Raw genomic sequence first — 144,179 nt, 5'->3', positions numbered from 1 at the left:
TTTATTTGGTTCCTCTGCAACTGTTTAAACAACTTTTTACAGTTTTATTCATGTCCAAATTCTTATAGTTCTGGAACTTGGGACAGAATTGAAGACTGTGGCAAGGTTTTCTTGGAACAGTTCTAAGTAATTCAAACATATAGTCAGAACCATAAGTAGAACACTATACAAATAAAAATAATGATAAGAAACTGATTTTGGCTTTGCAGCACTGTCTTTTTTTTCTTTCTGGCTGCATTGGTCTTCGTTGCTGCTCGTGGGCTTTCTCTAGTTTCGGCGAGCAGGGGCTACTCTTCTTTGCAGTGCACGGGCTTCTCATTGCGGTGGCTTCTCTTGTTGCAGAGCATGGGCTCTAGGCTCACGGGCTTCAGTAGTTGCAGCACATGGGTTCAGTAGTTACAGCACATGGGCTCTAGGGCGTGCTGGCTTCAGTAGTTGTGGCGTGCAGGCTCAGTAGTTGTGGCTCACGGGCTCTAGAGCACAGGCTCAGTAGTTGTGGCGCACAGACTTAGTTGCTCCGCGGCATGTGGGATCTTCCCGGACCAGGGATCGAACCCATGTGCCCTGCATTGGCAGGTGGGTTCTTAACCACTGCACCACCAGGGAAGTCCCTGCAGCACTGTTTTGATGTAGGTAGGTGAGGATGATAAAAACTGAAAAGAAAGTATTATTGATGGAATGTCCGTGTACTCCTCCGAAAAAAACACAAAATCATATGTTGAAACCCTACTCCCCAATGTGACGGCATTAGGAGACAGGGCCTTTGGGAAGTGATTAAGATTAGATGAGGTCACAAGGGTGGAGCCCTCATGAATGGGTTTAGTGCCTTTATAAGAATCATAAGAGAGCTTTCTTCTTCTCTCAGTTCTTCACCATGGGAAGATACAATGATAAACCTGCAATCTGCAATCCAGAAGAGGGCTCTCACCACAACCTGACTATGCTGTCACCTTCCAGCCGCCAAAATTGTGAGAAATAATTTTCTGTTATTTATAAGTCACCAAGTTTCTGTTATTTATAAGCCACCAGTTAGCAGCCCTAACTGACTAAGACAAAAAGGATCATAGGCATTTGCTTGTGATATTATACATGACATGTGGAAAGTTAACTAGCATTTGCTAAAGAAAATATGGTCTTTTTCTTAATTTTTTTTTCCTTGTGATGAGAGCTCTTAGGATTTACTCTTTAAAATTTATTTATTTAGTTAGTTTTGGCTGTGTTGGGTCTTCGTTGCTGCGCGTGGGCTTTCTCTAGTTGCAGCGAGCAGGGGCTACTCTTCGTTGTGGTATACAGGCTTCTCACTGCAGTGGCTTCTCTTGTTGCAGAGCATGGGCTCTAGGTGCACAGGCTTCAGTAGTTGTGATATGCAGGCTCAGTAGTGTGGCTCGCGGGCTCCAGAGTGCGGGCTCAGTAGTTGTGGCACACAGGCTTAGTTTCTCCACAGCATGTGGGATCTTCCCGGACCAGGGCTCGAACCTGTGTCCCCTGCATTAGCAGGCGGATTCTCAACCACTGCACCACCAGGTCCCAATATGAAGTCTTAAAAATCATAAAATTCAAGTGATTCAGAAGCATGTTTCTACAATACATTTTATTTTATATTCATCCTTAAAAATATCTAGGCCTGGATTTTGACAACAATCCCACACCAATGTCTATTCCTTAGTATGTTAGAATAAGGGTATAGTTTTTTGGTTGTTTTTGTTTTGTTTTAATGCTGAGTGTTTTATTTCTCTGAGTGCCTTGGCATTCCCCATAGACAAAATTGGACTTTCTTATTTGTACCACTTCTTTTCAGACAGACCTGTGCTTTGTATCGAGATTCTGCAGCCAGGGGAAATTTTCACATCTGTGTATACAGAAGCATTAAAGTATATAAGTATCATAGATGAAGCAGAATAAAAGCAGATAAAGAAACAATTTTCACGTTCTTCATATTACATGTGTCCTATGATCTGTTTCTACGGTGAATCACCACATTCTTCCAAGAAGCACACAGTGGACTGGGGGCATGCTTGGTGTTCATTCCTTTAACAAATTTACCGGGTACCTACTATATTACAACCTCTGTTCTAAGCACCTTATAACAGGGGATAAACAAGTCTCCCTTGTCATGTAGCATGCATTCTGGTGGTACAAGACAGAAAAAAAAAAAAAATAAGCAACTGACATTTAGCAAGTCAGATAAACATTACAGAGAAAAACAAGCAGTTGCTAGCTATGACAAGATTCAAAATGTGAGTGTGGGAATTAGTAGCTGAGGTAGAGTGGAAAAAAATCATCTATTAGGGAGGAAAGTAGAAACTAGGCTACTGAAATGGCTATCGGCATCCAAATGGATGAGAAAGTTGTTAAGAGTAGAAAGTAGAAAGTTGTAAGAGTCCAGATGGAAGGGAAGACTGTCAACCAGAAAATAAATCCTTAATAAATAAGAATATTTATAAAGTCAGAAGATGAATGCTAGACCAGTAGAAGAAAAGGATGATACAGCTAGTGGACATACGTTCAAAGGAAGGTATGTTTTGATTTGTTTGTATTTTGGGAGAATTGTTTTAAGGTTTTACTGACCTCGGATGTGGTGATATGGAGTCAGAATCAAAACACCAGACCCGTCCACACGCCTGACACTGATATATTTGAGGTTAGAAATGAACAGCCTCCACTTAAGCAGGCTTCAAGGGAAATAATTCCTCCAGGGGCTTATCTGGTTCAAGTGTAGTGTGATAGAAAAGGTTTCTCTTGACGAGGTAGGGCAAGCAGGTCTAGAGCTTCTGCCTGCTGGGTACATACTTAGGAAACACAGCTTAAAATATATGATTATAAGGTTCTTAAGGCAGAAGCATGGAAAACAAACAGCAAGTGACCCCTCCTACCCACACAGTTCCCCAGCCGGGCAACCCAAAGGGGTCTCATAAGCTCTTTATTTTTTTTAAAATAAATTTATTTATTTTATTTATTTTTGGCTGCGTTGGGTCTTCATTGCTGCGCGCGGGCTTTCTCTAGTTGTGGTGAGCGGGGGCTACTCTTCGTTGCGGTGTGTAGAATTCTCATTGCGGTGGCTTCTCTTGTTGCGGAGCACAGGCTCTAGGCGCACAGGCTTCAGTAGTTGTGGCACACGGGCTCAGTAGTTGTGGCTAGTGGGCTCTAGAGCACAGACTCAGTAATTGTGGTGCACGGGCTTAGTTGCTCCGCGGCATGTGGGATCTTCCCGGACCAGGGCTCGAACCCGTGTCCCCTGCATCGGCAGGCGGATTCTTAACTACTGCGCCACCAGGGAAGCCCCTCATAAGCTCTTATTAGGATCATAATAATTGCTAAAATTTGTCAGATTAATTTAGTAATATTATCTAATAGTAGTGACAAAATATTTGCTCCAGAATAAAAACAACAAAAAATTATTGTCTAACTCAGAAGGTAAATCCAATATCATTGGTTTCCCTTCCATTTGCCTCTTGTTTCTATTTTTGGTTTGCACAATGTCTTGGGATTAGTTGCCTGTTATAGTTGTTCATTATACAAAGCAGAATTTCTCTTTATTTATGTCAGATATCTTATTTAAACTTTAAAATATTTGATATTTTTAAGTTTGTTAACTTTATATTATGTTATTTATATTATGTTTGTACAGAAAGATGCATAGAATTTTACTGGGTGTGAAGGAATGCTACAAGAAAAGTCCAATGCACTAGACAATCCACTTGTAGGGTTACCTCAAAGTGTGAGCAAGAGAAGCTGGAAATCCACACATTGTCTATTAAAAATAGATCAAGGAGGGGCTTCTCTGGTAGTGCAGTAGTTAAGAATCTGCTTGCCAATGCAGGGGACACAGGTTCGAGCCCTGGTCCGGGAAGATCCCACATGCTGTGGAGCAACTAAGCCCGTGCACCACAGCTACTGAGCCTGTGCTCTAGAGCCTGCAAGCCACAACTACTGAGCCTACATGCCACAACTACTGAAGCCCGTGCACCTAGAGCCCATGCTCCGCAACAAAGAGAAGCCACCGCAATGAGAAGCCCGCACACCACATCAAAGAGTAGCCCCCGCTCACCACAACTAGAGAAAGCCTGCACACAGCAATGAAGACACAACACAGCCAAAAATAAAAATAAATAAATTTATAAAAAAAAATAGATCAAATGGATGTCTGACTACAAAATAGCGATGAATTTTTAGGTATGATAATTGTATTGGGTTGTATTTTTTTAGAAGTTATCATTCAGAGACACATATGCTGATTTTTTTTGGTTAAAATGATATGATATCTGGACTACTTTTAAATTAATCCAAGGTGAGAGTCTGGGTATAGACAAAATAAAATTGGCTACATGTTGACAATAGTTGAGGCTGAGTGATGAGTACACAGGAGTTTATTATAGTTTCTTTGTATTTTTGTATAGTTTTGAAATTTTTCATAACAAATGTTATGATTTAAACAAACAAACAAAATACATGTAACAAGACCTTTTCTGTGAATCATGGATGAAACATGCTGTTTCTGACATGGTTTGCACAGAACTAATGTTAGCTTAGTTCTACTTTATTCTTCTGTCTGATGCCTTGGAATGTAAAATTTGAGCCTCTTATAAATATACATGATTTCTTTTCCCTTTTCCTCATTTTTATTGTCTTTCTGACATGTGTTGTAGGGATCCTTTTTTTTTTTTTTAAAGGAAAAGTCACTATTTTGAACAAGATCGGGTTATAAAATGAATGTTCTATGATGTAACAAAATTTTCCAAACCCCCTTTGGGAAAGAAGGTCAAACACTTCCTTTTTTCACCCCCAAACCACCCTGTCGTGCACTAGTTTTCCAAGATATGCATAACTGTTCCTCTGTGTGTGTGTCTCAAATCGCCAGAGGGGGCAAGAAATCTCGAGTGAGAAGGTATAGTGGCTCCAATCCATTCTTTCCTAAACATCTGCGCGCACACACACACACACATACGCACACCCCTACAGCACTGTCCAGATTTGAATGCTGCAGGCTAATAATTGCCTCTCACGGCCTCCATGGGGGCAACTAGGCAAGGAGAGAGAGCAAGCTCCTAGACCTAAAGACCTGAGTTTGCCGCCTTCTCTTCCCCTCCCGCTCCTGTCCCTCCTGTTTACGACTCTTCCCCCACCCCCAGCTGCATCCCAGCTGCATCCCCGCTCTTCCTCTGTTCTCCATTCCTTCCCGCTCTTGCAGTCCTCTCCCCGCTCCCCCTCCCCACCCATCCCGCTCCTCTCGCCCCCTCCCTTCCCAGGCAGCTGGTAGAGGAGACACCGCAGCCGCCGCTGTCTCTGTCAACATCACCCCGCCCACGCCCGGTCTGGAGGCCGAAGTCGAGCACCATCCTGGGGATGCGGGCGGGGGCTAGGGTGGCGTGGCTGGGAGAGGGGAGGGAGGAGTGAGAAGGACTCAAAAACAGCTTCCAGGCGGCGGGCGGAGCTCCACTGCGCATCTGGGCGGGAGGGGTCTTCGGGTCAGCGGCTGGGCAGCCGCCCCAGAAACTCTTTGCAGCCGACAGTTCGGTGGGGTCCGTTTACTGCTGAGCTGTCGTGGCCTGGGTGGCATCCGCTGGTGAGGGCCGACGCCAGCCTAGCAACACCTCCTGAGCAACCAGAGCTCAGGAAACCAGAGATCCTGGAGGAAAGAGAAGCCCAGGAGGAGAAAGGGGCTCCAAGGAGCCCAGCTTCTCAGAGTTCCCTTTAGGTGCTGGTGGAGACCCGTCACCTGGTAGCAAGTAAGTGCCTTTTTCTTGCTGAGTGCCCAGTCCCGGGATGGTGATAGCTGCCACCTGCTGCCAGCCTTTCCCACCCACCCTGCCTGCCCCACCCCGTACACACCCTTAGGGTCCCCAGTAGGAGATTCTGGACTTGAATTAAGAGAGCTACTTCAAGAACAGCAGCTGTCTGTGCATGTTTGCTCTGCACGGTTATGTATGTGTGGTCAGTTTTCTCATCCCACCAGGTAAGCTTCTGAAACCAAGATGCTCTGTTACTGTAAAATTTCTAAAAACTCTATATGGCAATGACTTTTAGGTTACATGACACAATGATAGAACAGAAGGAATAAAAGCTTATGCAAGGTGGAGTATACTTCTTCTAAGGAATCTTATCTTCTACGCCAAGTAACTTAGTGATTTCACGATTGATGCTTTTCATGTAAGAATCAACAGATAAAATTAGCAGCACAGATGTGATGGGAAATGGTGTGCCAGTTTAAACAGTTGGGCATTTTGGTATTGTTTGGATCAACAGGTTTTTGTTTTTGGTTTTGGTTTTCCATTGTTTAGTTCTGTAATATGCATACCTTCTGAAGGTTTTCTTTTAAAAGTGATGATGATGTGTTCATTGTGACTGTGGTTATATGTTGCTTCCAATACTTAGCATATTGGTCTAAGAAGGACAAATGATGAACACATGTGGAATGACACACTGATGGGTTCCTTTCATTAATGGAAATGATGGAGTCAAGTTTGGATATTGGCCAGAAAAATCTCTTGAAATGAGGAGGAGTTTGGGTGGTGCTTTTTGTGGATATTTTTCTTCCTGGCTATCGGGTACTCTATAGCAAAATGTAAGGAAGCTGGGCCCTATAATAAACAGAGTCCTGAGCACCATACCTGCTATAACCAGCCCTAATTAAAGTTTCTATAATCCAGCCTCTAGTTTTACAAGTAAAGAAGATAAGGCCCACGAGGAATAATTTGATGATGTTACCTGGCTAATCAATGATGAGCTGGAATTCCAATGAAGAAAACTTTGAATTTTATATGATAAAATGATTTCTGTTTTTGTGAAATTGAAGTTGTTTAACTTTTGATTAAGCTTTATTTTTCTTATCTGTAAATGACATAAAAAACTTACAGATCCTGACAAGGACCAAATGACAGAGATTACATGAAGGGTTTTGTAAAGTTAATACCATGTGTAACTATTGCTTATATAAGGAATTGTTCTGCATTTTTATCCACTTCACTCTCTAGCTCTCATTTAAAGTCCAGTTCATTATAAGAATAAAAGAGGTTTTGACAGACCTCACTAGAATGCACTAGAGGAAGTGAAATTCAAATCCAGGTCACGATCTACTGCCCCCAGTGCAGTTTAAAGTATATTCTAACCTGTGAGCCTCCATCCTCACAAAATTTTGTACTTTGGCTAACAATTCATATTTAAACCTTTTGAATATTCTCAAAATATACTGTACTCTCTTTCTCTTTTTAGTTTTAAATTTTGTTTTAGGTATATGCTCTTACTTCCTTGGGATGAAACCATCAGTATATTGGGTATTGCTGAATTTATTTGATCCACTAATTAACATAGGAGAAATCGAAGTTTAGGCATAAATACGCTACTCTTGACTGCTGGGATTTATTAAAATTATGCACTGAGAGGAGAGGTACTGTGAGCTCCCTTTTTACCATCAATGTATATAAAACAATAAGAGAAGAACCTAAAATTGGACGTAGGCTCAGGAAAAGGAACCAACAGATTCCAAACATGATACACATGTTGCTGTGTGTCAGTCTCTACTGCAGAGGGGGCTGAAGAGCTAAGCCCCTAGGAACTGGGCATTCTGTCTCACAGCCTCCTGTGGGAAAGGCTCTGGGAGGGTAATTGATTTACATTCCCACTAATTTTTCCCAGGTAGGATGAATACAGGTCTAAAGCACACTGAAAATGGAAACAACAGTATTTTGCTCAATCCCTCACTTAGGGAAGAAGTATCCCAATATGCCCCAGGCCTAGATCTCATTATGACAGTATCTGTAACACAACTGGGGTATTCAGAGACTGACCCACAACCCTAAACCTACCACCATAGGCTCTTTCTTGAAAGCTTATGGTAGAGGCATTAGCATAAGAGAGACAGTCTTGATACCTGGAAGTCTGGTCCCATTATTTCCACTAACCCATATCACGATTGGTCCATTGTGAGAGGACATCTGTAGACTCTGCCCACCCTGACTAGCTATCAGCAATGCACAGTCACCCACCATCATATGACACTAACTTGTACGGACAGATCTCATTTTTCCCTGAGTTGGTCCCCTTCTCTTCTATTAATGTGGGCTAACCAAGGCCATGCAAGCAAGGTCTCAACTCTGCAACACTGAAAAAGGGAACCTTTAAGGCTGAAGAGAAAGTTTTCATTGGAGAGCTTCTAGAGATGTTTCTTTAGCTGGTCTGTATCTCTTTGCCCAGCTGGGATCATGATTTCCATGTATTTGTTCATTTATTGTTATTTATAAACCAGGCTTATTCTGGTTATGCTCTATGCTGATAGGGGAACCCCCATGTCTGGCTAACAGATATCCCTGTTGTATACACAGCATTTCTGAGTGGATTGACTCAGCTTTTGCTGACTGAGGATAGCCAACTTTGTTGACAGTTTTGATTGTGGTGACAGCCAGGTTCCAGACTGACTGTATCAGCATCAAACAGGAGCTTGACGAAAATGTTGAAGCCCCACCCAAGGAGATTCTGATTTTAAAAGTCAGAGATTAGTCCAGGGCACTTGGTTTTAAACTGGAACATAGAGGATGCCGATTTGAGGGCCTTAGTCCCTGGTTGAATATATAGTGTTGAATGGAATATTCCTTCCCTTCTGCTTTAAATGCCAGAGTGAGGCTCCCCGTCCACCAGCTTCTCATTCTCTGAGTTCTCCCAGAGGCTGCATGGTCTAAGAACCTAATTATAAGCTATAATTTTGACACTGGTCCATATCCTGCCTCACCCTAATATGTTTAAAAGCTCCTCTCTAGTTGCTCTTACTCTCCAATTTGAGAAAAGCTTGGTGTCTATGTATTTAGTTCCACATTTGAAAAGCTAGAGTAGTTTTGGGGGTGGTACAAGTAGATCCTGGAAAAACAGACCACCTGTTTCAGATGATCAGGAGCAGAGGTAAATAGCCAATTCTAAGAGGCATCTAGGGTTCCAGTGAATATGCCAGTCCTGGAATTTTTTTTAAATTTAGCATTCCACAGATTCAGTGGCGTCTAAAGTCATAGGCCAGAAGGTCTCAGGGTTGCTGATGAGTATAGAAGTTACATGCATAACAAGCTCCCTTTTGTATTATTCTAGCAGAAGCAAGAATACATTCCTCCCTCTTGAGCTCTTAAATGGATTCTGGCCAGATTCCTCTGGTCAAGGGTCTGACTGACTAGGGTCACAAGAATAGTTAGTTCTGGAAAGATTCTGGCCTTTCCCCAGCATGCTTATTTTGGTGGGCTGGACAGGCACAGCTTGGAAGTTATTATCCTATCCATAGAAACAAGGGACCCTGCTTGTGAACCATGAGGTTGCCATAGAGAAGCTCAAGTGGGCATACTTAAAACCCAGGCAACTTTCCTTCATGTTCTAGAACCTTCTCTGCCTCCATTGCCAGTCATAATGGTTCACCCTAGTGAGACTCCGTCTCCCGTAGACACTTACCGTCCTGCATCCTGTCAAGGCATTCAAACATGCACTGACCTTTCCTTGGGCTCATTCTTCGAAATGAATGTGAAAAGAGACCAGGTGCTAAGACTTTGTCACATGACACTCTTGTCCAGATTTCTTCTCCTCAGTATAAGTCGTACTACTCTGAATGTGTGACCTGAGCTCCTCCTCCCTAGAAATATGACACAAAGACCTCAGATCCTGATTACGTTAATGAACCATCACTAGAATTCAAGTTTACCAGATTTGGGGGGAGTTCAGTTCTCAAAGGAGAACTTTTTACTTGGGGAAAGATAGCACCTGTCCCTTTGGATTTTTGCTGGTACTTGTTTATTTCAAAGGCTGCTTTCTGAGTTTTTGAATATAGAAGAATGCCTGGAATAAAAAAATTATTAAGAAATAAAATCAAAGTAAAATGGCAGTGCATACTTATGTTTTTGAGAAAATTACTTATTTACAGTTTTCTTCTTCAGAATGACATATTCTAGGAACGTGTTGGCTGAAATTGTCACAGTGAGGGAGTTGAATCCAGAATTTTAAGTGGATATATTGAAGCCAAAATTGGCTGACCTGGGTGCAGAACACAGCTGCAGGCAGAATCCAGGTCCAGGGACAAAGGAGAAAAAGTCAATTAAGCCAGGTGAGATAAACTGTATACCAGAGAGAAGTAAAAGTGTAGGAGTCAGATAATCAAAGCTAAACAGGAAGTAAGCAGTTGAAGTGAAAAAATAATCCAGAAGCAGAAAACCAGGTAAGTTGAAGTCAAGGGGAACAGACAGCTGCAAAATTCCGGGTGGATTGGCGTTATTCTGGTCAATCTGTCCTTTACTCCCAAGCCTTCAGTATGTAAATTTTCCATTTTTGGATTTTAGTAATACATGTACATGGTAAATTATGTTCAAGTAGTATAGAAATACTAAGCAGAAAGCAGCAGAGTCCTCTGACACCTTTTCAGTCCCTCTGCCTAGATATAGCAGTTTACTTCCTTTCAGAGGGAAAACACCATGCATGTGCTAGCATATAGGCCACTGTGTGTATAATCCTCATAAAACATTTTATTCAAAGCCGTTCTTTGAATGCAATGCAAGCTGTTCTCAACATTTTGTTTTTCACTAAATAATTTATTTGGAGAATCATTCCATATGAACACAGAACTCAAACTTTAGCAAAATATTCATAGGGCAGTTTAATTGCTGGGCGAAAGAGTTCATGCAACTTTATGTTAGGAAGTATTGCCAAGCAGTCCTTCAGAAAAAAATGCACTTATTTACACTCTTTCCTGAACTATGAGAGAGGGCCCATTACTTCCATATCCTAGCCTGCCAAAGATTGCACCCACTGAGAAGAGTCTGAAGTATGTCTCTAGAGATTTACTGTTAAGATTATTGATTGTTTTAAACTTATTTATATCTTTCAAAATTTCGTGAGACATCTTTCCTTATGCTTCCTAAAAGAAAATGATAATATTTTTGTATCCTTCATAAGAAAAAAGCGATACATCTAATATCATTTGAGTTCTAAACCCTGGAGAAGAAAAAATTATAGAGAATTCTTGGTGAAAAGGCTTTGCATCAGAGAAGTTAGCTGTGAGTCATTACAGAATTGGGAAAGATGAAATATAAGCCATAATATATCTATGTAGTGCAGTCAAGAGGCTCCAATGAACAAAAATATAATCTAAATTGGTTACTTCACTAAAGCAGGTATGGTTCCTACATTCTCAACAATATAGATTCCAGTTAATCATCACATTAACTCTGTCTCTGTCAGTTATACATGCAGTACCTTCTAGTCTCCAAATGTTTATCAGCCTTGTTACTACTATCATTACTTTTTTTTTTTTTTACAATTATCTGAATGTAGTTGGTACAAGAGGCTTGTTGCATTGTCCATGTCCGATAGAGAGCATAATTGTTTCAAAATAGCTTGGAAACTAAGTGAGAAGTCATTTTACCCTTTATTTCCTATTTCCTGTCAGAGTGAAATTGACATTTGCTAAGTTATCCTTACTCTATGGATCTACTGTCCTAATTTTTGCTTCATTTTTCTTAATTTATATTATCTTGCTCTATGGCCTACACCTTTGTAAACTACCCTAAATCTTTTGGTAAATGTATTAAGAGAATAAATAAATATTTATTATCTGTTATAATAAGTGAACATTTCATAATTCTCTTTGGCAAAGCTACTCTAGCATCTGTTTCTCACACCTAAGATCAACTCCAGCTTCCCAGAAAGCATATAGGTTGATTATTTAGATGCTGTAGTTTTAATTCCCTAAGGTGGGAAAAATGAAAGTGAGAAGGCTGTGACTGCTCTGGGCAGTCACCCCCTACATGTGCAGAATCTATCTGCACAGCTTGACTGCATTACTGGCAGGCTGTGCTCTGGGAATCAAACTGAGGGACAAGGGAAGCAATAAGGAATGGGAGAAGGAGGGAGAGGAAAAACATTGACTTCCGGCATCCCCTTTCTTCCCTGCCCTTCGTTATCTCTAAGAAATGCAGCTGCAGTTGCTGATAGAGAATGCTATCTATACACACAGCCTCTTCCCGGGAACTAAACTACAGAGAGGCCGAGCACTGGCCCACTGATTGGGTGGCTGTGTCATTCATCATCTAACTCAGAGGCTTTTGAAAAGGAAAGAGAATGCCGTTAATAATTAATTCTCAGCAACAGACATAAACCCAAACTGTCCCCAGAATGCTGTGGCTTATGGTCATGCTACTTAGCTATGAGATTGAGTGGATTGGAAACAAAAGGTAAGAGTGGAAGGAAGAAGCTAGATTCATTATCTTGAGGGAACTGGGAGCAACAAGATAAGGTGGATATCCCAGTTGCATTTTTCATTTCAAACTTTAGACCTGTTTTGCACCAGAACCTCTGTGGCAGAATGGCAACATCTGGTAAGGTCAAGGCACCCACAGAATAAGGAAAATTCTAGAGCTGAGGGAGATAAGGTGCCCAGAGAGGTGAAAAGCATGTGATCTTTTGGAGAAGTGATATTCTAAAGCGAGTATTTGCCTCAGCAATTCCGGTATAAGCTTTGTCTCTCATACTTAGGATATCAGATAAGAAAACAACCAAAGAAAATGTAATGATGTCTTTGCTTGCTTTTTGAAGATGGTTGAATGAAACATGGCTATCAGCCAAAGGAATCTTTCTGTCTAGCAGGCTGCATTAGATTTATCCCAAGGGACCCCAGCCCAAGATACTCTGAAATTGTCTGTCTGGGTTGGGCTGCTGACTCCTAGATATTCAACATTAGCGCCAGGAGATTTCTAATATGCAGTCAAGAGCTGGTATAATTCAAATCAGGTGCACTGAGAGGGTTTTCTTTCCCTACAACTCTCAGTACCAGGATATTGATCAGGGGCCACCATCCTCTTCCCTTCTCCCTCCTCTCAGAGACCCCAGGATTCATAAACTGCTGATTTGACACTATCACATCTAAGCCACCCAAGGTCTAGTACAATGTTGAAGGTTTTGTGCCCATCTCAAGCTAACCCAGAGCCAGAGTAGGTGCTAATGGTTGGTCTTTTATGACAACTGGTTCAGAGCTCTTCCATCTGACTGCAGATTTAGGAAATGGTTTGTGGTTCTATGAGCTTAGTTCGGCTGCTCAGAAGCTGGGCAACAGTGAAAGTCTGAGAAAATCCACAGTCTCTCTGCAGATTAAGAGGATGCTTAAGGAGGTCACCTGGTTGTGAATGGTCCCCAAGAGCTGCAAGATATAGTTCCAGTTCTGGATTTTTTAAACAGATGTTGAGATCAGGTCTTACATCTCAGGGGAACCAGTTGCATCAAGGACATTAGGACTGAAGATAACTTGTAGAATCTCATTGCGTGACAGAGCCCCTTTGCATTCCTCTGGGAAGTGGCAAAGAGTACTTTTCTTTCACTTGTTAACCCCGAATGAGGCCCCTGGCCAGAAATTTTTGGCCAACGATCTGACAGATTCTTGGGTTCACGAGAAATACAGTTCTAGGAAGATCCTTGCGCCTTTAAAACTTGTTCATGTTTTTTGGAGTAACAGGGATAATTCAGAAATCCTAGAGGCCAATTTCACAAAGCAGTAGAAGTTTTGAGAACATCTAGAGAAACTGGGAACATTGAGAGGTTTGGAATGTTGAGTTAGACCAATTTCCCAGACTCACCAGTAGGGAATCAACACATTTGTTGTCTTAGAAGATTCAAGTAGGACTATTTAAGGCAGAATCAGCTTTACCTTTTGTGTTCCTGGCAACCTGGCTTGCTACTGCCTTTATCACTGTCATAGTGGCATTTGTTAGTGAGGCGGGAGACCCTCATTGGGATCCTATCCCCAGTGATCTGCATCCCTTCTTGATATTTCAACTGCCACTAAGCTTCCTGTTCATTGTTCTTAGAAAATTTGCAATCAGATGCAGATAGACTTTGTTATCTGACACTGGTTATGATCTTCTAATCCTATTGTGTATGTTGACTGTGTTATTCTGAATCTTAATGTCCTAGACTGCTCCCTCCCTCAAGAAGAGGAGGGAAAATTTGACTAACACTGTAGAATCCAGGCCCACCAGTGTTGGAAATGATTTTAATTTCAGTCTCTGTTGCTCTTGAAACTTAATAATTTTCAGAGATGACCAAGATAACTTGGTTCTTATTTGTTTACAAGTCTGTCTCCCATTGTCCTTAAATCCAGTGGCTATATTTTATTAATATTTCCAGCACTGATACATAGCACAGTGCTTGGCACTTAATATATGCTCCACAAATGATTGCTAAATAAATGAATGTCAAAAGCAAAAACCATGGTTAAACTTATTGCCTTATATTATATATCAAACTGCAATATTTATATATATTTTAAAAATATATCTGAAATTAAAATACTAAAATATAGAATTATAAATAAAAATAATTGTATATGATTATAAATATATTTTTGAGAGATTCACTTATTTTATAACCACTTTCTGCAAGATAGCATATTCCAGTAATGTGTTCCAAGGGGTCTCAGATGGGTTAGGACATCTCAGGAAGGATAGAGTTGAGCAATCAGGAAATCTGAAGCCACCAGAAAGTCCAGAACTGGGACCCAAAGTAGGTCAATCCTAAGTTAGGCACACATAGTGAGGAGCGTTAGCCAAAACTGGCTAAACCCTGGGCAGAATACAATTGCAGAGAATGTAAAGACAAGAGCCAAAAATCAAGTCATTTAAGTCAGGAAAGAGTAAAACAATCTCAGGGACAAGAAAAAGAGTTGGAACAAAGAAAATGTTAGCACACTGGAGTAAAGAGATGCAAATACAAGAAGAATCCAAGAATATAGATTAGTTATGTAGTAAATGGAGTGAAGCCTGAGCCAGTTTTTGGAGGCTAGAACTTATATACCCACAGGAATACGACGGCTATTTTCATCAGATGTTGGATCTGTCCCAATAGCTGCCTTTCAATCAGTCCTCTCACGTAGAAATATTTCTACCTGTGGGACTTTAAATCATCAGGCGATAAATGTGACTTGTCTTGGATTATACTTATAATAAAAAGAAATATCATCAGCTTCTTCTAAACCTGACAGGAATCTTGGAATCTAAGAGAAGTACATTCTGCCTATTAACCCGGGAGTCATCATTCATCAATCTCAACCCTTTAAGGTATATCTCAGGACAAGAAAATAATGGTTGATTATTTTTTTTCATTGGAGGTCTTGGACTGCCACTCATGGCCTATTATTATGGTGTTTACACTTAGCAAGTTACAGGCAGTTGTTAGAAGAAGAAGCAGATAGAAGCAAGCAACTTGAAAGCAGTAAAAATAAAATCTAAAAGTCTGATGATATCATGGACATTTTACAAATGTGACAATCAACAAAAGCTTCTCAAGGGGGGAACTCTTTATAGATCCCTTTGTAGAATGAACTTGCACTTTGGCTCAGAAGGTCCCTGGGTCCTGCAATGCCTGTCCAGGACTCCTGTGCCCATGAGAAAACTATGCCAGGCATTTTCTCAAAGCATGAGGCCTCTGCATGCTCTTCTCAGCAAGTTTCATGGCAATCACTGAAGTCCTTACCAAATATCTCTGATATGACATTGTAAATTATAAGGAATCAATAAACTGGGTACATGTAAAATTTTTTTTCCCTGGGAATCAAGGTGGATGTGTGGGACAAAAACTGAGGCAATGCAAAAGTGGGTTTCACTGTAATTATTGCAGTAATGATTTTAATATTATTCAATTTCAATAAACTATCCTGTTTTAGAGAGTTGAAAATAAATAAATAAATAAAGTCTGATGATAAATGAGATACAAATAAATAAAGCAGAAGAAAATGTAAAAAGCAGAACTCTTTGAGATTTAAAAATTATTTAAGGATGTCACAGTATTGCAGCTGATTATTGTAATTGAATACTACTATTACTTTATCAGTAAGAAATTAAGTTTTATTTTGCATATTCCCATTATAAATTCCAAGAAATAAGGCAGTAATTTTAATTAAAAAGATGGTTAAACAAAAAAATATTATGCTTTAAAGGATTAAAAATAATAACAAGTACTTGCTGAGTGTGTAATACTTGGCAGGCACTGTTCTAGGTGCTTTATATTTATTAACTCATTCAGTGCTCATATTACCCTATGAAGTAAGTACTCTTATTATTCCCATTTTACAGTTGAGGAAAATGAGGCATGGAGAGGTTAAGTGCCTTGCTCAAGGTCACAGTTAGAAAGTTCTAAAGCCCAGATTTGAATCCAGACAAAAGCTCCAAAACCAAACTTTTTTTTCAAGTATTTATTATAAAATATTTCAAACATGTAGAAAAATTGACAGAACTGTACAATGGACACCCATACACTCAACACCTAGAATCTTCAATTGTAATTTTATAATATTTACTCTATCACATGTCTGTCTATGCATTACTCAAACCATCAATTAATTCTTCTTATTTTTTGATGCCTTTCAAAATAAGTTGCAAATACCATTAGGCCTCACCCATAAACACTTAATAGTTCACATAGTTAACTAGAATTCAATATTTGTTTATGGGCTTTTTTAAGGTAAAGCCAAGTAAAATCCACAAACCTTAAGGGTATCATTTTATCAGTTTTGACAAACATATATACCTGTGTGCTCCAAACCCTCAAGATGTTGAACATTACTGTCACCTGAGAAAGTTCCATCGTTCCTCCAATCTCCCAGTCAGTTCCTACTTCACTCCTAGAAATTAATTTTGTCTGTTCTAGCGTTTCATATGAAATGGATCATGTAGTTTGTAATCTTTGGTGTAAGGCTTCTTTCACTTGGCATAATGTTTTTGGACTCTCACTTTTATGTGCATCAGTAGTTCATTCATTTTTATCACAGGATTGTGTTCTATTGTATAAATATGCCACAGTTTTTATTTTTCTATCTAGTCTATGGATGGACAACTGGGCTGCTTCCAATTTTTGGTAATTATGCTTTATATTTTTTATACTCTCCTACATGTTTATCATTTCTCTTTCTCTTCATTCCTTCCTAGAGACCTAAATTTCCATCTGAAACATTTGAAAATATATTTTGCCTTCATTCTTGAAGCGTAGTTTTGGTGTATGTGTAATCCCAGCCTTACATTTTTTTTTTTTCTTTCAACACTTTAAAGATTGTTACATTGTCTTCTGTTTTCTGTTCTTTTAAGACTAGAAGAGCAGTGATTATTGTTATCATTGTTTCCTAATATATATTATTTTTTAAACTGCTTTTACTATTTTGACCATGATATCCCTTGTTAATATTTAACTGATATGATTTAAAACATTAATTAGTAGTGATATGTAAAATAATTTGCTTTCTAAACTATTTTTTTCCATCAGAAAGGTTAAGTTTTAGGTAGATCCTTTTCAATAGGCTGTCATTGAAATCAGTCTATAAAGCATTCCACACATTTTGCAAATGCACATAATCGTTTTTATTCTTTTCAGCTATTTATATATCATATAACTATATAACCATATATAGCATGTATATATACACACTCATATATACACATATATTTAAGTGTATATATAAAACATATACACACATACACAGTTTAATTTTCTTTATTAAGCTCCAGGTCCAAATTTCCAATTAATCTCTGAATTTTTACTTTTGGATATTTCAGATGGACCTCAAATCCCCAAAATACAAAACATTATCTCTCCCTCCTATAATCTCTAAACTGGTACTTCTCCATATTCCATATTCTCTATATGATATGGTAGTCAGTCATAAAATCCAGATGTTATAGACCTCACTGTCAGAACCTGTGACCTATGTACATAGTTAGAAATCAACTATTAGTTTTTTTAATTTATAAAGATATTAAGAATCACATCATTTTCTAGTTAACACTTGTCTCTATTTTAAAAATAATTCTATGTGCATATACTTTAAAATAAATATATTTCAGCAGCTGTAGCTGAAATACATGTTAACTGCTTCTATTCTTAGCTATCAAAATACTACTCTGAACAATCTTGTGCATATAAATTGGTTTGAGATGTACCCATGAGGTAAGTTCCTATTGCTCAAATTGCAAGGGTAAGGTGTATACATTTTAATTTAGAGAACTAGTATCAGATTACCTTCTAAAAAATTTGTACAAATTTAACTCTACCAAAAAAGTTTATTAGAGTGCTTTATTTCCTCACATCCTAGGCAGGACTTTGCTTTATTAAACCAGGGCTTCCATTTTAAATTTTTATAAACATGTTTACTTATGATTTCTTTTATAAGTTTAATTGTTTGGTGTTTTTATAAATTTTATTTTGATTTGAATCATTGAGCCATCTAACTTTTATTTGGATATAAGTGGATGGAGCCAAGGATAATGGGAACTGCCTAATTCTGATCCTTCATATATATACTGCACAAGGAATACAGTCCAAAAAAAGAAAAACAAATAAAACTACACAAAACCCACACCATCAACATAACTAGAAGGCAGAGAATGCCCAAACTTCAAAATACCTGTAAAGGAAAAGTAAAACCAAATTCATTTGCACTCTCTCTGTCATACTCCAAGTCTTTATAGAAAATTGGGTCTCAATTTTATTTTAAATGACTGACAGAAAGAGAATGCTCCCCCTAATTGTGAAAATGCTGGGGGAAAAAGCATTTCCACATACTTCCTTGTATAAGCTATTTAATAACCTCTATTTTCCCATTCTGATTTGAAACTACAGTTTTTATGTAGATTCTATATTATACTAATGCTTCAAATTATACTTAATGACAGTAACAAAATCAGTCTCAGGGGAATGAAATCATGTGATAGATTAAAACTCAACTCTCAGTAATCTTAAATCTGGGCACCCACAGAAGAAAATGGGGGAGGGGTAATGGGGGGGGCGAACTAAGTCACAGCCAAGATCAAAGTCAATATCATATGGCAGAACCAGTCCAGTTGACATTAATAATACCTCAGCTAAAACCACCCAAAATATAGCTCTAGTCACTGCTACTGACTCCATTGCTACTATTGCTCCCTAAACTGCTGAAAAGCTGAAGCTTCTGACTCTCTTGCAAATAGGGATTCTCCACTGCCTCTCTTATTTTGTGTCATTAAATTCAAATTAGAAATCTTGAGCTAATGTATTTGATTGGCTCAGCCAAGGTCATGTGGTCACTTCCTAGATCCATAAGATCCTGGAAAAGTCATTATCTGGTCCTTTTCACTTGTATTGCAGGAGGTCTCCCACCATGATTCATACAGTAACAAATTCCCTAAATCTATATACAGGGTCACCAGGTTGGCAGCACCTCCTCCTTCCAAATTAATGTCCACTATGCTTGCTCACCTTCTATTTTACAAAATTTTACAAAATATTTGATTTTCACAACACTTACACAAAGAACATTTCTAGACAATCCCATCTGACATCAACCTGTTAGCTACTCAGTGAAGCAAGTTATCCTAGCAAGCCCATTGGTTTTTGGATATCTCTAAAGTAGCCATACAGAGGTATCAATTGCTTACACTTGTCTTAAAATTTTACAGCTTGTGAGCACTTTTGTGGTATAGTTTAGAGGTACCCAAATTTAGATTTAGACACACCTGCGCTAGCATCTATCTTCACTACCTATCTAGCTGTACAATGATAAAGTCATGAAACACATCAATCTCTCTCTCCTCATTTGTAAAATGGTGATCACAAGTGTAATACGTGAAAATAAGAGGCAATAGAGTTAGAAACATCTAGTTGCGTGCCTTGAAATGGTACTCACTCAGCAAGTGTAACTGTAATTATAATTGCCATATTTATTACAGTAAATAGTGGCTCATACTCAAATGCTTAAAGTCTGTTTTAAGGAGAATATTTTTTTTTCTAAGAATGCACCTCTTAATAGCACTTCTGAATGCTTCAGAGAGGAAGACTGCAGGATTCTGTCTGGTGAGAGCCATGTGGTTGACAAGGTCTCGGTGCTCCGGCCAGGTGTCAGGCCTGAGTCTCGGAGGTGGGAGAGCCGAGTTCAGGACATTGGACCACCAGAGACCTCCCAACCCATGTAATATCAAACAGTGAGAACTCTCCCAGAGATCTCTGTCTCAACGCTAAGACCCAGCTCCACTCAATGACCAGCAAGCTCCAGTACTGGACACCCCATGCCAAACAACTAGCAAGACAGGAACATAACCCCACCCATTAGCAGAAAGGCTGCCTAAAATCATAATAAGTTCACAAACACCCCAAAACACACCACTGGGCTCAGTCCTGGCCACCAGAAAGACAAGATCCAGCTTCATCCACCAGAACACAGGCACCAGTCCCCTCCACCAGGAAGCCTACACAAGCCACTGAACCAACCTTACCCACTGGGGGAAGACACCAAAAACAATGGGAACTACAAACCTGCAGCCTGCAAAAAGGAGACCCCAAACACAGTAAGTTAAGCAAAATAAGAAGTAACAGGAACAGGCAGCAGATGAAGGAGCAGGTAAAAACCCACCAGACCAAACAAATGAAGAGGAAATAGGCAGTCTACTTGAAAAAGAATTCAGAGCAATGATAGTAAAGATGATCTAAAATCTTGGAAATAGAATGGAGAAAATAAAAGAAATGTTTAACAAGGACCTAGAAGAACTAAAGAGCAAACAATAATGAACAACACAATAAATGAAATTTAAAATTCTCTACAAGGAATCAATAGCAGAATAACTGAGGCAGAAGAATGGGTAAATGACCTGGAAGATAAAATAGTGGAAATAACTACTGCAGAGCAGAATAAAGAAAAAAGAATGAAAAGAATTGAGGACAGTCTCAGAGACCACTGGGACATTAAATGCACCAATATTCGAATTCTAAGGATCCCAGAAGAAGAAGAGAAAAAGAAAGGGGCTGAGAAAATATTTGAACAGATTACAGATTAGTTGAAAACGTCCCTAACATGGGAAAGGAAATAGTCAATCAAGTCCAGGAAGTGCAGAGAGTCCCATACAGGATAAATCCAAGGAGAAACACGCCAAGACAAATATTAATCAAACTATCAAAAATTAAATGCAAAGAAAAAATATTAAAAGCAGCAAGGGAAAAGCAACAAATGACATACAAGGGAATCCCCATAAGGTGAACAGCTGATCTTTCAGCAGAAACTCTGCAAGCCAGAAGGGAGTGGCAGGACATATTTAAAGTGATTAAAGGGAAAGACCTACAACCAAGATTACTTTACCAGCAAGGATCTCATTCAGATTTCATGGAGAAATTAAAACCTTTACAGACAAGCAAAAGCTAAAGGAATTCAGCACCACTAAACCAGTTGTACAACAAATGCTAAAGGAACTTCTTTAGGCAGGAAACACAAGAGAAGGAAAAGACCTACAATAACAAACCCCCCCAAATTAAGAAAAAGGTAATAGGAATACACATATCGATAACTACCTTAAATGTAAACGGATTAAGTGCTCCAACCAAAAGACATAGACTGGCTGAATGGTTACAGAAACAAGACCTGTATATATGCTGTCTACAAGAGACCCACTGCAGACCTAGGGACACATACAGACTGAAAGTGAAGGGATGGAAAAAGATATTCCATACAAATAGAAATCAAAAGAAAGCTGGAGTAGCAATTCTCATATCAGACAAAATAGATCTAAAATAAAGACTATTACAAGAGACAAAGAAGGACACTACAAAATGATCAAGGGATCATTCCAAGAAGAAAATATAACAATTGTAAATATTTATGCACCCAACATAGGAGCACCTCAATACACAAGGCAAATGCTAACAGCCATAAAAGGAGAAATCGACAGTAACACAATCGTAGTAGGGGCTTTAACAACCCACTTTCATCAATGGACAGGTCAACCAAAATGAAACTAAAGAAGGAAACACAAGCTTTAAATGACACATTAAACAACATGGACTTAATTGATATTTATAGGACATTCCATCCAAAAACAACAGAATACACATTCTTCTCAAGTGCTCATGGAACATTCTCCAGGATAGATCAAATCTTGGGTCAAAAATAAAGCCTTGGTAAATTTAAGAAAATTGAAATCATATCAAGTATCTTTTCTGACCAGAATGCTATGAGACTAGATATCAATTACAGGAAAAAAACTGTAAAAAATACAAACACATGGAGGCTAGACAATACGCTACTAAATAACCAAGAGATCACTGAAGACATCAAAGAGGTAATCAAAAAATACCTAGAAAAAATTACAGTGAAAACACGACAGCCCAAAACCTATGGGATGCAGCAAAAGCAACTCTAAGAGGGAAGTTTATAGCGATACAAGCCTACCTCAAGAAACAAGAAAAATCTCAAATAAACAACCTAATCTTACACCTAAAGCAACTGAAGAAAGAAGAACAAAAAATACCTCAAGTTAGCAGAAGGAAAGAAAACATAAAGTGAGAGCAGAAATAAATGAAAAAGAAATGAAGAAAACAATAGCAAATATCAATAAAACTTAAAGCTGGTTCTTTGAGAAGATAAACAAAATTGATAAACCATTAGCCAGACTCATAAAGAAAAAAAGTGAAAAGACTCGAATCAACAGAATTAGAAATGAAAAAGGAGAAGTAACAACTGACACTGCAGAAATACAAAGGATCATGAGAGATTACTGCAAGCAACTATATGCTAATAAAATGGACAACCTGGAAGAAATGGACATATACTGAGAAAAGCACAACCTTCCGAGACTGAACCAGGAAGAAATAGAAAATATAAACAGACCAATCACAAGCACTGAAATTGAGACTGTGATGAAAAATCTTCCAACAAACAAAAGCCCAGGACCAGATGGATTCACAGGCGAATTCTATCAAACATTTAGAGAAGAGCTGACACCTATCCTTCTCAAACACTTCCAAAATATAGCAGAGGGAGGAGCACTCCCAAAGTCACTCTACTAGGCCACCATCACCCTGATACCAAAACCAGACAAAGATGTCACAAAAAAAGAATACTACAGGCCAATATCACTGAGGAACGTAGATGCGAAAATCCTCAATAAAATACTAGCAAACAGAATCCAGCAGCACATTAAAAGGATCATACACCGTGATCAAGTGGGGTTTATCCCAGGAATGCAAGGATTCTTCAGTATAGGCAAATCAATCAATGTGATGCACCATATTAACAAATTGAAGGATAAAAACCATATGAACATCTCAATAGATGCAGAAAAACCTTTTGACAAAATTCAACACCCATTTATGATAAAAAACTTTCCAGAAAGTAGGCATAGAGGGAACTTACCGCAAAAGAATAAAGGCCATTATATGACCAACCCACAGCTAACATCGTTCTCAATGGTTAAAAACTGAAACAATTTCCACTAAGATCAGGAACAAGACAAGGTTGCCCACTCTCACCACTATTATTATTCAACATAGTCTTGGAAGTTTTAGCCACAGCATTCAGAGAAGAAAAGTAAAGGAATCCAAATCAGAAAAGAAGAAGTAATACTGTCACTGTTTGCAGATGACATGATACTACTATACACAGAGAATCCTAAAGATGCTACCAGAAAAATACTAGAGCTAATCAATGAATTTGGTAAAGTAGCAGGATACCAAATTAATGCACAGAAATCTCTTGCATTCCTATACACTAATGATGAAAAATCTGAAAGAGAAATTAAGGAAACACTCCTATTTACCATTGCAACAGAAAGGATAAAATACCAGGGAATAAACCTACTTAAGGAGACAAAAAACCTGTATGCAGAAAACTATAAGACACTGATGAAAGAAACTAAACATGATAAAAACAGATGGAGAGATATACCATGTTCTTGGATTGGAAGAATCAACACTGTGAAAAGGACTGTACTACCCAAAGCAATCTACAGATTCAGTGCAATCCCTATCAAACTACCAATGGCATTTTTCACAGAACTAGAATAAAAAATTTCACAATTTGTATGGAAATACAAAGTACCCTGAATAGCCAAAGCAATCTTGAGAAAAAAAAGGAGCTGGAGGAATCAGGCTCCCAGACTTCAGAGTATACTACAAAGCTACAGTAATCAAGACAGTATGGTACTGGCACAAAAACAGAAATATAGATCAATGGAACAGGATAGAAAGCCCAGACATAAACCCATGCACATAGGGTCATCTTACCTTTGATAAAGGAGGCAAGAATATACAATGGAGAAAAGACAGCCTCTTCAATAAGTGGTGCTGGGAAAACTGGACAGCTACATGTAAAAGAATGAAATTAGAACACTCCCTAACACCATACACAAAAAGAAACTCAAAATGGATTAAAGACCTAAATGTAAGGCCAGACACTATCAAACTCTTAGAGGAAAACTTAGGCAGAACACTCTATGACATAAATCACAGCAAGATCCTTTTTGATCCACCTCCTAGAGAAATGGAAATAAAAACAAAAATAAACAAATGGGACCTAATGAAACTTAAAAGCTTTTGCACAGCAAAGGAAATCTTAAACAAGATGAAAAAACAACCCTCAGAATGGGAGAAAATATTTGCAAACGAAGCAACTGACAAAGGATTAATCTCCAAAATATACAAGCAGCTCATGCAGCTCAATATCAAAAAAACAAACAACCCAATCCAAAAATGGACAGAAGACCTAAATAGACATTTCTCCAAAGAAGATATACAGATTGCCAACAAACACATGAAAGGATGCTCAACATCACTAATCATGAGAGAAATGCAAATCAAAACTACAGTGAGGTATCACCTCACATCGGTCAGAATGGCCATCATCAAAAAATCTACAAACGCACAGAACTAGAACAAAAAATTTCACAATTTGTATGGAAACACAAAAGACCCCGAATAGCCAAAGCAATCTTGAGAACGAAAAATGGAGCTGGAGGAATCAGGCTCCCTGACTTCAGACTATATTACAAAGCTACAGTAATCAAGACAGTTTGGTACTGGCACAAAAACAGAAATATAGATCAATGGAACAGGACAGAAAGCCCAGAGATAAACCCACGCACATATGGTCACCTTATCTTTGATAAAGGAGGCAAGCATATACAGTGGAGAAAAGACAGCCTCTTCAATAAGTGGTGCTGGGAAAATTGGACAGATACATGTAAAAGTATGAAATTAGAACACTCCCTGACACCATACACAAAAATAAACTCAAAATGGATTAAAGACCTAAGTGTAAGGCCAGACACTATCAAACTCTTAGAGGAAAACATAGGCAGAACACTCTATGACATAAATCACAGCAAGATCCTTTTTGATCCACCTCCTAGAGAAATGGAAATAAAAACAAAAATAAACAAATGGGACCTAATGAAACTTAAAAGCTTTTGCACAGCAAAGGAAATCTTAAACAAGATGAAAAAACAACCCTCAGAATGGGAGAAAATATTTGCAAACGAAGCAACTGACAAAGGATTAATCTCCAAAATATACAAGCAGCTCATGCAGCTCAATATCAAAAAAACAAACAACCCAATCCAAAAATGGACAGAAGACCTAAATAGACATTTCTCCAAAGAAGATATACAGATTGCCAACAGACACATGAAAGAATACTCAACATCATTAATCATGAGAGAAATGCAAATCAAAACTACAGTGAGGTATCACCTCACATCGGTCAGAATGGCCATCATCAAAAAATCTACAAACGCACAGAACTAGAACAAAAAATTTCACAATTTGTATGGAAACACAAAAGACCCCGAATAGCCAAAGCAATCTTGAGAACGAAAAATGGAGCTGGAGGAATCAGGCTCCCTGACTTCAGACTATATTACAAAGCTACAGTAATCAAGACAGTTTGGTACTGGCACAAAAACAGAAATATAGATCAATGGAACAGGACAGAAAGCCCAGAGATAAACCCACGCACATATGGTCACCTTATCTTTGATAAAGGAGGCAAGCATATACAGTGGAGAAAAGACAGCCTCTTCAATAAGTGGTGCTGGGAAAATTGGACAGATACATGTAAAAGTATGAAATTAGAACACTCCCTGACACCATACACAAAAATAAACTCAAAATGGATTAAAGACCTAAGTGTAAGGCCAGACACTATCAAACTCTTAGAGGAAAACATAGGCAGAACACTCTATGACATAAATCACAGCAAGATCCTTTTTGACCCACCTCCTAGAGAAATGGAAATAAAAACAAAAATAAACAAATGGGACCTAATGAAACTTAAAAGCTTTTGCACAGCAAAGGAAACCATAAACAAGACCAAAAGACAACCCTCAGAATGGGAGAAAATATTTGCAAATGAAGCAACTGACAAAGGATTAATCTCCAAGATTTACAAGCAGCTCATGCAGCTCAATAACAAAAAAACAAACAACCGAATCCAAAAATGGGCAGAAGACCTAAATAGACATTTCTCCAAAGAAGATATACAGATTGCCAACAGACACATGAAAGAATACTCAACATCATTAATCATTAGAGAAATGCAAATCAAAACTACAATGAGGTATCATCTCACACCGGTCAGAATGGCCATCATCAAAAAATCTAGAAACAATAAATGCTGGAGAGGGTGTGGAGGAAAGGGAACACTCTTGCACTGTTGGTGGGAATGTAAATTGATACAGCCACTATGGAGAACAGTATGGAGGTTCCTTAAAAAACTAAAAATAGAGCTACCATATGACCCAGCAATCCCACTACTGGGCATATACCCTGAGAAAACCATAATTCAAAAAGAGTCGTGTACCAAAATGTTCATTGCAGCTCTATTTACAATAGCCAGGACATGGAAGCAACCTAAGTGTCCATCATCGGATGAATGGATAAAGAAGATGTGGCACATATATACAATGGAATATTACTCAGCCATAAAAATAAATGAAATGGAGGTATTTGTAGTGAGGTGGATAGAGTTAGGGTCTGTCATACAGAGTGAAGTAAGTCAGAAAGAGAAAAACAAATACAGTATGCTAACACATATATATGGAATCCAAGGGAAAATAAAGGTCATGAAGAACCTAGTGGCAAGACGGGAATAAAGACACAGACCTACTAGAGAATGGACTTGAGGATATGGGGAGGGGGAGGGGTAAGATGTGACAGGGTGAGAGAGTGGCATAGACATATATACACTACCAAATGTAAAATAGATAGCTAATGGGAAGCAACCGCATATCACAGGGAGATCAGCTCGGTGCTTTGTGACCACCTAGAGGGGTGGGATAGGGAGGGTGGGAGGGAGGGAGATGCAAGAGGGAAGAGATATGGGAACATATGTATATGTATAACTGATTCACTTTGTTATAAAGCAGAAACTAACACACCATTGTAAAGCAATTATACTCCAATAAAGATGTTTAAAAAAAATATCTACAAACAATAAATGCTGAAGAGGGTGTGGAGAAAAGGGAACCCTCGTATACTGTTGGTGGGAATGTAAATTGATAGAGCCACTATGGAGAACAGTATGGTGGTTCCTTAAAAAACTAAAAATAGAACTACCATAGGACCCAACAATCCCACTACTGGGCATATACCCTGAGAAAAGCATAATTCAAAAAGAGTCATGTTCCACAATGTTCACTGCAGCACTATTTACAATAACCAGGACATGGAAACAACCTAAGTGTCCATCGACAGATGAATGGCTAAAGAAGATGTGGCACATATATACAATGGAATATTACTCAGCCATAAAAAGAAATGAAATTGAGTTATTTGTAGTGAGGTGGATGGACCTAGAGTCTGTCATACAGAGTGAAGTAAGTCAGAAAGAGAAAAACAAATACCGTATGCTAACACATATATATGGAATCAAAATTAAAATGTTTCTGAAGAACATAGGGGCAGGACAGGAATAAAGACACATACGTAGAGAATGGAGTTGAGGACACAGGGAGAGGGAAGGATAAGCTGGGAAGAAGTGAGAGTGGCACTGACATATATACACTGCCAAACGTAAAATAGATAGCTAGTTGGAGGCAGCCGCATAGCACAGGGAGATCAGCTCTGTGCTTTGTGACCACCTAGAGTGGTGGGATAGGGAGGGTGGAGGGAGGCGCAAGAGGGAGGGGATATGGGGATATACGTATAGCTGATTCACTTTGTTATACAGCAGAAACTAACACAACAATGTAAAGCAATTATACTCCAATAAAGCTGTTAAAAAAAAAGAATGCACCTCTTTTCTCCATACTGATGCTGGTACTGCTCCTTTCATTTAATGTCCAAGAGAAATGGCTTGCACTTTAATCAACAATATAAAATATTAGTACACCTGGAACTTGTTAGAGTCCAAACCTGAGTTGACTCTGATAAAATTCTTGCCAAAATCTTACTTTAGCTATTCAGTTTTTAGAAAGGGGGTCTAATGGCTAAATTAACTATTAATTTTTCTCTATTTTTCAGGCATTAGTGCTATATTAAGATCACTCACCAGAAAACATAGGGCCTGCACCATATTTCATAAATTCCCCACAGAAATGCTTTTACTGAATTATGATTTAATGATTAATAATTTACATCTGCACTCAGCCATCTAAAAGTCAGATGCAAGCCAGTTTTATCTGATTAAGGGCTTGCATTTCTTTGTCATACCACAGAAGACAAGGCCCACTATCCATTCATTCACCTAGTGAACAACCGGAGTGGTTTCATTCAACATCAAAATCATGACTAAAGAAGTCTTTGGGGACAACTGACTGGATTGGGAGAGAGAATTAGCACTGATAAAGTCAGTACTGTGTAGAAGGCTTTCTGTATATGGTCTGGTTTAATGTTTGTGACCCTGTGAGATATATGAGGGGTTCCAAAATTTACCCAGGCTATGTTATTAAAGTCTCATAGCTAGTAGGTGGCAGACAGAGGGATCAAAGTTTGTTGTGCTGTGAAGTGATAACAGAAAGAAAAAGAAGATTATATTTGGACTATACAGTAAGAAGACTGGCTGGCAAATTAAATTTTGAGGTTTCAATGGATGGTGTTCAAAAATATTTTCATTAATGGTGGCATCTTTGCAATAAAGTTACAACCTCCCTTTGTATCTACTTTTAAGGACAATATTTTTTACACACATAAACTTAATAATGATTTTTAGCAGTTAGAATGGATCACTAAAAATATAAAAAAGCACTTTTACTGTAATATGAAGAGATATATGTTAAAAATGCTTTTGATTTTGTTAATTCAATTATTGTTAATTCAGTGCTGCATAGGTTTAGTTTAGCTAATATTTAGCCTAACTTTTAGGTCATGTGATACTCTGTGAAAATTCAGAGATTTTAGTATTGGAAAGTTCTAAAACTACAAGGTCGCCATCAATCATATTTGGATCCATTTAAATTATTCTAACTAACTGTTAATAAGTCCATGCTTCCACATTGACATCCCTAGTCAGAGGGAAGGATTAATGTCCAAATCAACTTATTCCATTTTTCAATGGCTATTTAGAAAGTGCTTTATTATCTTGAGCCAAATCTATTCTGGCTTCAGCTCATTGCTCCTAGTTCATCTTATTTTTTTAAAGTAATACTTAAATCTAATTTCTCTTCTATGTAAAATCATTGAGATACTTGGAAACAATAATGTTCTACTTCAGTCTCTTCTGCTTCAACTAATATATCCTCTATTCTTTTAACTGGTCTATAGATGCATGATTTAAGTTTTATCACATGCTGATCCCATCTGAAGACCCTCCAGTTGACATGCATTCCTTTTAAGAGTGGTCATGGAATACAGCAGAAGAGAGAGAAATTGCCTCCTTCATCTTCCTTCAATACCGATAAAGGTTATATTAGCTTTCTTGGCAGACACAAATCAGTATTGATTTATACTGCAATTACTATTAAGTAAACCCCCTTGGCAGTTTTCTCTGCTGCAAAAACGTACTGACTGCACTTGTGCAGATAGGTTGTTTTGGTCCAAATTTCAAAACTTTACATGTATTCCTACTATACTGTTATTCTGTTAGATTCGACCAATCATTCTAAGATATAAAATCATATGACAGTTAAAATTTTATGTTTAGGGCTTCCCTGGTGGCACAGTGGTTAAGAATCCGCCTGCCAATGCAGGGCACACGGGTTCGACCCCTGGTCCGGGAAGATCCCACATGCCGCGTAGCAACTAAGCCTGTGCACCACAACTACTGAGCCTGTGCTCTAGAGCCCACGAGCCACAACTACTGAGCCTGAGTGCCACAACTACTGAAGCCTGCGTGCCTAGAGCCCATGCTCTGCAACAAGAGAAGCCACCCAATGAGAAGCCCACGCACCGAGACGAAGAGTAGCACCCGCTCTCCGCTACGAGAGAAAAGCCCGCGCCCAGCAACAAAGACCCAACGCAGCCAAAAAATAAAAATAAATTAATTAATTAAAAAAAAATTATGTGTAGTTTGAACCTATTATGTGCCAATACTGCACTAGGCATTTTCATCCATATTATTTTATTTTATCCTTATTTAACCCGAGTAGGAATCCCAATTTTATGACTGACAGGTTCAAGAATATAAGTAATTTAACTGAGACCTCTAAGAATATTAATAACAGAATTTAGGATTTGATTGTAGGTCTAATTCCAAAGTTTGTGATTTCGTTTATACTAGCCTATAACCATGAATTGTTAAGAATCTATTCAAGGAACTCCATGTAAGGAGTACAATTTTGAAAGCTCATTAAGTATTTTAAGGGAAGAAGATTACATATGTAAGTAAGAGCAAACTTCAGTTGTCTGTAGCTTGTCTTCATAAATTGTACTTATTCAAAGCATTTTGACTCCCCTCAATAAAATTTGATATGTGAGGTGTTCCTATACATGCGTTTGTATGTGCATATGGTGTATATAAATAATTCTTGATAATCCTTTAATAAGTGTTAGTTTTGTGCATGATATTGAAGCAAGATATTTGAAAAATAAGTAAATTTTATGATGAGCAATTGTTAGTTTTTATTAGTCTGTAAAGAGCGTTCCAAATAGATATATGCTGACATTCCTATTCCATATTTCTCTCTTTAAAACTGTTTCACACCCATCCTTGCCACATCCCTTGAGGGTCTTGGGCATAAGCTACCATTGCTATTGTGAAAATGTCCCTCTCTCTGGTCACAAATAACTGAACCAAGAGAAAATAAATCCATAGGCTGGACTAGTCAATTAGAGTATCTTTTAATTTACATTTTTGGAGGTAGAGGTTATAGGCATATGGTGGGAACTTAAACTGAAAAATCAAAGTTGAGGCAGGCGATGGCGTTTTGTTCTATGTGCTTTCTTAGAAGTAAGCATAGGAAGCCATTCTTTAGATAGAATGCAGTAGAAATTAAAAGAAAAGAAAAACCGAGAAAACTGTGATGCCATGAACGGCATAAGGAGTTATCCCAGTAATTATTTTCCATTTTTATTTTTCAGGGTACAGAAATGGACTATGTGTCCTCTCCTTGGATGTCTATGAGATTGCCATTTGTGTATTTTAAATATCTCTCACACACCTCTTATTTAACCTAGTAGGAGTCTGATTCTCACAATGATTGGTACTCCATTATGATTAACTAACATATTTTTTCTTACTTTCCATTAATAGCAAGTAATGGATTCAACTATTAAACAACTCAATTTTACCCAGTAGTGGAAAATTCTGGATTAGCATATATGTGTGTGTACATATGTGTGTGATTTCTGTCTTAGGAAAATATTACAGAAGAAATTCAGCTAAGGCCAGCACTATTACAGACAAAATATACATACAGAAAATGCTACAGTATCAAGTACAAAATTTCTTATCCTTAATTGCAATAATAAAATTACAAAGGGGGTTAAGGAGAATGTATAAAGAATAATCAGTCAGTTGTCACTGAGCAGGATCATTTGAAGGGTAGGTTTTGACAGAAATTGGGCTGGAAAAAATCAGCAAAAGAACATAATTTTATATGAGAGGAAGGAACCAGGTTCATAAATGGAGAATTGATACATGAAATTATATTTAATGAAGACTAATTTAAGTGACCCGTAGGACGACTTGTAGATAAAGACTGGAATTGAGAGAGACCTGTAAAGACTACTAGAGCAATCCAGAGATAGAATTACAAAGATGACTATCTTGATGTAGGTATATGAACAGTGAATAATATTTAAATACCTGATGGAAAATAATTGTAAGAAAATTATTTTTTTCAGAGGAATTAATGATGAAGAAAAACATTTCATGAGTAATTTTCAAGGTAATAAGTTTATATGTGTGTTTTTGTTTTTACAATGGCTAGAAGGTAAAAGAGTGATTCTAGTCTTGGGGGAAAAACAACAAACTTTGTTTTTACTTGTTAAATTGCTGTTATTTGTGGATTGCCACATAGATGACTGAGGGAAGGGAGTGTTTTGGGAAATGTACTTGGTAAATACCCATGTATGGTAGTTAAAACTCTGTGTTTGCCTATGTACTTACCAAAAAGATGGATATAACTAGGGGAAAAGCAGAACTTTAAAGGATATCAAAGTTAAAATTTTGGAGGAAAAACTAAGTCAAAGGAATTAATCAGAGCTATAGGAAGAGATAAAGAAGAGGGGGGCCCCAGAGCCAATGAAAACTGAGTGTAGAGAAGGAAAGTCTAGTCAGTGGTTAAATACAGCTGAGAGTGAAATAATTGGATTTGGCCTTCCAACAATCTCTAGCCACTTTAGAACTCTTTCATTACAAGGGAGAAACTGAAAGGCAGATTTCAGTAAAAGAAAGAGGATTCAATGGATGAATAAATGAAATAGAATGAGTTATTCATGAAATTACAAATTAAGTCTAATATTAAGTGAAACAAAACCAAGTTTAATGACTCAGATTTCTCTAAAACTCAGGAATTTTCTTTGAATGCTTTTATTCAGTTTGCTGTTCTCTTTTATTCATATCCTAGACTTTTATAATTTAAAATTTTTATTTATATACACAAATCTTATCTAGAACTGAAGAAAATACGTTTCAGGTGCAAAATTGGAAATGGCTTCCCCAGAACCTAAGGGCCTTGTCCCCTTCACCAGAGAGTCTCTTGAAGTTATGGAACAGCATAATGCTAAAAAACACAGTGAGGAACACAAAGAAGATTTAAAGCCGAACACTGACTTGGAAGTTGGAAAAGAGCTGCCATTTGTTTATGGAAATCTTCCTAGAGCAATGGTGTCTGAGCCATTGGAAGATGTGGACCCATACTACAAGAATAAAATGGTAAGGATTAATTAAACTTATTATGACTATATTTTTATTCATTTTCCAGACATGTGAAAAATGTAATTGAGATAGGATGAAAGAAGATGGAAGAATAAGTGAAGAGGTAATTTTAAGTTATAGAAAACTGGGTAAGAAATTTCACACATATTTGAGATTTTTATCAAAACTGAATATTTGCCTGGTAGGTTAGTTTGTTTAGGGTTACTTTACTTTGTATGTAACAGGCTATACTGTAATGCCTTAATGTAAATGATTTCTTTTATGTGAGCATAATGATTGGCTACTTAAGATTATTGATTTTAAAATAACTATCATATAAAATTTCCATGCTATGTACAGCAATTTCAACTGTTCAACTTGATGAGCTTACTCGGTAGTTAGGAAAATAAAGCCAATCTATATTTCATTCATAAATTTTATTCATTCATACAGTCACAGCCTATCTATCCAGAGAATGATTTGAGGAACTTACTAAATATTTGAACAATCCAAAAAAGAAGCACAAAATGATAAAAATAAAAATAATTATGCTTAGAAAAGACAGAGATCTGTGTAGACTGACAAAGCTGGAAGAGTCTCTACTAAGGAAATAGAATTTGAGTTATAGCTTGGAGAACACTTCAAATTTTTACAAGGCAAAGGGAAGATCTTCAATGAACAGTCAGTCAATAGCAGATATTAATTCTGGAATAGGGAAGAGACAGGCTGATGATAGAACTAGAACCCTGTAGATGTGTTGCAAATTGTGGGAAATAAGATGAGATAACAGAGATGACAACATGGCTTTAATGTGGTGGCCAAAGTACTGGTGTAATGAATGCAGTGTTTAAGTAAGATTAATCTAGAAATTTCTAAATTACTATTGCATGGAAGAGATAGGGTCAGAAAGATGAAATTAGAGAGAAAACAATTGAGGCCTGAAGTCAAGAGGTCTGGATTATAGGAGTGTCTTGGAGAGAGAGGTAACACACCCGAGATGAAATAGCAGGATTTGAAGACTGATTAATAATGCCAAGGTTTCCAGCTTGAAAGAATAGAAGTGCTTCTGACAAAAATGAAGTAACTATAAAGAAAGATCAAATTTGGGAGAGATGAGGATTAGTCCCGTTGTAGACAAATGTAATTTGATATTCTTGTAGAGTGTTCGGTGATTTTACCAAATGGGTGAAATGGAAATGAATCACTTTCTGGACAGAAGGCAAAGTGAGCATTATGTATAATCACAACTCTTTTGAATACTTTGCATGGTGGAAGCATATTGACAATTTACAGTATAAATGTATATATTAACAAAAGACTCCAGTATCTCTGGTAGTCTCCATGGGCATTATGCATCATTCGCTATAAAACACCTGTAAAACCTTAAGAACATTTTAGTGAAAATGTAAGTCCTCATCTCAATTATCTCCGCTTTCACTTTAGCTGTGCTTAAGTCATTAACAGTTGATATAACACAGTAACCTTAGAGGTAACTCTATTATAGCAGAGTTCTGAGTTCTTTGTAGTGTTTACAGACATGGCAGACAAATCTAGGTGTGTTACTGAAGACAAAATCAAAGATTTTGAAAAAAAAACCAAAAATGGTAAGGATACCTTAGTATAAAAAGTATTGTTATTAGTGATAACACAAAGATATTAAAAATTTGAATTATATTTAGTTTACTCTGTTAAAGATGGCATACAAATAAATAATTCTAAAATGAAATGAACAATTTCAGCACTTAAACATTAACTAGAAAATTATTCTATCTGGAACTACTCATTCCTTCACAAAGACATAAGCTGGTTGGCTACATCCTGTGTGAAGTTTGAAATTGTTTTGGAAAATACATGGAAAACACATTTTACACAATCAGATTTATTTTATTTGGCCCTTTTTATTTTCTTTTTGCTTTTAAAATGGACAGAGGGACAATAACTACAATCAGGCCAAAATACACACAAATTGTATGTTGGAAAAGTGTTCCATTGAGGAGAATCAGAGCACGGTTTGTTTTCCATTTAGAATAGGTATTCATAAAATATCAATGAATATATATTTGTATATATAGACAAATATAAATACCAATGTATAGTCACATATACACCTCTGTATAATTATATATTAAATATAATATATATTTTAGTATATTATAATATATTTTATCACATTGCATTATACACTATACATTATATACTGTTACATTATACTCTGTATAATGTTTACTATTTGTAATATAGTTATGCACACACCACAACAAATGAATTTTCCAAATGGGTATCTATATATATAATAAAAGTGCACATATGTATGTGTGTATATACTTATGTGTGTGTGTATGTATATATACAGATATACACACGTACATATACACTTTTACTGTGTATCCATATTTTACACACGTATACATATACACACATATACATAAGTCCTTTTAAAAACGTTTCTGATTTTTCCCTTTTTTGGTTTAATGCTTCTATCTGCCAACATATTAGTTTTACATGATATAAACTTCTGTTTTAAATATGTTTATGTCGTTGATAACATACACGTGGGATTTTATACTGTAGGTAATTACTAATGATTAATATAATGTTTGCGTGCATTTGGTCACTTTTACTACTATAATCCCATACCTTATTTGCTTCAAAATAAAATTAACTTATTTTACATTCATTGAATTTTAGTATGCTTAAATGCATACCCATGAGCCATCTGGATATAGATTTCTTTCTATCACATTAGTTCTGCAGGAAGACTTGAGGATTGGTGTGTGGCACACGGTTTTTTTAGGTAGAACACTGGTAAAATAAAAACTGGTAGATAAGGCTAAATATAAGTAAAAATAGTTTTAAAAAACCTTTCCATTTGATTTAGTCTGTAAAAGGATATCAAAATGTAAGAAGTATAACTGTTAGACTTCATGACTGAAATGATCATTGGCAATATGCTTCATAATTGATGAGATCATAATTATCAGTTCTAATTTCACTTGATGTTCTTTTTTTTCATTTCACTTGATGTTCTTTTTTTCCTCTTACAGACTTTCATAGTATTAAATAAAAAGAGAACAATATTCAGATTCAGTGCCACCTGGTGTACATTGTCTCCTTTCAATGCAGTTAGAAGGACAACCATTAAGATTTTGGTACATCCATATCCTTTTCTGTTGGTTTTAGACTGTACTAATATCAAATGCAACTATTCTATTCAGATATTGCTGCAGTCTTTTTCTCTTTTCAATTAATGTTCATTTTAGGTCATACTGAAATCTTGATTATAACTGCACTGTGTTCCATATTTGAAAGTACATTTAAAATATATTTTCTAGGGACTTCCCTGGTGGTCCAGCAGTTAAGACTCTGCACTTCCACTGCAGGGGGCTCAGTTTTGATCCCTGGTCGGGGAACTAAGATCCCACATGCCTCGTGACCAAAAATATATATATATATTTTTTCTTTTCTAGTACACACAACAGTAGTAAATGTTAACAAATCTTAGTAATCCTCATTGTTTTCAATATGAGCAGTATATTTTTTTGACATTTAAGAAACTATGTGATCTCATATGTGTAAATACATATAAACAGATTATAGAAACATGTATTTCCAATATTATTTTTATTACCATTATTCCTTGACGATAACTTACCTTTTTCCGACTGTTAATTTTAATTAGCGTCCTGATTGACTGCATATTTATGTCCATGACTGATTTGCCAGAATGGGGGCCAGCATTACAGTAAGTTATATAATTTTATTATGTATAATTGCATATATGATTATATTTTATATTTAATACATTGTGTTACAGTACATTATATATTACATATTATAACAAATTAATATTTTTAATATATAATATACATTGTATGTAATATAATATTTATACACATTCCACAATTAATTGATAGTCAAATTTCATGGTTAATGCTGTAAGACATAGCCCACTCTAGAAGCCCTAACTAAAGCCCTATCCTATGGTTGTCTGGTTGATTGGTTGGTTGGTTGCTTGGTTGACAGATAATTATCCTCGACATAGTACTTCAGAGATGATGATGTATTAGTCTCACTTTTAATATGAAAAGTTATTATATGAAAACTTTTCTGCAGGAATACTTTGCTTGGAATTTATACATTTGAAATACTTGTAAAACTCATTGCAAGAGGCATCTGGGCAGGATCTTTTTATTTCTTTGGTGATCCATGGAACTGGCTCGATTTCAGTGTAACTTTGTTTGAGTGAGTATTTAAGTTGCAAACATCTTAATACCTTTCTAAGAAAATGCTTTCCATAAAGAAACATTGAGGATGATAAAGTTTTCTGCCTGCAAAAATTCTGTGAGTAAAGAATAATTCATAAATCATAGCCATAATGAGTTCTCTCAGGCAGCTCCAACTGAACTAGTCCTCAGAATATGCATTCAGAATGAAAGGAATGGGATATTATCTCTGTAATCTACCTGAAGCAAAAACAATAGAGATTGAATTTTTGCATTTGAAGTGATTATTTTCAGTGAACAGAAAATTTCCTGGGAGCTTAAGAGAGGATCCTGGCGTATTTGATTCTTTTCTAATCTACATTGCTTAAAACCAGTAAATATTCTAGTTATCAGAATAAGATATTTTATACACACATATTTTTCTAGAATGGTACATTAAATTCTAATAATTTACATGTGTATTGATTTTTTTAATCCTTCTACTTAGTGTACTCTATTTTATGGCTAAAGAAGTTGTCACTGGCATCAAACTTCTGTTAAAAATAATTTAAAATAATACTCTATTTGTGGACTTGGGGTCAATTTTTTAAAAAAAGAAATAACCTTTATAAAGAGTATAATTAGTTTCTGCCATGTTGTAAGCAGTCAAAAAATAGTAGCTAATATCATTGAAATTATTATCACTAGTACTTCTACTATTACTATTGTTATTTCTGCTCTTGCCATTGCTATTAGCTAACACTTAGGTAACACAGCTAACATTTAGCCCTTAGTATGTGCCAGGTGCTTTGCTATGAACTTTACATATATTAACTTATTTAATCCCCCCCAAATCCTCAGAATTAGGAAGTATTATTAGCCTTACTTTACATTTGAGGAAACTAAGGCAAGAAAGATTAAGTAATTTAAATAGTGGAGCCTGTATTTCTACATGGTCAGTCTGGCTACAGAGTCTGTGTCCTTAACCACTGTACACCTTTACTTCTGCTGTCATCACCATCACCATTGTCATCATCATCACCTCATCACCATCATTATCATCACCAGAAGTTTAAATACTTAAATTTTATTCCTTTAAAAAACTATGGATTTCCTTATTTTTAACTATCTCTTCACCAATTAGATTCAAAATATTTATGAACATAATATAGAGTATTTGATATGGAATTATGACTACTCAGAGTGTCAAGCTTTTATAAACTCTCATAATTTGTTTGTAGATTAATATTTACTTGGATACCTTGCACTATAGCAGTCTTTCCCTTCCAATCAATAATAAAACTATTTGCAAAATGCAATAATGAAAGCAAGTGAAACATTTGGATATATGGTTTTAAAAATAAGTTTCAAATAGTATAAAGAGCCAAAGATAAGTAATATAAACTCAATATGACTTCTAAATGACTCCAGTTTAATCCCACAGGCATATATCAAGATATTCACCTCCAAACTTCATTTCAATATTTCGAATTACAAGAAATTTGAGAATTTTGAAAATTATTCCTTTAAACCAAGGTAAGAAAAGGCATTGAGTTCTTCATTTTGTTTTATGTACTTCCGTGTATTCATCTGAACACCCCTATTATTGCTTGAAGAAATGTTAAATTGAACAGTGTTTCAGCTTTGGAATAAATGAATTATCTGATTTTCAAATTTATTTCAGTCACTCCTGGAATGGCAAGAAAGAAATATCACATTTTTTACTTATTTGAAGTGGGTTCAATGCTTTTGATAATAAAATATAGAGCTCAATCAAAATATATTATTTTTCTATTTTTTTCTTTTTTACTTATTCTTATGTCTTAAATATGAACTTATAAAATTGTCCTTAGACTTCTGAGAGACATAGCAGTTTAGAAAGATATCTAATCTGTCCTCTTCTTTTCCTCATTGTGTCTAAAAACCAGTTGAAATGAACAAAGCAATATAAAATAAGATAAATTCCCTTTTGCTGTCAGTGCTTGGATAGGATGCATTCCACATGCCACAAAGTTTAAGAAGGTTCTGCTAAATAAAGTAGAGCTGTGACCACACTGGTGGAAGAAGTTGACAACTAATTTACACCTCCCATTCTTGAAAGTGTCTTAGAGAAGCCTACCAATACCTTCTGATTTGTTGTTCTGAATGAATAAAAACCATCAGCTAGGAAAACTTGACCCAGAGTTTTTTTTGGTTGCTATGAGTCAGAAGTATTATGAAATATTTGAATGAATAAACCCACAGGCAAGTGTGATAATACCAAAAATAAGATCTACAGGCAACTTTCATCCACTGGAACATCATGAAAAAGGCCAGATATATTGCATACTCTGTACTTGGAGAACAGGCTGGGCAAAATAGCAAAAAAAGATTGGAGAAATATGGTAATGGATGCCTAACCTTGTAGATATACTGAAACATTAAATAGTACACATTAAACAGGTGAATTGTATGGTTTGTAAATTATATCTCAATAAAGCTGTTTGATAAAAATGGTCTGTGGCATGGCAGCTTCACCAAACACAGTGAAGAAACCATCAGTGAGAACTGCCCTGGCAGGAATTTTCACAGTCCTAGCTCTTTTACTACTCTCCGTAGATTACTAGAACATAAAATTGTATCACCTTCATCTTCATCTTAGAATCAGAAGTAAAGATTGTAGAATTCAGGTAAATCCAAGTTAATACAAGAAGAATACAGTAACTAGAATTGGGAGCACACAGGCTGATAGGAACTGCTGTTTTTTTCAAAGGAGAAAACAATCAAGGCACATACCAGCAATATAGAGTATATGAAAATATTTTGCAGTACAGAAGGAAAAACATACTATTCAACAGAATGAAAATAATCCTTTTTTTTCTTTTAAAAATATGCTCTAAGGAATAGAAGCAAGCATAAGAAATCATCTGTTTTGTAGTTTTGTAGTCCCAATAGAAAAAAACCTAGACTCTCGAGTAGAAGATGAAAATGAGATCATAAAATAGACAAATAAAAATACCTTTAAGACAAAAAAATAGTAAAAATTATAATATCCTTGGTGACCTTTTGATGGTAATAGAAGTAGTAAAATATATAGCATTATCTGTATGATATTATGGTGTAGTAAATAAACCACTCGTGTGAAGAAAAACTAGAGACCCAGTAGAACCAAAAATGGGATGGGTTAATGAAGGAAGACAAAACCAAGTTCCATTATATGGATAATTGGTGATCCTAAAAAAAGAGACCAGATTAAATATAAAAGACAAATTATTCAAAAATACATTAGAAATTTTCAAGTCCCTTAACCTGAGAAAGACCTTAGTCACAAATGGAAAAAGCTCATCTTTTTTTTTTTTTTTTTATTTTTTAAACATCTTTATTGAAGTATAATTGCTTTACAATGGTGTGCTAGCTTCTGCTTTACAACAAAGTGAATCAGTTACACATATACATATGTTGCCATATCTCTTCCCTCTTGCATCTCCCTCCCTCCCACCCTCCCTATCCCACCCCTCTAGGTGGTCACAAAGCACCGAGCTGATCTCCCTGTGCTATGCGGCTGCTTCCCACTAGTTATCTATTTTACATTTGGTAGTGTATATATGTCCATGACACTCTCTCACCCTGTCACATCTCACCCCTCCCCCTCCCCATATCCTCAAGTCCATTCTCTAGTAGGTCTGTGTCTTTATTCCCATCTTGCCACTAGGTTCTTCATGACCTCTTTTTTTTTTTCCCTTAGATTCCATATATATGTGTTAGCATACTGTATTTGTTTTTCTCTTTCTGACTTACTTCACTCTGTATGACAGACTCTAACTCCATCCACCTCATTACAAACACCTCCATTTCATTTCTTTTTATGGCTGAGTAATATTCCATTGTATATATGTGCCACATCTTCTTTATCCATTCATCCGATGATGGACACCTAGGTTGCTTCCATGTCCTGGCTATTGTAAACAGAGCTGCAATGAATATTTTGGTACATGACTCTTTCTGAATTATGGATTTCTCAGGGTATATGCCCAGTAGTGGGATTGCTGGGTCATATGGTAGTTCTATTTTTAGTTTTTTAAGGAACCTCCATACTGTTCTCCATAGTGGCTGTATCAATTTACATTCCCACCAACAGTGCAAGAGTGTTCCCTTTTCTCCACACCCTCTCCAGCATTTATTGTTTCTAGATTTTTTGATGATGGCCATTCTGACCGGTGTGAGATGATACCTCATTGTAGTTTTGATTTGCATTTCTCTAATGATTAATGATGTTGAGCATTCTTTCATGTGTCTGTTGGCAATCTGTATCTCTTCTTTGGAGAAATGTCTATTTAGGTCTTCTGCCCATTTTTGGATTGGGTTGTTTGTTTTTTTGTTATTGAGCTGCATGAGCTGCTTGTAAATCTTGGAGATTAATCCTTTGTCCGTTGCTTCATTTGCAAATATTTTCTCCCATTCTGAGGGTTGTCTTTTGGTCTTGTTTATGGTTTCCTTTGCTGTGCAAAAGCTTTTAAGTTTCATTAGGTCCCATTTGTTTATTTGTGTTTTTATTTCCATTTCTCTAGGACCTGGGTCAAAAAGGATCTTGCTGTGACTTATGTCATACAGTGTTCTGCCTATGTTTTCCTCTAAGAGTTTGATAGTGTCTGGCCTTACACTTAGGTCTTTAATCCATTTTGAGTTTATTTTTGTGTATGGTGTCAGGGAGTGTTCTAATTTCATACTTTTACATGTATCTGTCCAATTTTCCCAGCACCACTTATTGAAGAGGCTGTCTTTTCTCCACTGTATATGCTTGCCTCCTTTATCAAAGATAAGGTGACCATATGTGCGTGGGCTTATCTCTGGGCTTTCTATCCTGTTCCATTGATCTATATTTCTGTTTTTGTGCCAGTACCAAACTGTCTTGATTACTGTAGCTTTGTAATATAGTCTGAAGTCAGGGAGCCTGATTCCTCCAGCTCCATTTTTCGTTCTCAAGATTGCTTTGGCTATTCGGGGTCTTTTGTGTTTCCATACAAATTGTGAAATTTTTTGTTCTAGTTCTGTGAAAAATGCCAGTGGTAGTTTGATAGGGATTGCATTGAATCTGTAGATTGCTTTGGGTAGCAGAGTCATTTTCACAATGTTTATTCTTCCAATCCAAGAACATGGTATATCTCTCCATCTATTTGTATCATCTTTAATTTCTTTCATCAGTGTCCTATAATTTTCTGCATACAGGTCTTTTGTCTCCTTAGGTAGGTTTATTCCTAGGTATTTTATTCTTTTTGTTGCAATGGTAAACGGGAGTGTTTTCTTAATTTCACTTTCAGATTTTTCATCATTAGTATACAGGAATGCAAGAGATTTCTGTGCATTAATTTTGTATCCTGCTACTTTACCAAATTCATTGATTAGCTCTAGTAGTTTTCTGGTAGCATCTTTTGGATTCTCTATGTATAGTATCATGTCATCTGCAAACAGTGACAGCTTTACTTCTTCTTTTCCGATTTGGATTCCTTTTATTTCTTTTTCGTCTCTGATTGCTGTGGCTAACACTTCCAAAACTATGTTGAATAATAGTGGTGAGAGTGGGCAACCTTGTCTTGTTCCTGATCTTAGTGGAAATGGTTTCAGGTTTTCACCATTGAGGACAATGTTGGCTGTGGGTTTGTCATATACGGCCTTTATTATGTTGAGGAAAGTTCCCTCTATGCCTACTTTCTGCAGGACTTTTATCATAAATGGGTGTTGAATTTTGTCGAAAGCTTTCTCTGCATCTATTGAGATGATCATATGGTTTTTCTCCTTCAATTTGTTAATATGATGTATCACGTTGATTGATTTGCGTATATTGAAGAATCCTTGCATTCCTGGAATAAACCCCACTTGATCATGGTGTATGATCCTTTTAATGTGTTGTTGGATTCTGTTTGCTAGTATTTTGTTGAGGATTTTTGCATCTATGTTCATCAGTGATATTGGCCTGTAGTTTTCTTTCTTTGTGACATCTTTGCCTGGTTTTGGTATCAGGGTGATGGTGGCCTCGTAGAATAAGTTGGGGAGTGTTCCTCCCTCTGCAATATTTTGGAAGAGTTTGAGAAGGATAGGTGTTAGCTCTTCTCTAAATGTTTGATAGAATTCGCCTGTGAAGCCATCTGGTCCTGGGCTTTTGTGTGTTGGAAGATTTTTAATCACAGTTTCAATTTCAGTGCTTGTGATTGGTCTGTTCATATTTTCTATTTCTTCCTGGTTCAGTCTCGGCAGGTTGTGCATTTCTAAGAATCTGTCCATTTCTTCCAGGTTGTCCATTTTATTGGCATAGAGTTGCTTGTAGTAATCTCTTATGATCGTTTGTATTTCTGCAGTGTCAGTGGTTACTTCTCCTTTTTCATTTCTAATTCTATTAATTTGAGTCTTCTCCTTTTTTCTCTTGATGAGTCTGGCTAATGGTTTATCAATTTTGTTTATCTTCTCAAAGAACCAGCTTTTAGTTTCATTGATTTTTGCTATTGTTTCCTTCATTTCTTTTTCATTTATTTCTGATCTGATCTTTATGATTTCTTTCCTTCTGCTAGCTTTGGGGTTTTTTTGTTCTTCTTTCTCTAATTGCTTTAGGTGCAAGGTTAGGTTGTTTATTCGAGATGTTTCCTGTTTCTTGATGTAGGCTTGTATTGCTATAAACTTCCCTCTTAGAACTGCTTTTGCTGCATCCCATAGGTTTTGGATCGTCGTGTCTCCATTGTCATTTGTTTCTAGGTATTTTTTGATTTCCCCTTTGATTTCTTCAGTGATCACTTCGTTATTAAGTAGTGTATTGTGTAGCCTCCATGTGTTTGTATTTTTTACAGATCTTTTCCTGTAATTGATATCTAGTCTCATAGCGTTGTGGTTGGAAAAGATACTTGATACGATTTCAATTTTTTTTAATTTACCAAGGCTTGATTTGTGACCCAAGATATGATCTATCCTGGAGAATGTTCCATGAGCACTTGAGAAAAATGTGTATTCTGTTGTTTTTGGGTGGAATGTCCTATAAATATCAATTAAGTCCATCTTGTTTAATGTATCATTTAAAGCTTGTGTTTCCTTATTTATTTTCATTTTGGATGATCTGTCCATTGGTGAAAGTGGGGTGTTAAAGTCCCCTACTATGATTGTGTTACTGTCGATTTCCCCTTTTATGGCTGTTAGTATTTGCCTTATGTATTGAGGTGCTCCTATGTTGGGTGCATAAATATTTACAATTGTTATACCTTCCTCTTGGATCGATCCCTTGATCATTATATAGTGTCCGTCTTTGTCTCTTGTAATTGTCTTTATTTTAAAGTCTATTTTGTCTGATATGAGAATTGCTACTCCAGCTTTCTTTTGATTTCCATTTGCATGGAATATCTTTTTCCATCCCCTCACTTTCAGTCTGTATGTGTCTCTAGGTCTGAAGTGGGTCTCTTGTAGACAGCATATATATGGGTCTTGTTTTTGTATCCATTCAGCCAGTCTGTGTCTTTTGGTGGGAGCATTTAATCCATTTACATTTAAGGTAATTATCGATATGTATGTTCCTATTCCCATTTTCTTAAATGTTTTGGGTTTGTTATTGTAGGTGTTTTCCTTCTCTTGTGTTTCTTGCCTAGAGAAGTTCCTTTAGCATTTGTTGTAAAGCTGGTTTGGTGGTGCTGAACTCTCTCAGCTTTTGCTTGTCTGTAAAGGTTTTAATTTCTCCATCAAATCTGAATGAGATCCTTGCTGGGTAGAGTAATCTTGGTTGTAGGTTTTTCTCCTTCATCACTTTAAGTATATCCTGCCACTCCCTTCTGGCTTGCAGCGTTTCTGCTGAAAGATCAGCTGTTAACCTTATGGGGATGCCCTTGTGTGTTATCTGTTGTTTTTCCCTTGCTGCTTTTAATATGTTTTCTTTATATTTAATTTTTGATAGTTTGATTAATATGTGTCTTGGTGTGTTTCTCCTTGGATTTATCCTGTATGGGACTCTCTGTGCTTCCAGGACTTGATTAACTATTTCCTTTCCCATATTAGGGAAGTTTTCAACTATAATCTCTTCAAATATTTTCTCAGTCCCTTTCTTTTTCTCTTCTTCTTCTGGGACCCCTATAATTCGAATGTTGGTGCATTTAATGTTGTCCCAGAGGTCTCTGAGACTGTCCTCAGTTCTTTTCATTCTTTTTTCTTTATTCTGGTCTGCAGTAGTTATTTCCACCATTTTATCTTCCAGGTCACTTATCCGTTCTTCTGCCTCAGTTATTCTGCTATTGATCCCATCTAGAGTATTTTTAATTTCATTTATTGTGCTTGTCATCGTTTCTTGGTTCCTCTTTAGTTCTTCTACGTCCTTGTTAAATGTTTCTTGCATTTTGTCTATTCTATTTCCAAGACTTTGGATCATCCTTACTATCATTATTCTGAATTCTTTTTCAGGTAGACTACCTATTTCCTCTTCATTTGTTAGGTCTGGTGTGTTTTGACCCTGCTCCTTCATCTGCTGTGTGTTTTTCTGTCTTCTCATTTTGCTTGTCTTACTGTGTTTGGGGTCTCCTTTTCACAGGCTGCAGGTTCGTAGTTCCCGTTGTTTTTGGTATCTGTCCCCAGTGGCTAAGGTTGGTTCAGTGGGTTGTGTAGGTTTCCTGGTGGAGGGAACTAGTGCCTGTGTTCTGGTGGATGAGGCTGGATGTTGTCTTTCTGGTGGGTTCGTCCACGTCTGGTGGTGTGTTTTGGGGTGTCTGTGGCCTTATTATGATTTTAGGCAGCCTCTCTGTTAATGGATGGGGCTGTGTTCCTCTCTTGCTAGTTGTTTGGCATAGGGTGTCCAGCACTGTAGCTTGCTGGTCGTTGAGTGAAGCTGGGTCTTGATGTTGAGATGGAGATCTGTGAGAGATTTTTGCCGTTTGGTATTACGTGGAGCTGGGAGGTCTCTTGTGGACCAGTGTCCTGAAGTTGGCTCTCCCACCTCAGAGGCACAGCCCTGATGCCTGGCTGGAGCACCAAGAGCCTTTCATCCACACGGCTCAGAATAAAAGGGAGAAAAAATGGAAAGAAAGAAAAAAAGAGGATAAAATAAAATAAAATAAAGCAATTATAATAAAAAATAAGAAAAAAAATTATTAAGAGTAAATTTATTAAGAAAAAAAAATTTTTTTTAATTTTTAAAAATAGATTTATTAATTTTTTATACTAAAAATAAGAAAAAAATTATTTAGAAAAAATTTATTAAGAAAAAAAATTTTTTAATTTTTTTAAAATAAAAAATATGAAAAAACTTATTAAAAATTTTTTTAAAAATAGAAAATAAGGAAAAAATTATTAAGAAAACATTTATTCGGGAAAAAAAATTTTTTTAAGCCAAAAAAAAAAAAAAAAAAACAAAAACGGACAGACCTAACCCTAGGACTAACGGTGAGAGCAAAGCTATACAGACAAAATCTCACCCAGAAGCATACACATCTACACTCACAAAAAAAAGGAAAAGGGGAAAAGTTAATATATCCTGCTCCCAAAGTCCATCTCCTAAATTTGGGATGATTCGTTGTCTATTCAGGTATTCAACAGATGCAGGCACATCAAGTTGTTTGTGGAGCTTTAATCCGCTGCTTCTGAGGCTGCTGGGAGAGATTTCCCTTTCTCTTCTTTGTTCGTACAGCTCCCGGGGTTCAGCTTTGGATTTGGACCCGCCTCTGCATGTAGGTCCCCTGAGGGCGTCTGTTCCCCGCCCAGACAGAACGGGGTTAAAGGAGCAGCTGATTCGGGGGCTCTGGCTCAGTCAGGCCGGGGGGAGGGAGCGGTACGGAGGAGGCGGGGCGAGCCTGCGGCGGCAGAAGCCGGCGTCACGTTGCAGCAGCCTGAGGCGCGCCGTGCGCTCTCCCGGGGAAGTTGTCCCCGGATTACGGGAGCCTGGCCGTGGCGGGCTGCACAGGCTCCCGGGAGGGGCGGTGTGGAGAATGACCTGTGCTCGCCCACAGGCTGTTTGGTGGCGGCAGCAGCAGCCTTAGCGTCTCATGCCCGTCTCTGGGGTCCGCGCTGATAGCCGCGGCTCGCGCCCGTCTCTGGAGTTCGTTTAAGTGGCGCTCTGAATCCCCTCTCCTTGCACGCCGCGAAACAAAGAGGCAAGAAGAAGTCTCCTGCCTCTTCGGCAGCTGCAGACTTTTTCTCGTGCACCCTCCCGGCTAGTTGTGGTGCGCTAGACCCTTCAGGCTGTGTTCACGCAGCCAACCCCAGTCCTCTCCCTGGGATCCGGACCGAAGCCCGCGCCTCAGCTCCCAGCCCCCGCCCGCCCCGGCGGGTGAGCAGACAAGCCTCTCGGGCTGGTGAGTGCTGCTCGGCGCCGAGCCTCTGTGCGGGAATCTCTCCGTTTTTCCCTCTGCGTCCCTATTGCTGTGGGATCCGCGCTGATAGCCACGGCTCGCGCCCGTCTCTGGAGCTCGTTTAGGCGGCGCTCTGAATCCCCTCTCCTTGCGCGCCGCGAAACAAAGAGGCAAGAAAAATTCTCTTGCCTCTTTGGCAGCTGCAGTCTTTTTCCCGGACTCCCTCCCGGCTAGCACCGAAGCCCGAGCCCCAGCTCCCAGGCCCCGCCCGCCCCGGCGGCTGAGCAGACAAGCCTCTCGGGCTGGTGAGTGCTGGTCGGCACCGCTCCTCTGTGCGGGAATCTCCGCTTTGCCCTCCGCACCAATGTGGCTGCGCTCTCCTCCGTGGCGCCGAAGCTTCCCCCCTCTGCTACCCGCAGTCTCTGCCCACGAAGGGGCTTCCTAGTGTGTGGAAACCTTTCCTCCTTCACAGCTCCCTCCCACTGGTGCAGGTCCCGTCCCTATTCTTTTGTCTCTGTTATTTCTTTTTTCTTTTGCCCTACCCAAGTACGTGGGGATTTTCTTGCCTTTTGGGAGGTCTGACGTCTTCTGCCAGCGTTCAGTGGGTGTTCTGTAGGAGCAGTTCCACGTGTAGATGTATTTCTCATGTATCTGTGGGGAGGAAGGTGATCTCCGCGTCTTACTCTTCCGCCATCTTGCCCCTCCCTCCAAAAAGCTCATCTTATACTAGATTAAAAAAAAGTAACAGATACACTTAGACATATTATAAAATTTTGTAAATTTAAAGTATTAAAGAGAAAAAGCATTATAAAACCTACAAGCAAAAGAGCAAAGAAAAAGAGCCTGTGGAAAGGTTATGCACACCTCTTGATAATATTAAACATGAGTAGGCAGTGGAGTTTCAGAGCTTAGGGGAAGTATAGATGGGGAGGTTGTGACACCAGAATTCTATACCTGTCTGCCATTCATGTGGGAAATCTACACAATAATATCCTCAGCCATCCAAGAATTCTGAAATTTTACACAGATCGTTCCTGAGTATCTGCTGAAAATCGAAACTATGAAAATAAAATATTCAACAATGGGAAGATTTAGTACCAAAGGAATGGAATGAACTCTGAAATCGTTTCAACAGAGAATGAATTCCAAATTACTGTTGTTAGTGGGTTGCAAAACAGAACGCAAATATTATAAATCAGAAGTTATAACATGGACGTCTGTGGTTTATTCTTCAACTAGAGACGTATTTTGCTTTTTTTAGAAAAATTTGAAATAGATTATAAAAATCTGATGATTTTAACATTAAATTCTAAATTAACTTGGATGAATTATCAGCATTCTTGCGTGGCAACTACCAGCTGTAGTTGAGGAGCAGCTGCCTCTTTAAGTCAGGCATATTCATTCAAGTATCCTCCACTCCCTGTTTGCATGAATTTATGTTTCCTGACAAGTCTTTGTAATGATTTGAATGTTACCTTTCCTATAAATCATGAAAGATAAGATATAATGCAAAATACATAAAATTCAACAATTATAACTAGGTTAAAAGTCCTAAATTATATAAATAAACAAAAACTGAGAAGTAAGAATAGAGAAATGTGAGAAAGTAAATATGGTTATTTCCTTATCTTATACGGTGAGACTATAGTAGATACAGTTTTATTTTTGATGTAGAGAGTACATGCTTCTTCAAAATAAGAACCGAAGTTTGATCAGGTTCTCAAAATAGATATACTTTATCAAAAATACTAGAGGGAAAAAAGAAATTAAAGTTTATTCAGAAAGGATAGGACACATAGTAAATCATAAGGGGAATATAAAAATCAAAAAAAGTAATGATAAAGGCCAATCCAACAATAAAGCCAATTTATAAAAATGAATATAATTGGGTAAAAATTGTCTGTCAAGATGTAGAGACTTTAAAATTAAATTAAAAATAAGTTAAACTCCACAAGAGATATACCTAAACTAAAACAAAATAAAAGTTTGAAAGTAAAAAAAAGGAAAAAGTTATACCAGGAAATCGAAATCAAAATTGGCATATGGCTCAGAACTTTGAATGGTAGATAACAATGAATTGCAGATAACAATGAAAATTACTAATAAATTTGATTCTGTAAAATTTGATGCTGACTTTTTTTACCTTTAATCAAAATGTCACCACTAAAATTAAAGCTCCACAAGAGACTTGGCTTTATATATAATATATTTATAAATTATGTTAGTATTAATATTTTATATTCATATATTTATAAATATATTTTAATTTATATATTTGTAAAAATATTTTATATAATATTACTATCATTAATAAAACATATTTGCATGAATTTATACACATATATATATATTCTTATTTAAGAATTTCTATTCTTAAAGATAATTTCAACAAAACAATATGAAAAAATTTTTTCAGTAAAAAATATACAGAGGACTCATGACAGTTATCAAACAAAAATACACAGTGCAACTATACGTATTTTAAAAGTTTTTTATGGTGATCATGGAAATTACATCAAAGTAAAATGATCCTATTTTTCTTCTAATACATTGGCAATGATATTTTTTAAAATGTCCTAGCTTTAGTGAAGGCCTGACTATATGTTTATAGTCTTTGGTTTATGCATTGGTTCAACATCTCAACAATTTGAACGTATGAATCGATACTTAAATATGGTCATATATTTTGACACAGAAATTCCATTTCTAATGTAATACTTTAAAAAGACTTGCATATAGCAAAAAAAAATTAATAGTATTATTCCAGGTGGCAAAAGTAGCTATAAATATGTATTTCAGTATGATAGCAATTAAAATTATATATTTACTCTAGATATCACATTTCTTTAACCACAGGAATAACTTTATATCAACCCTATTCTATTACACTCAAGAAATCTAATCATCTGAGGAGGTCATTTAAAAAATAGATTTTCAATTCTCACAATGATATATGAAATAGGTATCATTATACCCATTTAAAAAATAATAAAACAAGCATAGAAATGTTGGTAACTTGCTCAACGTCACAGAGCTAGTATATTCTCATCCATTGTTGAGCTGAGCAGTTATTAAGATCATAAATTTAAACAGACCAACAAATTAAAAAGGAGCAAGGGAAAAAGAGAAGAAGGAAGAAAGGAGGGAACTAACGAAGGAAGGATGGAAAGAAAGAAGGAAGCAAGGGAGGAAGGAAGGCTTATAGTAGTTTCATCTATGAAATTTAATTATGGTGTTTTTGTTGTTGTATCTTCTTGTTTTCTATGTTTTCAAAATTGAGCATGTATTATTTAATAATTAGAAAAATGAATGCCCTTAAATAAATCTAGCTTTAAAGTTGAATTCTCGATTAGTAAGTATTCTGATATAAATACAGCCACATATAATCACAGTTATGTGTTATTCTCATTTCTAATCATTAAAAGTTTTTTGTGTTTTACTTAATCAGCTCCAAATATTGAGTTCTTAAAAAGTTAATGAAAGAATGTATAGAATACTGCTATTTCAAACCATTTCTTGTTTCAACAACATTTGCAACCCATGTTGATTTTTAACTCTACGCCTTTACCTATGCTTATAAATAATGGTGATTAGTATGAAAAGCAATAGCCAAGAGAGAAGGCCTGTTCTTTATGTAGTAAAGAGAAACAAACAACTAATTTAAAAATACTGTTATGTCTAAATTATTGCCAGGTGTAATAAATTAGCAATAATACAGAAACCTCAAAGTTAAGGGTTTTATTCATTTTAGTCATTGGACCTAGATAATGGTGAATTAAATCATAAAACACAAAGCTATTGATTTCGAAGGCATCTGCATTTGCCATGGGAGAAGTTTGCTAATCCTGCTTTACTAAGATATTTTATTTTATCAAAAATAAACCTTTCTCTTTTCAGGTCTGAAGTCTTTTGTAGGGATCCTGATCCATTGTTTGAAGAAACTCACTGGGGTCATTATCCTAACTCTCTTCTTTCTGAGCATATTTTCTCTAATTGGGATGGGGCTCTTCATGGGCAACCTGAAGCATAAATGTTTGCGATGGCCCCAAGAAAATGAAACTGAAACGCTGCACAACAGAACTGGAAACCCACATTATATTCGAGGTAAGAATCCCTTGCATCTATATCAAAAAAATTAAAACTTTTCTTACTGGCAAAACATTCTTCACAGAAATGTTGAACATTCAATTTCAGAACAAATTCGACTTCAGAACAACCTTCATGTAAATGCCATAACTATGCTCAAGTACTAATTTGGATCAGTTTCCTTTATCAGGATAATAAAGTTCCAAGTCTTCAGACAGTTAAATCAGGGAAACCTAAGTTTGGAATTGCTAAAAGTTGCAAATTTTATCCTTTCAAAAATAAATAAATATGACCTAAGTCTTAATTGCAATTTTATCAGAGTACAATCCTCATGATACTACGTTTCTTCGATAAAGTTGTTTAAAATTTAAATGTAAGTGTACACATTAGAAACTTTGGGATGATCATATAAATCAAAAAATGACCTACAATATAGAAATTCTTACTATTGTTGTATTTCAATTGCTGCTGCTCATTTTAAATGATTTGAGTTATACTTTGATGAATAATGAAAATATTTTAGGCTAACAGAAATAATGTCAAACAAGTATTGCTTAGCCCTTATACATAAGTAATTCACATGCCTGATCACATATCTTCACCATAATCCTGCAGAGAATACATGAATAACCCCTGTTACCAACAGGGGAACAGAAGTAAAGAGAAAGTCTGTGAATGTTCTAGCATACTATAACCACTCGGTGGCAAAACTAGGATTCTAGCCAAGCTCTATCTGGCTTTAAAACCCATTCCCTTTTCACCAGGCCATACTCTCTTATTAGATTTTTCCCTCATATTAAAATCATCAGTTCCTTTCTGACAGTATTTAGAAAAAACCAAAAGCATATTGTTCAACTAATAAAAATAAAATATTGATAAACCTTAAGTAGTCCTTCTACCTTAACTTTATTTATACTTTGGATTTAATAAGTTCTAAAACAAATCTTAATAAATTTTACTCTTTGGTTTACCCCATAATATGATTATGATTCAAGTAATGCAAAATTATTAGTATATATGTGAAATGTTTCCTTATTATGTAGGTCTATTTCATGGTCTTAATTCTAGTGATAAGAACAATAGGAGATGGATGTTAAATCTTAGATTCCAATTGAAATCCCCTTTAGTTTCTTTGGTGTTGTAATAAAAATATGCTAATTACTAAAAAATAAACAAATTTTGCTACTTCACTGGTTATTGCTAAGAAAACAGAGTCCAAGTTCTTTTCTTTGTTAAAGTATGTATATTATAATGAAATCATTTTAAAGATTATCACTTTAATATTTGTCCAATTCTAGTCATTCCATTTTCTCAAATAACATGTTAGGAATTGCTGGAAATATATTTGCAAAACATTATTTAACCTAATTTCCATGTCATAGTCCTTGTATTTAGAAGAACACTTGGGACTGCCCAGTTCTAATGTCAAATTTCATTTGGTTTTTGACTGTCACTCAAAAGTTTTGATTAATGGTTCCTAACTATGATTTTTAAATTCTTCTAAAATTATTTTAGGTGACAAATTAAAGTGACATTTTCTGAGATTGGTGTAATTCAATTTTGTACACACACACACACACACACACTCACCAGGACTGATCTCATGGGTTTGATTTTTGTGATTTGAATTCAGAACCTAAAAAACAATGCTACTAAGCATGTATGTTCCCAACCCCGGTAACTGGTATCTATAAATACACAATTTACATTTTGATTGATAGCAGATAAAAATACCTGGATGAATTCTATGGGCTATGACTCAGATTAGCTCAGATTATGATTGAAACTAGGTGATATCAGGACAAGTAATTAGGCGGCACTGGACACTCATTGTAGAAAAATAAGCTGCGCAGTGGGAAGAGAATGGAAATTAAACCCAGAGACAGAAAACTCTGGTCTGCTGTTCAGGAAGATCATCAGGAATAAACCCTGGAAGGAATAATCTTCAATTTTCAAATAGATTAGTCTTGGGAATTTTTCTTTCAGGGTCTGGTCATACCTGGCTGGAGTAGGTGGATTGCCAGAGGTCTTTTGGCCTGTACACTGGATGCTAGGACAGCCTCCTAGATTTAAAAAAAAAGGGGGAGAGGCAGGCTCTATGCTCCTTCCTTCTCACTGTACAGAAGGATGTTCATCTGTACAGATTTAATTGGGTTTCAGATATGCTGTTCACTCAAGATTAGATATGGAATATCATTTCTTTCTTATTTTTCAGAAACAGAAAACTTTTATTATTTGGAAGGAGAAAGATATGCTCTTCTTTGTGGCAACAGAACAGATGCTGGGTAAGTGGTATTAATGTTTTCTTCTATTGTAACCAAAAGTGAGGTCTGGCAGTTCAACGCTCAAAAGCCGTTAAAGAGGCCAGGTTGGTGGAAAGGAAAGTTTGCTTTATTTTGGGTGCCGGCAACCGGGAGCAGGGGGATGGGTGGGGAGAGGGCAGAAGCCTGTGTCCAAAGGCCGACTCTGACCCCACCGCCCTGACAATCAGGGGCAAGAGCTTTTATAGACAGAAGGAGGGGGCTACAGGCAGAAACAGCGCAGTCAGCTCTGACAGTCATCTTGATATTGGTCATCGGTGGTCTGACTAGCATCATCTTGATTGTTTTAAGTACAGTTAATCTTCAGTTCCAGGGTCGGTTTGTTCCCGTTTCCTTGAGGCCAATTCTCGGAATTATGGCAGCTTATGTCACGGCTACAGTCTGGTCTTCATATACAATGGAATATTACTCAGCCATAAAAAGAAATGAAATTGAGTTATTTGTAGTGAGGTGGATGGACCTAGAGTCTGTCATACAGAGTGAAGTAAGTCAGAAAGAGAAAAACAAATACCGTATGCTAACACATATATATGGAATCTAAAAAAAAAAAAACAAAAACAGGCCATGAAGAACCTAGTGGGAAGACGGGAATAAAGACACAGACCTACTAGAGAATGGACTTGAGGATATGGGGAGGGGGAAGGGTAAGCTGTGACAAAGTGAGAGAGTGGCATGGACATATATACACTACCAAACGTAAAATAGATAGCTAGTGGGAAGCAGCCGCATAGCACAGGGAGATCAGCTCGGTGCTTTGTGACCACCTAGAGGGGTGGGATAGGGAGGGTGGGAGGGAGGGAGACACAAGAGGGAAGAGATATGGGAACATATGTATATATGTGTATATATATATATATGTATGTATATATGTATATATGTATATGAATAACTGACTTTGTTATAAAGCAGAAACTAACACACCATTGTAAAGCAATTATACTCCAATAAATATGTTAAAAAAAAAAAGTTAATGAAAGAATGTATAGAATACTGCTATTTCAAACCATTTCTTGTTTCAACAACATTTGCACCCATGTTGATTTTTAACTCTACGCCTTTACCTATGCTTATAAATAATGGTGATTAGTATGAACAGCAATAGCCAAGAAAGAAGGCCTGTTCTTTATGTAGTAAAGAGAAACAAACAAATAACTAATTTTAAAATACTAAGTTATGTCTAAATTATTGCCAGGTGTAATAAATTAGCAATAATACAGAAACCTCAAAGTTAAGGGTTTTATTCATTTTAGTCACTGGACCTAGATAATGGTGAATTAAATTATAAAACACAAAGCTATTGATTTCGATGGCATCTGCATTTGCCATGGGAGAAGTTTGCTAATCCTGCTTTACTAAGATATTTTATTTTATCGAAAACAAACCTTCTTCCACCTGGTGGGGATTTCAGTATCTATAGACAGCACACAGGATATGGCTCAGAATATTATCTGTAGCCCTTGAGAAGGAACTAAAGGTCCTTGACTATGTTTAATCTAAACTATTATTATTTGGTCTCCTTTGATTGTTTTCCTCTGTTTCTACTTTTTCTCACTTCTCTGATTAAACTTATTCTTTGGTTAAAGTTTTTCCACAGACAAAAGGCAGGCGGAGGACATGGGAGAGCAAGGACCATAGCGTCCTGCTCCGTTTCAGTATCCCTGATCAATAGTATTTATTTAATGATTATTGCTTTTATTAATGGTTCCCATTTGATTACATAATCTCATTTTACCATCAAAACCATGCTGAGAAGTGTACAATATGGAATACTATTAATCTGATTTTACAGAAAAAAGTATAATGGATAGACTAGCTAAATGATTTATTCAAGGTCAAGAAGTTAGTAAATGGAAGAGCTGGGACTTAAATAAGAATCTGATTTTCTGTTTTCAGTGTGCCCCAGAGCTAATAGGACTTATCAAGAAAGACAATATAATCTGTTCTTCAGCCAGAAGATTTTGAAGAAAAAAAAATTAAAGATATGATGTTATTTCACTTATTTTATGGCTTGTATATCTTTAATGAATATAATTTACATTAATAACAAGCTGATTGCTCTTAAAAACAGTACTTATAAATAATTCTTCAGTGAGATGACAAAACTCTCAAGTTTTATTGTCCTATAATTTCAGATGAAGAGATAAGAAGGTAGAAATAGAGTGCTTCTCAGCAGTACTACGACTCAATTCCTTGTTACTTCCCTAAGCCGGGATGACTTGACACCCATTTGTAAACTCAGCTCTTTCTTAGAAGCTCTGGGCACAGATTGACAAAAAAAGCACACAGGAGAGGCAAACATGAGTTATGCAGTTTAGTTGTATTAAGGTGATTTAGACATATTGTTGCTTACTCAGCTCTTTTTGCCACCCTACTGCTGGGCTTCCTTTCTGTTTTCAAGTCCAGATTGTGATTTCATCTCATCGTGTCTGCCCCATCCCACTCGAGCTAACCCTTTCAATGCACATTCCAAATTAAATTTGACCTGAAATGCATGTTGAAGATATCTGGTCATGGATAGACAGAATCACAATGATATAGTATGCCAAGGCCAGAGGAGAAAGTCATACAGCGTTTCACCTGCAGCCATCATACTTTGCTGCATGGTAAACTATCCCAAAAGTTGGTGCTTTAAGACAAGAACAGAAATTCTTTTGTTCAGATTCTGTAGGTCAGCAATTTAACAAGCCTCAACATACAAGTACTTTTTAAACCTCTGTTTGCATCACAATTGTTAACCATTAACAAGTATGCAAAACAAGTCACATGGCCAAAGTTCCAATAATGTAGGAGGAACTACAGAAAGGTGTGGATGGAGGACGCATGATCTATTGGGCCACTACTGTCATAATGGACCACAACACCCAAGCCCCAATAGGTAAAAGTATGAAGACTCCATGAAAGGAAATGAAATAAATATTTAATCATCTTTCTACCAAACTGCCAGTTCTGCTTATAAATTATTGATAATAAATTTTTTCTCACTCTTAAATAATGGGATGTAAGGGTTTGAGGTGAGATCATTTAAAAATTAAACCCTAAACTACTACAGTTTTATTTTTATCAGTGTTATTTTCCATCAGTTATACTTTCACTTTCTGGGTAGTAAAGAAATCTTTAACAAAAGGCTTGGCAAAAACCATTCGTGAGGCCCTGTTGTCTTTTAATTTAATTAACAAACACTGTTCACTTATATCAACTTAAAGTCTAACTCATATTCAGCTTTTTCCGCTGGGAATTGTTTGGGAGAAGACTACTTCCTGTGGAAGAGGGAGCCCTTTATTATTCATGGGCAGATGTTCTATATTTATGATTTGACCATAATCTGAAAGTCACCTAAGAGTAAGCAGTTTTTCTTTTCTGTGTCTTAATTAGTCAGTGTCCTGAAGGATATGTGTGTGTAAAAGCTGGTGTAAATCCTGATTATGGCTACACAAATTTTGACAGTTTTGGCTGGACCTTATTAGCCCTATTTCGGTTAATGATGCAAGATTACCCTGAAGCACTTTATCACCAGGTAAGAACACAGAGAATCTGCACTGCACGGGAAAATGGTGCCATGCTCCTCCTTTCTGAAATAATTATCAAATATAATACACTGTATTAAATTTTTATGTGAAGAAGAATTTGAGGACAGAAGAAAAGAGGACGAGAATTACCTAATGTCAAACTGTATGTTAAAACTGAGCCCAGGTCTGTGTTCTTATGTATGGTATTGATATCTTATTTAATCTTTGAAACAATCCTACAAGGATATAAATATGTATATGTGCTTTTTTATGAAGACCCTAAGATCAGAGCATTTAGGTAATCTCCCCAAAGTTAAAACACATGTATCTGCCAGAGATCACTATACTGCTCTGTGGTCTCAGACATTTGACATTAACTAAGTAAAGAGCATTTCTAAGTACTAATTCTTTAGACAAAAAAATTGAACCTATGAGATTACCATGTATTAAGAAATTATTTGTTGAATGCCCACAATGTACTCTTTCTCTTTAATTCTCTATTTCTTCTCATTCTCCTTTAATATTCAATCAGGCTCCAGTTGTAATAGCAGAAAGCCTGCTGTTATGAGACTTGAAATCAAAATGCTGAGAGTCCTCCTTTATAACTGATGATTTGTGTGCCATAGTGTCTCAGAAGGATATAATACGTGCTCATTAAAATAGAGATTCAATTTTTCTTTTAAGAAAAGTTCCAGCACAGTGGAATATGCAGTGTCATTTCAGCAGCATAGTTAATATCGAAGGATATTAGATAAAATAAATAAATTACTTTAAATTCCAGAAGTATTTACAGTTGAAGAAGCACACTCTTTTTAAACACACACACACCATACTTTTTTTTTTTTTACACCATACTTTTTATGATTGAATAAATTATGGTTTGTGTGTATGTGTGTTTACAGGCCATTAATAATGATAAGGGTAATATAATATATTTTTGGCACAAAGGTTCATAATATATTATTACATGAAAATCAGGTAAACCAAACATGCGTGTAGTATAATTATATTTCTAGTAGAAGTACATAAAAATATTACAAGTGATTTTTTCTTTATGCAAACTATATTTTTCTAACTTTGTAAGAGTAGTTGTATTGTTATTTCCCAAAATTTTGACAAGCATCAATGCCTCCTCCACAACACTATAAACTTCTTATTTCTAAAATAATCTCATCATGTTATTCTCCTTCTAACAATCCTTCAGTGATTTCCAAATTTCTATGGGATGAAGTTCAAAGTCCATATGCATTGTCCATAGTGCCCTTTAAAATCTAGTCTCTGCATTTGTTGCCAGATTCATTTCCCAACAATATCCCAATATATACTCTCTGCTTTATTTGAGTCAAAAAGACTTGCTGTTTCCTAAATGACCTTTTCCCATAATTTCTTGTTTCAGTGTGTGCAAATTCAAGTTTCTTCCATCTTCAGTCTCATGCCTCAGATTTATGCCTCCAAGCTATATTTCTTTTTTGAGCTTTTCCCCAACCTCTTCTTTTAGAGCTGGACATATTCTACATCAGAATTCCATGGTACCCTGTAATTGCCTCAGGTAGTGGTTATTTTAATTGCTTGTTCAGCATTTCCTCCCACTAGGAGATACACGACCTAAGAAGAAGTATTTTGTCTTATTTTAATTTTTGTATTCTCAGCATCTAACACATAGAAATGCTTGATGAAATTTTAATAAACAAAAATATAAGTGAATATTTATGGGTTATGTTACTTTATATAATAGTGAATGTCTTGCCTTTTTTTTACAGCTTTCAAAGTACGTTAGCTAATTTTCTTGGTAACATTGGTCTAAAGGAAATCCTCTCATACAACCAGTGAAATGAGAAATCAGTCTGGGAGTGCCCTGGTGCTGGAGTCTTACAGGACCTTCATCATTATTGTACTCTAAATTTTTATTGACTAGTGTAGATAAGGTTTGCTTTGATTTGGACTGGATTTTTACTCTGAGCATTGACCTACTGAACTAAACTGACTATGGCTAGGGAAATTTGGCAATTATTCCCAAAGAGTACAGCTCATGTTTTAGAGAATATCATTCCCCGTTCATTCAACAAATATTTATTTGACCCAAGTACTCTTTGATACAACATCAGTATGGAAATGAACAAAGCAGGTTGTCAATCCTCATGGAATGGAGTTATGTTTAGCAATAGTTAACTTTTACTGCATACTTGCCATGAGCTAAGATCTTCTCATACATTGTTTCATTTGATTTTCATAACGAATCTATGATAAAGGGGTATAATTAGCCCCTATTTCCTGCTAAAATATAATAGAACTAGAATTTGTATACTTTTCCATTCTAATAAGATTGTATACTTTTATTCTCCATCAGCTTCATATAGGGGAAAGAGCAAAAGTTTTGAATTCAGGCATTCCCCCACAGTTGTGAGATCTTTGTCTATCTAATTTTCATCTCTTTTCTATGTGGTAAATACCACATGAATGTTTTGCCCAGAATTAATAAAATAATAACCATAAAGTATTTATTAATGTACATGTCCTGCAGTGTACTCCATGATATCTGTTACTAACTCCTGAATATACTGTAAATGACAGACATTTAGTAGGAAAAACATTTAACCACATCCTAAATAGCTGACTCACTGGGATAATCGAGTTTATTAAAAATACCTTTAAAGAAAAACATACTATAGATTAATAAGAAATTATTTCTGACTAAATGTTAGAAGTTCGTATTAATTTGTAAACATTCTTAACTCTGTTATATCAACACCGTATTTTCTGTAAATACCTGTCTATTGATTCAAATGAATACTTAAAAATTAAAACTGTTCCCATTTGTTTTCTTGAAATTTGTTCATATACTTTAATTAATGAAGATAAATCAGTGGACTATATTTTGGATTTGTAATATCTACTTATAAATTTAAAATTTTTCTGATATATCTTAGGTAATTATTATGAAATAAAAGCTAGTCAATGCACAGTTTGGAAATCTACAGTTTTGTATTTTTCTATCCACAAATGACTTCATATAAGTGAATGATATGACTTTCCTTTGTGATTTGTCTAGAGGTTCATCAACAAAGCAGGTATTCCGACAGATATAGAAGTATTCCTGTTCCTCACCCCTTTGAATAGACCTGATTTTGTACCTCGTTGCTATGTTTCCGTAAAGTAAAGTTCAGAGGAAAGTAATCTCCAAACAGTCATTCTTTGACTTTATTACATTTCATATAGTTAAAGATTCTACTGCAAAGTAAATAATCTTTCATATTCAGACTGTCCAGCATTCTTTATTGAAAGATGACAGTTTTTTCCTTTCAACATGTTTACTCTGTTAATGAAGACATAAAAGTCAGATGTTCAGCCTGAATTAATTAAATTACTAAGTTCTTCCCTGGTTTTGTACCATATATTTTGTACCTTACATATATGTCTAAATTGAAGAGCTTTCATTTATTTATCCAGGTAGAGCCAGTACTTAAACTGTCTTGTGATTACATTCCCCTTATAACTAAATTATTTTCATAACAAAATTTCATTTTTCATTTTAAAATAACAGATTGCAGGAAGACAAATAACGTTTCCTCTCTGTCCTGTTTTCCACCTCTCCTTAGATCCTTTATGCTTCTGGAAAGGTCTACATGATATTTTTTGTTGTGGTAAGTTTTTGGTTTGCCTTTTATATGGCAAGTTTGTTCTTAGGCATACTTGCTATCTCCTGTGAAGAAGAAAAGCAGAGAGCTGCTGAAAAAGCTAAGAAGATTGAGCCGGAACTTCAGCAGGCTTTAACGGAACTTCAAGAAGGAAATAAAGCAGCAGAGGTATAGATTTTTTTTAATGCTTTTTTGCAGTCAGAGTTTATCTTCTTGGAGCACATTGTCTTCTAATAGATGCTCAATATCTGTGTGTGGTACATAAGATCATAAGTGATTTTAATAGGAGGGCTCATTTTTGCTACATAACTTTCTTTCCTGAGTGTGGTGTGGTAAGAGTGACCAACATGTTTAAGATTTTGTTTTTGCTCCAAACTGCATATTACTACTGCTGATAAACTATGGATATATTATATATTTTTTTGAACTTGACTTCTCTTAATGCAGATATAATTTATTAATTTAAACTTGCTTCAGACAGCACATAAGAATTAGCTTTGGAAAATTTTGGTGTTCAACTCAAAAGTGACAGTGCCTTCCATAATTTACAAATCAGAAAGTATTAAAAGCATGGATCGAAGTATAGTACTGAAGTTGTATAAAGAGGAAAAAATTTTACTTTATTGACTTTCTTACTCGTTCAAGAGGAAATGCACTGTGCATCCTGACCTAAGGAGTTATTTTACCTGTGGAATAATTAAGTCCATGATCAGTAAAACTTAATACAGTTTTACTCTAATTTTCAATGACCTTAGTGTTGTGTTTGAATATATTTTCAGATGCTTAGCCTCATAGCAAAAGATTTGGCCCATGAATCTAAAAGTATTGACAGAAGTAACATTAAAGAAGTTGTAGAAAATTATCTTTAAAAATCTAAATTGTGCCATAAGTGTGCAGAAAAGAAGAACAGGACCTAGAAAAGCAACCAGAAGTACCTTTCTTATATTCCACAGGACCTAGCTATCTCACACCTCCTCTTAGGTTTAGAGAGGGATAGGTTTAGCTCAGTGTCCTAATACCCCTACCCAGAAGCTGTCAAGGTGTGCAGTGGGCAGAAGCCAAAGCAGCCTAAGGGGGACAGAACCCATGCCTCTTCTGAGGTGTTGCTCCCTTCCTCTATGTTGGGAGGAGCCCCCCTGCCAAGGAGCTTGTTCTTTGGAGGGTGCTTGGCCCAAAGTGATCACAGGCAAGTCCAGTGCTCCCATCCCACTGGCCTAGTTACAGGACCCTCACTTGTGGGAGGGGAGCCATGCCCTGCCTTCTTTTCCATCCTTCTGGAATATTTATTTTTGCACTCCTAACAGTTGCTAATTAAGATTGTCTACACGGGAAAAATACTCAAACTATATTTTCTAGTAGATGTAAAAAGGACAGATTGAGGGAGCAAACAAAAGATAGAAAGGAGCTATATCCAGGATCCTCTCATATAAAAAAGATAAAAAGAGCTGAGGAAAAGTAAAGGGCAAAAGATTTCACTCTGGCATGTGTAGTATGGCTGGCTAAGAAGTTCATTAATACCAAAGGCCCCTGCTGGGCCAAAAAGGGGAAAATGTTAACTTCCCTGTTATATAACCCTTTCATTAAGTTGTCATCAGTAAAGAAGCTCTAGAAAAGTCATTCCACTAAAAAGTGGGGCCTGAATGATATGATATAGGATCATACCAAATGACAAGTTATTGATAGATATGTGTATCTATGAGGTTTCAATGCATACAATTGAAAAATGAAGCAATTACAGACCGTATGAAGAAAACATGTATAAAAAGAAGCTATCAAATATAGCCATCATATCACCCATGAGGAAGTCACAGAAAAACAAATTACAAAAGCTTTCTGTCTCTAGAAATGAGTCCGAGGTCCTTCAGATTGAATGATTGTAGTCTGAATGATATGTTGAATGTGTAATTTGTTTCGAAGTGGCATTTCAAATGTCAAGGGCTACACACAAATGCATTCAAGAGCACAATACTTCTCTTATTCCAGATGAGATGCCCTATTAGCTCTGCTTATGAAGAACTTAGATTATTTCCTAATTTCCCAATATCTCCATTCATTTATCTATTTGGATCACATAAAGCCTTTCTGGTTTTAATTAAAATCTTTCAATTATAAAAGATTTCTGTTCCTGGAAGAGTACTAGAACATTTTGTCATGCAAAAGTTTTCTGGGAAAATGAGAATAAAAGTTATTTTCACAAGATGTATTTTCTTTTCCTTTTTTATTTATACATAAGAAAACACTGGACAGTGAAGAATTTAAAATGGAACATACTGAGGACCCTTTAGGTGACCAACCTGATTTAACCCTAGACAGATTCTAATTCCAATGTTGGAATTACTGGAAAATTACGTATGTGTTTCATATTCTCACATTATAAAAAAACAGTACATCATATTGGCTAAAATCAGAGTTTTGCAGTCAGATAAATATAGATTTAAGTCCATTTTAGCCACTTAATAGATGTATGATATTTGCCAAGTCTGTTAACCTTTCTAAACTTCAGCTTCTTCATCTGTAAGGTGTGTATTATAATATCTGTGTCATAGGTTGTTGTGAGATTCAAATTAAATAAATGTTTGTAAAGCACTTAGCACTGCTTAGAATATACTAAGCAACTGAAAAAATGGTAATGTCTAATTATAGGAAAGACAAGAAGGCAACTGCAAGAAGGCACTGCCGTCCATATGGAGAATACTTGTCAATATAAAATTCTTTAAGTCTTTGACTATGTCTCCCTTTTAGGAATAATTAAAGTAATAATAATAATAATGATGATAATAATAGTATATAATGTTTATTGAGTGTCAACTATGTGCCAGACACATAATTAGTGTCTTCACAAATTTCTCAAATTTAAGCTTTATTGAGAAGTTCCAGTTACAAAGTTTGATCTATATTTATTGGTAATTGATTTCTCAACACTGAGAAAGAGAACCCATTTTTCATCACTTTACCATCATTGTTCTGGAGAATCAACACTGAAACAATATTATTTCATCAGTTACACAGTTTGTAGGTGAAACTTTCCTATGAATTGTCAGTTATTGGCAAAACCTTAGAAAAGAATGATTTATACAGCTGTAGGAATATAAATATTAAAAAAAATTTGCCTATCTAAACTGACATCCTTATAGTTCACCTGTATAATTAAACATTATTGACAATATTCTGTATGTTAAGCATTGTATTAAGCATTGGAGATTTTAAAATGAATAAATACAAATACAGTATCTATCATCATGAAGCTAATGGTCTAATGGGGAGATAAACTATAAAATTACTATAAAAATAAATTGTAACTTTAGGACCACCAGACATTATGTTTCCTGATGTTATGAAATAGGAAACACAAAACACCACAATATATTCTTGCCAAAATCCACGCTAAGTCTAATATGCCTCTAGATCTAACCATCTTTTTCCAGAGACTATAGGAGAGAGAAGAATGCATTAAATTAAACTAAAAAGACATAATCTGCCAAATTAAGAATGTGGAAAATTCTACAATATAAGTGATTCAGTGTCTTTAACAAATCACATAAGCTAAATAAATTTAAAACCATGATAATCAGTAGAACTGCAAACCAAAAAAAATGTATATCATTTTGTATTTTGATTGGAACAGGTCAACTATAATAGAATGTTTCTGAGCAATGAAAGAAAATTGAGCATGGTCTGGGGCTTGGATAATATTAAGGAATTACTAATTTTGCTGATTGTGATAATGGTGTTGTGACTATCTTTTTAAAAAAGCTTATTCTGAAATTTTATGATATCTGAAATTTGATTTAAAATACTTCAGGAAAAAAGTAGGGTGAGTAATACATGAAAAATGGAAAGTATAACGTCATTAATGGTTGAAGCAACCTATTGGGTACCTGGTGAGTATTATTCTCCACTAAAAAAATTAAATGAAAATACGGGAAGTGTTATAAAAGTGAGAAACATAGTGCTTTGAAAGCCTGTAATAAAGGATTTCTCTGAGTCAGAAAAGGTTTTTATTGAGGACTTGGCACTTGAACTGAGATCTGAAGAATGAGTCCATTCTCTCTGGCAGGAGGGAACAGGATGAGTCAGAGGATTAAAAAGGCCAGTGGGGTTGCAGTAGAGAGAGGAAGTCTGGATCCAAGACGAACACTTCAGGTGTTCATTGCTAAATGCCAGAAGTATGACTGGGTTCTTCCTTTTTCACATCTCCCCTCCAGAGAAAATTGAAACCAGCGGTGAAAAGAATCCTAGCCCCTTCTTCCAGTTTAATTTTAATGCTGGATTGTCTAAAATTCAGCCATATGTCCTTATTAGCTCTTAAACTTCCAAAAAGGAGATTTTTGAGTCATAATCCTTTCAATTTACATTGTAAAGTAGCTATATCCTTAGGAGTTGGCCAACGTATGGGCACTTATTGAGAAGTTCAATTGAGAGAAATATATTACTAGACTGATATGTGGTTTGTTCATTTTGTATCCTAAAACATATCCATAGTTCAAGCCAAATCACTAATGAGCATTGACTGTCTCAACAATAACGTTATTACTCTCCCCGCTCCACTGCTCCCCCCATCACAGATGATGATCTTTACTGGATTGCTCTTTGTTGTAAATTCATCAAACATTGTCACCGTCACTACCAGAAGCAGCTCTATGAGAAGTAATTCCTCGGTATTAAGAATATAGTGGAGGATATTGTTCACGATATGACAAAGTATCATCTTTATGAAGAAACACCTGGGAAATTCCTATCAGACTTTAATAACAGAAAAATTATAGTTCTGTTGGTTTTTAACTCATGGAAATTTGGAATTATATAAATTATCACATATTTTATGTAGCCTTGTAAGTCAGCCAAGAAAATACTTTCTGGAATAAGCATTGGTTTAAATAAATAAATTAGCTTCACATCCTGAGCTTTTGCTTACTTTTTCAGTTAAAAAAAAAAAAAGTGAGGCAACAGAGATCTGTAGATGTAAAGAATCTGTCATTTTCCTGATGGAACTCAGTATGTAGTACAGTTGGTTTTTACCTCCTCTAGCTCTAGTATTTAAATTAGAAGGACTTGACTCCTACGGAGTGAGATGAATGTGATGATTCCCTTGATATCTACTCTGGGACTTCAGATAGACCTCAGCAGAACCTGCCAGCCAGGGTGCTCTGGGTATGGGTTATCAGTGAGCCTCAACCACGAATCCCTTCAGTGTTAGGGCAGCAGCAGGCCCATGCCAGTTATCTCTATTCAAAAGCTGCCTCACCTATTTATTTACTATTTATTTCACCTATTAGGCTCACCTATTTACCAAATTAACAAGCATACAAATATTATTATTCTTTGTGTGTGCCAAGTGTAAAAACTGTCGGGAGCTCTATGGTGCAATATCATCTACCCATTGCCAGTTTCTTACAGTTTAAATTCAAATACAAAATTTATACATGGTCACTAGAAACATCTGGGGCCATACTTGTGATAATCATGAATGTGTGGAACTTGTAACATCTGCATCGAAGCCGAGGAGTTTTGAGTGCCTTTCCAATGCAAGGGTTCTTTTTAACTCTGTAGCCACATCAGCAAAACAGAGGATGTCTTAAAACCATTACTCAAGAGTCATGAGGGACGGAAAGATGTGATTCCGTTTTGGAATTATCAAATATGTTCGAACCAAAAATATCCTTTAAAATTCATTCTATTACCTGATATTACATGGGACATATTTCATCATCTCAACACCAAATAATTGATTTTACCAAGAGAGTTTACAAAGTCATAGTTAACATATCCCCAAGTAAAAAATGTAAGGTGTTAGAGAAATGTAAGGTGTTATTGTTCAGTAGCATGTTTGCCAACTGGATATTCCACAATAATTCTAAACTGTACACTGAATTCTTTTTCAAATATGGGTAATACCACTATCATTCTCTGGTTTTCTCCTTTTATAGTTGACCTCATAATATAAAATGATTTTGTTGAGTTGCAAGTAATACGCATTCATTTTCCAAATAATCCTAGGTCAGTTTAATAATACCTATAGTGTAAAGAGTGCCAAATTATGGACCACAGAAAGGCTTTTGGAAGTAAGAATCAGCATTTTAAAGAAGGCTATAAGCCTTCTTATAGTTATAGTCTTAGATCTACAAAGGGGAGAAGCCAGTATTAGACTCATCAAATTTCTTTTTAGACCGAGACTACAGAAATAGAAATGAAGAAAAGATCATCAACTTCTATGATTACTTCTTTGGATATGTTGGATGATACTACTATCAGACATAAAGAAGGTAAAGTAAAAAATATTTAGACACTATGGAAGGTACCATTCATATGATTCACTTTTTTAAAAATTAATTAATTAATTAATTAATTTATTTATTTATTGGCTGTGTTGGTTCTTTGTTGCTGCCCGCGGGCTTTCTCTAGTTGCGGCGAGCGGGGGCTACTCTTCGTTGTGGTGTGCGAGCTTCTCATTGTGGTGGCTTCTCTTTGTTGCGGAGCATGGGCTCTAGGTGCGGGGGCTTCAGTAGTTGTGGCACACGGGCTCAGTAGTTGTGGCTCGTGGGCTCTAGGTGCGCAGGCTTCAGTAGTTTTGGCACGGAGGCTCAGTAGTTGTGGCACATGGGCTTAGTTGCTCCGCGGCATGTGGGATCTTCCCAGACCAGGGCTCAAACCCGTGTCCCTGCATTGGCAGGTGGATTCTTAACCACTGCGCCACCAGGGAAGTCCCCATATGATTCACTTTTAAGGAAATCCTCCAATTTCTTCAGAATTTTAGATGATAATAACTAAAATTTAAGGAATAGCATGAGACTATTAGGATAAACAATACTTTAAAATTTCATAAGCATAGTGTTTTAAACACTGGAAAAGGAACCAAAGAGTGCCAAGGAATTTTCTTTGTTTAACACTGAAAACAACATGAAGTATTACCTTGTAACTAAAAATACAGTTTGGTGTATATAACATTAACCTATTAAGGTCCTTTTTATACTTGTCTCTGCTTTTTAAATATATATAACTAGTAATCATAGACAATATGACATATAATCATATTATAATATAATATGATACTATAATATATACTATTATATATTACATACTATAATATATAATATTATTATATTATATAGTATTATTATATTAATACTATTATATATTACATACTATAATATAATCATAGACAATAGACAATATTGAAAGACATTATTTTGTAAAGCATGTAAATCTAAAATTATAAATATACTCTCAGTTATATTCCATATTTGTTTTTCTTGAGAGATACTCCTATGTTTTGATTCTAATACATAATTTGTCTCATTTTCATTTGTCTAACTCACAAGCATGAACAGAATAGAAGAAATTTACTTTACTCTGATTTTAATTAATACAAAATATTTCTATATGCTAATTCAAAATCAGAAGTCTAGTTTCAAACTTCCCTTTGCATGCAAAAGTCAAAAATTTCTACTAGTTAGAGCTTAAATAAACAATTAGCTAATGCATAACTTTTCTATTCTTTCATTTCAGAACTTAGAAAATCCAGGAAGAGATGCCCATTTTGTTGGTATAGATTTGCTAAAACTTTCTTGATCTGGAATTGTTCTCCCTGTTGGTTAAAGTTGAAAGAGTTTGTCCATATGATCATAATGGACCCATTTACCGATCTTTTCCTTACCATATGCATAATTCTAAACGTACATTTTTTGGCCTTAGAACACTACCCAATGAGTTTAGAAACCAACAACATTCTCAACATTGAAAACCAGGTAAGGCTCTCATTGTACATTATTTTCTTTTGCAACTTCAACTTTTCTTTAGTCATCATTATCCCCGTTATTTTATTTTATAACTCCAAAATGTTGCAAATGCATTATATGAGTATTAGATGAAGTACTGTGTTCATGCTTTCTCACCTCACCTCCCCCAGCCCTGCTTTGTAAATATTCTTATCATTGAATAGATTTATAGCTAGAGTCCATTTAAATTTAATACTTCTAGCTAACTGCATGGCAGTCAGGTTAAGTAGAAATTATTTATTTCCTCTCCCTTCTCAAATATCCCCTCTTTTGGTATGGTAACCCCTAGATCAAGGTAGGGCAGAGGTGAAATAACAGACACAAGTGCTTCACTGACACCTGAATTTTGAATTCTGTTACAACTGCACCTAATCTTAGACTGGAGCTTATCCTTTTGGCAAGGTATTTTTGAGATTCACCCATCTTTTTTTTCCACATACAACACAAAAGACAAAGATTTCTATGAGTGTAAAAACAAGTCACATTCAAGCAAATATATATTGTTTAATTTCGTTTGCTTTTATTGTGGTTTAGTTGCTTGATACTAATACAAACAGCCAACTGCTACCAATTTTGAACTATACATTTACTTGATACCAAAACAGTAATTTAGTTATTTCTGCCAGTGTAGTTTTCAAAGGACAATTTCCATAGGTTTGCTTTTTTTCTGGATCATATATACTTTTGAAAAATTTCTTTTACAGTTTTAAAAATTAAGTATCTTAATATGTACTCTTTATCCCAAAAGGAACTATTCAAAATGAAAAGATTTTCACTCTCAAATATTCTTTTGTTTTCTTCTAGGATGACTTTTATTAAAGTAATTGAAGATTACACAATGTTTGACGTTAGATTGTCAAACAAAACCTATGAGCCTGTACGTGTAATACAGACTCTGAAACTAATCAGATCTTGACAGAGGAAATATGAAGAAGGTGGCAGTGAAAATTTACAGTTTCTGCGTGTGAGGGTTCTGATAGAGCTACTGGAATCATATTCTCATCTCTATGTTTTGTTTTATTTAGGTGTTTATTGGAATTTTCACAGCAGAAATGATTTTTAAAATAATTGCCATGCATCCATATGGGTATTTCCAAGTAGGCTGGAACATTTATGATAGCCTAATTGTGTTCCATGGTTTAGTAGAACTTTATGTAACACATTTTCATGGACTGGCTGTTTTTCGATCATTCAGGGTGGTAAGTAGAATCCAAGACCTAAATTTTATTTTATAAAAATTCATCTCAGTTTCCTCAGACATGAAGTGGGAAGAATAGTAATACCTATCCTTTTGGTATATTGGAGGTAGTAAATGAATTAATTCATATGTAACAAGCTTAGAAAGTAACCCAGAAAAGAGTAAGTAGTCTCCAATGCTGTTGTTTGGCCCAGGCATTAAAGGAAATATGCCATATATACAGCAAATTTGAGATACAGTTTTAGAAAGCAGAGTCAGGAATACTGGGTCAGTTTTGAGAAGCAGGATAATAAAGAGTCCCAGGAGCTGAATGTAAGCCAGTGTGTAACTAAAGAATCAGGTGAGTATTTCTAAATGTAGGGTAGGAAACTTTGTAAAAGAAGAATGGTCAGGCCAATAAAATGTTATTAGAAAATTATCAAGTCAGAATCACTATATGCCTGCAATGTAGGTGGTGGTAAAAGCATCAGAAAACTAGGCAAAGAAATAATGTTATTAGAATGATATTTATAGAAATGTTGGGCATTTGATAAATAATATATTGTCTCATTCTTGGTAACAAGTTGAAGGAATGTAGCAGATATCAAGAACAATTAAGTAGATTTGATCTTATCCAAATAATTCTTCAGAATCCTATCTTAAATCTTTACCCATAGGCTTGTCTAATGAGTAAGAGAAAAATATAAAAGCTGTATTTTTCAAATTTATGGATGAAACAAGACTGGGAAATACAGACAATGTGATAAAAGGTAGTATCAAAATATCTGAAAGACTAGTAACGGACTGAATCTAAGATGATTAAGTTTTACATGGATAAATGTTAAGTCCTACCCCTGAGTCCAGAAAGCCAACTATATACCAGAAAAAGTTGAGGAAGGTATAGCACATATAAAAATAATATATGGATTTTAGATGACCCAAATATTAAGGTGATTTTGTGCCATATAAATAAAAATTTATTAATCTGGTGAAAAGAAGTGAAATATTCAGACTAAACCTAGAATGTTATGTTTGGTCTTCCATGTTATTTTTAAAGGTAAATACACAATAGAACTGTCAATGGAATTCAATGGAAACTGAAGACTTTTCCAGCATCATCTATATGTCAAAATGTGGGAAAATATTCAATACATTGTGAAAAACAAAACAAAGAATGGATACTTGCTTTTCCAGATATTAAAACATAAAACTAGAATAATTATAATAGTGTAATATTGAATGGGAATTGACAGATCAATAGAAGAAAATATACATGGATTTACAGTAAAAAACTATAGAATATGTAAGATGTATTAAGAATTGTACATAAACTGAATTTTCAGCTTAGTATTAATAATGCTCAAAACTGAATATTACATTAAAGACTACATATGTATATGTGTATAATGCTGATAAAAATTTTTAATGTACATCGTAATGAATAGTGACCAGATTTTTTGTTGTTTTTTTCTTATTCTGATTTTACACTGCTCTATCAGTTACGTATTTTCAAATTGGGGAGATATTGGCCAACTTTCAAGATTTTGATGCTGACTCTTGGTAACTCCATGATGGCCCTGAAAGACTTGGTCCTGCTGTTGTTCACATTCATATTCTTTTCTGCTGTGCTTGGCCTGAAGCTGTTTGGTTCAAATTACAAAATATACGTCTGCAACATAGATGAAGACTGTCAACTTCCACGCTGGCACATGCATGATTTCCTCCACTCCTTCCTGAATGTATTCCGGATTCTCTGTGGAGAGTGGATAGAGACTTTATGGGATTGCTTTAAGGTAGCAGGCCAGTTCAGTTGTATTCCTTTTTACATGATGGTGATTTTAGTTGGAAACTTATTGGTAAGTAATCCATGCTTTAAAATTTTCCTTGAAAAACTGATGTATTGTAGTCTGGCATTTTCACAATGTGGACTTATGGAAGCCAGTGGTCTATAACTGTGCTGTCTGATATGGTGGCCTCTAGCCACACGTGGCCATTGATCAGTTAAAATATGAGTGGTCCACTTTGAGATGTGTCATAAGTGTAAAATACCCACTGAATTTGAAGTCTTACCTCCCAAAAAAGAAGGTAAATTATTTCATTAATAATTTTTATATCGAATGCATTTTAGTTATATTTTTGATACATTTAGTTGAATAAAATATATTAGTAAAATTAATTTCACCTGTTTTTGTTTACACTTTTAGTGTACCTACTGGAAAATTGCATATGTGATATGCATCATATCTCCATTGGATAGCCCTGGTTATAACCTGCTACCGAAAGTAGCTTTGGCTTTATGGGAGATAGTTATTAATGAATACTCTCAGATCCCATCCCAGACCTGTGGAATCAGAATCTATATTTTAACAATATCCCCAAGTGATCTGTAGGCACATTAAATTTTAAGAAGCACTTCAATGTAGCACTGGTTGTCAAATTTGACTGCACATTGGAATTACCTGGGGAACTAATAAAAATAAACTAATGTCTTGGATTCATTCCCAGAGATTCTGATTTTATTGGTATGTGGACACAGCCTGGTCATCACGATTTTTTTTTTTTAATCCTCATTTGATTAAATTGTGCAGCAAAGTTGGAAAACCACTGATCTATAAAACTGTTCTGCATTCACTAAAAGGAAATGCTTTCACTTTTAAATTTCCAGTAATTGGAGTGATATTACCTTTTACTTCTTCTAAGAAAAAAATGGCTTATGAGACAAAATTGTTCTTACAGGAAAAAAATGAGACTCAATATTTACTTTTTATTCCTAAGTCATAGAGGTCAAGTACATCTCCCAAAAGGTGGGGAAAAAAATCACAGGTTAGACTCCATTGTATCAGCACATTTCCTCATTGCTTCTGTTTACCCTGGGCATACTCCTGTCATATGCACACATTGGCATTATGTTTAATTGTTCATGTACTTGTCTATCTTCCTTATTAAACTGTAAGCTCCATGAAGGAAGGGATCATGAGTCCTCCTATTAATCTTTTAAGAGACTAGGCTATTTTTAATTCAGAGCGCACTTAAACAAAGCAGTAGCATTTTACAGTGTTATAAAGTTCTTTCTTTATATCACAGTTCCAGAGCATTTTGAACTTAATTTTCAGCCTTTTAACGCTCTTATTGTATATGTAAATATGCATATATATATATATATATACATATATATATATATGGGGGGAAGTGTGTGTGTCTAAGATATAAGAAATCTTACATTGTAAGCTCTTAAATATACAGTTGCTGTAGCATAATTTTTCCTTCTCCAAATCCTGGCATAAAAATCTATTCTTTCATTCATTCCATAATTAATTAATTTTTCAACAAATATTTTTTTATCATGTACTTTGAGACTAGCATTGTGCTGGTTGTCTATTTAAGAGAAAACATGGTTTCTACTCATATGACGCTTATAGTCATGAAATTCTTACTAAACACCCTTTTCATTTTTCTCACCGTGGACAATACTTAACCAAACAAAGGAAAAAGAAACAACCAACTACCTTAAATTATACTTGGTCTTTCCCTTTGTCCTTTGAGAATGATAGAGATGCTAATAGTCTAGTTCCTACAAGGGCCATGGAGCCCCTGCCCAGATTATCTGTAAATAAGCCTTAATATCAAAATGGGACACTAGTGGGAGAACAATCAAACTATTCTGGGGGTATTGGCATTCAATTACTGTCTTTTCAGGGTTTTTTTTTTCCATTGAGATTCTATCATTGTAGGTTATAGAAAATATATGTTAGTTGTTCAGATGATCTTACCTGCAAGAAATTTCCAATGCTGAGCCATCTTATACCCTCCGTTTTATTGCTACACCAAAACTATGGTTACAATTAAGATGATTCATTTGATGACTTTATTATCTGCAAAAATATTTTGATTTTTCCATGAGTGAGTCTCATTTGAGCTTTCTCTATTCCTAAGTGTTAAAAAGATCTGGGTATTGAGAAGTAAAAGTAATTCATTAGAAATGAACACGATTTGGTGGGTACTTCATGATATTTTAGGTGTATATGTGCATGAGAAACAGTAATTATCAGAGTGCTTGAGAATTCACCTCTTCACATAGATCCAAAATTCTGAAAGATATTTTAACAAATGAATGCTGCAGATCTTCATATACTTAGCTATTTTATTTTATGTACACATAAATTGTCAGTATAAGTATTTTTAAGAGTAGATCTTAATATATGAAGAAATCAGAAATACAAGCAGGAGAATGTTATGTAAGTTAAATACATATTATTACACATAATGTATAACATTTGAACCTTTCCCTTTAAAAATAATATGTAAAGCATAAAGTAAATTAAATCTTCAAAAGCTCAAATATCTGAAGAGAGGAGAGAAAACTGCCAGAATAGAAAAAATGCTCAAATTACTACTTTAAGTCTAAGAGAATAATCAATATAAATCTCCAACACTAGAATCTAAAATTATAATCTATACCCTACAACAACAAACAAAATAAAAATCTGATTCTCTGGAAAATGTACATGCCTTTACATGTACATGTATTTCTCAGTGATAGTAAAGATCGAAATACACACTATCCTCGAATTCAAAATAACTTGCAAATATTAGGAATGATTCTTCCATCACTCATCTCTTTCTTATTTAACCAAATTTATTATCACAGAGAATCAATTAACCTACCCAATCCCTGTGCTTGCACGTCACAGGGAAAGTTAGATGTGGGCTTCAGAACCAGGGATAGCTCTCTCCCCATGAGATTCCTCATGGGTTTGCAGAACCCATGAAGATGTCATTACACATCTTCCTGGGCTAGGGCTAAAGTGAAGTCAGCCACCTGGAGTAGCAATTCATTTTCTCACCTTGGGAGAGTTAGCCTGGCTTAGTGAAAAAAACAAACTTTGGAATAAGACAGACTTATGTTCAACCTGTGTGATCTTTGATACTTAGCATCTGTAAGCTTTGTGGTTTTCATCTGTAAAAGAGAAAGAAATGATATTTCATAGAATATTGTGAACTTGAGATGAGTTCTGGCTGTACAAACCACTAACACAGCACCTGGCCCACTGTAGATGAACAAAAACTGAATAGCCTAAATAGCATTGTAGTGTGTATGCTGTTTTCAAATCTCAGGTCAGCTTTTTTAAAAGATTATTTTGTTGTTGTTGTTTGAAAGGAAACAAAAAAATGAGATGCATTTAACCTCATTTACTTCCTCATTCAGATACTTTACCTGTTTCTGGCATTGGTCAGCTCATTTAGTTCATACAAGGCTACAACAACTGAAGAGAATGATGAAGCAAAAAATCTCCAGCGTGCAATGGCAAGGATTAAAAAAGGAATAAATTATGTGCTTTCTAAAATATTATGCAAAAACCAAAATGTTCTAGAGGAAACAATGGACAATGTAAGTGATATATATGTTAAAGAGAATATTTCTGACCATACTCTCTCTGAATTGAGCAACACCCAAGATTTCCTCAAGGATAAGGAAAAAAGCAGTGGCACAGAGAAAAACACGATGACCGAAAATGGGAGTCAGTCACTTATCCCCAGTCCCAGTGTCTCAGAAACTGTACCAATTGCATCAGAAGAATCTGATATAGAAAATCTGGACAATAAGGAGATTCAGAGCAAGTCAGGTGATGGAAGCAGCAAAGAGGTAAGTTGTTTTAATATCATGATTTCTTATAGTTGATTGATGGCATTGTTGATAAGGAAGTGAAGCAGTGCTGAAGTTCCAGAGTTAGATTACCCATTCGATTCAATGCTTCCTGATTTTCTGCTGCTGATCAAGTTTCTTAAACTTTCTAAGCTTCAGTTTCCTCGTCTGTAAATGAGGATAAACTTGTATCTATTTCTTAGAGGAGATAGAAAGATTAAGAAAAATAATTCAATAGTGCATAGAATAATGCCCATATATAGTTAACACTTAGTAAACATCAGATAATATAATTATAATAGTCTGTCCGTTAATGAGCAAGCAGCATGGGGTGATGAAAAGCATATTGAAGAAACCTACATTTTTTAAATCTATGTGTATTATTAGAGAAATCACCAAACTGTCCTGGGCTTTATCATGTTTAAAATATAAGATGGGACTAGAAGAATGCTAAGTTACTTTCTTGCTTGCTAAAATTTTAAGATTCTTGTCAGTTCATTTCTGCAACATATAATAACGTATATAATTGAGTTGGACTAAAAGAACAAAGGAAAAAACCACCAGTTTGAATTGTGACATTTTGCAACTTTATAAACACGGGGTGGTGGGGGAGAAGGGTCATATTCAAAGAAGGGCAGATACTGCTATTCACTTAGCTTTTAAAATGTATACCCTGCGGGATACAGTCTTACTGTATTCATTTGCAAGCAGCATAATGTGTTAGTAGGAGCTATCATTTAATACAAAGCTACATCTATAGAGATCTCATCTGCACTGTGAGCCACTTGCATTGGACTTCACTAGAGAATCGTTTTAGTTCATTCACTGGCATGGAGAAGGGCAGAGAATATCTTTTTCCAGGTCCCCAAAGTCTCTGACACCATCTTATCTCCCAGACCTCTTCTGGCTTGGCAGCTGCTCTCTGCAATAACTTATCAAATTGGCCTTCTGAAAGGAATTAAGTTTCAATTATTCAAAGTCCTTCTAGTTTCTAGTGCAGGCATCTTTGTTTCCGAGAATCATTTTCACTCCTTATTACACCCCATATTCTCAGGTTCATTTTCCTTTAATTAATACCATTATTAGAAAATGAAAAGTATTCTTCTCCAGCACACTTCTATATCTTCACTTAAATATTTATGAATATTTATAGAGTGCTAGCTGATTTTATTTAAATTGTAACAACACTATAAGGCATGTACTACCATCCATTTCTCAGTAAAATTACTATTTATCACAGCACATCATGTGGAAATGGGAAACTTCTTGCCAATCTCATTAGAAAGTTGGAGATACGAAAATACATAGGAAAGATGGAAATTAATATAACTGTAAATGTTGAAGTTTCAGAAGTTGTCATTTGAGCTGCATAATTATTTGGTCTTTTTGATTGGTTAACTACTCAAAGAAGATGTATTCATTTATGTATTTCATTATATATTTATAACACTTTCTAGATTATGTAGCCCAAGAGTACTTAGGATGTTGATCTACCAAAAGCCAAAGATGAAATATAAAAATTACATGTGATCTGATAATTCAGAGGTTCATACTCTTCTTTCTTTGGTATTTAAACTTTCATATTTTATTACAAATATATAACTATATAAATTTCATAAAAATAACAAAATTTAAATCAGATTTTGAAACTTGTTTTTTTCATAATGTAGCAATATATATTGGCCATTAAATAATCTTTTACTAAAATGATTTATAATTTTGAATCTTGATTTATTTATAAATTTAGAATAATAAGTACTCACACAGTTTTGGGAAAATGTCATCAAATAATTTATGTGCAAGGGTTTTAAAAACTCTAATAAAGCATTTAAATATAAAATGTATAATTTTCAATTATTGAATGCTCAAACATTATATAATATTAATTTATTTATTGTCTACTCACAAATCAGTGTGTTGCTATACCCTTATTTTATCAATAATAAAGAGAATACAAAGGGAAATGAAATAAGTTTTCAAAAGATTTGCTTATTTAAGAGTACTATCCTGCTGGATATTTTATTTTTTTATTTGAGTACCATGATGTCTTACAATTGACTGTATATGGTTTAAAGCAAACAAAACTTCTAATTTTATTTCCTTGACACTTACTGTGCAAAAGACAAAGAGGTAGAACAAAATATTTATAATTTTCTTTTTTATATACTCTACCTAGATCTTTCCTTTCAGAAATTTGAGATAGCCTGCACATCTTTTAGGAGATCAGTGTTATTAACTATATGTTAATTTTAATCTAAAAATTATTTTATCTTAAATTAATTTTTTAAATATTTTTTTTAAACTTCAAGTCCCAGAGATATGTATGCATTTTAATATCAATTATGAAATTGGCCTGAAGTCTTTTATGCCTGACAGTAGTCTTTCTGTACATAATTTTTCTTTTTTCTGAAAATAAAATAGACTTTAACTACAGTGAGTAAATGAAACTTTAATCACAGCTTTCTTGGTGGGATTTTACTTTTCAGAAGGTAAAGCAATCTAGCCCATCTGAATGCAGTACGGTTGATATTGCTATCTCTGAAGAAGAAGAAATGGTCTATGAACGTGGAAAGCCAAAGCGTCTTAAAAACGGTAAGAAAAAAATTAATTCCTTTGAAAATTGTACTGAAATTAGACTAAATTTCTCTTAACCTAAGTAATACTATTGAATACACTTTTAATTTTAAAGAGTTTATTAATTTGACTAAGGAATACACACACATGAACATGTTTGTGTGCATGCACATGTGCACATGCCCATATGAATCCTGATAGAAACTTATAATGAATATCAAAGAAAAAGTCAGTATTTGGAAAAGAGAGAAAGGGCCTACTTCCTAGGGAGTCTAATGAAGTAGTTAAGAGTGTTGGTTCTGAAATCAGACAGCCTGAGTTCATGTGCCAGCCCACCATTTACTAGCTTTTACTTACCCTCTCTCTGGCTCATTTCCTAACATGTGAAACGAGAATAATAATAAGACTTCATGGGATTATTAAAAAGATTAAATTAGTGTACGTGTGTGTGTGTTTATAACTCATGGAATGGGGTCAATATTTAAAATACTCATAGGAAAACAAATCACGTAATGGTCATGTATTTATATATTCCACATGAATATTAAGAAATGTACAGGGCTTCTGTCAGTTGACTGACTCACTAGATATGTAGCATGCACCCCTCAATGACTTATAATTCAAATTAGTTTCCTAACAAGATTAACAAATAACTGTAGGTTCTGAACATTTGAAATCACTGGAAATCATCAAAATGGTAATTTCTAAATGTTCAAATTCCTATATTCAAAAATAAGAATCCGCTCTCGGTAGCTTGAGTTATAGCACTTGTATCATACAAGACCAGGGAGGAAATATTTTCTATATTTTTCTGACCAAAGATGTATAAATTGACTCTAGGTAAAATTCTATAAAATTCTAAAATGTGTTGACTTTAAACTCCACCCACCTCCATTCTTCATTCTCTTACCTGTTAATCATACCCTTCTCAAGCCTCACGTTTTCCTTATGCTAACTCTCTTGACGAGAAGGTAGAATTCAACCTCATACACCAATAACCCACCCACAAATTACTCCATAATCCAAGCTTAGCTCCTTAAATAGTCTCAAGCAAAATTTCCATTCCCATGCCACCTAAGAGCTGGGATCAATTTAATTTATTTAACTGATATTATACCTCTTACTATGTCATAAATATTTGTATATTTAAATAGAAATGCTTGTTATGCCATGTGAGTCTTCAGAGAATGACTTTTCAGGCATTATACAAAAATGTAGTAATCAGAAGATGGTGTGTGTGTGTCTTGTGTGTATGTGTGTGTGTGTTTTGTAGGAGTGGAGGTGAGTTCTATTCTCAGACTCTACCCAGCAGGGGAAGAGGATGTTCTACGTCATCTCTTCCTTTCACAATTTATTTCCTCCTACTGTTACCAAACTCACAAGTTAAGTTTTTCTTTTTTTCCTCAGTGATTGCAGTGGTCACTACAATAGAGGTAAAAATCAAATATTTATGTCAGAAATCACCTATATTAGACTCTGTAAATAAATACTTGCTAAAACATTTGGAATGTTTACTTTTTCATGAGTTTTCTAGATTTCTGTTCTTAATAGTTTCATTCTTGACAGGTTATGGACGAAGATCTTCATCTGCTCAAATCAGCAGAGACTCCAAGAAAGGAAAAATGTGGCAGAACATAAGGAAAACTTGCTGCAAAATAGTAGAAAACAGTTGTTTTAAGTGTTTCATTGGCCTTGTCACTCTGCTCAGCACAGGTGCTCTGGTAAGTGAGAGTTCATATGTTTATGGAAAAAAAATGCATCATGAGTCTACATTCATGAAGTCACCATGCCAAATCATTTTTCCCCAGAATACTTATTATAGCACCAAATTTCATATTCTAGGATTTTAGTTTTGGAAGACATACATTACAGTTTCTTAGAGAGTCTGTATATGCCTCATTCAATATTAAATAAATAATATAATTTCAAAATATATGAATGATAGCAGGAAAAAAGAATGTTAATAAATACCCAATTTTTCTTATTTTAATAAAGTTTAATAAAATGCACATATTGTGCTAGTACTTTGTTACCTGTTCCATTGGAAAGAGAAATATTGCATTTACTTTTTAAAATAATTAATTAATTAATTAATTAATTTTTGGCTGCGTTGGGTCTTCGTTGCTGCACGCGGGCTTTCCCTCTAGTTGAGGCAAGCAGGGGCTACTCTTCATTGCAGAGCGCGGGCTTCTCATTGCGGTGGCTTCTCTTTGTTGCGGGCTCTAGGCGCATGGGCTCAGGAGTTGTGTCTCGAGGGCTCTAGAGCACAGGCTCAGTAGTTGTGACGGACGGGCTTAGTCGCTCCGCGGCATGTGGGATCTTTCTGGACCAGGGCCCGAACCCGTGTCCCCTGCATCGGCAGGCGGATTCTTAACCACTGTGCCACCAGGGAAGTCCCTGCACATACTTTTAAGAACCTCTGAACTACAAATATATTTACCCATTGACCCAAGAAGCTTAATTCAGGAAAATGATCTTAAAATCTTCACACGTATTAAATGCATTTACAAGGCTATGCACTGAAGAATTTTTTGTAATAGCAAAAGATTGAAAAACAAAAAGAAACCATATTAGGTGACTGTTTAAATATGCTATGGTACAGTCATCCAATGGGATACTGTGCAGTTACCTAGAAAATACAAGAGCTGTCTGCATGCTGATATTGCAATTCCCCAGGATATGGTAATAAGTGAAAAAAAGAAAGAATAAAGTGCACAGCATGCTACATTTTATGTAAGAAAGGGAGAAAAATAGAATGTATATTGATATTTGCTTGTGTTTGATTGAAGAAGATCAAAGAATGATACACAAGAAATAGTTAATCGTGAGATGCACAAAACAGAGAAGATGGAGTCATGGTTGGGAACCAGACTTTGTACTGCAAATATTTTTAAAGTAAACTTTATACTGACATTTAGCACACATACTGAAAAGCATGCAAATCATAAGTGTATAGCATAAAAGATTTTCACCAAGTGAATGTACCTATGTAACCATCACCTGGCTTGAGAAATAGAATGCTCCCAGGGCTCCAGAACCATACTCTGACCCCTAACAGTTATTTCTTCATTCCATGTGGATAGCCAGTATGTGGACTTCAACTGCCACAGATTGGTTTTGCCTATTTTTTAATGTTTTAATTGAAATAGAGGCTTCTGTATATCTTTTTATATTATTTCACATTATATACCTATTCAGTAAGTAAATACATGTAATGAATAAAGTCCTTTAAAATAACTTTGGATGATATTTATAATCTGCTTTTATAAACACTTTTACTCCATAATTCGTTCGAGTCGGCAATTCTCTTATTTTATATTTACTTTTATTTAACAATAGGTTTTTAAGAATCACACCATTCTTTACCGAAGATTATTTTCATCCTTGTTTAACCTTTGACCTCAAATGCACTTTGAAACAAGTCTGCCTGAGGTTATTGATACTTTATTGCCTTTTTTTCAGTGCTAAAAAAATGCTATGAAATTGCTTTGAATGACATTATCAGAATTTGCTTCCTTCACGGTAAAATTGAGGTTGATCTATTAAAACTGAGAAACTTTGGAAAAACAATATAGTTTTATTTCATATTCATGTGTTTCCAATGGTTTATCTGACAAGCTTTGTGACTTTTTCATGTAATAGCAGCATGGATTTCTGAAAACACAGGTTTGGGGGGTTTTGTTTCTTTGTTTGTTTATCTCTGCTCCTTTATTCTCAATAGCATATATCTATGAGATGGCTATGTGGAATTAGAGACAAGAACCAGGTCAGATGTGACTGAAGATTCCACCTCTTACGTTTGATTAACTGATTTGAGAGAGGCTTTTCAGATCACTAATTAGAACACAATTTGGAGGTTCTGGAATCAATGAACGATGTCTGCTACAGGCATGGGATCAGAAAATGGATGTGGATTGTGTGAATAAATCCAAACCAAGTGAACAAGCCCTTGAGACTACAACCTATGACAATGCTCACCATCTAGAGATGGGATTTCATTCCCCTCTATGCCAAAAGAGCTTGTAGAAATTACATGTACACTAATCCTTAAATTTTTTACCCACAGGCTTTTGAAGATATATATATTGATCAGAGGAAGACTATTAAAATCTTATTAGAATATGCTGACATGATCTTCACTTACATCTTTATTCTGGAAATGCTTCTAAAGTGGGTGGCATATGGTTTTAAAGCCTATTTCACTAATGGCTGGTACCAACTAGACTTCATGGTTGTTATTGTACGTATTTTAAAGAAAAAATTTAAAGGTTATTTGATTTACTCTTCCTTCTTTACTCTGACTTACTCTTCCATTTACTTATATCTTTCTTTTCCCTCTCTCTATACATTTTCAGTCACCAACATCCCATATTTCTTCATATGTAATGCTTCACATCCATCCTTTTCTTTTCATTCTAAAATTTTAACAGTTCATTACTTAACTCCTGGATTCTTCTAATCATTGCCTATAAACCTGCTGCTAATTAGAATAGGCTTATTGCAGAATATCTTGAAAATATCAGCATTCTAAAATATTTAGATTGGCTCTACCTTTAAATCATACATTTAAAATTAGACTACTTATCATTACCTTCACCAGTACCACACTGATCCAAGCTACCAGAACTGCCCATTTGTATCACTGCAGTAGATTCCAAGCTGAGATCCTTGCTTCCACCACTGCACACCTTTGTTCTCCTCTCCACAAGCAACCACATATGTTGTACTGTTGTAAAATGAAACTCAATTCAAGTCACTTTTCTTGAAATCCTCCAATAAACACCCCTCACACATAGTAAAAGCTACAGTCTTTGCAATCAAAGGCCTACAAGTGTCTACATGATCCAGTCTTATTTCCTGCTACTCTCCCTTTCTCCCATCCTGGTCTATATACTGCTCCACCAGCACCGGAATTCTTGAAGTTCAAAAACCATGCCAAAATTACTTCTATCTTAGTGCCTTTGCACTTATTCTTCCTTCCACCTGAAACTTTTGCTGGCTCACCTCATTTATGTCTGCTGAAAAGAAACTGTTGAAGTTAGGTCTTTCTGCACTACCATATTTAAAACTGCAACCACTACAATACTCCTTTGTGCTTTCTCTGCTTTCTTCATTTCCTATTAATATTATATTGGGTTGGCCAAAAAGTTCCTTTGGTTTTTAAGTAAAAATAAAAGACACATTTTTCATTTTCACCTAGAACTTTATTGAACAACATATTCACCCTTCTGTTCCACTACTTTCTGCCATTTTTCAGGCAACTTCATAATTCCATCTTCCCAAAACTTTTTATCTTTTTGAGCAAAGAACTGTTCTAGGTGCCTTTTACAGTCTTCCAGGGAATTGAAATATTTTCCATTAAGAGAATTTTGTAAAGACCAAAATAAATGGAAATCCAAAGGTGCAATGTCTGGTGAATATAGCGGGTGAGTCAGAACTTCCCAGCCAAACCATAATAGTTTTTGTCTGGTCATCAAAGAAACATGTGGTCTTGCATTAAACTCATGGAAGATTATGCGTTTTTTGTTGACTAATTCCGGATGCTTTTCGTTGAGTGCTGCTTTCAGTTGGTCTAATTGGGAGGAGTACTTGTTGGAATTAATCGTTTGGTTTCCCAGAAGGAGCTCATAAGAGAGGACTGTCTTTCCAATCCCACCATATACACAACATCACCTTCTTTGGATGAAGACTGGCCTTTGGTGTGGTTGGTGGTGGTTCATTTCGCTTGCCCCACCATCTCCTCCATTCCACATTATTGTACAGTAGCCACTTTTCATCGCCCGTCACAAATTTTTTTAAAAACAGAACATCTTCATTACACTTAAGTAGAGAATCGTATGCAGAAATACGGTCAAGAAGGTTTTTTTCGCTTAACTTATGTGGAACCCAAACACCAAAGTGATTCACATAACCAAGCTGGTGCAAATGATTTTCAACGTTTGATTTGGATATTTTGAGTATGCCAGCTATCTCCCACATGGTATAACGGTGATTGTTCTCAATTAATGTCTCAATTTGATCACTGTCAACTTCAACTGGTCTACCCAACCATGGAGCATCATCCAGCAAGAAATCTCCAGCACAAAACTTCGTAAACCACTTTTGACACGTTTGACCAGTCACAGCACCTTCTTCAAAAACTACTAAATCTTTTTTTGCATTTCAGTTGCGCTTTTACCTTTCTTGAAATAATAAAGCATAATATGCTGAAAATGTTGCTTTTTTTCTTCCATCTTCAATATTAAAATGGTTACACAAAAATTCACCAATTTTGATAAGTTTTTTTAAAATGCACACAGATATGACAGCTGTCACAATACAATCTAACAAAATTGTTTCAAATGAAGTTAAAGACAACTAAGTGCTACTAGAGCCATCTTACAGAAAAAAACCAAACAAACCTTTTAGCCAGCCCAATATAATTTACTCATTGATTTTGCTTACTGAAAGATAAGCTCCATTAAGGCAAAATATTTTCTCAGTTTGGTTCTCTCCTTATCCTATATGCCTAGAACAATTCATGTCACATATTAGGTGCTCAATAATTTTTGTCGAATGCACAAATGTCTCCCTATTCTATAAACAATGATTGAAGCTTCTCAGTCTTTAAATAATGACTTCCAATATCTGACCTTTGTCTTCTAAATTAATTCTTGCAATTAACCTTCTACTTCAACCAAACCATACTACACCTGCAACCCACCTTCCTGTTTCCTGGTTATTGTTCTTTTGAGTCCACATCCCTCCATGCTTATATAAATGATACCCTTACTTCAAAGTCCACTTCAAGATAATCTCTTTAGAGTAGGGTAAAAGAGAGTAATTTTTTTCATTTATATTGCCTTGAAAATACAGAAAATATGAAGATACAACAAAAGTTAATCATAACTATGCCACCTTGCTCAATCTCCGTTAATTTTTTAAAATTTGAATCATATTTATACATATATGTTTAGTTTAAAAAATCACCTTAGAATCTTGCTATATTTTTTGGTAATTAGTACTTGGTCTTAACAGTATTCATTTCCTTCTTTATGCCTCTTCTCTGAAATCCTATATTTTATATCATCTTAACCATCTTCATATTTAGATTCATATGTAAATATATTCCAAATTTTGTTTTAATGAATACATTGTGTACTATCACTATATTGCAAATAATCATGTAACTGATTCTTAATTTAATTTAAAAATAAAAAATGGATATAAATATTAAGCCTTGACCATAAAGAATCTCAAGTATACAAACTTTTGTTTATCTCAATAGCATATATTCCTGTTACCAGAAAATAGTTTTGTTTTATCTTTCTTTAAGTGATTTTAACACAGAATGATTTTCTTATATCTTTCTGTAGGTCATCATTAAGATACATTGAAATGTATATTAAAATTTTTCATAAATTTCTTAGTAGGCTTTGTGTATCTTTTCCATAATAAAAGATTTTTTACACATTGTTTTGATTAAAGTTAAAATTAAATTCTATTCACTTTTTTTGATATACCCAGGTGTTTTGTATTAGCTTAATAGGCAAATCTCGGGAAGAACTAAAACCGCTTATTTCCATTAAATTCCTTCGAGCACTCAGAGTTCTATCTCAATTTGAAAGAATGAAGGTAAGACAAAAGTTTCTAATCTATAGGTTTTTATTTAGGATTAATAAAGCTCCATAAATTAACAATCATTGTTGTCTTCACATTTGTATCTTTAACAATATTAATACAAAAGTCTTACATATTACTAATTAAAAATATAGAAGAAAGGTTTATTAGTTATGCTTATTAACATTTTGGGCCTTTATTGCTCATAAGATATGAAAAGTAATAAAGATAAGCAAAAAATCTAACAGTTGAGAGAGAAAAAAGTAATACCATTCTAACCCACTGATACATAGAAGTATTAATGAAATTATGTCCATGTTAAAAATATAACTGATAGAAAATGAAATGTTGATCAGTTAGCTAACTTATTTAAATTATAAGGACATTATACACACTTATTAATTTACCAAATGAAATAACAGTTTGAGTTTTAAAATAAATTCACTTTTAAGTCACACGTCACAAATTATGAATTCTTGCCAGTCTTCTCTCTCTCACTCCCATGTTAAAGCTTCTTCTGAACAATGTAAGGGAAACTAATAGGTTGCACCATATAAAATGGCCAATGTTCAATCTTTGGGCCTATAATGGAAGTCCAATGTGACTCAACCTAGAAGAAAAAACAGAGTCTATGACCACCACAAGTAGTATAATTATGTAGCTATACAGTGATCAATTATATGCAGAAATGGGAGAGTCGTATTTTACCTTTTATTTTGTAATCATACATTTATATTTCCTTGCATTTGTCATTTACATGGATTATTTAACATTAGCCTGCCTATTTGACTAATACAATGGAATATCACATATTCAATGTAGGTGGAAACAATAAGAAATTTATTTATGTTTAAGCTGTATTGTTTTTATAGTTGATACATTGTATGTTACATTTAAACTGCCATTCATTAAGAAACTCAATACTTAAATTCTTTCCACTTGGTTAAAAAATAGATATTTATTTTTATTTCAAAATTTGAGTAATTATTATAAATCCAAACAGAAATATAAGTAATTTTTAAAATGTATTTTACCAAAAACATACTGCCAAAATTTTAATAGTACCATCTTTATGTGATTCAATATAATATGATTATGTGATACACAGTTGTGTGTATATATGTGTATATGTTTTAAGTATGTTAATTATATTTTAATATATATGCAAATGCATGATTGACAATATTTTTATAATTAATACGAATCTGTGACTGGTCAACCTATTCTCCAAATACATTTGATGTGCTGGTGTTGGGAAAGAAACATTTGATCATGTAGCAAATACAGAAAAATTCCAGTTATCATACACCTAAGAAACACAAATTTTGAATATTAATTGTAATTTACATTATGACTTACGAAACACTTTATTAACAACATTATGGAAGTCCACAGGTGGTGATATTCCCCAGTGCTTTTAAACCAAAATAAGGAGGAAAATAAGCTGAAAAGGAGAAAATGATTGAAAAGATCTGTAAGATTCAGGAATGACAATACAGCCAAATTTCTAGCATAAATTCAGTTTAGTGATAAGATAATTTCATAGTATATTCTCGGGTTATAAACTACACATGGCCTATTAAAACATAGGGGCTGTGGGTAAGGGAAATGGAGAAATGTTGATCAAAGGGTCCAAACTTTCATTTATATGATGAATAAGTTCTGGGGATCTAGTGTACAGTATGGTGACTACAGTTAGTAATACTGCACTGTATACTCGAAATTTTCTAAGAGAGTAGATCTTAAATGTTTCTCACCACATACCCAAAAAGATAATTATGTGAAGTGATGGATGTGTTAATTAGCTTGATTGTGGGAATCATTTCACAATTTATACATATATCAGGACATCACCTTGTACATCTTAAATTTACACAATTTTTGTAAATTATACCTAAATAAAGCAAAACACATGTACAGATATACACTAACACACAAAAATTAGATAATGAATGTAACTAGACTACTTTTCCTTATTTTAAAAAACATTCTGGCATAATATCAGGGTTTCTTTTTCCTAATAAATTTAGATACAAAGAGGAAAAAAAAGTGTCAAAATCAGCAAATTTTCTGCCCTTGATTCACAGAAAAGTAGGAAGCGATTTGCTAGGGAAGCTGCCTCTGTCAGAAATCAAGTGCTGTGCTATTTGATGCCATTCATTAATTAGAACAGCAATGAGACAGTAGCCATGGACAATTCGAGGTCAGGTAAATAATTATGTTTAGGTCAAGGTCAGATTCAGATCTTAATCTTCATCTCATCCTCTGGAAGTTCTGTAGCTGAATTAACTGAGTATATAAGGAAGCTAAGTGATTACAAAATTAATGTTTTATGTATTTAATAAGCTTCAGGTCTTCAGGTGCTCTGACTATTTAAATGTTTGTTTCAACCATATCTATTGCTTTTATTCTTACATTTGTGTGTATTTTCTAATAGAAATAGCATTTTTTTCGTCAGAAGCATCAGTGGGCCTTTCAAAATATCTAAAGGTCAACAAAGGATCTGTGACTTAGTTTTAGAAATAAAACTAAATGTAATTAAAAGCATAATTAAAAATCAAAATATTAATTCAAGGACAGAAATCTAAGGAATATAAGAAAGAAAGTATAGGCAAAAGGCTACGTATCCAGTAATGGCTGAGGGAAGGAAAGGTTAGAATGGTAGAAAAGAGAAGGGTCCCTCAGGGAAAAAAAGAGAGAGAGAGAGAAAGAAGTGAGGTTGGGGAAAAGGAGTCAAAGTATAAATGATAAAGGAAAGATAAAGAGGTAGCAAAGATTGAAAATATTTTATTGGGTATAGCCACTGGTTTACATTCACCATAAGAGCTTTAGTGGAGTGATAAGAATAAAATTCTGAATGTATCAATAATATTTAAAGAATGAAGGGAACTGAGGAAATGGAGACAGTGATCATAGATTATTGCTATTATTTAATTTTAGGTGGTAGATTCATTTCCCAAACTTCCCACTCTGGAGTAGTTTTTCTCCTTCTGACTTACATCACTCTGTATGACAGACTCTAGGTCCATCCAGCTCACTACAAATAACTCAATTTTGTTTCTTTTTATGACTGAGTAATATTCCATTGTATATATGTGCCACATCTTCTTTATCCATTCATCTGTCGATGGACACTTAGGTTGCTTCCATGTCCTGGCTGTTGTAAATAATGCTGCAATGAACATTGTGGTACATGACTCTTTTTTGAATTGTGGTTTTCTCGGGGTATATGCCCAGTAGTGGGATTGCTGGGTCCTATGGTAGTTCTATTTTTAGTTTTTTAAGGAACCTCCATACTGTTCTCCATAGTGGCTGTATCAATTTACATTCCCACCAATAATGCAAGAGGTTGCCCTTTTCTCCACACCCTCTCCAGCCTTTATTGTTTGTAGATTTTTGATGATGGCCATTCTGATTGGTGTGAGGTGATACCTCATTGTAGTTTTGATTTGCATTTCTCTCATGATTAGTGATGTTGAGCATCCTTTCATGTGTTTGTTGGCAATCTGTGGATCTTCTTTGCAGAAATGTCTATTTAGATCTTCTGTCCATTTTTGGATTGGGTTGTTTGTTTTTTTGATATTGAGCTGCATGAGCTGCTTGTATATTTTGGAGATTAATCCTTTGTCAGTTGCTTCGTTTGCAAATATTTTCTCCCATTCTGAGGGTTGCTTTTTTGTCTTGTTTATGGTTTCCTTTGCTGTGCAAAAACTTTTGTTTCATTAGGTCCCATTTGTTTATTTTTGTTTTTATTTCCATTTCTCTAGGAGGTGGGTCAAAAAGGATCTTGCTGTGATTTATGTCATAGAGTGTTCTGCCTATGTTTTCCTCTAAGAGTTTTAGTGTCCGGCCTTACATTTAGGTCTTTAATCCATTTTGAGTTTATTTTTGTGTATGGTGTTAGGGAGTGTTCTAATTTCATTATTTTACATGTAGCTATCCAGTTTTCTCAGCACCACTTATTGAAGAGCCTGTCTTTTCTCCATCGTATATTCTTGACTCCTTTATCAAAGATAAGGTGACCCTATGTACGTGGGTTTATCTCTGGGCTTTCTACCCTGTTCCATTGATCTATATTTCTGTTTTTGAGTCAGTACAATACTTTCTTGATTACAGTAGCTTTATAGTATAGTCTGAAGTCAGGGAGCCTGATTCCTCCAGCTCCATTTTTCTTTCTCAAGATTGCTTTGGCTATTCGGGGTCTTTTGTGTTTCCATACAAATTGTGAAGTTTTTTGTTATCGTTCTGTGAAAAATGCCAGTGGTAGTTTGATAGTGTTTGCATTGAATCTGTAGATTGCTTTGGGTAGTATAGTCATTTTCACAATGTTGATTCTTCCAATTCAAGAACATGGTATGTCTCTCCATCTGTTTGTACCATCTTTAATTTCTTTCATTGGCGTCTATAGTTTTCTGCATACAGGTCTTTTGTCTCCTTAAGTAGGTTTATTCCTAGGTATTTTATCTTTTTGTTGCAATGGTATATGGGAGTGTTTCCTTAATTTCTCTTTCAGATTTTTCATCATTAGTGTATAGGAATGCAAGAGATTTCTGTGCATTAATTTGGTATCCTGCTACTTTACCAAATTCATTGATTAGCTCTAGTAGTTTTCTGGTAGCATCTTTAGGATTCTCTATGTATAGTATCTTGTCATCTGCAAACAGTGACAGCTTTACTTCTTCTTTTCCGATTTGGATTCCTTTTACTTCTTTTCCTTCTCTGATTGCTGTGGCTAAAACTTCCAAAACTACGTTGAATAATAGTGGTGGGAGTGGGCAACATTGTCTTGTTCCTGAACTTAGAGGAAATGGTTCCAGTTTTTCACCATTGTGAACAGTGTTTGCTGTGGGTTGGTCATATAATGGCCTTTATTATGTTGAGGTAAGTTCCCTCTATGCCTGCTTTCTGGAGGGTTTTCATCGTAAATGGGTGTGGAATTTTGTCAAAAATTTTTTCTGCATCCATTGAGATTATCATATGGTTTTTCTCCTTCAATTTGTTAATATGGTGTATCACATTGATTGATTTGCATATATTGAAGAATCCTTACATTCTTGGGATAAACCCCACTGGATCATGGTGTATGATCCTTTTACTGTGCTGTTGGATTCTGTTTGCTGGTATTTTGTTGAGGATTTTTGCATCTATATTCATCAGTGATACTGGCCTATAGTTTTCTTTTTTTGTGACCTCTTTGTCTGGTTTTGGTATCAGGGTGATGGTGGGCTTGTAGAATGAGTTTGGGAGTGTTCCTCCCTCTGCTGTATTTTGGAATAGTTTCAGAAGGATAGGTGTTAGCTCTTCTCTAAATGTTTGATAGAAGTTGCTTGTGAAACCATCTGGTCCTGGGCTTTGGTTATTGGAAGATTTTTAATCACAGTTTCAATTTCAGTGCTTGTGATTGGTCTGTTTATATTTTCTATTTCTTCCTGGTTGAGTCTTGGAAGGTTGTGCTTTTCAAAGAATTTGTCCATTTCTTCCAGGTGGTTCATTTTATTGACATATAGTTGCTTGTAGTAATCTCTCATGATCCTTTGTATTTCTGTTGTTCCTTGTCCTTTTTCATTTCTAATTCTGTTGATTTGAGTCTTTTCCCTTTTTTCTTGATGAGTCTGGCTAATGGTTTACCAATTTTGTTTATCTTCTCAAAGAACCAGTTTTTAGTTTTGTTTTTTTTTTTTTTTTTTTTTTTTTTTTATTTTATTTTATTTTATTTTTATTTTTTTTATATTTTATTTTATTTTATTTTTTTTTATTTTTTTTTTAAACATCTTTATTGAAGTATAATTGCTTTACAATGGTGTGCTAGCTTCTGCTTTACAACAAAGTGAATCAGTTACACATATACATATGTTGCCATATCTCTTCCCTCTTGCATCTCCCTCCCTCCCACCCTCCCTATCCCACCCCTCTAGGTGGTCACAAAGCACCGAGCTGATCTCCCTGTGCTATGCGGCTGCTTCCCACTAGTTATCTATTTTACATTTGGTATTGTATATATGTCCATGACACTCTCTCACCCTGTCACATCTCACCCCTCCCCCTCCCCATATCCTCAAGTCCATTCTCTAGTAGGTCTGTGTCTTTATTCCCATCTTGCCACTAGGTTCTTCATGACCTCTTTTTTTTTTTTTTTTTTTTCCCTTAGATTCCATATATATGTGTTAGCATACTGTATATGTTTTTCTCTTTCTGACTTACTTCACTCTGTATGACAGACTCTAACTCCATCCACCTCATTACAAACACCTCCATTTCATTTCTTTTTATGGCTGAGTAATATTCCATTGTATATATGTGCCACATCTTCTTTATCCATTCATCCGATGATGGACACCTAGGTTGCTTCCATGTCCTGGCTATTGTAAACAGAGCTGCAATGAATATTTTGGTACATGACTCTTTCTCAATTATGGTTTTCTCAGGGTATATGCCCAGTAGTGGGATTGCTGGGTCATATGGTAGTTCTATTTTTAGTTTTTTAAGGAACCTCCATACTGTTCTCCATAGTGGCTGTATCAATTTACATTCCCACCAACAGTGCAAGAGTGTTCCCTTTTCTCCACACCCTCTCCAGCATTTATTGTTTCTAGATTTTTTGATGATGGCCATTCTGACTGGTGTGAGATGATACCTCATTGTAGTTTTGATTTGCATTTCTCTAATGATTAATGATGTTGAGCATTCTTTCATGTGTCTGTTGGCAATCTGTATCTCTTCTTTGGAGAAATGTCTATTTAGGTCTTCTGCCCATTTTTGGATTGGGTTGTTTGTTTTTTTGTTATTGAGCTGCATGAGCTGCTTGTAAATCTTGGAGATTAATCCTTTGTCCGTTGCTTCATTTGCAAATATTTTCTCCCATTCTGAGGGTTGTCTTTTGGTCTTGTTTATGGTTTCCTTTGCTGTGCAAAAGCTTTTAAGTTTCATTAGGTCCCATTTGTTTATTTGTGTTTTTATTTCCATTTCTCTAGGACCTGGGTCAAAAAGGATCTTGCTGTGACTTATGTCATACAGTGTTCTGCCTATGTTTTCCTCTAAGAGTTTGATAGTGTCTGGCCTTACACTTAGGTCTTTAATCCATTTTGAGTTTATTTTTGTGTATGGTGTTAGGGAGTGTTCTAATTTCATACTTTTACATGTACCTGTCCAATTTTCCCAGCACCACTTATTGAAGAGGCTGTCTTTTCTCCACTGTATATGCTTGCCTCCTTTATCAAAGATAAGGTGACCATATGTGCGTGGGCTTATCTCTGGGCTTTCTATCCTGTTCCATTGATCTATATTTCTGTTTTTGTGCCAGTACCAAACTGTCTTGATTACTGTAGCTTTGTAATATAGTCTGAAGTCAGGGAGCCTGATTCCTCCAGCTCCATTTTTCGTTCTCAAGATTGCTTTGGCTATTCGGGGTCTTTTGTGTTTCCATACAAATTGTGAAATTTTTTGTTCTAGTTCTGTGAAAAATGCCAGTGGTAGTTTGATAGGGATTGCATTGAATCTGTAGATTGCTTTGGGTAGCAGAGTCATTTTCACAATGTTTATTCTTCCAATCCAAGAACATGGTATATCTCTCCATCTATTTGTATCATCTTTAATTTCTTTCATCAGTGTCCTATAATTTTCTGCATACAGGTCTTTTGTCTCCTTAGGTAGGTTTATTCCTAGGTATTTTATTCTTTTTGTTGCAATGGTAAACGGGAGTGTTTTCTTAATTTCACTTTCAGATTTTTCATCATTAGTATACAGGAATGCAAGAGATTTCTGTGCATTAATTTTGTATCCTGCTACTTTACCAAATTCATTGATTAGCTCTAGTAGTTTTCTGGTAGCATCTTTAGGATTCTCTATGTATAGTATCATGTCATCTGCAAACAGTGACAGCTTTACTTCTTCTTTTCCGATTTGGATTCCTTTTATTTCTTTTTCGTCTCTGATTGCTGTGGCTAACACTTCCAAAACTATGTTGAATAATAGTGGTGAGAGTGGGCAACCTTGTCTTGTTCCTGATCTTAGTGGAAATGGTTTCAGTTTTTCACCATTGAGGACAATGTTGGCTGTGGGTTTGTCATATACGGCCTTTATTATGTTGAGGAAAGTTCCCTCTATGCCTACTTTCTGCAGGACTTTTATCATAAATGGGTGTTGAATTTTGTCGAAAGCTTTCTCTGCATCTATTGAGATGATCATATGGTTTTTCTCCTTCAATTTGTTAATATGATGTATCACGTTGATTGATTTGCGTATATTGAAGAATCCTTGCATTCCTGGAATAAACCCCACTTGATCATGGTGTATGATCCTTTTAATGTGCTGTTGGATTCTGTTTGCTAGTATTTTGTTGAGGATTTTTGCATCTATGTTCATCAGTGATATTGGCCTGTAGTTTTCTTTCTTTGTGACATCTTTGCCTGGTTTTGGTATCAGGGTGATGGTGGCCTCATAGAATGAGTTGGGGAGTGTTCCTCCCTCTGCAATATTTTGGAAGAGTTTGAGAAGGATAGGTGTTAGCTCTTCTCTAAATGTTTGATAGAATTCGCCTGTGAAGCCATCTGGTCCTGGGCTTTTGTGTGTTGGAAGATTTTTAATCACAGTTTCAATTTCAGTGCTTGTGATTGGTCTGTTCATATTTTCTATTTCTTCCTGGTTCAGTCTCGGCAGGTTGTGCATTTCTAAGAATCTGTCCATTTCTTCCAGGTTGTCCATTTTATTAGCATAGAGTTGCTTGTAGTAATCTCTTATGATCGTTTGTATTTCTGCAGTGTCAGTGGTTACTTCTCCTTTTTCATTTCTAATTCTATTAATTTGAGTCTTCTCCTTTTTTCTCTTGATGAGTCTGGCTAATGGTTTATCAATTTTGTTTATCTTCTCAAAGAACCAGCTTTTAGTTTCATTGATTTTTGCTATTGTTTCTTTCATTTCTTTTTCATTTATTTCTGATCTGATCTTTATGATTTCTTTCCTTCTGCTAGCTTTGGGGTTTTTTTGTTCTTCTTTCTCTAATTGCTTTAGGTGCAAGGTTAGGTTGTTTATTCGAGATGTTTCCTGTTTCTTGATGTAGGCTTGTATTGCTATAAACTTCCCTCTTAGAACTGCTTTTGCTGCATCCCATAGGTTTTGGGTCGTCGTGTCTCCATTGTCATTTGTTTCTAGGTATTTTTTGATTTCCCCTTTGATTTCTTCAGTGATCACTTCGTTATTAAGTAGTGTATTGTGTAGCCTCCATGTGTTTGTATTTTTTACAGATCTTTTCCTGTAATTGATATCTAATCTCATAGCGTTGTGGTCGGAAAAGATACTTGATACGATTTCAATTTTTTTAAATTTACCAAGGCTTGATTTGTGACCCAAGATATGATCTATCCTGGAGAATGTTCCATGAGCACTTGAGAAAAATGTGTATTCTGTTGTTTTTGGGTGGAATGTCCTATAAATATCAATTAAGTCCATCTTGTTTAATGTATCATTTAAAGCTTGTGTTTCCTTATTTATTTTCATTTTGGATGATCTGTCCATTGGTGAAAGTGGGGTGTTAAAGTCCCCTACTATGATTGTGTTACTGTCGATTTCCCCTTTTATGGCTGTTAGTATTTGCCTTATGTATTGAGGTGCTCCTATGTTGGGTGCATAAATATTTACAATTGTTATACCTTCCTCTTGGATCGATCCCTTGATCATTATATAGTGTCCGTCTTTGTCTCTTGTAATTGTCTTTATTTTAAAGTCTATTTTGTCTGATAGGAGAATTGCTACTCCAGCTTTCTTTTGATTTCCATTTGCATGGAATATCTTTTTCCATCCCCTCACTTTCAGTCTGTATGTGTCTCTAGGTCTGAGGTGGGTCTCTTGTAGACAGCATATATATGGGTCTTGTTTTTGTATCCATTCAGCCAGTCTGTGTCTTTTGGTGGGAGCATTTAATCCATTTACATTTAAGGTAATTATCGATATGTATGTTCCTATTCCCATTTTCTTAAATGTTTTGGGTTTGTTATTGTAGGTGTTTTCCTTCTCTTGTGTTTCTTGCCTAGAGAAGTTCCTTTAGCATTTGTTGTAAAGCTGGTTTGGTGGTGCTGAACTCTCTCAGCTTTTGCTTGTCTGTAAAGGTTTTAATTTCTCCATCAAATCTGAATGAGATCCTTGCTGGGTAGAGTAATCTTGGTTGTAGGTTTTTCTCCTTCATCACTTTAAGTATATCCTGCCACTCCCTTCTGGCTTGCAGCGTTTCTGCTGAAAGATCAGCTGTTAACCTTATGGGGATGCCCTTGTGTGTTATCTGTTGTTTTTCCCTTGCTGCTTTTAATATGTTTTCTTTATATTTAATTTTTGATAGTTTGATTAATATGTGTCTTGGTGTGTTTCTCCTTGGATTTATCCTGTATGGGACTCTCTGTGCTTCCAGGACTTGATTAACTATTTCCTTTCCCATATTAGGGAAGTTTTCAACTATAATCTCTTCAAATATTTTCTCAGTCCCTTTCTTTTTCTCTTCTTCTTCTGGGACCCCTATAATTCGAATGTTGGTGCGTTTAATGTTGTCCCAGAGGTCTCTGAGACTGTCCTCAGTTCTTTTCATTCTTTTTTCTTTATCCTGCTCTGCAGTAGTTATTTCCACCATTTTATCTTCCAGGTCACTTATCCGTTCTTCTGCCTCAGTTATTCTGCTATTGATCCCATCTAGAGTATTTTTAATTTCATTTATTGTGCTTGTCATCGTTTCTTGGTTCCTCTTTAGTTCTTCTACGTCCTTGTTAAATGTTTCTTGCATTTTGTCTATTCTATTTCCAAGACTTTGGATCATCCTTACTATCATTATTCTGAATTCTTTTTCAGGTAGACTACCTATTTCCTCTTCATTTGTTAGGTCTGGTGTGTTTTGACCCTGCTCCTTCATCTGCTGTGTGTTTTTCTGTCTTCTCATTTTGCTTGTCTTACTGTGTTTGGGGTCTCCTTTTCACAGGCTGCAGGTTCGTAGTTCCCGTTGTTTTTGGTATCTGTCCCCAGTGGCTAAGGTTGGTTCAGTGGGTTGTGTAGGTTTCCTGGTGGAGGGAACTAGTGCCTGTGTTCTGGTGGATGAGGCTGGATCTTGTCTTTCTGGTGGGCCCGTCCACGTCTGGTGGTGTGTTTTGGGGTGTCTGTGGCCTTATTATGATTTTAGGCAGCCTCTCTGTTAATGGATGGGGCTCTGTTCCTGTCTTGCTAGTTGTTTGGCATAGGGTGTCCAGCAATGTAGCTTGCTGGTCGTTTAGTGAAGCTGGGTCTTGATGTTTAGATGGAGATCTCTGAGAGATTTTCGCCGTTTGGTATTACGTGGAGCTGGGAGGTCTCTTATGGACAAGTGTCCTGAAGTTGGCTCTCCCACCTCAGAGGCACAGCCCTGATGCCTGGCTGGAGCACCAAGAGCCTTTCATCCACACGGCTCAGAATAAAAGGGAGAAAAAATGGAAAGAAAGAAAAAAAGAGGATAAAATAAAATAAAATAAAGCAATTATAATAAAAAATAAGAAAAAAAATTATTAAGAGTAAATTTATTAAGAAAAAAAATTTTTTTAATTTTTAAAAATAGATTTATTAATTTTTTATACTAAAAATAAGAAAAAAATTATTTAGAAAAAATTTATTAAGAAAAAAAATTTTTTAATTTTTTAAAATAAAAAATATGAAAAAACTTATTAAAAATTTTTTTTAAAAATAGAAAATAAGGAAAAAATTATTAAGAAAACATTTATTAGGGAAGAAAAAAAAAATTTTTAAGCCAAAAAAAAAAAAAAAAAAAAAAAAAAAAAAAAACGGACGGACCTAACCCTAGGACTAACGGTGAGAGCAAAGCTATACAGACAAAATCTCACCCAGAAGCATACACATCTACACTCACAAAAAAAAGGAAAAGGGGAAAAGTTAATATATCCTGCTCCCAAAGTCCATCTCCTAAATTTGGGATGATTCATTGTCTATTCAGGTAGTCAACAGATGCAGGCACATCAAGTTGTTTGTGGAGCTTTAATCCGCTGCTTCTGAGGCTGCTGGGAGAGATTTCCCTTTCTCTTCTTTGTTCGTACAGCTCCCGGGGTTCAGCTTTGGATTTGGACCCGCCTCTGCATGTAGGTCCCCTGAGGGCGTCTGTTCCCCGCCCAGACAGAACGGGGTTAAAGGAGCAGCTGATTCGGGGGCTCTGGCTCAGTCAGGCCGGGGGGAGGGAGCGGTACGGAGGAGGCGGGGCGAGCCTGCGGCGGCAGAAGCCGGCGTCACGTTGCAGCAGCCTGAGGCGCGCCGTGCGCTCTCCCGGGGAAGTTGTCCCCGGATTACGGGAGCCTGGCCGTGGCGGGCTGCACAGGCTCCCGGGAGGGGCGGTGTGGAGAATGACCTGTGCTCGCCCACAGGCTGTTTGGTGGCGGCAGCAGCAGCCTTAGCGTCTCATGCCCGTCTCTGGGGTCCGCGCTGATAGCCGCGGCTCGCGCCCGTCTCTGGAGTTCGTTTAAGTGGCGCTCTGAATCCCCTCTCCTTGCACGCCGCGAAACAAAGAGGCAAGAAGAAGTCTCCTGCCTCTTCGGCAGCTGCAGACTTTTTCTCGTGCACCCTCCCGGCTAGTTGTGGTGCGCTAGACCCTTCAGGCTGTGTTCACGCAGCCAACCCCAGTCCTCTCCCTGGGATCCGACGGAAGCCCGCGCCTCAGCTCCCAGCCCCCGCCCGCCCTGGCGGATGAGCAGACAAGCCTCTCGGGCTGGTGAGTGCTGCTCGGCGCCGAGCCTCTGTGCGGGAATCTCTCCGTTTTTCCCTCTGCGTCCCTGTTGCTGTGGGATCCGCGCTGATAGCCGCGGCTCGCGCCCGTCTCTGGAGCTCGTTTAGGCGGCGCTCTGAATCCCCTCTCCTTGCGCGCCGCGAAACAAAGAGGCAAGAAAAATTCTCTTGCCTCTTTGGCAGCTGCAGTCTTTTTCCCGGACTCCCTCCCGGCTAGCACCGAAGCCCGAGCCCCAGCTCCCAGGCCCCGCCCGCCCCGGCGGCTGAGCAGACAAGCCTCTCGGGCTGGTGAGTGCTGGTCGGCACCGCTCCTCTGTGCGGGAATCTCCGCTTTGCCCTCCGCACCAATGTGGCTGCGCTCTCCTCCGTGGCGCCGAAGCTTCCCCCCTCTGCTACCCGCAGTCTCTGCCCACGAAGGGGCTTCCTAGTGTGTGGAAACCTTTCCTCCTTCACAGCTCCCTCCCACTGGTGCAGGTCCCGTCCCTATTCTTTTGTCTCTGTTATTTCTTTTTTCTTTTGCCCTACCCAAGTACGTGGGGATTTTCTTGCCTTTTGGGAGGTCTGACGTCTTCTGCCAGCGTTCAGTGGGTGTTCTGTAGGAGCAGTTCCACGTGTAGATGTATTTCTCATGTATCTGTGGGGAGGAAGGTGATCTCCGCGTCTTACTCTTCCGCCATCTTGCCCCTCCCTCCAGTTTTTAGTTTTATTGATCTTTGCTATTGTGTCCTTCATTTCTTTTTCATTTATTTCTGATCTGATTTTTATGATGTCTTTCCTTCTGCTAACTTTGGAGTTTTTTTGTTCTTCTTTTTCTAATTGCTTTAAGTGTAAGGTTAAGTTGTTTATTTGACATTTTTCTTGTTTCTTGAGGTAGGATTTTATTGCTATAAACTTCCCTCTTAGAACTGCTTTTGCTGCATCCCATAGGTTTTGGGCTGTCGTGTTTTCATTGTAATTTGTTTCTAGGTATTTTTTGATTTCCTCTTGATTTCTTCACTGATCTTTTGGTTATTTAGTAGTCTATTGTTTAACCTCCGTGTTTTTGTTTTTTTTACAATTTTTTTCCCTGTAATTGATATCTAGTCTCAGCATTGTGGTTGGAAAAGATACTTGATATGATTTCAATTTTCTTCAATTTACCAAGGCTTGATTTGTGACGCAAGATATGATCTATCCTGGAGAATGTTCCATGAGCACTTGAGAAGAAAGTGTATTCTATTGTTTTTGGATGGAATGTCCTATAAATATCAATTAAGCCCATGTTGTTTAATGTGTCATTTAAAGCTTATGTTTCCTTATTTATCTTCATTTGGATGATCTGTCCATTGGTGAAAGTGGGGTGTTAAAGTCCCCTACTATGATTGTGTTACTGTCGATTTGCCCTTTTATGGCTGTTAACATTTGCCTTGCGTATTGAGGTGCTCCTATGTTGGGTGCATAAATATTTACAATTGTTATATCTTCTTCTTGGATTGATCCCTTGATCATTATGTAGTGTCCTTCTTTGTCTCTTATAATAGTCTTTATTTTAAAGTCTATTTTGTCTGATATGAGAATTACTACTCCAGCTTTCTTTTGATTTCCATTTGAATGGAATATCTTTTTCCAACCCCTCACTTTCAGTCTGTAGGTGTCCCTAGGTCTGAAGTGGGTCTCTTGTAGACAGCATATGTACAAGTCTTGTTTTTGTATCCATTCAGCCAGCCTATGTCTTCTAGTTGGAGCATTTAATCCATTTACATTTAAGGTAATTATTGATATGTATGTTCCTATTCCCATTTTCTTAATTGTCTTAGGTTTGTTTTTGTAGCTCTTTTCCTTCTCTTGTGTTTCCTGCCTAGGGAAGTTCCTTTAGCATTTGTTGTAAAGCTGGTTTGGTGGTGCTGAATTCTCTTAGCTTTTGCTTATCTGTAAAGGTTTTAACTTCTCTGTTGAATCTGAATGAGATCCTTACTCGGTAGAGTAATCTTGGTTGTAGGTTTTTCCCTTTCATCACTTGAAATATGTCCTGCCACTTCCTTCTGGCTTGCAGAGTTTCTGCTGAAAGATCAGCTGTTAACCTTATGGGGATTCCCTTGTATGTTATTTGTTGCTTTTCCATTGCTGTTTTTAATATTTTTTCTTTGTATTTAATTTTTGATAGTTTGATTAATATGTGTCTTGGCGTGTTTCTCCTTGGATTTATCCTGTATGGTACTCTCTGTGCTTCCAGGACTTGATTAACTATTTCCTTTCCCATATTAGGGAAGTTTTCAACTATAATCTCTTCAAATATTTTCTCAGTCCCTTTCTTTTTCTCTTCTTCTTCTGGGACCCCTATAATTCGAATGTTGGTGCGTTTAATGTTGTCCCAGAGGTCTCTGAGACTGTCCTCAGTTCTTTTCATTCTTTTTTCTTTATTCTGCTCTGTAACTATTTCCAGTATTTTATATTCCAGGTTACTTATCCATTCTTCTGCCTCAGTGATTCTGCTATTGATTCCTTCTAGAGAATTTTTAATTTCATTTATTGTGTTGTTTATCATTGTTTCTTTGCTCTTTAGTTCTTCTAGGTCCTTGTTAAAGGTTTCTTGTATTTTCTCCATTCTATTTCCAAGATTTTGGATAATCTTTACTATCATTACTCTGAATTCTTTTTCAGGTAGACTGCCTATTTCCTCTTCATTTGTTTTGTCTGGTGGGTTTTTACTTTGCTCCTTCATCTGCTGAGTATTTCTCTGTCTTCTCATTTTGCTTAACTTACTGTGTTTGGGGTCTCCTTTTTACAGGCTGCAGGTTCATAGGTCCTGTTTTTTTTGATGTCTGCCCCCAGTGGGTGAGGTTGGTTCAGTGGGTTGTGTAGGCTTCCTGGTGGAGGGGACTGGTGTCGTGTTTTGGTGGATGAGGCTGGATCTTGTCTTTTTGGTGGGCAGAAACACGTCTGTTGTTTTGTTTTGGGGTGTCTGTGAACTTATTATGATTTTAGGCAGCCTCTCTGCTAATGTGTGGGGTTGTGTTCCTGTCTTGCTAGTTGTTTGGCATGTGGTGTCCATGACTGGAGCTTGCTGGTTGTTGAGTGGAGCTGGGTCTTAGCGTTGGGATGGAGATCTCTGGGAGAGCTCTCACCGTTTGATATTACATGGGTCGGGACGTCTCTGGTGGCCCAATGTCCTGAGCTTGGCTCTCCCGCCTCCAAGGCTCAGGCCTGATACCCGGCCGGAGCACCAAGACCCTGTCAGCCACGCAGTATGCAAAATGTGATCTTAAGACCAGCACATGGGCATCATGTGGCAGCTTGTTAAAACTCGAACATCTCAATCCTTCTTTTCTTTTCTTTTCGTTTCATTTCTTCTCTTCTCTTCTCTTCTCTCTCTCTCTTTCTTTCATCAACCACTCTGATTGTTTTAGTTCTACTGCAGACATTTTATTCCTCACATTTAATAAACCAAGGCCTCGCTTCTTCCCTTCCAAGGGTCGTGTTGGGTGAAGCTGTGCTGGGCTGACCTGGTTGGGGTTCAGAAGCCCTCAGGACCTATTATGTTCTTCCAGCCTCTCTCTACTTATTAGAAATCCAGCCCCCTCAACCTGTCTGCCACTCCCTCAAGGCAGGCCTATCTTCTAAAGCTAAGATGTTTCCTTTCTCCTCCACAGTTAAAACTTTCCAGAAAGATCAGCAACCCGGGGCTGGTCTCGTCTGATTAGCCAGCACTGAAGTTGCTCAGGCAGGAGGCAACGGGACCGTCCGGGCAGGTGTGGGTGGCGAGGTAACGGCGTGCACTGAGTCTGACACTAGAGCGCAGGCTCACGGCCTTTAATATATATTTTTAACTGAAATTTGTTTTTTAGGTTATTCAAATACCAGATGTGATCTATTAAATCTTTAAAGATGGCCTTTTTGTTGTTATTTCAATATGACATTATATTAATAAATATTTCCAATTTAATTAAAACACTTTCACATTTCTTACCTAAAGTTTACATGTTTGTTTTTTATATGCCAGGTGGTAGTGAGAGCTTTGGTAAAAACAACTTTACCCACATTGAATGTGTTTCTGGTCTGCCTTATGATCTGGCTGGCTTTTAGCATCATAGGAGTACACTTATTTGCTGGCACATTCTATGAATGCATTGACCCAACAAGTGGAGAAAGGTTTCCTGTATCTGAAGTCATGAATAGGAGTCAATGTGAAAGCCTTGTGTTTAATGAATCCATGCCATGGGAGAATGCAAAACTGAACTTTGATAATGTTGGAATCAGTTTTCTTTCACTGCTTCAAGTAGTAAGTACATGTTTGAATTTGTGAATTACATGTTCATTCATATTGTATGTGAACATAAAGGACAAAATGTGGATGCTTAATAAAGTTGGTTTTAAATTATTTTAGCAATTATTAGTTAGTAGATACATGTTATGGGACGTACTATAGTAAGCTCATTTAGAAAGACAAAAGTGAAATATAGTCCTTGCTCTGTTGGGAGAAGGAAGTGGAAATAAAGGTAGGACTAACGGAGGAAATGACAGGTACTGGCCAAAGCTATTTCCTCCACCACTGATGAGATAATAGGTTCACAATTTTTGATCTAACTCAGATTACTGCTATTTTGTTTCTACTTAGTGCTTTGAGGAATGGCTACTTGGTCCCCCAATATCTAGCAGATATAAGGTGGTGAATAATTCCTGTCTTACCTCCGTCATAGTAAAGCACATATACAGCAGTTACAACTAACTATGACACTTGGGCAGCGTGTATTTATTTACCATTTATCTATCTATCTAACCAGTGCTCTCTCTCTCTCTTTTTATTAATACTATCGTAAAATATTTTAAGTTATTAACTACAATTAAGCTAAGTAGTTTTAAATAGTTGTTAATAGACAATACAAATGTAAAAATGAAAGTGGTAAAGATCTCAATTACACAGTATGTTGAAGTGTGGTCAGCCTTACTAATCAAATGCTTTACTGTATTAATAACAGATTGAGTTTTAATTTTTACTTGCCACAAAACATAAGATTTCCATAAAAATTAAATACATGCCATTTTTACAGGCCACATTTAATGGATGGATCACTATTATGAATTCAGCAGTTGATTCTATTGGCGTAAGTACAATATAATCCTAGAGCCACTGTTAAGGTTCACACAAAGTCATTTTTGCAATTCAAGGACAGGACACAAGCAATAATTGAGTAATTAACATGGTAAAAGCAAATGCTTATGCTAGATAGAAATTAAATACATTTCAGATTGAATATTTCATGAACAATGAACTCCTTCCAGGATTATATACAATGGTTGAGGCCAAATAGACCCATTTGAAGGATTATCATAACAATGATTAAACCAATGCAATAAACTTTAAAATTCAAATAAAAGCCATGATATCTCTTCACCAAAGAACAAGGAGGAAATATTGCCTCAAGTATCACTGTTGTATGTTTTTTGTCATAAATTATTTTCTAAGTCTTAAAAGGTCAGTGTAAATATTTTGCTTATTTTCTCACTTTTTATTTTATTTTTAAAAACAATTTTTTCAGAGAAATTTTAGATCTACAGCAAAATTGAGAGGGAGGTACAGAGATTTCCCATATACCTCTGCCCTCACACATGCACACCTCCCCATTATTGACATTCCTCACCACAGTGCTACATTTTTTACCAAAGACGAACCTACATTGACACATCATAATCACCCAATGTTCATAGTTCATAGGGTTCACTCAGTGTTGTACATTCTATGGGTTTGGACAAATGTATAATAACATATACCCTTCATTATAATATCATACAGAGTATTTTCACTGCCCTAAAAATCCTCTGTGCTCTGCCTTATCTCGCTTATTTTTTAACTTAACTTTTAGGTAGATATGCAACCTAATTTTGAAGACAACATCTACATGTATTGTTACTTTATTGACTTTATTATCATTGGATTATTTCTTCCTCTGAGTATGTTGATTGGTGCTATTATTGCTAATTTCAACAAACATAAAGTAAAGATAAGTATAAATATTCTTTGTTCATCAATGCCCGAGGGAAAAAATATGTCCTGCTTCAAATAATTGGTTTTGGATTCAGCTTAATATTGTTTTTATTTGGTACTTATCTTTAAAAAAATGATTGATGTTCCTGCAGATTGATGGATATTGCTGAAATGTTCATCTTTACATTGTTTTCTATATTCAAATAAGCACAGACAAGTTTAAACGTTAAAAATTACAAATGTTTCTGTATATAGGTTTGTAAATAATGACATGCTGAAAAATAACATTGTTATGCATCTGCACAAATATCTGAAGATGTTCAAGAAAAATAAACCACACTTTTTTACTCTCTGATATACTCAAAGCTTTCAGAGTCATAACCAGCAGAGACATATTTGCTGGTTGAAATAACTTTTTCTGCTAGAAGTAGAGGGAGTCATAAATCCTAATTACATGACCTAAATAGGAGCGCTTGAAACACATAAGAGAGAATTCAGAGGCAGAATTTAACAACCCACGTTTGGTGCCATCTCCACACAAAGACTCCCTTCAGGGCTTCTGTTAATACAAATGCCTCAAAAATCATATAAGTTCACTTATTTTAACCTCAGGGCCGTACTTCCTATTAGGTGTAGGAATGACTTATGGTAACTCAAAGAAAAGAAGAGTTTAATCTTGAAATTCCATCTTTGGCAATGTCATCAAAGTTTAACCACATGTAGAATCTGGTAAACAAACCACTCTGAGTCTGCACTAATTAGATGGGATTAGAGAGATCAGTGGTCAAATGAAATATTCATTGAATTGGATGCTTCATCTTCCTAACGATTTCAACCTAATGGGATGATATCCTAGGATTTGCTTCTGGACTTCAAACTGATGACCCCTGTCAATTTTAAGTGAGCAAGTCCTGACATGGGCAGTAACAATTCCTAATTCCTAGATTAACACATTAAATGTTCACCTCTTATTCACTTTGCATATTCTGTATAAGATACTGAAATTAGCACTAGAAACACAAAGATGAATAATCCCTAGAAGGTTCTATGAAGAGGTAAGCACTGGTGCTTTTTGAATAATACTGAAAAGTATCTTCTAATAGTATTTGGAAAATTAAGTAATATATGAACATATAAAAACACATATATGACCAATTATTTTTTTCCTGATTATTAAAAGGTACAAACCAGCTTTACCTTTAGCTTTTTAGTTCAACTTTTCTTAGTAACCTTTCCAGATATCCTCTGCTGTTTCTCCTTTGTCTCTAACAAGAGGTAGGCCTCAGTAACTAAAAAGTTAAAATAAGGTTGACTACCCACCGGAAAGTTCATCAAAAGATAATTGATTATCAATCAGTTCCAGTGTATACTCTGTGTTTTGTATGAATTTTTGTGCAGAAGGTCAGACATGTTTAAACATGATTTAGTTCATTGCAGTTAAACCTTTTTTAAAGGATTAAATCAATAATTGCCAAGCTTTCGAAAACGCATATTAATGTAAGATGAAATTTGGATTAAATATGATTTTAACATCTTTTTCTTTCATTTCTTTACCTGGGAGGCTCAAATATCTTTATAACAGTAAAACAGAAGAAACAATACCATGCACTGAAGAAGCTGATGTGTGAAGTCTCTCAAAAACCAGTACCTCGCCCAGAAGTAAGGAAATATCTAGATTTTTTTTTTAAGTTCTGAAAAAGTTTCCTTTATATATTCTCTCTTACAAATGAAGATGTGTTTTTAAAATTCTTAACAACAAATGCTTTTGACAAAATTTTTAAAATATAGTCTTTGAAAGAGCTTTTGATGGTCTTTCTGTTTGTTTGCTTTTACTCTGTGCTATAGTCATAGCTTGGTAAAAACTTAGTCTTCAGTTATTCTCCTATTTATGCTGGGAGGGAAGCTGTAAATCTAAAGACAATACGTCTGTATAAATATCTTATTAATAAAAATATTACACCTTTTTTCTTTACACACAGAACAAGTTCCAAGGATTTGTCTTTGACTTGGTAACAAATCAAGTTTTTAATGTCATCATCATGGTTCTTATATTTTTCCAAGCAATAACCATTATGATACAAAGTGATGAACAGAACCCAAAAATTGACATTGCTCTCTACTGGATTAACTCAGTTTTTGTTACACTGTACACTGGAGAATGTGTACTAAAGCTCGTCGTTTTCCATTACAACTATTTCACCAATGGATGGAACCTTTTTGATTTTATGGTGGTTGTTTTCTCTATTACAGGTAAGATTTTGTTTAGTCAGATTTTCATTTGTAATAATACTAATTCAGGCAAGCTCTTAGAGTAAACATCTCCTGAGATATAGTCTCTTAATAAGCAAAACAGGTAGGGATCCTTTTTATTTCCAGCAGGAATGCCTTACATTTTTACATTCATACATGTACACATGCCTGACAGATATAAGATATTTAAAATACTTTCTGAATTAATACATAGACTTGACTTCACAGACCACCAGATAAATGCTTAATTACCCCTTCAGTATATCACATACATTATTTTTCTTAGATGACACTAGACAGACCTTTATGTCTTAGCATGATATAACCTTTCAAACTCATTATTGTTCCCTTTCCTCTAATCTCTAAAACTGTTTGCTACTTTCACAACACTAGAGTTTTGGGGTTTAATGAATTTGTTACAAGTTTTCTCTTACTCTGGAGATCCCAGTCCTATATTTAACAAATATACTTGATTACCCTCTTTGTGAATATGTATTATGCTGTGTGCAAAGAATTCAGTTACAAACAAAGTAGGCATAATTCCTGTATATACATAGTTTATAATCTATCAAGGGATGCAGACAATTAAACAGTATATTTTAATGTTGTGCTATTAAGGTTATGATAAGGGAAGAAGCATGGGGTGCCACAGCAGCACAACAGAGCGAGGAGCACCTAATCAGTAAGTAGAGATCAGAGAAAACTTCACGGAAGAAGCAAAAATCTAAATAGAGACCTATTGGATAAGGAGGTAGCCAAGAATCTAGGATAAATGTGTTTTAGGCAGAGAAAAGTTTGTTTATTGTCTGCCTCCCATAAGACACATACTAGAATGTTATCTCCATAAGAGTAGAAACAATATTTAATGTTATTGTCAAGTACTATTCTATGCAGTCAGTAGTGAAAAATGTAGATAAACTGCTCAGTTGTGCTCCCAGAAAATTCATTCATCAGCTGGTAGTAGAGGCAGTGCAGCTAATATTGATAGACAAGTACAAGAAGCTTGCTAGAAAAGTATGTAAAGTAAGGAAAGGGCTGATAGGAAGAAAACAGAGGAAAACAGGATTAAAGAGCCCCATGAGATTGAAATGAGAGTTACTGAATCAGACATCTAGAAGGAGAGGAGATTGCAGTCCGAGATAAAGATGTTCGAATTTGAGATCTCAGAAGGTCAGGTATCCTGGGTGCAGAATGTGGCCATAGATGGGTGTGTCTACAGTAAAATGATGGAGATTATTAAAATTTAAGAAAGCCAAATACTGGAGGGCTAACCTTTCAATGGGTTGTTGATGGTAGGTGCTGGGGTGGAAAGGGTGACAGTGAGCCATGTACCAAAGTCTCCAATGAATATGAATGAGGGGGAATGAATAGATCATAGAACCAAGGAATGGTAGGAGATGGTATAGTTGAATGTCATGGTCCACAAACTGTGAAAAATTTCTTTTTTGTTTATAAAATTAATGTGAAGGAAAAGTATCTGGAAATCACATTGGAAAGAGGGAAAGATGCTTGCTTGTTCCATCTTTCTACCCTGAGAAATGTGGAATGGGAAAGAGTGAGTTATCTGTGCTTGAGAGTGTTGCAAGGGAAATAGTGTCCTCAAGATAGAGTCAGATTTTAGATAAGAAAGGAAGTGAAGAAAAGTTAGTGATGAAGAAGTAAAAATGTGTTTATAATTAAGTAGGAAAACCTCCTGCATAATGGAAGGGTTTGAGAGATTGAGGAGAAATGAAAATTTGAGTCAGAGTAGAAAGTTCACTAAAGCACTGTGGAAATGAGGGTATATGTAAGATAGAACGTCAGGGAGAATGCCATCATTGACAGTGACCAAATTAACAGAAATGTGAGACATGATCCTTCCAGATTCAGCAAACATACCATCTCATTTAGAAGTTTCATGGGATTTTCCCCTTCTCCACCTTCTCAACTCAGAATGAACCACACCCTCTCCAGTACTTTCAGAGAGCATCCCTTATGTTTTTTATGGTAATTATAATTTCACCTTGCTTTATAGTTATATATCTCCCTCTCATAGTGCCCTCATCCTCCCACCATTGCCAGAAAGAAAAGTTCTTGGCGAAGACTCATTTATTCAATTCACATTTAAAGCTCCTAAGGTCCCAGATACTATTTATGAAGTCAATAAATCAAATTATAATCTGTGATCACTGAATACAAAATATTTTTTAAACTATGTTTATCCACTAGGTCTTTCTGCCTTGCATTATAGTTAGTTTAAATGTCTACCTCTACTCCCTAGATTATATGGTCTTTGAGGATAGGAGTTGTGTCACTCAACTTCACATATTTTCTTGACACCTTTATTAGGTATCCAGTAAAGGTTGGGTTGAATTAAATTTCTTGATCTAACTGCAATCAGGAAAAAAAAAAATATGACTACTGTCCTATATTATGAATTCATGCCATCTGTGACTCCAGAAGTGCTTGACCTGTAATACTCTGAAAATGATGGTAGAAATAATTCTCTTCCAAATTTTGTTAGACACTCTGAGCATTGCCACAATTAGTATTGGGCTAACCCAGACTTTCAATATGTGCTAAATGTTATACAGGAAGGATTAATTACCTTAACCTATAGAAGAAAACCAAAGAAATGTAAAATAATTTATATTCCTCTAAATAATTGTATTGCCTGATTTATCTTTTCCTACACCAAGGACTATTTCTGCCTCTGATGGTGGGATATTACCTTGTACCTCCTTCCCTTGTGCAACTGATACTTCTCTCACGGATCATCCACATCCTGCGTCCTGAGAAAGGACCAAAGGTGTTCCATGATCTGCTGCTTCCTTTGATGCTGTCCCTCCCCGCATTGTTGAACATCAGTCTCCTTATCTTCCTGATCATGTTTGTCTACGCCATCTTTGGAATGTACAATTTTGCCTATGTTAAAAAGGAAGCTGGAATTAATGACGTGTCCAACTTTGAAACCTTTGGCAGCAGTATGCTCTGTCTTTTCCAAGTTACAATATTTGCTGGTTGGGACGGGATGCTCAATGCAATTTTCAACAGTAAATGGTCTGACTGTGATCCTGATAAAATTAACCCTGGGTCTCAGGTTAGAGGAGACTGTGGTAACCCCTTTGTTGGGATTGTTTATTTTGTCAGTTACATCCTCATATCATGGCTGATCATTGTAAACATGTACATTGTTGTTGTCATGGAGTTTTTAAATATTGCTTCTAAAAAGAAAGCCAAGACATTGAGTGAAGATGATTTTAGGAAATTTTTTCAGGTATGGAAGAGATTTGATCCTGATAGAACCCAGTATATAGACTCTAGCAAGCTTTCAGACTTCGCAGCTGCTCTTGATCCTCCTCTGCTAATGGCAAAACCAAACAAGGGCCAGATCGTTGCTATGGATCTTCCCATGGCTGTCGGGGACAGAATTCATTGCCTTGACATCTTACTCGCTTTAACAAAGCGAGTTATGAGTAAAGATGTGAGCATGGAGAAAGTTCTTTCAGAGATGGAATCCGGATTTACGTTAGCCAACCCTTTTAAGATCACATATGAGCCAATTACAACTACTCTGAAACGAAAACAAGAGGTAGTCTCAGCAACCATCATTCAGCGTGCTTATAAAAGTTACCGTTTGAGGCAAAATGACAAAAAAAAATCAGATATTCGTATGATAGATGGGGACATGGAAGTTCAGGCTATCAAAGAAGATTCATATTTTGACAAAACTGAGGGAAAGTCAACTATTTAAAGCCAGATCTAATCCCACTTACTACCTTTTCACCTTCTTTACATATTCCCCAAATGTTAAAAGTTCAGATCAGAAATAAAAGCAAAGATCAGAGAAACTAAAGATTTCACTTAAAAATCAGTTGTTTACAACCCATGGAAGATAAGCTTGTGCTCACAAGATCCCATGTCCAATTCACTTTTACCCCTGTATATTCAGTCTGACCAAGACAACCCCTTTATATTACTGCAGAGTTAAATTGGGTTAAAACTGTTGTTTAATAATCCAATACTTGTTTTCTCTATATGGCTTATATGGTGTGTGCTTCTTCTGGAGGGTTGGGGGAGGTAGTAGCAGAAATTAGTAGCCAAAGGAGCTTACTTATACATTTTATGTCTACTTTAACTTGATGGGATTCAAGTCACTACTAATGGGACTTAATTACAAATAAACAAGTACTTTCTTAAAGTGGGATGGTATTTTAAAAAATAGTACAATGCTACAGGCCATTAAATCATAAACTTGCCTAGACCGATGCCAATCAGGGGAAGAGGAAAGGCAGTTCTTAGAAAGTGTCTTTGAGATTAATCAAAGAGACTCTTGGGCTGATTCAAACCACTTTTGAAAAAAGATTGATTAGAGCCTAGGTTTTGTTTTTGATTGTTTTGGTTTTATTTATTTTTGGTTTGTGAATTAATGTTTCATTGTTCTTGGATTCCTGGTTTCTCATCTTTCTGGCTAGTTCCAGCTAAGGACCATTCTCTCTTTAAGAGAATGGGTTCCTAGAACAATCAGCATAAAGGGAACTACAGTTACAGCCTACATTTTCTAATTTTTCTCATTTCTCATTGGGAAACAGTGGCCACTTTGTAGTACTTTTCACTGCACTTCATGGATTTTTATAACTTTGAGAAAGAAAATGATCACTAAAACTGTGTGGACTCTGAACTAGGAGATCAAAGTGTGAGTTTGTTGTTCGTGGTGTTTTATAACATTAGTGTGTGCAAGTTAGTTTCCACTTTCTCATTTATCTTTCCAAGTTTTCTGTTTTGTTTCATGTTTATTTCATCACATACATAATTACTATGTAAAATGTTTTGTTTGAAAAACTTTAAAATCCTAAGCATTAATTTTCACTAGTAAAATTATTTTTAAAAGATAGGCACAGATAGTTGTTTTGATGTAATCATAAAATGCAGTCTCTTGCATCCCTGTAATTTGAGATTTAGATATTTATTCTATTTGTATGAAGATTGATTTCAGTGTGCCTACAAAGTCCTAAAGGATTCAGAAAGAAAATATGTATACTGATGACTTAATGACAAGCTTTAAATATGTTGTATGACATTCAATATCACTTAAATATCAGTAATCGTATTTTATTATGAATGCATGATCTTGATTGAGCCTTAACTATTATAATCTATTTCTGCTCCTCAGAAATGTATTAACCTGACCAAGATGCCTTTGGGGGATCCCCTAAGCAAATGTAATTTCAAGGTTGTTTCTTACTATAAGTGTTCCTTCCCTCTCTCCTTCTGTTCTCCATCATGTGATGGGGACCAGTGAGGAATCAGTGTTAATTTGGTGACATGGTGACAGCTGGTGCTTTATTTAAGCTTCTCAATTTTCTATTTCTTGGAAATGCTTTAATGTGGAAACTGCTTCAAATATTTAAACTGAATCTAAGCTTGCTTCTGTAAATTCCATAAAGACTATGAACTGATTTTAGTTCGAAAATGATATCTTTTAATTGTAAATCGTGTTTGCCACTAACCTTCCAAAAACTATGTAAAGAATTATTTTTAGCAAATATTACAATATATTTTACTTTTTAGATACTAAAGAAAATAGTAAATACAACTTGTTAACCAAGGTAAGCGTTGGTTTTTTTCTTTCGTAAATTAGGTTGGCAACTTTGTGTAATAAGAACTTTTTAAAATGAGCCTTATATTAAAGCTTATTCATTCAGGTTCAAAGTTCAAAACTGGAAATATTTTTGCTTCCTTTGGATTAATTTAATTTTGTAAAATAAATATTAGTAAGCTTGCCAGAGATCCTTACAAACTGACAAAATGTAAAAAGCATTCCTCTTAGCAAAATCCGAAGTTTACTAGATATATCTCCATATTTTTAGAAGTTGCTATATGGAAGATAATGCTGAAATTAAATTTATTGGTATGCTAATATTTATCAATACCTGCTTCTTTAAAATTTTTCTGTCTGCTTCTTTAATAAATATAATTCACTTTAAAATGGTTTTTAAAATGTTGGAAATAGCTACCATTTATTGAGCAGACAGTTAAGCCCAGCCTTGTGCTAAGTATTTATCATGCATGAACTCAGCATTCACAACTCATGAAGCAATGATAATTCTCATTTTATAGATGAAAATACTCAGGCTTAGAAGAGTTATAAGGGCTTTTATATGACACAGAACTTGTAATTAACACAGCCAGGAATGCAAACCAGGGCTAGTTTCAGAGCCTGAATAGCTAACCACTCTGTATGACAACTGTCTAGTAATAAATGACCTGGGTAAAGACAAAGGAAGTTTAAGATAAATTATATTTTTGTGCAGAGATAAGGAATCTTCTTCCCTCCCTCTCCTCTCGCCCTCTCCCCCACCCCTCTCTCTCCCTCTCTCTTTCCCTTTCTCCCTCTCTCCTTCTCTCCCCATCCTCCAGCCCCCTCCACCACCACTGCCCACACCCCACCCCCGCAGAAGGAATTTTAAAAGTTATGACCACTTCTGGAAAAAGGAAAGGCACAAGGGGTAAAACTACAGAAGTTTTTTTCATTCAACATTTATTGAATGCTAGATACTAGAGATAAACCCAGAGCCTGGATAGATATACATACATATACACATAGATACATACAAAGATAAATATGAGACTAAAGAATTTATTGGCTACCAGGGGAAACATAACTATTCAGCTGGATATATAATATATGGTAATTTTTATACTATTTCATATAATCTGTAATATATATACAGGAAGGAATGATGGATTCTACATTAGAAATTACAGGTGATGTTAATAAAATGAGCCCCTGAAGAAAAAGAAAGATTTTATCAATTAGAGAAAAAGGTAACTGTATTCAACACGGAGACAATTTTAAGGAGAGGAGTTCATCATGGAAATGAGACCTAAAGTTCCAGCTACTAGTTCTTCAAGCTAGACAATAAAGAGAGAGAGAGGAATCAACAATAAGATAAAAATTTTCACAGCAGAGATGGAATAGAAACTGGAGCAGAATTACTCTGGGCACTCTGAATCCCTTCCCAGACATGCTTTATTTTGCCCTTTGGTTCTTGAACCCTCTCCTCCTTTAACTGCTCCTTTCAATAAATTCCAGGTCCACATTCTCAACTCTAACACTCAATAACATGCCCCAGTGGATGACTGAGGCTTCACTCTACCGGTGGGGATTTTCATCTTTATGTTAGGTAACCTAAAACTGTCAGGGTCAGACACCTACTCTTCTCCTCATCTGTAAGTGAACCTCTTATCTTCACTGACTTCAGAGTTACAAATTAGATCACAGGATTTTCTCTCAACTCCAGCTATCTACTCTATTAACCATCCAGGTGGCACAACACCCTTACTCCTGGATTCTAGTCTAGACCAAATGAAGGTAACATCTTCAAATGACCCATAAGTTCAGGGTCCCCATTCATACAAAATTTCATCACCATTCTTCCCTTCTTTTCTTCTTACTATCTTTCATAAAAAACTGTTGAGCATCTCCTAGGCACAGTAATTTAGAGATAAAGTTGTCTTTATCCTTAAAAAGGTATTAGTCAAGCTTCTCCAGAGAAACAGAACTAATAGGATACATAGAGATATATAAGAGGAGATTTATTAGATACATAGAGATATATAAGAGGAGATTTATTATTATGGGAATTGGCTCACACAATTATAGAATCTGAGATATGCTATGTGCAAGCTTGAGAACCAGGAAAGATGGCAGTACAGTTCTGTCCACATCCAAAGGCCTGAGAACCAGGGAAGCCATGGGGTAGCTCCCAGTCCAAGGCCAAAGGCCTAAGAACTGGGGAGGGACACTGGTGTAAGTCCCAAAATCTGAATCTAAAGGCCCTGGAACCAGGAGCTCCAGTGTCCAAGAGCAGGAGAATATAGATGTCCCAGCTCAAGAACAGAGAGAGAGAATTCATCCTTCCTCCATCTTTTTGTTCAATTTGGACCTTAAATGAACTGGATGATGCCTGCCCATTGGTGAGGGAAATCTTCCTTGTTTTCATTCTTTTACTTCCAATAGACATATGTCCCTGAATTTGAAGTGGGTTTCTTATAATCGTTACATGGCTGGGTCACATTTTTTAATCTACTTTTTACTGGTATATTTAGATCAATTACATTTAAGGTAATTATTGATATGTTAACATTTAAGGTTGTCATTTATTATTTGTTTTCTATTTGTTTCCTCCAGTCTCATGTCTCTGGTTCTCTTTTCTTACCTTCCTGTACAATTCTGAACATATTTTAGGATTCCATCTGGATTTATTCATATGCTTTTAAATGTATCTCTTTGTATATTTTTGGTAGTGCTTGTTCTGAGTATTACTATATCTACTTATCTATATATCTATCAATCTACAAATTATACAGTCTAATATAAAGCATTTTACCACTTTTAGTGAAGTGTGGAAACCTCACTCTCATATGTCTCTTTGTCTTCCCCATTTGAAATATTATTGTCTTGGGAATCAGAAGGCACTACAATTTTTGTTCCAGTCATCAAATATGGTTTTAAAACTCATAAGGAAAAGAACAGTCCCTTATATGAGTCCATATTTCTGCTCTTTTCATTACTTCTTCTTTCTTCCTGATGCTCCATCATTCCTTCTTTTATCAATTATTTTCTGTTTGAAGAATTTTGCTTAGCCAATCTTTAAAAGTAAGAGTGTTTATTTCTCTTTAATATTTTTATATTTAATATATATTTATTGCAAGTTGAAATGATAGCATTTTGATATATTGGGTTAAACAGAATATATTACTAAATTTTTAGAAAGACTATGTCTGCTAGTAACAAATTCTTCTAGCTTTTCTTCCTCTGAGAATGTTTTTATTTCTCTTTCATTCCTGAAGGATAAATTCATAGGATATAGAATTTGTGGTTGACAGTTTTTTGCCTGAAGAATATTGTGCCATTTCTGGCTTCCATAAGAAGGTAAAATGTCATCTCCTTACAGCTGCTTTCAATAATTTTTAATTTCTAGTTTTCAAATTTTTTAATTGGGTGCAGCTTTGGCATGGATTTCTTTGTGTTTATCCTGTTTGGCATCTACTCAGCTTCTTGGAACTGTAGATTTGTGTCTTTAACCAAATTTATGACATCTTCAGCCAATACTTCTTCAAACAATTTTTCAGCCTCGCTTTTTTCTCCTTTCCTTCTGAGATAGTAATGACATGATGGATGGCTCTTTTGTTATTGTCTCACAGGTCCCTGAGGCTCTGTTCATTTTTTTTTTTTTTTTTTACAATCTTTGTTCTGTCTGTTGTTCAGATTGGGTGAATTGTATTGTTCTCTGCTTAAGTTCACTGATTTTCTCCTTCATCATCTTCACTCTACTGTTGAACCCATCTATTGAGTTTTTTATTTCTGTTATTGTATTTTTCATTTCTATAATTCCACTGATTTTTTTCTTATAGAATCTATTTCTTTGCAGTGATTTTCTGGTTTTTAATTTGTTTCAAGGGAATTTGCAATTCATTGTTGAAGCATTGTTATAGTGGATGTTTTTAAAATATTTCTCAGATAATTCCAGTATCTGACTCATCTCAGGATTAGTGTAAACTAATTGTCTTTTGTCCTTCAACTTGTGATTTGTCTTAGTTCTTGGTATGTTGGCTGTTTTTTTAAAATCATACTCTGTATATTTTGTCTATATTAGGAGATACTGGACCCTACTTAAATCTTTCATTTTAGCAGTTAATCACACTGTTTAGGTTTAGCATATAGGTCTTGGTCTGTTTTTGCAGGCTGTGGTTCTCATGGTAGTTTAATTTTCAGAGCCTTGGAGGTGTTATTTTGGTTTTCCTTGTTTATCTGATGTGGCTTGGGCTGCCCCTGGTCCCTGCTGGACTGAAAGAGGTTTTCACAGGCCAAGCAACCTGGCTTTTCTCAAAGGGAGGTCAGGGAATGAGGAAGGATTCCCTCTACTAACAGCTCATGATGACAAGGAGACTTTCTGGACCAGGCTACTTGTGCCTGCATCCTCCTTGCTGGCTCCTCCCATCCATTCAGGTGTCTCTGGGCAGAGAAGGAAAGTCTCTGCATCTCCCAGATTACTGGGTTTAATTTCCACTCTTTATGGCTGCAACTTCTGTAACTGACACTTTGTTATAGCTACATCTAGTCTCTAGGGAGCTTCTTGTAACCATGCCTCCTGCACCCTGATCCCCAGCCCCCACCCCGCCTTCAGGCCTAGAAGCAAAATCCCTTGACTTCACTTTAAACTTTGCCCATACATTTTATGAGCTCAACTCTCCACAAATTATCCCTGATCCATACACCAGCTAAACTTTTGGCCTTTTATAGTTCTTGAAACTGAAAGAACTCAAATTCTACCTCTTGTAATAATTGACCTAAAAGTAAGCTTAAATCTTATTCTCTCTCTTTTTTAAAATTTTTTAAATTTAACTTTATTTTTTTGAAAAAGTAAAGGAGGAAAAATGGAAGGAATAAAAGAAAGAAAGGAAGGAGGGAGGGAGGGAGAGAGGAAGGAAAGCAAGAAGGAAGGAAGAGTATATCCTATGATACTTGTATTTTGCTGAGTGTTAACAAGCTTGGAACCGCAGCTGAATTGATTGCTCAGAACAATAGAGAAACTATATGGCTCTGAGAACATGGGAGATAGGAGAGGAAACTTGGATATAGAAGGGCTGGGCAAGCAAAGTTCGGGAAGAAGTGACCTGTGTGGTGAGACTTGTAGAGTGAATTGTTTAGATCTTTTCACCTCCCTGGTGGCCCCGCTTTGAAGGAAGCACTCCTGTTTTCAGTCTGGGAGAATCTTTTTTTCTAGTCTGAAGAAAGGAAATTCACCTTTCCCCTGTGCTTTTTCAAGATGTTTTGTTTCTATCTGAAACTTACCTAAAACCTATAAGTTTTCCTAAAGATCTAGGCTTTTCAAAAGCAAAGTCCAGAGTACTTAGAAGCTATTTGTCTTTTCTGCCTTGACATATAATTGGCTGGGTTTAGAAAGAACAAATCAGTTCTCTTCCTAAATATGTGGAAATTGAGAGAGGGCAGAAGCAAAGGTTAAAAGGGTGAAAAAAAATCTGAACTGATATCAAATAATATCTGAAAATATGCAAAATAGAATCTCATTTTCTTTTTGTGTTAAAATTCTTATAGCATAGACTGTCTCATATATGCCAAGAAACCAGTCTGTTCTTATTTCCAAGTAGTATATTTAGGTACAGAAACCAAGTAAAATTCAGACTCTCTGACCTCAAGAAGTTGACATCTAGGTGGGGCAACAGACCATTAATAAAATGACATAAAAATAATTAAAGGTGGTATATGCTGCAACTCAGATTACTAATGGAAGTAAATGTACCACAGCTACTAAATTGATTATCACCATAGGACTTGATCTGGCCTTTGATCACACACTAGCAGTATGAACACAATTAGGAAAAACAGTATTTTCACAAGTTTCAGCCCAATTCTTCTTCCTCTCTTGCTTCAACTCCCAATTACTTGAAGTTCGTCTGCTCAGAAAATCACATCTTTGCTGCCACAACCCAGCCTGAGCACTTGAAAATCCATCACCAAGAATACTGTCTTAATTCTCTCCAAGCTTCCAGTCCCTCCAGCAGAAACAGAGATAGCAGCCTCCTTTCCAAATGGGCACCATACTCTCATCCTGATGAGAAAACTACAGAAAATTCAAGGCACGGACAGTGAAAACTGTTCAATAAGAAGTTCCTTTTAATAAGTGTAAGATTTAGATAAAAGCTGATTTTCTAACTAGGTCTCATCGTTAAGCAGACTCTTAGTATGTTACAAAGACTCTTTGTTCCCCCAAACTTGTTCTCCCATCCTTACCTGGTAATAGCATTCCTGATTCTTAGCTAGATAACATGGCCTTCTGGAATAAATACTATACTTTATAACTTTTTTTTTTTCCAATTAAGGCTGTCCATGTAACTAAATTCTATCCTTTTTAACTTTCTTTCCACTGACCAGAACATGGATGAAGAGGCAGGGCATCTGTTATGAAACAAGGGAAGCCAACAATCAATGAATGCTAAGCAATAAGTTGGAAGGGTCTGGTTCAGATAATCATACTTTATGATTAAAGTATAATAATATTTTATGATTAAAGTAGGGAACAGTCAGATCACATTGTGTCTCCTTTACCTAAGCTATGAAGAAAAATATGAACGCTGAGGGATGACCCAAACCTCTTTCCAAAATTTCCGGGCAAAGGTCCAAATCTTTAAAAAAAAAAAAAATCACACCATTATAGCAGAATCATATTCTCTAGAGCTTAAAACTGAAAATTTGTTATACAGTAGTGCAATAGAGAGCATAGCACTCTAATATAATATCCCATTATAATTGGCTCTTTGTTAGCCATATGGGTATTACGGGCAGTAGTTTCCAACCCTACACTGACTTTCACTTTTTGCTTAGGATTCTCTCCAATAATCCTAAACAAGTGAATTGGAAGGAAACTATCATAAACTCATAAAATAGTGCTTTTCGATCATTGGGTACATCATACTGTTTCAGTACATGAAAGACCTATCTTTTTTTTTTGCTGAATAATTATTTCTTTTGAATTGTTCTATCAACCATGCTTGACAGTTCTGGTGAAGGAAAGTATTCGTTCTCTCAACTGAGCAAAGCTTTTAGATCAAGGAAGAGCACTGACATATTTAGGACAAGCAAGACTCTGCAGTAGTAGCATCAGTTTGATTAAAGGAGATGTGTTGATTTATTTTCTTTTACATCCCAAAGAGTGACTAAGAATCATCTCTAAGATGTCTGTTTTTCTCCTGAACCTTAAATTATTAAACGTATTTCCCTGTCCTCACCTTGCTTTCTGCAGAAGAAAGCACTGCACCCTTCCAGTGCGCACAAAGATTCTACTGCAGTGCAACCCAAGAAAAACCAGCCAAGGTCTGCTGTGGATCTCTGCTGCTGCAGCATTTGATACACACAGGAAAAGTCTCATGAATAATGCACAGTTATAAACAGGTAGTCATATCAAGATCTCTTCACTTAATGCTATTCCCAAACACACTCCAAGGAAAGTAATTGGATACCTTCATTAACGATTGATCTGTACAGGAAGAAAGTATGATTAAAAGCTTTCAAGACATCGATTGCATGTGCATTAGCTTGCATTGACCTGCATTGTTTTCTACTGAAAACCCACGCAAATTGTAGCAATAATCAGAATTGTAGTGCTAAACAGAAATATAAAATATTTTAAAACCACAAGTATGAAAATCCAGAACAGTTCATCCACTGCAGAGTGTGTAAGAAGCAAAAGCAGCTTGTCATGAGGTCACCTTATAACTGGGTAAGTGCTCGTGAGGCAGCATGAAGTGCTGATGTGCTACCAATGGAACAGCTTGTAGGATATGAATCCACTCTAGTCCATTTTCTTAACACCAATGTCAAGAAATGTCAGGAGGCTCTAAACACCTTCCTGGAACAACCATGATTAATCTCTAATATGATCACATTACCTTTTTATTATTTTAGATGAAAAAAATAGTGAGCACTTTTTTTTTTTTTGCCCAATCAGAGACTATGTGTTAAACCTACAATATAACAGCCTTTGTGCATTCACCTCAATTTGCCAGAATTATCAACACAATTGGCTGAAGTTGATTGCTGCTCTTGGTAGAGCGAGGGAGGATGGCCCCCATGGCCAAGTCATACACTACAAATATAAGCCTCTCTACTCTTTTACACAAATCTTCTTTAACAAGAAGATGGAAATGTGTTATACTATCCTAACTAGACTATAAATTATTATTATTATAGTAAGCATTTATTGGTATTTGTAAGACTGCACTCAAATAATTTCTGTATGTTTTGTTTTTCTTTATATTGTTTTATCTCAGTGGCTCTTATGTTATCAGTTGAGTCCTATATAACGTTAACTGTATATGATTAACTTTTTCTCTTTGAAATTGTAAAGTAGAGTAATTCATCTAGGCAGTCCGGAGAGTCTATGTTGCTGACTGTGGTAGGAAGTTTTGTTTATATCGTTACTCTGTTATGGTTATGTTCTCCATATCTTAGTTACTTCAAGATACCTGTGTTGATTTAATGCATGAAAATTAAATATGCTAATGTGGGAGAGAAAAAATCAAATTCTAAGCTGTCATTAATATGAGGTGCAATCATTGGGGAAGAGGGCTTTATTTAAGGTTACTTAAAATTAAAGTCAGGATCTTCTGCCTACATTTACAAAAGATTGATGTGGGAATTGCCATCTCACTGTAAATAACTAGAAAACTTGACAAAATGTATGAAACAAATATTTTTAGACATTGAACAATAGTCAGCACAAGATCATGAAATCTGACAGAATGGGTCCTGAGAAAACTAAGTTTCAGGATCTCTGCCCTTCATCAAAGGCTGCTCCAGACCTGACTTAAATACACTTTAACACAAGCCTCAAAAAAGCTAAACAAATCTGAAAGGAATTTAAGTGCACGCCATACTTAAGGAATACAGTAAAATGCAGCACTCAGTACTATAAAATTCACAACGTCCAGTAACCAATCAAAATTTTCAGAAAGTGGAATAAGCAGGAAAATGTGGCTCTTAAGCAGAAGTAAAAAGAAACAGATTCAGTTACGGTATTAATTATGAAATAAGCAGAACAGGATATTAAAACAGCTATTCTGAATATTATAACCATGGACAAAGTTATAAAGGAACACATGAAGTAATAAGGAGAGAAATTAAAATTATAAACAATTATCCTAATAGAAGTCCTAGGGATGAACAAAAATCATCTGGAATGAAAAATAAACCAGATGGGTTTAACTGCAGATTAGAAACTGCAGTAGAAAAGATCAATGAACTTGAAAATGTGGAATAAAAACTATGCAAATTTAGAGAGGAAAAAAAATTACAGAGTCTCAGTAACCTATGGGCCAATATCTAACAATCTTATATATGTGTAATCTTGCCAAAACAAATACTTTTTAACACAAACAAAAGGTAAGAAAATTTATCACCAGTGTTGCTGCCCTACAAGGTCAAAGGAAGTCCTTCAGGTGGAAAGCAAATGATATCAGATTGAAATGTGGATTTAAACAATGGAATGAAAAGCACTAGAAATTGTAAACATGTGGATAAATATGAAAGACATATTTTCTCATCTTTAATATTTTTAAGTTGACTGTATAAAGCAAGATAATAATGTATGTGTTTTATAATTTGTTTGTAAACATGTATAAAAAATGCCTAACAACACAGCAAAAAGGACAAGATTGAAGAAATAGAAGTATTTTGGAATAGGTGTTATACTGTATACATGAAGTGGTATATTATTTGAAGTTAGACTGTGATAAGTTAAAGAAGCACATTCTAAATTGTAGAATAACCATTTAAAAATATAAAACAAAGAGAAGGTTAATAAGCCAAAAGAGGGGACAAATGGAAACTTTCAAAGTACTAAAATAATTTTTTAAAAGAATGAAAACTTGAAAAACAAACACAAACAAACAAAAGATGGAACAAATAGAAAGCATAGTAAGATAGCAATATCACTGATGTAAATTCAACCATATCAATAATTACATAAAGTGTAAATGATCTAAAGACTCCACTTAAAAGACAAACATGTCAAATAGAATTTAAAAATTACCAAACCCAATTTAAATATGGAGATACAAATAGATTAAAGTACAAAGATGGGATAAAATACACCATGCAATGCTAACCCAAAGAAAGCTGGACTGGTTATTGATATAAAAACATAAGTACAATATATTTAAGAGAGATATTACTAGAGATAAAGTCATATTTTTTCTTGCAATGAGTCAAAACATCAAAAGTAAATATCAATCTTAAATGTATATGCACATAATAGCAAATCTTCAAAATACATAAAGCAAAACTAATGAAACTAAAAAGAAAATTGGCAATCCACAAGTATACTCAGATTGTAACACTCCTTTTTCAGTATTTGATAGAACATGCGGACAGATAATCAGAAATAATGTAGAAGATGTGAACAACCAAGTTGACTTTATTGACATTTTAGAACCCTCTGCCAACAAGAGCAGAAAACAGATTCTTTTGAAGTACAAATGAATTATCCACTCAGACACAATAGGCTGCGACGTAAAACACATCTCAACGAATGAAAAAGGATTGAAATTATATAAATATGTTCTCTGACCCCATCACAATTAAACTGGAAATCATAAATGAATATATGGAAAATCCTCCAAATTTTGGAAAATTGAAAGCCACACCTAAATACTCCACAGATCAAAGAAAAAATCAAAAGAGAAGGATGAAGTAAATCTGCCTCTATTTGGAGACAAAAACATTGTGCACATTAAAAAATCCCATGGATTTTTAAAAAAATAATTTTTAGAAAGCTATTACACCAAGTAGAATTTAGAAAGATGCACAATATCAATAAACAAAATCAAATAGGGTTTCTCTGTAATATTAATTAATTTTTGCATATTGCTTTTGAGTAAACAATACCATATGCAAAAGCATGAAAATATGAAGTACTTAGGGATAAATTTAATAAAATATATGCAACACCTTTTTCTGAGAGAAGTTAACATTATAAATTAATTAAAATTTTTATATAATTTTAATAAATCACAGGATATCTCACTTTATTAGAGCAAATACTAGTCTTACTTTTAATTCTGATTATGACTTTCTTTTATTCAGTCTGTAGACATATACTATACTTAAAAGAGATATGCTAGAGACAGCTGATTCTTGAGGGTAACTTTACCAACCAAATTAGCCACAGACAAATTGTAAGAAAAAATGTTTCAACTAATTCATACTGAACACTTTAGTGCTTACAGTAATGTAGCATTTGTAAAAGCCATTTTATGCATTATGCTATAAATTCCACTCCTTCCCTCAAAGGTGATGAATAACAATAGCTAATAATAGTGGCAATCATTTATTGAATGCCGACGATAAGTCAAGTACCATGCTAAGCATTTTATACGTATTACCTTCTTAGAAAGATCCATTGGATGGGAATTATTATTGTCCCCATTTTACAGATGACTCAGGCTAGTAAATATATGGTAGAGATAAGATTCAAATCTATGTAATCAGACTCTACTACACTTTAACACTTCTAAGTAAAAACAGTGAAATATCTATTTGGTTTTCTTAAATCAGGAAAAACTTATATTTGTATAGATATTGATTTGTAGCCCATCTTGTTCTAGAATGCAGTTAAGGTAACTTTCAAGATTACTTATGTGGTAGATTATATTTATGGTCCCAATTTTTCACTCTTCCCTATATCTGTGCCATTTGCTATATGGTGTTACAGTTCATCTCACTAAAGAGTGAGATAAGTTCATTTTTCCACCCTTGAATCTGAGCTTGGCCAGGTGACTTACTTTGGCCTCTGCACACCAGTTCTGAGCATAGGCTTCAAGAGATCTTACATGTTTCCACTTACTGTCTTGTTCCTGAAAACATGGAAACATGGCTCAGCAAGGCTGCTGAGATGAGAGATCTATCCTGTAGAATTGAGCTGTCCAAAGCATCCCAGCTAAGGCCCGTCTAGATCAGTCTAGTTTAGTTACATCCAGCCAACCTCCAGATGTACGAGTAGGCCCAGCCCAGGTCTTCAGGACCACCCATTCTATCCCCAGTAAACTATTGACTGTGGCAATAAATGCCAATTATTGTATGCCAGTGAATTTTTTGTGACTTCGGGTTATGCATTATTGTCATGGCCATAAATAACTGACAGAATACAAGTTTCAACGAGCTAAGACTTTGCATGCTCACTCTATTTTAGATGCTAGAGCTACAGTGGTAATCAAAACAGACAAGATCCTTGCTCTTTTCAGAGATTACATTCTATAGACGGACACAGATTTTTTTTTCTTAATGTGTACAAGATACTTACAGAGAGTGAAAACTACATGAAGAAAATCAAGCCAGATGGTGTAATAAAGACTGATTGGGAAACAGAAGATGTGAGGCATGAAGTATGCGGTCAGGGAAGGGAACATTTTGGTGTGGTATCACCACTGATTTCAGAAAGGGATATTTGGGCTGGTCCTTCACTAACAAGAAGGAGTTAGCCATGCTAAGATCTGAAGGCAAATCATTCTCTAAGCAGAGGAAATACCAGTGCTAAGTAAAACTCCAGGCTGGTGTTGTGAGTTGAATTTTGTCCTGCAGAAAGATACGTTCTGACTCCTAACCCCCAGTACCTGTGAATGTGACCGTACATAGAAAAAGGGTCTTTGCAGATGCCATAAAGTTGAGATGAGATCATAATGGATTAGGGTGGGCTCTAATCCAATGACTGGTGCCCTTATAAAGAAGAGGGAAATTTGGAAATTTGGACAGAAACACAGACACACACAAGGAAAATGCCATGTGAAAACAGAGACCAATTGAAGCATTTAGAGACCCAAAAAAAAAAAAAAAAAAAAAAAAAACCGCCAAGAACTGTCAACAACCACCAGAAACCAAGAGAAAGGCATGGAACAACTAGTTTCTTCCTCAAGAACCTCCAGAAGGAATAAACCCTGCCCACACCTTGATTTTAGACTTCTGGTCTCCAGAACTGTGAGAGAAAAAATTTCTGTTATTTTAAGGCAATCTGTTTGCGGTACTTTATCATGGCAGCCCTAGGAAAGGAATATAGCTCAGAATAATTTTGGTGGATTATAAGACCTGAAAGAAGACTCATGAGCTACAATATGGTGAGTTGGGGGCCGGGGGAGTGTAGAAGTTGAATTGGAAGAGACCCAGGGGCCCCAATATTTAGGGAAATAAGCTATGGTTTAGTTTTAAAAGTAAGGAAAGAAGGAAATGAAACTAAAAGAAAAGAAGGGAAGGAAAGATATAATGAAACCAGGAATAAATTTAACTAGTCAAATATCCATTTCATGGATGCCCTTGTAGTTGTTAGAAGTGGACCGTGAATATTGCCCTAAATTTTCTATTGTCCTGTGCAGAGAGAAACTCATGAGTCAAAGTGCTCATAAGATAACAGCAATCTAGTTGCCCATCACAGACAAGATAAAGTCTAAGTTCCTTGGCATGTCATATAACTCACTCCATGATTTATTTCTGCTTATCTTTTCAACTTCATTTTCATTCACTCCCTGCCTCATACATAAAAGTCATCCAAGAGATTGTAATAATTTCAATGCACCATTTTATTTTTGTTTTCCATGTTTGCACATGCTATTTGATGAAATATTTTACCACCATCAGCCCCATATTCACTTGTCAATTTCTTCTTCTTCTTCTTTGTTATTCCATTCATTCATTTAATAATTGAGCTTCTTCTCTGTACCAGGCATCCTTTAACATTAAGGTGTAATAATAAATAGAGTACATATATTCCCTTTTTTTCACAGAGCTTTGGTTTAGCAGGTTAAGCTGAAAAATAATTAGACAATTAATTACAGTTGTGTCAAATATACTGAAAGGCAAGTTCAAAGCATAAGGCAGGGAGAACCTGAGCCAGTCTTGGAAGTTGAGAATTGGCTTCAAACTGAGAAATAATGGATGAAAAAATTATCAATACAAAGAATGGGGGTGACTTTCCAATCAGAGAAAGCTGCATGGTCGAAGGCCCTTGAAATGAAAAGGAGTATTTCACGTTCCAACAATCTGAAAGAAACTGCTTCTCCTTTCTGTCTCTCTCTTTCTCTGTTTCTGTTTCTCTGTCTCTCCCCACCCCTGTTTCTTCCTCCTTCCCTCCCTTCTTCCCTCCCTCTTTTTCTCCCTTTTTCTTCTCCCTACCCGTTTGGTTGTCGATTTTTGTTTCCACTCAAAAGAGATGGTATAGCATCATTTATTATTTATGAAGAAAGTTATTTAAGATATGCCTCCAGTATCCTTATCTGTTAAATAGGAATAATAAAATTCCTTAACCCTTGGATTGTAATGAGGATTTAGTGTGATTGTGTGCCAGTGCCTCAAAAAACTTAGCTATTATTCTATTTATTCATCTATTTTTCATTGAGCATTAACTATTTGTTTCATGTGACAAGCCTAGTGTTAAGGTCTTTATATAGACATGGTCGTATGAAATCCTCACACTCATACAAGACAGGTGTTACTATTTACATAATGAGAGAACTAGGGCATAGAGTGTTTAAATAACTTTCTCATAATAACACAATTGACAAGCTTCACCTGCACCTAAAGCCTAGGCTTTTAAACACTACAGTATGCTTCGTCCTTTCATGAGTTTCATGAGTTAAACACAACAGTATCACCCTTCTTTTAAAAAAAGAAAATATGTTCTTTAATACTGACACTGTTTAGCTTTGTTTAGACATAGAAATTTTGAACTCACATGTAGGATAGAAACAAGATATGATAGCATGATTCTTCAGCTCATAACTAGTTACTGCAAAGTTAAATCACTGGAATAAAAGAATAGAAAGCAAAGAGATTGTTAGAAGAATGTAAAAGGAAATAAGTCAATCAAAATGGAGTCATTATGTTTTTAATTCCTGAGAACTATAATGCCCTTGCCAACCCAGCTTAATGATACAGATCATTTTCCAAATATGTATAATATGGGAGGCTTCCAAAAAACTATAGGGTAGATCATTAAAAGCTACAATTAGCCAGTGGACATCATTTCAGCCTTCTGTCGCCATCTTCTTCCTTCCCCAATTCCCATGAGGCTGAGGCTTATGATAACATCCCTCAGTGTGGGCCAGTGGGCTAAGAGATCTGGAAAAGTGTCAACTGGGTCTCAGTTTACAGTTCTCTGATGGTCTGGTTCAGATATATATTTTGGGGGTGTCCATAAATCACAAGCACATATGGATGGATGAATTTTCAGACAGTATCCCCTTTCTTTCAACAATGCTATTGAAGCACAGAACGTAATACATTCTCTGATAAGAACCTGAAGTGAAAATTATCTGTACTTATTAAGTCCAGATCTTTTGTGCATCATTTGTGTTGGGGTACACTCCATGTTTTTAATCACACTGCAAACGCTATGGTAAGGACTAATATAAATAGCAATAGACTCTCCAAACAAGAGGTTGTCACTGTTGGCCCATGATTGGTACCAATTCATGAGGAGTTTTCACCTGTCCTCAACTTCTGACTTCTCTATAATGGGGATCACTACTTCCAGTCTACCCTCTCATCATAAACAGATGTCTATCTGGCTTGGAGGGATCTGCTGTCTCCATAGCTCTTATGGCTCTAACAATTAGCCAGTTCACTCCCTGGTCTCCAACACTTTTATTCTCAGACTTCCAAGGAAAAGTCAGAAATATTGCCAGATAATAGAGACTGGAAAATATTTTCTTCAGACTCTCACAGTTTCCCCAGAACAATATAACAGGGCAATTGACTCCACTTTCCTCAACATTTCTATGCAATACCGACTCTTGAGACAGAGGAATCAGACATAAAGAGTTGTATGGAAGTTCGTTGGGAAGTCATCTCAGGAATTATAGCTGAGCAGAAACAAAGGAAGAAGGGTTGGACAAAAGAAATTGAACTGCAGTGCCGTTGCTACAGCAGCCTCAGTCAACTTAGGGGAAGTACTAACCTATATCCAGGCAAATGGTCTTGGTACCCTTCCATTAGCCAGTCATTGGATGTGGGCTGCCTCTGGGGAGGGCCACACCTTGAGTTAGGCTTCTCGCTTCGTTCAAGGATAACTCCCGTATAGGATCACAGCTATAAGCCATCAGGAGCCATACACCCTCTAATTTCGGGAATGAGTTCATTTTTCCTAAAGGGGGATGGGAAACCTGCCAAAGCATCCACTACATGTTACCAACTGTGATACACTGGAGCCAGGGAGCACCAGATATTTGTTCTCTTCTCTGCATTTGCTACCAAATGTGGATCCCTAAAGTGACAAGCATAAGTCAAGAAAATAATTACGAGCAATGTGATATTGCCAAATAAAATTAAATTGTAACTTTCCAATTTAGAAAATTATATACATACACACACACACATATATATATGTATATATGTACACACAAAAGATTTTTTCCTATCAAGAACATAACTTTATTCTGAGATTATGTTCTGTGTACTCCCTTGGTGTTAAAATACAGGTTTTAAATATCATATTTGGAATTTTAAAAAATGACACTGAGTCCACACATCCAGATTTCTTCCAAAACACTTCCACTTGGATGTCCCCCAGCGTCTCAAACTCAATGTGTATAAATCCTTACTCATCAGCTTCCCATATTAGTCTATTTCTCTTATAATATTAACTCTTTTGGAAGCAGTGGAGGTTTGTTAATAAAATTGTCATTGTCATTTGTGGTCACCCATGTCAAAAACTTTTCATCTATCCTAAACACCGCTATCCATTCTCCTACCTGAATTCAATAAATACTTTTTTAAAAAAGAAAACTCTACTTAAAGAAAAAAAAAACAAAACAAAACCCTATCAGTTCTGACTATACTGCTCCATTTTTACTTCATTCGTTTCTTAAGGTCTTTATTTTTTCTCTCCTGTATTATTGTTCAAGCCACCCTTCCCCGTGTTGCCAGAGTAATGTGTATTTTTATTTTTCAATAGAAATGATGCTGATGAAAAGCAAATATGATGGTGGTAATTCATATTTTCAAAACATTTAAAACGTCACCCTTCTGGATTAAGTCCAGACAATTTATCTCTGTATATTCAAGACCTTTTGTGACCACATGCCTCCTTTTCTCTTGGCTTATGTTCTCTCATTTTCCCAAGTGCTTCCTAAACTTCATTCAAACTGAGACTGAAGTCATCTGCAGTTGCGCAGGGATATTCCCTCTTCCTGGAAGGTCTTTATTCTCAACCCTATCCACCTGACTAATTCATGAACAGCCTTCCAGGTCCAGCTAAAGCATCACTTTGTTGGGAAGCATTTGCTGGCACCCAGACAAACAATTACAATAAAATGTGATAAATGTTTTGATAAGGGAAGTTCAGTGTGTAATGGAAGTAGGGAGGAGGGGAATTTAACCCATACTTAGCTGGCAAGCAGGGCTTAGAGAATGTGACGTCTAAGATCTGCAGAATGATAGGAGCGAGTTAAGCACAGGTGCTGGGGCAGGGTGCTCCATCAGAGGGAAGCACGAGAGCAAAAGCCTTCCTGCTAGAGGTAAAGCCTAAGTTAAGGAATTTGACCTCCATCCTGAAGGCCACTCATTAAATAGGGAGTGTAGAGAATTGGTTAGAATTGGTGATGCTGAAGCTGACAAAGCAATGGACACTGTTTTTATAACCCAGATGAAAGTTCATGCCACTCAAGTTAAGAGACTGGGAATAGTAATGGAAATAAATAAATTTTAGAGAATTTGGCATAAATTTTCCTCAAAAAAAGAAATGAAGGAAGGAAGGAAAAGAAAGAAAAAGAAAAGAAAGGAAAGAAGGAAGGAAGGAAAGAAGGAATATCAGGATAAAAATGTTTGCTCTATGCTTCTTTCCTTTCTCCTTTGCTTAGAACAAACAGCTCCTACTTTCCAAGAGACCACCAAATCTCCAATATTTTCCATTGACCGCTTCTTTTGTCAGCATGTGTTAGAATTTCTTTGATTATTTCTTTGTGAACAAAAGGCATTCAAAGCCAACCCAGAAGCAAAGATACGACATTCTGGAATAGTACTCTTGTTATTAATGTTTTTGCATTTCATCGAAAAAGGCAAAGATCATTGCCAGATGCCTCCCACCATCTGCCTTTACTTAGCATTACCTTTCTCTTTCTTTTCTCCTTTCCTTCAAGAGCATATACTAGTGAAAGTAGGAAAAATGAGAGGAGATATTAGGAGTAGTATTCAAGTTTGAGATCTATTTAGAAGTCTATTAGGGATTATTCAAAGCCTTGCCACACTTGGGAGTAATCCAGTTTAAGATAGGTTCAGGCCTTAGAAGACAACCAAGGCCCTGGAATTAAACAGACTTTCCTGAAGAGCTGTAGGCACATCTCCTCTGAAGAGTATGTGTCCCCCACTGATACTATAACCTTTCCTTCTTCTCTCACCCCTACACAAGCAGTGCTAAGAGGCCTTCCCCTGCTCTACTCCTTGGCTTCCTGCCCAGCCAGTGATTTTACCTGGTAATTCTAACCACCATACCTTGAATTTCCTCCAACCTATTTTATTATGATGAAAGAAGTAAAAATAGGTTGTTCATAAATTCAAATAAATTTTATTTGAGGTATTATATTTTTAAATTAAATTATGCTTCATAAAAATTTTAATTACATTTAAATTTTCAGAAAGAAAATTTTCTTAAATATCCTAATTTCTATACCTATTTCTACTAGCCCTCTGTTTTGTTTTAAGTATACAATAGAATATTACTCAGCCATAAAAAGAAACGAAATTGAGTTATTTTTCATGAGGTGGATGGACCTAGAGTCTGTCATACAGAGTGAAGTAAGTCAGAAAGAGAAAAACAGATACCATATGCTAACACATATATATGGAATCTAAAAAAAAAAAGGTTCTGAAAAACCTAAGGGCAGGACAGGAATAAAAATGCAGACGTAGAGAATGGAGTTCAGGACACGGGGAGGGGTGAGGGTAAGCTGGGACGAAGTGAGAGAGTGGCATGGACATATATACACTACCAAATGTAAAATGGATAGCTAGTGGGAAGCAGCCACATAGCACAGGGAGATCAGCTCGGTGCTTTGTGACCACCTAGAGGGATAGGATAGGGAGGGTGGGAGGGAGACACAAGAGGGAGGAGATATGGGGATATATGTATATGTATAGCTGATTCACTTTGTTATAAAGCAGAAACTAACACACCATTGTAAAGCAACTATACTCCAATAAAGATGTTTAAAAAAAAAAAAGGTAATCTCTTCAACAAACAATGCTGGAATAACTGATCATTCACAGGCAAAAAAATGAATCTAGACACAGACCTTACACCCTTCACAAAAATTAACTCAAAGTTGATTACAGACTTAAATGTAAAATGCAAAATTATAAAACTTTTAGAAGATAACATAGGAGAAAACCCAGATGACCTTGGGTATGGTGATGTCTTTTTGGATACAACATCAAAGACACAGTCCATGAAAAAAAAGAATTGATAAGCTGGACTTCATTAAAAGTAAAAACTTCTACTCTGCCAAAGATAATATCAAGAGAATTAGAAGATAAGTACAGAGTGGGAGAAAATATTTGCAAAAGACATATCTGATAAAGGACTGTTATCCAAAATATACAAAGAACTTTTAAAATGCAACAGTTAGAAAACAAACAACCCTATTTTAAAATGAGCCAAAGACCTTAACAGCTACCTCACTGAAGAAGATATACAGATGTCTAATAAGAATATGAAAAGATGCTCTACATAATATGGCACCAGGAAAATGCAAATTAATATAACAATGAGATATCACTACACACCCATTAAGGCCAAAATCTGTAATACTGACCACACCAAATGCTAATGAGGATGTGGAACAACAGGAACTCTCATTCATTGCTGGTGGAAATGCAAAATGGTACAGCCACTTTGGAAGACAGTTTGGCAGTTTCTTACAAAACAACACTTACTCATAGAATATGATTGAGCAATTGCCCTCCTTGATATTTACCCAAAAGAGCTGAAAATTTATGTTCACACAAAAACCTGCACACAGACATTATAGCAGCTTTACTAATAATTGCCAAAACGTGGAAGCAACCAAGATATCTTTCAGCAGATGAATAGATAAATAAACCAAGGTACATCCACACAATGGAATATTACTCAGTGCTGAAAAGAAATGAGCTATCAAGCCATGGAAAGACATGGAGAAAATTTAAATGCATATCATTAAGTGAAAGAACCAATCTGAAAAGGTACATAATACTGTATGATTCAAACTATATGACATTCTGGAAAAGGCAAAACTATGGAGACCATAAAAAGATCAATGGTTGCCAAGGGCGGAGGGAGAGAGGGAAGAGATGAAGAAGCAGAGCATAGAAAAATTTTAGGGCAGTGAAAATACTCTGTAAGATATTTTAATGATGGACATATGCAATTATACAATTGTCCAATATCCCATAGAATGTACAACACCAAGAGTGAACTCTAAGGTAAACTATGGACTTTGAGCGATTATGATGCATTAATGTAGGTTCATCCTTGGTAAAAAATAAACCATTCGGGTAAGTGATGTTGATAATGGGGGAGGCTGGGCATGCATGGGGGCAGGGGGTATATGAGAAAGCTCTGTACCTCCCTTTCAGATTTGTTGTAAACCCAGAACTTCCCTAAAAAAATAAAGTAAAACAAAAATAGAAGAAAAAGAAAACAGTGTAAAAGATTTTTATGACTTTCTAAAACATTTGACATATTTTGAACACCAGGTGGCAGTAGATATAGTATTTATCAAAATGAATGCGTGAGGAGGAAACAGTTTGTGTATGCAAATTAATAGTATATACAGAATGTCCACTGTATGCAGGGTGCTAGAATTTGACTGAGGTACCTCTGAAGGAAAGAGTCATAATCCAGTGCTGTAAGGATAACTTCACATTTGAGTCTATGGCTTTTATTCAATTAATTCTCATTTGATTACTTCTCTTAACTTGTAACAATAGACACTTATTAGCCATTTTGATAACATCTTCCAAAAGTGGCCATCATAGAGAAAATATGAATACTGAATACATGCTGCTTACAAACAACAATTCCCCAGTAGGTAACACGTTTCAATGAAAGAATATTCGATTTAAATTTGACTTAGAAAAACTACGCATATTCATTTAAAAGAAACAAATCTAAAAGGTTAGCGAAGAAAGGACCTTAAAAATAATTTAGTACAAACCTTCCTATTTACAGAGGAGAAAAGTGAAATACACAGAGATTAGGAGACTTGTGCAATGAACGACACTGTCGTAATTGGTAGGTCAGGAAATGGCTTCTGTATTCTCTCCACTATAATACAAGGCAACTGAACTTCTCTGACTTGTTTGATTTCAGTTAACATGTTTATTTGTAAATAAATGAACTACTGAGAGATTTACTTTATGTTTATATTGTTCTTCTACATTACAATTACCAACTTTATTTTCAATTCATAATTATAATGTAGCCTGGCCAATTTTTCTTAATGTGTATACTGTCTTTATAAGACATAGAATAGCCATTTCCCTGTGGGGTTAGTATCTGTTGGTGCTTAAGCACAGACTCCAGAGCCTGATTACCCAGGCTGACACCTTGGCCCTTCCACATATTAGCTGGGTGACTTTGGGAAAGTTGATTAACCTCTCACATTTAAATGTTCTTACCTGCAAAAATGGGGATGATAATACTACTTACTTCCAAGAGTTGTTGTATGGATTAAATGGGTTAAACAAGTAGAGTTTTAAAAACAATGTCTATGACATATTAAAAAGTAAACAAGTGTTATTAATCTCACTGGCAAGGACAAAAATAATTTTAGGTGTGAAACCTAACTACTTTCCTGAATTTTTTGTAAAAATACACTGACCATTTTAAAAAACATAGTATTATTTACCATTCAGTCTATCTTCACTACATTTCACATAATGATGCACTCCCAAAATATTTTTGGAATAGGTAGCTATTTTAGACATTGCTTAAACAGGATTCAAATTAAAAATTTACCATATCCTAGTCATCATAACACAAATACATTCGGTTTTAAAGAAAATCTGGTTTCCTTTTTCTTTTTTTTTTTTTTTGATCTTTCCTCACTGCTAGAAAATTTGAGTCTATTTACTGAATTGCTTAAAACACAACAAAGTAAACCTTTTTTTAATTGTCAAAACTCCCCCACTACAATGATAATCCGATCATTTGAAAATCTGTGATTTCAAAGATAAACCTTAACTAATTAGTATTTACATGATAAAAAGTTGCAGTGTGGGAATCTTTAAACAACAAACTTAGTGCTTAGAACATGGGGTCTATAAATAGCAAACAAGTCCTTACAAATGTATCTCAGACCCTTTGAATGCTGGGCTCCTGGAGACCTCCCCAGGCTGACCCCTCTGTTAGGTCTTTCTAAATCACTCAACTTCTGATCCACAAACTGGGAACATTCATTCCATTGTTTCTTCTTTCTCAAATACCCCATCCCATCTTTGCTTTAACATCTCCTACTCTGGCAAAATTCAGTTATTACCACATCCTAGACTACACATTCGAATTTGCCAACAGTCTACTTCTGACAGCAATCAAAACAACCACCAAGAAAATGCCTATATAAACTCCAGTTACATAAACTCCATTTAATGTTGCATAATGGAAGTTTCAATTTAGTAAAGATACCGGAGTTAATACATTTAAACAGATGTTACCGCCTTTAAAGTAGCAGCTTGGGAGGTTACATCTTGATATGATAATTGCTGAAATATTTTTAAATTTTTCTTTTGGAACTATCTTCAGGGCCTGTTTTATATATCTTTAATGGACAAAAATTTCTAAACCTTGAGAGTGAACTTAATAAATATAAATATTAATATAATATGTTAGGTAAATCTAATATATTAAAATACTTATTGCGAAGTTAAATATGGTCACAACTTTGAATTACTGTAATGGCAAAAAATTATGCATTACTATTTTATTGTTTCAAATAATATTATATTTGTTTACACAGACAAATAAAAGTCTGGAAAGACAGTGGTCAACCTGTTAAAACAGTTCGTACATGAAATTCAGGATCACAGGAGTCATTACTTTTCTATTTTGCGTATACATATATATTCCTTAAATATTCTTCCAAGTGAGTATTACTTTTAAATACCATGGATTTTCATTTCTTATATTGTATTTTTCACATCTAGAAATTCAATTTTGGGGTTTTTTATATCTTCTATTTCCCTCTCTTCATCGTGCTCAGATTTTTCTCTACTGTCTTGGGCATTCAAAGCACACATAATATGCAATCTATTGTCCTAATCTGTTAATTCCACCATCTTTGCCATTTCTGGGTCTGTTCCCAGAAATGACCTTTAATTGACTTTTCAATTACCTTTAATTGACTGGCTATAGTTCATATTTTCCTTCTTCTTTGCAAGTGTGGTAATTTTTTAAAAATGGATGCCAGTCAGTGATAATTTTATGTTGTTAGGTCCTTCAGAAAGTGTTGAATTTTATTCTGGTTAGCATTTAAGCAAGTTGAAACCGGTTGGATTCTTTTGTCTTGCTTTTAAGCTTTGTTGCTGTAAATCCAGAGCAACTTTAAAGTTAATTTAGCCCCACTACTAAGACAATATCCTTTTAAGGATTCTACCAATATCTCACATGTGACGAGATCTTTCCACTTTGGCTGGGGGGAATACAGTTTCTAGCCCTGCGTGAGGTCCAGGAATTTTTTGACATGCTGCTTGCCATTAGTTCTTTCCCTGGTCTTAGGTATGTCTGTTCTCACACAATGGCACATCAGAATCAACCAAAAAAGATGAGGGTCTCCTCTGCAGGTCCCTGGCATACTCTCTATGCAGTTCCCTTCTCTCTGGTTCTCTAGCCCACAGATTCCAGCTGCCTCAGCCTCTTAAACTCTGTTTCTGTCTTCTCAACTCTGAGAGGTTGTGGAGTTCTTTTGGGGTTTTCCTCTTTCTTTGCTTCAGTCTGAAAACCAATTTCATGTAGTAAGCTGGGACAATCACCAACTCACCTGGTTTATTTCCGTTCTCTCAGGGTTCACAGTTTTGCATATCATGTTGCCCCAATGTCTAAAAGCAAAGGTTTCATGTATTGTGTAACCTTGTCTACTTTAAGGCTTCTGCAAGAAGGGGACTTGGATAACAGTGGTTTTGATCAAGAACCATTTCAAAGAAAGCACATCATCAGCAAAAGTGTTGTTCTGGTAAAGGACCCATCAGTGGGCTGTTTGACCTTGTGAGAGGAATTCTTCATGAATAATTGATCAATCAATATATTTACTGAGCATCTACTACATGCAAAACAAAACACATTTATTTTTCTTTCCATGAGTTTACTGGCACAAAGGCCAAGACCATGTCAAATTAGATCAGCAAACACTCTGATGTTGATACATTTTTAGGAAACTGCTTTTCTTCTGTTGTTTCATTATGCATAATTTGTCCATCTTATCACTTCAGCTTACTGATAGTCTGATAATCTTCCTTGTTTATTGCACCATGTTTTAATTATAGTTCTAGTTCTTTTTAATCCTACTTTGAAACTCTACTTTTGAACCCTACTTTTTTTTAAAATTAATTAATTAATTAATTTATTTTTGGCTGCGTTGGGTCTTTGCTGCTGCACGCGGGCTTTCTCTAGTTGTGGGGAGTGGGGGCTGCTCTTCGTTGCGGTGCGCAGGCTTCTCATTGCGGTGGCTTCTCCTGTTGTGGAGCACGGGCTCAAGGGTGTGCAGGCTTCAGTAGTTGTGGCACACGGGCTCAGTAGTTGTGGCTCGCGGGCTCTAGAGCGCAGGCTCAGTAGTTGTGACGCACGGGCTTAGTTGCTCCGTGGCATGTGGGATCTTCCCGGACCAGGGCTCGAACCTGTGTGCCCTGCATTGGCAGGCGGATTCTTAACCACTGAGCAACCAGGGAAGTCCCTGAACCCTACTTTTAAAAAAATTATTTATTTATTTATTTGGTTGCACCAGGTCTTAGTTGTGGCAGGTGGGTTCCTTAGTTGTGGCAGGTGGGTTCCTTAGTTGTGGCTCACAGGCTCCTTAGTTATGGCTCCAGGGCTCCTTAGTTGCAGCACATGGGCTCCTTAGTAGTGGCATGTGGACTGTTAGTTGTGGCATACATGTGGGGGCTAGTTCCCTGATCAGGGATTGAACCCAGGACCCCTGCATTGGGAGCATGGAGTCTTATCCACTGTGCCACCAGGGAAGTCCTGAACTCTACATTTTAGCTATGTATACACAAAAACTTATAGCTGTATTCTTCCATTTTCACAACAGTGTAATTGTTTTTTCTCAAATTAGAATATTGCCATGTAGCAGATGTTAGAAGATAAATATATATTTCTAATCCTATTTAATGAGAAAAACTCTGCCAGTACTGTATTGCTTAGTTTATTGTCTCATATTACTGCCTATCTACCTCTTTTCCAGAAACTTCTGTAGTTTTGAAAATTGGAGTGGCAATTGTGGAAAAGATAGATGTGTGGATTTCTATGTTACTACCAAGTAAAACAAAATTCTTCATTCTTGTTCTGGTTTTGAAGTATAATATTAGTCAATTTCAAAGTATAAACATCCCTACTTTTTTCTACCCAAATTATAGAATATCATTTGTGAATAGTCCAAGAATTTATTGGTTATTGGCTGGCTCAACTGGGTTCTTCTCTGCCTCCCATAATTCAAGCCTACCCTTTAACCTTCTCAATGGCACTATCTACTTATGTCTACATGTGACACCATCACTTAGTGTTTGGTGAATTCTTAGGGGTATTTAGTGTAATATTCAATAGGAGACTCAGATAGTCTTTTTCTGAATTTAAGCAGAGACAAAAAATCCCAGCACTGCCAAAAGAGCAATAAAAACAGACAGCATAGACTAAAGGCAACAGATTACAAATTCTTGCAAGACTGAAAATGGTACATAAACTAAACAGATGGTTGGTAAATAAATAGTTGGGAGATGAAAGAGAATTAGAAAAATAATGAATAATATACACCATGCTTTGCCAATGAATTCACAGGTAAAATCCCACCAGGGACCCCTCAGACAAACCAAGGAGGTTTTATTTTTGAAGACCCCCTAATAAGAACCTAGGTATATTGAACAGGTATTTAGAGTGGCAAAGCATGGTGTATATTATTTATTATTTTCTTAGTGGCAGGGGGAGAAGGATACCAAATCCCTTTCCTACCACACAGGTGGGAAAAAATTTTGGTCATTAAGAAAACCTGCTACACTTCATCAAACCAATGGATCACCCAGCCTAGTATCTCATCACTATCCCAAGTGAAGTTTTCTGGGTAGTCCTACATGATATCAACCACCAAAAGTGACTCTAATTTCCTATAATTCCATATGGTGCCATCATTTATCAATTCATGTTGACTCTATTTTTGTCTTCATTTTTCATCATCTCTAGGAATAACAAATCCAATAAACTCACTCTATACTGTATTTTATAATATGGTACTTTGGTTTGTTCTTGATTGCTTCTTTAAAGCTTTGAGTATTTTGGAATTTGATCAAATCTGTGTTAATCATATTAATAAATTTTATAATTTCAGAGGCATTGATCATTTTTTCTTTGTCTTAATCAGCTAGAGCCTTAATGTTCTAATTTATCTTCTTAAGGAAAAAATAACATGGATTTGAAATTCTGTGGGTTCTAATTATTCTGAATGTCATATGGATTATTCCCTAATGAAATGGAGATTAGATGTCAGAGAGCTGTAAGAGAAAGGGTTGATTGAGCTCATCTTACATCTCAGTGACTGTGCATCAGACAATTTAGTTGAAGGGAGACTCCACTTCAAGGTGGTAAGAAAAGACAGTGGCTTTACTGCATCTAATAAAAAAGGCTGTCTCTCCTAGTACAGTTAATTCTTCTTCCTATGTCTGCAAACAATGAAGGAAGAGAAAGTGACTTGGCCATGACATGGCATTGAGAATTAGGCCCCAGTGACCCAGTTCACTCTTCAGTGGAAAGCCTCAGAAACTGACAGTTTCCTTCCTTCAATAGCACATCTTACAAATTAAGAATGTAAGGTCCAAAGCCCCAGGGCAAATCTCAGCTCAGTAAGCGGCCCAGAAAGGTAAACCCTGGGACTTGGAATCCTGTGTGTTTACCACTAAGTATCATTTCCATAATAGGAGTGGAAGCAAATTACACTATAGCTGCAAATGCCCATCATTCATATTTATACAGCTAAGTGATCTGTCCATTTTATAAGGCCGGGATCCGGAAATCTACCCTGCCTCAACGTCTTAATCCTTCGATTTTTCCCCTTGGTGGAAACTTACTGTTTCTCTTTGAGAAAGATAATTCTATCCCAGCAGGCTGCTGTAGAAAACAAGCGCGCGCGCACACACATCGCACAAAATGATTTATAAAGATTTCTTTTCACAGTCGCTCCTACCCAGCTCTGAAAGTCAGAACCTATATGACTGATGGTGTAACCAGATGAGTGGGTCCCAGGTCCGGGAAGGCAGGTCCCCTCTGCCCCAGGTCCCCCTCTCCACCCACGGCGACTTGGGCTCCTCTCTCCGCCTTTGAAAGAAAATGCATTCTTTGCTTCCCTGGAAGACTTGGCAACCCGATCGATCTATCATAAAAAAAGAAAAGAAAAATCGCAGCCTAGAGACAGGTCTTGCGCACCACCAACCCAGCCTCCGTGGGCAAAGTCCCAGGGAAGGAACCGATTCCCAGTATTGAATCCTCGGAGCCCAGGGCCCAGGAGGCAATGGCTGGGCCTTTGCCATCGGTCCCCACATCCTCTGCCCGTAGTTCTCTCCAGCTCCCAGTCAAGCCGCAGTAAGTGACTTCTCGGAAATCTCAGCAGATTCTGCTGAGCAGGAAGGGAGGAAGGGGTGATAGGGGCGGAGTGAGGTAAGGGAAGGGCTCTTCTGGCTCCTGGACACACACGCGCACACACACACGCGCGCGCGCGCGCCCCACCCAATGGGGTAGGTGAGGGTGCGCGGTCTTGCCATCCCCTCCTCTGCCTTCTACTAGCGCACAGTGGAGAGACTGCAGCATCTCCAATACGTCGCCGGCTGGGTCCCCGCGCCCGCGCCCGCTGCGGGAGTGGGGGGCGGCGGGGAGCGAGGGTGGGGAAAGGGCGGGGAGCGAGGAGGGGCCGGAGAACCGGGGCGGGGCCGCTGCTTCCCTGGGCGCGCCCCGGAAGGAGGGGCGCAGTGTCCGGGCTGGCCCTCGCCCGCACTGCTGCGTCGGGTGTCTGGTTTCCAATTCCGCGGGCTCGGCCGGCTGGGGCTGGGTGCCAGCGGCGGGTAGTGGCAGGCGCCCGCTGAGCAACAGGAGCCCAGAGAAAGAGGGAGCGGCAGCAGCAGCGGAGAGGACGCCGCGGGAGAGAGGCCGGGAGCGAGGAAGGGTCCCTGAGGCCCGCCCCCTACCCGGCGCCAGACTCTGCGGGCGCACTGGGTGAGCATGGTCGGCGGGCAAGGTTGCAAGTAAGTGCCTTTTCTCTTGCTCCTCCGGTATGGCGGGGAGGGAAGCCGCCAGTCTCTCGCCGGTGCTCGCCTCGACCGCCACACCCACCTGTGCCTGATTTCACATCTCTCGGGCTTTGGCCGCCCGGTGTTAACGCCACCTGGAAAGTAGAGAGGGGAGAAGTCAGGCGAGGAGGTGCCAGCGACTGGACAAAGAGGAGCTGGAAAGGCATCCGGTCCTTTGCCAGTTTTGACGGTGTGGATTTCAGGTTCTGAAAACGTGGAAAGGCAAGGCAGCTGTACCTCATGGTTTACTATTATTTCTTTCTGTCTACGCTAGCTGAGTCGTTGGATGGGTTTCGGTTCCAGGGGTAGGTCGTATTCTTTACGAGCAAAAAGCATGTGTTCTTTTTCCCATCTGCAAAGGTGAGCGTGCAGAACCAACAGAGCTGACACTACCTGTGGAGACGGCGAGGATGCGCCTGACCCCTTCGGAGCACACAAACACAAATGATTGACGGGACTGCTTAGCCCCATTTCTCGACGCAGTTTTTTTTTTCAAACGAATGTGCACTGTATAGTGAAATTCAGATGAGATTCAGAATCATTTTAACTTTTTATCGACTTCAGCTGAAACCGTCATTTAGTTTTAGAAGAAAATAGTTCTTTTCGTCACTTCTGTTAAAGACAAAAGATTAAAGCGAGATTAACATACTAGAAACTTCAGTGCCAACTTTTGTGATTACAGCAAACATATTTCTCATTATTTTAGTGTTTTTTTATTACAGTTGCAGCATTCAAAATAATTTATATCTCCTCTGAAGCTAACCAATTTTTATGTGAGAGAAGCTTAGGGGAGGTTTTAAAAAGCTCACTTCAGTAAGATAAAGACCAAATCAACATAGGCTTTTAAAAGAATGATGGATTTTCAGTTGTTGAGTGTGAAGTCAATGCTAGAAGGTTCAGGGTTTTTTCAGAAACACAATGTTCTTTTCTATTTCTCCTGCTTCTCTATGGGCAGGAGAAAGGTACTGTCTTTCTTTGGTAATTTAAAATATATATTCATGATTTTTGCTTTAATGTCAATAAAACCTATCTATATATAATCTGCAAACTAAGTCAAATTATTAAACAGTCCATTTTATTGAAAAGTCTTTAACTTATTTTTCCATCATTTAAAACAATTTAAACTAGAATTCACTTTTTTAGAAACTATGTTAAGTAGGGTCTTTAAAAAATTTTATTAATTATTTGAAAGCTAGTCTTATCTGAGCCCTACGTGTGGAATGATCACGATTGATAGAACAGCTTGTTTACAACAAAATGCTAGACAAAATATGGCATTTGATATAATGAAGGATGTGCCCTGTATCAGGCAACCGACAGTAGTTTTGCTTAAGGTACGTTTTTGTATTTTGTAGATGTTTAAAGTACCTCTCTATTTAGAGGTTCCCTTTTGAATGTGAACCATTGTGCAATCGTGGGACACCGTGACATATTCTTATAAAAGCCGGGTATATGGTTTGCCATGATTCCTATGGTGCAGGGCAGGGCTTACAGGGTACCTGATGCTTCTATGGAAGAAAGATGAGTCAGGTCTGGCTCTCTGCCAAGAGCATCCTCCTGCCTCTGTGACTCTTAGGACCAGGAGGTAATCATGGGAGCCCTCCTGTGGTAGTGCTTCTGTGTTTTTGCTACCTGTTGCTGAGGAGACTTCTGGCAGCAAAGAAAAAGTAAGAAATTCAGAGGTGGAATCATTGGGGTCCTATTCACCTTATTTAATGTGACCAACCAACTTTCTCTGTGGCAAGGAAAAAACAGAATCTTGCGTTTTTCATGAATAATAAAAATTAATATTTACCTAATATCTATTCCTGTTAGATATGTGAAAGAGTGTGAAGTACTGGGAAGAAGTATATGTTATTTTTCTAACCCTGTAAAGGAGCTTAAAGTTTATTAATATGAATGGGTCATTCTTAATGTCATAGTGGTAATAATTTATGATTTTCCCTAAAACTCTTGTCTCAGATCCTTTTCCCCAGTCTTTGTCATCTGGATTAATGGTTCCACCATCCACCAAGTGTTGATTGCTTTCTCTTCCTCATCATGGCATTTTATCCCTAATCAGTCCATATTTAGATCTCTCAATCTTATCTCCCAAACGCATCTCTATTCAATTATATTTCTCAGCTGTACCTCTTCCACTCTGTTTTCTATATCTACCCTGCCACCAAATTAGTGGCATCATCATAATTTTCCTGGATTCCTGCTACAGCCTTCACATTAACCTACCTCCATAGTTCGCTCCCTTGTGATTCACTCTCCATACAAAGCAATGCCATTATGCCTCTCCTTAAGAACATTCAGTGGTTCATAACTACATAGAAAAAAGGAATAAGTGCAGAAACACAAAACGATTAATAACAAATTCCTTCTGGTAGCCTACAGCTCACTCTCTGATCTGGCCCTCCACTACAGTCTCCCTGAGTGCATCTCCCACTAATTTATATGCTCCAGCCACCCTGGTCTTTTTTTTAAATTAATTAATTAATTTATTTTTGGCTGCGTTGTGTCTTCGTTGCTGCACGCGGGCTTTCTCTAGTTGTGACGAGTGGGGGCTGCTCTTCATTGCAGTGCGTGGGCTTCTCATTGCGGGGGCTTCTCTTGTTGCAGAGCACGGGCTCTAGGCATGCAGGCTTCAGTAGTTGTGGCACGTGGGCTCAGTAGTTGTGGCTCGTGGGCTCTAGAGCGCAGGCTTGGTAGTTGTGGTGCACAGGCTTAGTTGCTCCGCGGCATGTGGGATCTTCCAGGACCAGGGCTCGAACCCATGTCCTCTGCATTGGCAGGCGGATTCTTAACAACTGTGCTACCAGGGAAGTCCCCACCCTGGTCTTTTAGTACCTGAAACACATGAAACAATTTCACTCCCTAAGGCCTTTTCAAGTGTTCCCAGTGCCTGGACTATTCCTTCCTCTCTTTAAATGCTTAGCTCCTTTGCAAACTTTAAACTTCAGCTCAAAGGTCTCTGCCTCACAGAGATCATTCTTGATCACCTTTTCAAAAGTAAGCTGTTATCTGTTAGTTTCTGTCTTGCTTCCTTGTTTTTTTCCTCCATAGTGCTTATTACAGCATGCGGGTATTTTGTGGATTTGTGGATTTTGTGGATTTGTGTATTGAGTGCTCCAAATGAATGGGCACCATGTCTTTATTGTTGACCCCGCTTCCATAACAGTACCTACAATGAAGCAGTAAGGGTTTCCTAGATATTTATGTAAATAATAAAGTACAAAGATAAGACTTATTTCACCATAGAGTGCACTAACCCTGCAAACTTACGCATTTTAGGATTCAATTTCTTTTTTATTTGTTGAGCATTGGGTATATTTACACTCAGTACTATGATTGTGAGGAGGTAAA

General features: G+C 36.2%; 1 protein-coding gene across 1 annotated transcript; it reads left to right on the top strand.

The window, feature by feature from the left end:
- Positions 1 to 32,815: 32,815 nt before the first annotated feature.
- On the top strand, positions 32,816 to 110,504 carry SCN7A (sodium voltage-gated channel alpha subunit 7). Its single transcript, XM_061201238.1, has 24 exons — positions 32,816 to 33,040; positions 36,067 to 36,179; positions 36,675 to 36,764; positions 37,136 to 37,264; positions 38,669 to 38,760; positions 51,405 to 51,611; positions 53,809 to 53,878; positions 57,287 to 57,428; positions 61,017 to 61,223; positions 67,222 to 67,318; positions 68,562 to 68,800; positions 69,856 to 70,029; positions 71,507 to 71,863; positions 75,214 to 75,651; positions 78,138 to 78,243; positions 79,792 to 79,946; positions 82,292 to 82,465; positions 85,732 to 85,839; positions 102,536 to 102,814; positions 103,584 to 103,641; positions 104,401 to 104,534; positions 106,073 to 106,177; positions 106,498 to 106,768; positions 109,447 to 110,504. The coding sequence occupies exons 1-24, from the start codon at positions 32,816 to 32,818 to the stop codon at positions 110,499 to 110,501; spliced, it is 5,025 nt and encodes a 1,674-aa protein (XP_061057221.1). The 3' UTR covers positions 110,502 to 110,504.
- Positions 110,505 to 144,179: the final 33,675 nt, after the last annotated feature.

The sequence above is a fragment of the Eubalaena glacialis genome, chromosome 1, assembly GCF_028564815.1.
Source record: "Eubalaena glacialis isolate mEubGla1 chromosome 1, mEubGla1.1.hap2.+ XY, whole genome shotgun sequence".
NCBI classification, from domain to species: Eukaryota; Metazoa; Chordata; class Mammalia; order Artiodactyla; family Balaenidae; genus Eubalaena; species Eubalaena glacialis.
Note: the sequence above shows the minus strand (reverse complement) of the source record. Positions and strands in the feature narration are given on the sequence as shown.

What these genes read in the sequence shown, in the direction of transcription:
- SCN7A (XM_061201238.1), top strand. Translation starts at nt 32,816, where the DNA reads ATGGCTTCCCCAGAACCTAAGGGCCTTGTCCCCTTCACCAGAGAGTCT. An exon ending in AAGGAAATAAAGCAGCAGAG is followed by an intron (nt 61,224 to 67,221) that starts GTATAGATTTTT and finishes ATTTCTTTTTAG; the next exon opens with ACCGAGACTACAGAAATAGA. An exon ending in TCAACAAACATAAAGTAAAG is followed by an intron (nt 104,535 to 106,072) that starts ATAAGTATAAAT and finishes TCATTTCTTTAC; the next exon opens with CTGGGAGGCTCAAATATCTT.